The sequence below is a fragment of the Scardinius erythrophthalmus genome (assembly GCF_964197995.2).
Source record: "Scardinius erythrophthalmus genome assembly, chromosome: 14".
NCBI lineage: Eukaryota > Metazoa > Chordata > Actinopteri > Cypriniformes > Leuciscidae > Scardinius > Scardinius erythrophthalmus.
In genome coordinates this window covers 22,086,986-22,231,164 of record NC_138234.1, presented here as the reverse complement: position 1 = coordinate 22,231,164, position 144,179 = coordinate 22,086,986, and the positions used below count along the sequence as shown (strand labels likewise).

Below are 144,179 nucleotides of genomic sequence, written 5' to 3'. Positions count from 1 at the left end.
CTTATCGTTATTCACTCCCTAATACGTGCCGCACATACAGCCAAATCCTTCCGCAGTGAACATACCCACACCATGTACCACAACTACCCCGAAAACAGCCCAGGAATCCGTACTTCGAACCTAAGCATTACGGAAAAGAAAATGAGGCAACACAGCTTAGCCAACCTGCATAGACATTACATCAACCCCGCTCACATCGATCCTAAATCGCTGTACACGCCATCCAACGTTCACTCTAGCGATAAGGACGGCTACAGCGGCGGTGGGAGTGGACAGACACACCGGACCTTTTCAACAGAGTCTGGCCTGTTTCACACTCAGACAAAACCCTGGAACGGCGTCAACAGCGAGATGAGATCTGTAATAGCTCGCAAAGCCACGGTCAAGGATTCAACTTTAGTATGAATAGTATCACATCTACTTTTGTGTCAAGATGTGCACTATATATATATATATATAGTGTCTATACATTATTGGTCTTAGAAAGCGGCCAAATTATTTATGTGACTTTTAAAGCAAAATATGCAAAAACAGGCTATTTTTTGTGCACCTAATATCACCTTACATGTGTTAGAAATCACACTAACAGATTTTAAAATAATATTGTGAAATTACTACTGAAATACTTGAGAATTTGTGAAGCTGTAATTGGATAATGAATGTTTTCTTGTACTTTCGCTTAAAATAAAATTGTTTATTCAATGCGCTACAGTAAATATGATTTGCTATAGAAAAATACAACAACAAAAAAATTAAGATGCAATGACAAATGACATACACCATAATAAATTAAATATGTGGGTGAAGCCGATTTGAATTGGTATTTAAAATGTGTCATAATAAATTTGAAATACAATGAAAATGTGTCTGATCTTTTAACAATTTTGTATATTGACCACCAAATTACTACTAACACTGATGCAGAAAGACACAAAAATGAAGCAACTAACCTTGGAGAAAGATTTCCATGAGTCAAGGTGGTGTGACCGAAGTGTGTGTGGGTGTATCGTTTGGATTAATATCAGGATTCACAGCACTGAAGCCACATGCATGTTTAAAAACAGAAAAAGTGAGCAACTTAAAAGTGAAGCAATCAAGCAAAGAAAAATGAAAGCATGAAAATGTCACATTTACATTTAACAAGTGATATATAAAACTACAAAAAAAGGGAAAAGAATAATAGTGAATGGGTTGAAATGGATAGTGACTACAACCTCCGTCCCTGCGAGCTGCTCATCTGTTCCTTCAGTGAAATGGCTTGGCGCAGAAGACCATCTATGTTCTTGAAATAGAGGCTACTGTTCGTCATGCTTTTAACCGCACTGAAAGAAAAACAGCCATTAAGTATGTACATGAATAATCAATTTGTCGGTTTATGTAACGGAAATCTTACCTGCATGCATATTCAACAGTGTAGATTGCTCCCTGACTCTGCTCCTCCCAGCTCTGCATGTCTGTCTACAATTTCATAATTCATTACAACACTAAAGACAGCTTAGGACGTACATGTGTTTAAGGTAACTGGCAGACAAAAAAATAATATTTTATTATTGATTTTATACATTTTATTTATGATATACTTTTCTCATACCCAAAGCTCTACAAGTATAAATACTTTGTAACAACAATTTGTAAGTAATCTACCGAGCACTGGATATTTTGGCTGAGCAACATCAATGAAACGCACCTTGTGTTGCACGAGCTCTGGTAGGGACCTCCTGACGTGCTCCTGTAACCTATAAAGCGCTATAGACGGTTCATTGGCCAACACATACATACTCTCTGTAAATTTATCAGTCACTGTAGAAGAAATAAAGAAAACAAGGCATCAGCATCTCTTCAATAGGTTCATAACAAATCAGACTATTGACGACAAACACATAAAAGGCGTCTAATACGCTATGTTATGTAAATTAAAAGTTATGAGACGTGAATCAACATGCACACGGATACCTCTTTTTACTTTTAATTGCATTTCTTGATCCTCCATTTTTATTATCAATGTATGATATGAATTTCCTTCTGTGTTATCAATGCGCCGCTGTATTGTGCTCCCAAAACATCATCCGTAGTAACACCAGCCCAATAACGAGTTCCTAGCCGTTCGAATCTTCTGAATTGACTCACCAAAAAGATTCATTCACTGAATCGTTCAGTTGCCCTTTCTGCAGATTACAACATTTACGAGGGAGTCATTGAACGATTCGTTAAAAATACCGAGTCGTTCGTGACTGAAATAAGTCTTATTGTAGTAGTTTTCAACCAAACATCATAAGCGTTCCCCCACAAAATACAAAAAGAAGATTTTTTTTATTTCTGTGCAGCTGCTGGGCTGACTATTATAAGCTCTTGAAAAAGACAAGCAAGCAAACAAACTATTTTAATAGTGGATTATTATAAGTCACTGTACACTGTAATCATTCCAGCCTAATAACGAATAAGCTCAGAATCAAAACTCCTACGCAGTGAAGGGGGCGTATTGATTCCATTGATCCAACCAATGAAATGCTTTTCCCCAGCCCGCACTCGAATGCTATTGGCTCCTGCTGTAGTCAGTCTTTGAAGGCAGGAAAGCAAGTCACGCGCTTAAAAGAGTCAGTGAATGAAAGTGAACCAGAACGATTCGTTCAAAACCACAGAATCGTTCACGAAAACCACTTCCAGCGCCAATTGTTTAGAAGGATGCGATTAAGTTTGCAGCCAAATAGTACAATATATATGATGAGAAAAGTACTTCATACGATGTGATTCATTAGTGTGCGGTTTGTGTTGAGCTCAATGCACATTAAGTCTCCTATTTCAGTTTCACTTTTGCAAACGAATCAGGAAACAAAAGCAGCATATGTGATCTTACAAGCCTGTGAAGTTTAAGATCAAAGTATTTGCTCATAAAGTGTAAGGAATCGAAGGTAAGATGCTCCCAAGACACATTTTATTATTTCATATTAGTATTAAAAAATATAGGCTAACTTACATAGTAATTTGTGCTAACATTGCTTATTTTCTAAATTGCGTACATTTAAAGCAGGTGTAATGATCAGTGATTATGGAAAACAGACTTGACGAGAACCACTCGACCACTCTGACGAATAAACAGCGTGGGAATGAGGTCACAGTCCGACCGGCCACTTTAGATAGTGAGTCTTTCACCTCCTTTCAAATGCACGACATGCAGCCTTTTTGAACATAATTGAGTTTTAATTATGCCTTGTAGACCTCTCAATTCATCAGCTGGCAGCCCATGGAGAGATTTCACAACTGGAGATACATTTATCCAAAGGTACCCATAAATAAACAACATATAGGTATCCAAGCTTGCTGAAATAAACAACATGTGTATGGGTAATCTTGCAGACAGCTCTCTGCTTAACCGTCAAGATGAGCGAGGTTTCACACCACTAATGTGGGCTGCTGCATTTGGAGAGATAGTGGTGGTAGAGTTCCTCCTTCACAAGGTGAGAAAGACACATTTTTTTTGCCACTGAGACAATGTATTATTATATGATATTATATTACATTAGGGAGCAGATCCGAGAACACTAGCTCGGGAACGAGAAAGTGCCCTGTCTTTGGCCAGCGCAGGAGGATTTGCAGATATTGTTAATCTTCTCCTACAACATGACATTGAGATTGATTCCTATGACTGGGTATGAGCAATCTAATTGTTGATTTTTTTTACAACATTTTACACAAACATTAATTACTGTAGAAAATGTACACCTCATAATCATGCTTTCAATTTCAAACACAGAATGGTGGGACCCCTCTTCTCTATGCAGTTCGTGGTAATCACATTAAATGTGTTGAAGCTCTCCTAAGTAAGTCTTTTCAAAATATTCACACATTTTGTTTTATTATTTGTGATGACTAACTGAAGTAAGTTTGTGTTTAGGATGTGGGGCAGACATCACGTTCGAGGCAGACTCTGGATACAGTCCTGTTGCCCTTGCAGTTGCATTGGGCCATAAAAAGGGCAAGTAATTCCTTACAGTATACTGTTATGCAAATAATCCATCTTATTTTATTAATTAATAACTGACTAGTCTATCAACTCATTTGCAGTGCAAAAATTTCTTGAAGATCACATTTTGAAGCTGTTTCGGGGACCAGTTTCAGTGTCGGAGAACACATGAAGCAAAGGACTGCTCTTTCAAGACTTAACAATAATCCTGCATAGCTTTATTTTGACATGAAATAAAGAACAATCTGTTTTTCTACTTTTTTAATTAAAAAACACTTTTAGAAACATGCAGTTCATGAGTGTTGACCTCAAAAGGCACGTGAATAATCTGTAGATCCTCTGTAGAAATGAGATGTGATCAAAAGTAACATCAGTTGATGCTTTCCCTGTGAGTAGGTGGGGATAAACTCCACATCCAGAGGTGAAAACACGGGGGGGAAGCTGGTTGGCATTCCCGCCTCTTCATACTTCCTCTGTCCTTTTCTCAAAACATTACAAAACCTTTTCCCCCAGGATATCCAATGTGTAAACAATTATTCTTCCAAAAAAGTCAGCACTGTTTTCAAACACTATTTTCAGCCTCTGCACTAAAGGGGCATCTTGAATGGGAAAACTGTGGGTGAAGAATCAAGGATTTGATAAGCTTGGGATAAAACGAAGACACGGGCAATTTGGCCATGTGTAGAAGGCACCGGAAATGTCCACTAATTCTGGTGGAGTTTAAATGATAGTCAATCTGAGAGAATATGGTGGTTAAATGCATTTATAAGTGGAAGCAAAAAAAAAAAGCAAGGTGCTGAAGAATAATATTGCACCACATGGAAGGATATTTGTAGACAGTTGTTGTCCTCTGGATAGAAGTCTAAAATATGTTCGAGGTCCTCTTCTTTGGCAGAACCTGTAGAAGAGAAAGCATTTTAATAGCTTTTACTCACATGAACAACTGTATTAGGCCTATTTGTGTGACTTAATCTATAGCATACTCGTAATAGAGCACAACAGTGACACTTTTTAAGTGATGTTGTAGGTTTCTTCGTAGGCGTTTAACAAAAACTTCAGTACTGTGACAAATTTTACTTCCATAATCTTGCACATTCAGGGTGAGAATATTTAAGAACAATTACCAACAAAATACAGTACGTGACTTTTTGAAATGCAAGCAAAAATCTCAAGCAAGAGTGCTATGTTTCCGATTTTATTTTATTTTTTTTTAAAAATGGTATTATAAAGTAATATTTTTTCCATGTGAATGTAGCAAAGTTTATCAAGGAATCAGTTGAATGAATAATTCAATGACTCACATTAAAGGTGAACTAAGTAACTTTTTTTACCTTAACCGAACAGCTTCGGAGTCATTGGAATAGTTATATGACTTTTTTCGGGTTGAATGGTGGTCGTCTCGCACCACCCAAGCGCCTGTGAGCTGAAAAACCACCCTTGCGACTTTGAGCCGGCGGGCCGCCGGCCGCAGCGTCAGGAAGTATCGCGTGATATCAGGTCTCGCGATGTAACGAACTGCTTTACGGCAAAAAAATCTGCTAAAATTCTGTCATTATTGCACTCCCTCATGCTGTTCGACCCCGAATGAAGAAGACGTTTTAAAGAATGTCCCATCTGCTTTGATGTCGTTGATCAACTAGCCTCTGGTATCTGAGAGTCGCCAACAAGTTTTTCGACAGTGTTGTCAAATATCTATTCCGAAGCTGTAAGGGGAGCTCTATAGAGAAACCTGCGAGCAAAAAGCGAGAATACAGCAAAGAAATTCCCGAAATTGCAAGTCTATCACTTGTTACTAGACTGAAACAGCATTTTTAAACGAATCAGTACAACCGGTCACCCATATCACAAACAAAAATGATCCAATCAATTTTCTCGCTAAATTTTCTCTTGTTTTTTAATTTATTTATTGCAAAATATGATTACGACAAAATGACACAAACAGTAAATTTTCAACGAAAAACTGATATGGAAGGCTCGACACAGAACCATATAAAATCCAAGACAGTGACAGACCAAAGTCACATTTTTTCTTGTCCGAGAAGCCATTATACTCAGATATACGTCACAATAGGGAAGAAAAGACGATCGTTTCCGTTTCATTAACATGCATTACATTTTCGATTATACAAAATAAAACAAAAATAGCATATAAAATACAAAATAAGTTCATAAAAAATATTTGCAAAGGTCTATTGGACTTCGATAGTTATAAACACTATTCTTAAAAACAATGTCAATCACCGTAAACTGCATAAGCACCATTGCTTAACCTCGGAGCTCATGGTTGTGTTGTTACCACTAAAAGCTGTTGTTTGTGTTGACTGACCTTTTAATTTACAAGATTTTCCTGAAAACCCTCCTTGGAACTGCAGTATGAGCTCTGATACTTTCACAGGCTGTGGAAACTCGAAGGCAACCCACTGAGATTCACCCTATTAAAAACAAAAACGGGTTAAAAAAGGATGAGACAACCACACTTGTTAAGCAACAAGAAACGTCGCATCATCTCGGCAAGATCACCTGGTCAGAATTCCAGCACGTCTCCTCATTGGAATCAAACATGAACTTCTTCCCGAACTGTTTGACATCTCTGTTTAGCACAGAACTCACCCTGTGTGACAGAAACCTCATTTACATCGTTCCTACTGCGTTATGCGTATGTGTTTTACAAAAAATATACAGATCTAGTTAATATGAAACACCCACGTTTTTACCTGCTTTGTGTGTTGTTACAAATCAATGACTCTGCCATCTTCAAATCGACCTTTCAACTGTGTGGGCAAAAGAGAAGACAGACATGCGCAGTAATTTCACGACAGTGAGGGCAGTGTGTAATTCACTTCTCTGCCGTTAGATGTCACTGTCGCTCCTCAAATTGACAGCCACGGAGAGTCATGTTTTTGGCCTCAGCTCCGCTTGAACAGTCCAGAACTGGATGTAAATACTGTGCATCTTACCAAACTCGATATTATTATTTTTTTGTGCAGAATCATTTGTTAAGCCAGAAGCAGCCAATTAGGCAGATTCCAACATGGACAAGTTGGCTTGGAAATTATGAGCAAAGCAAGGTAATTGATAATATGAGTTAGCCTACATTCAATTCAGATTTCATATAGTTGAGTTTATGCAGTTCATGGTAATATCAATTAATTTCAGTTTTTAATCTTTAAGGACAGCTTTTGATTGTCTGTAAAATCTGGAACCTGAAGCAAAACCACATTAGAACCACTAAGATAAATTTAGACTTGTTTATTAATATTTTTTGAGGTGACACACGTCCTGTGTATTTTTGAGTGTGACTTGACAGAGCACCACATTTGATGTCACAATCTTCTCTCTTGTCTTATTTGCACCAGTTACAGCTTTAATCTAAAACTGTGTTAGGCTATTTTTGGAATAAATGCTGTACAGAGAAAGAGAGGGATTGACACGATTATAATTAAACTTTCCAGCTTCAGTTTGTTTTATTGGTCTGAAGGTTTACAATCTATGGGCCGATTAAACAGATGAGGGGCGAACACTTTAAAACCTCAAGATCACAATCAATTTTCAGCCTGATTTTTAACAAAACCACACTTCTAACCGCACTTAATACAAGCAACAATTGAACTCTGGAATTCTTAGACAATACAAATCTTTGCTATACAGCAGGCCTATGTCATACAATATCTGTAAAATGGCTGGTATTATGATACCTAAATGACCCTTTGCTAAGCTCCGCTTTAGTTACTGACCAATCCTGACTTAGCAACTGTTGCCATGCGCCATGTTATAGACAAGCTTTTTCTCTTTTCCAGTTTTTGTTAATGGGCAATCTGTGTGTTTGGACCATTTTAAGTTGAATTTTACAGAAATTACCTCTCCCTGTTAATGAATCTGTGCTTCAGCCCTCATTTCCAAATTAATATCCTACATTTGTTTCAAGGAAAATTATGATAAACAATTGAATTTAATTCAGGTCAAAGTAGACTTCAGGTATTGATTGGTCAACGTAGAGGCCAGAGTAGCTAAAGAGATCACAGTACAGTCAAATGATTGTATTATATTGTATATACGTTTGAGTTCTGCTAAGTTATTAGGGTATACAGTGTATTAAATGCATTGTATAAATGTTCTTTTTAACTTAAAGTCATCACTTGTAATCGCGTTCATGTTTAGCGTCTCTCTTTTCAGTCAACTGCCTTGATTCTGATTTGCTGTCTCTGCAGTTTTGAATCATGTTGCTGCTTCATTTAACAATTTCTTTCAAGACAAAATGGCAAATGAAATGCCTGCAATGTCACACTTCATTCCTGCTCACGTACGAGTAATATCCATTCAATTTTTACTATGAGCACACAAGGAACTCTAATTCTTTCTAATGGGATTTTGTGTGTGTGTGTGTGTGTGTGTGTGTGTGTGTACAGGTCATTAGTGATGGACGCTTACGAAACACCCTTTGTGAAGCTTTTGTTTCAAACCAGTGATTTGGAGCACGCATCGAGTCAAGGTATTTCAGTAAACTAGGCTTCGTTACATCATAACTGTTTTGAAATTTGTCAAAATTTCAATGGTTTGAAAATGTAACCCATAAACCTGTGTCTGTATGGTTTTTACCTGATCTCAGAAACAAATGTATAAATTTGTGGACATTTATTAACACATTTGTATGATAAAAAGGAAGAGTTGTAGATAAAAGTCTCTGATTGACAAATCAAGCTCTATAACAAGAAACTTCATATTTAATAGTATTAGATCATGTTATTGCATTTAATAGATCACACCTTTTTCAAAAACATTTGAAATTGGTTTGTGAAAGGCACTTCATTGAAAATCAACAGAAACCAAAAAATGATTTGGGGTTTCAAGCACTGGATTGGTCAGTAAAACATTTAAGGCGGGGCTTAGTTCTGTTTGATAATATTGCATTAAAGGAGAACTCCGGTCAATTTTAACATTGAGCTCATTTTTTTGTAAATTTTGAGTGCTGTCAATACAGAGAACAACGACAAAAATCGGTGTTGCCTACACTGTGTCATCCTCTTTTTAAAATTTGCACCCTGTTGACTTCAATGGGGCAAGTTTTAAACCTGCTTTTAGCCTCTTAACATCCTTGATGTGTCATTACAAGTGCACAGCTAATGTGAGTGATTCCTTCAGAGTGAACACGGGTGAATCTGACTGCAGTAGATGTGAAAGATATGAATAAAAATGATAATAATTCAGCCAGCGCACATACCTGTATTTACATCCTGTTTTCAGTCGAAGTCCATAGTAATCGATTGTCGAGTTCATGCGCATTGGTTTAGTACCTATGATCACGCACGTGAACTCGACAATCGATTACTTTGGACTTCGATCGAAAACAGGATGTAAATACAGGTATGTGCGCTGGCTGAATAAACATAATTTTTATTCATATCTTTCACATTGTGCACTTGTAATGACACATCAAGGATGTTAAAGGGTTAGTTCACCCAAAAATTTAAATTCTGTCAGTAATTACTCACCCTCATGTTGTTCCAACCGCGTAAGTCCTTCGTTCATCTTCTGAACACAAATTAAGATATTTTTGATGAAATCTGAGCCATGTTTCACTCCTCCATAGGCTTCCAGTGTGACCGAAACTTGCTGGCCCAGAAAAGTTATTAAAGAGATCGTTAATATAGTCCAAGTGACTCCAGTGGCTCAATCTTAAGTATATCAAGCGACGAGAATACTTTTTGTGCGCAAAAACAAACAAAAATAACGACTTTATTCCACTATTCATTTCCTTCTCTCTGGGCCTCGTAGTGTTTTTGCGCAGCGCGTCTGTGTTACACGTCACCACGTAGGCTCACTATTGGCCGACGCCGGTCATGTGTGTGTTGCGTGATGACGTGCAACACAGACGCGCAGCGCAAAAACACTACGAGGCCCAGAGAGAAGGAAATGAAAAGTGGAATAAAGTCGTTATTTTTGTTTGTTTTTGCGCACAAAAAGTATTCTCGTCGCATGATAAACTTAATGTAGTGCCACTGTAGTTACTTGGACTATTTTAAAGATGTTTTAATAACTATTCTGGGCCGGTGAGTTTCGGTCACACTGGAAGCCTATGGAGGAGTCAAAATTCTGTCAGATTTCATCAAAAATATCTTAATTTGTGTTCCGAAGATGAACGAAAGACTTACATGGTTGGAACAACATGAGGGTGAGTAATTACTGACAGAATTTTCATTTTTGGGTGAACTAACCCTTTAAGAGGCTAAAAGCAGGTTTAGTACTTGCCCCATTGAAGTCAACAGGGTGCAAATTTTAAAAAGAGGATAACACGGTGTAGGCAACACCGATTTTTGTCGTTGTTCTCTGTATTGACAGCACTCCAAATGTACAATAAAATGAGCTCAATGTTAAAATTGACCGGAGTTCTCCTTTAAATTACAGCCATTTTACAGTGAAATTCAATTGTGCAATATGTTAAGCATGAAGAAGCCATAAAATCTGTTATACTGCTGTTGATTTTCAATCATGGTTCTGAGTTGAAAATCACCACTCAAAGAATGATATATGGATGGCATTTTCTTTTTGCATGCCGTAGGTTGAAACGATATTCACAGCCAATCAATTATTCCGAATGCCATTTGATGTCCCATAAGGCACTCTGTGCTTTAATAAGCTGAAAATGGCTCCAAATAGAAGACACATCTGTTTGCTCTGGAGCAATTAGCGATATGTCTGAGCCAATCCATGGTTTTTGGCAAGTCTCGCGTACTTGTCCCCGGCACCAGAATTTTCTGCTTCAATATTAGCTTGACTCATAATTAAACCCTTTAGGAGCGAAGCATTTGCACAATATGCTCGGCCGCTTCCGTTAGAAAGTGCAGTAGCTCGTGCTTTATTCTCTTACAACTGCAAGCAAAAGATTTTGATTATTGTCTCTTTTCCAGTACATTGTCTTAGAGAGGCTGGCAGTCATTATTCACGGCGAACATGTGTGCTACTGCCAGCACTAAATTAGAAGAAAGATGGATGGACGCAGAAAAGAAGATTGATGACAAGGAAATATTCAGTATGTGCTCTAATCACTGTTTGTTAAATAGAAAGCTTTCAGTTGCTAATGGATGGTTTAGTCGTCGTAATGGTGATGTTATAGGGAAATCAGCTTTGAAATGTGCTTGTCAACTTTAGGTATTTGCCTAGGCGCATATTTGCCATAATTCAAATGGTGAAAGCTATTTTCTTCCCATTGGATAGAAAAATCTCAAGCCAGATCTTGGTAACACAAGCAATTCGATTAATTGGAGGGATTTTAAAAAGAATTAACAGCATTTGCAGCAAAATGTTGATTACTACAAATAATATTATTACGATTTGTCCCTAGTTTTTCTTTATAAAAAGCAAAAATCAAGGTTACGGTAAGGTATGCAATTTTTGTAGCATTCAAAAGAAGAAATATGAAGTTTATACTTTTTAAACAGGCACTTGCATCTGTTAAAATGTGTATTATTTGAGCCGTGGTTCAAATCATAATTTGTACAGTTGTTTCAGGGTTTATGGTGTTTTAACGGCTACAAAGTTGTAAAATTGGCTATAACTTTACACAAGTGTTTTTCCCCCCTTCCAAAATCACTCATATACTGTTTGCGTCTTGTGGCTGTACAATTGAAACGCTGAGTATTTTAATGTTAACGGATTGCCACGGTCACTTTCATAGTAAGTGCCGCACTGTAACTCAATTTTTTGCGTTTCCTTTAAGAAATGGATTCATTTAAGTTGAAATTAATTGATTCATTATTATACCTCAAATCATGAGATTCACTTTTGCTGAACCCGTAATATTTCTTGAAGTCTCCTGTTTCTCTGATTTTGATCCTGAGAAAAATACTTAAGTTATCTCACATGTGCAATAGATTACACCTGGAGCAATGTCAGCTTCATCTCTGTAGAATAACTGCAGGGCTTACTATCACCTTTCGGCAAATGAGAGACCTCAGCAGCACTGTCCTGTTGTCAAGCCATTGCACTTTGTCATGGTACATTGTGAACAGAGCAGTAAATCCCCTTGGCTATTGGTTCTACTGTAAAAACGGCCTGCATCAGCAGGGTTTGTGAAGTGTGCCCTTTTTGGTTTAAATACTCCACTGGTGCTCGACCTAAATCGCCTAAGGGCTAGAAGAAGAAGAACCTGCAATATTGAACATTTTACACTTCTCCATTTGGGACTAGTGCCAGGTTACCGCTGTGGTTTGAGCTGTTACAAAACATAGTGAGCTGTCTACCTAGACAGCATTTTAATGCCCTGTCCCAGACGAAAGATGACCAATCGTGGCTATTTCTGTGGTCGTTGCTCCTAAACAGTGGTCCAATCATTTTCTGACAGTGTCAGAACTTTCGCATGATCATCTCACAGTGTTTTTGCATGGGCTACAACCCATGTCTACTGACTAGCCAATAAAAACGCAACATTAAATGGCGTATTGATCAAAACTTAAATTTAAAACTTAAAACTACTTACCTCAAGTTACATTTGCCAGATTGGCATGCCAAGTTGGCCTCTTTTCCCTAGCCACCATCTGGTCCATATTCTCCTCTAATGCTTCGTCTTCTTTTTTTCAGCACACATAAAAACCACAATTGGCAAAATTCGATTCATCGCTTTATTTGTTTACCATGCTGATGACGTTTTATCCTTCTATAATAACTTGCGTCGTGGCAGTAGTACAGTCTACTTACATGTTGTACCCAAGTTTATTAGATCCATGTCGTACAGTGTGATTCGATATTCACAGCCAATCAATTATTCCGAATGCCATTTGATGTCCCATAAGCCACTCTGTGCTTTAATAAGCTGAAAATGGCTCCAAATAGAAGACACATCTGTTTGCTCTGGAGCAATTGTATCACAGTAATGATTTTATAGGATTGCCAAAATTGCACTCTGTAGCTGGCATAAGACATCATCACCATGCTCCTCCTGATGCAAAGACAAAATGAAAAAAAAAAAAAAATTATAATATAATTTATTGAATTTAGTATTGAAAACTAGTGATAAAAATGGCTAAATCCTATTAGAAAAATAGACCATCAACTGATAATCATCTGCTATGCATTTTTCAGAGTATTGAGGTGCATTCACACCATGTCGGAATTATCATAATTATGAGATTCCGACTTGTTAAAAACTTGTAATTACAACTTGTAAACTTAGAATTTTCTGAGAGCTCCTTGTATCATGTGAACGCTGTACCACCTGACCACATTTAGATGTTGATAATGTTGCCATAGAAACGCATAATTCCGAGTCCGAGAACGTGAACAGCTCTGAGAACATCATGTTGCGTCATCTCGTAATTACGATAATCAAGACATGGTGTGAACGCAGCATTGTGTCATCAGCTTAACAGCAACAGTTGTAAATAAAACAAAGATTATTGCAGTATATTTGACAAGAAATTTCAAAATTTGCCATTTCTTAGTAATTATGAATTTTACTAGCAATTTCTGAGTGAAATTTGTTTCAAAGACATTTCATTTCAGCTTCCAATTGTGTTAGAATCCTGGCTTGGGGTCGTTTACATGACACCGTTTTCAAAACTTACTATGCGTTTTGGCTGTTCATTTACAGGACAGCAGCGTTTTGGGGGCCTGAAAACGCAAACTTTTGAAAATGGGTTTCAAAGTGCAAGTTTTTGAAAACGATACTGTTATTGTCTCAGCGTAAACTACAAAAATGCTAATTTGTAAAAACAGTGACATTCTGCGTATATGTATTACGTGTTCAGTCTATAGGCGCATGGTGTTTCTTTACAAAGTGACATCGCCATCTACTGGCCTGGCATGAATAATACAGCATTTGTAGTCCTTTTTTGTGGATCCGTGTGAATGGGGATCATTTTGATAGCATTGTCGGCTGTGCGCGTTTAACAAAAAGGAAAACCTTTTCCGATTTTAGCACATCATTGCCACGTGAACGTACCCTTAGAAGACAGTTGCCTACCTAGGATGTAGACAGCAGCACAGCTCACTGGGCTTTGGAAAAGATGCCTTCCATACCACAGATTCCTCATGCCTTTAGTTGTTTTAGCATTCATAGAAGGACATAAGAGGTCATTTGTTGGCATGGTGATTCAATTTGCCTGTTGTTAAACTCTTGGTCTGTGCATGAGAGTAAGTAATCTGTTGCAGATCGAATGGAAAATAAACATCTAGAGTGCAAATTAAATTACTATGAGTGCCATTTCAATGCGCTGTTTAAAGCTTCATCAAGGCTGTTTTAGTCAAAAAACCCTTTCCACATAAAAGACAAATCATTTGCCGAACGCACTAAATTTTCACAAGGTCATGTTGTTATATGAACAAATTGACCAATGTGTTCTTTTTGAAGGTCCTTCTGTGCGCTTTTCAGGCTGTATTCGATTACTAGTTTCCCAAGTGCATTTTCTTTCCCAGTGACTTGAATGAAAACAGCTGCCTCACACAGTCGCTACATCCGTGAGAAACAAAGGTGTGAATCCTTGCTAGTTTCGCACGGGCTTTATGCCTTTTACTTGAACTTTAGATTAACCTTGCAAATTGCTTTTACTGCTATTATCACAGAATAACACCTTGAATTAGGATGATTCCATCTCATTAACTGAGACGTACACCAACCGACAGCAGTGAACATCTGAGCGGCTCAACATGAAATGTTTGTGGAGGACTGGTTGAGAACCAGATAATATCGTACCATGCAAAGAGTCCACCTCTAATAGAGACCCACTGGAGCATTTTGAGTCTGTGTATATTTGTAGGGGTTCAGAGAGGTGGTGGTCTCGAAGTCCAACAGCTGCCAAAAAGGACTTCATCATGACTGGGTCAATTCAGTTGCTGCTAGTTCAATTCAAGCTCCAATATTGTCCAATCCAATTGATTTAGATTCTCAATGGCGCCAATTTCACCTAATAAGTGATCCAATTTCCATGCAAACTCCATTCAAACTCTTTCACTTTATATCCAATTTCTTCAGCTCATCCCCACATAATACATCTACGCTCTCATTGCAGACTCCTCAAATGAGAATGATGAACCTTCCAGACACTTGGACCTGGTCTGCGAATATATTTCGCTTGGCTTTGGGAAACCAGACAGTGCAAGTGTTTCTAGTGAGTCAGCCCTAGTGATTAAGAACTACTGCTAATTCAAACCCTGTGATATCGTTGTCCATTGCAATGCAATATACCGCGTTTACATGTGTGCAAATAACCACGTTTGAAGAGGATTTTTACCAGTACTTTGAGGCTATCTTGAGGGACCCCAATGGTTGCATATTTTTTATTTTTTATTAGGTTTAACATTGACTGAAATAATGACTTTTTGTTCCACAGTCTTCCCTCTTATAATCAACAAATAAATTAAAGTTGGCATGAAATGGAAATGAAACCTTTTTATTTTCTAAATGCATTAGGGATGCACTGATATGAACATTTTGGCCAATACCGATAATTCTTTATAGTTGAAAGCCGATAACCGATATATTGGCCGATAAATCTAAATCCAAATTTTGATATAATTTTTGAGAGCCTGATTACAAAAACAAATGTCTCCCCATTAAAAACCATATCCCAATCACACAATTATAATGATGTTCTATAATGATTATAATATAATGATATAATGATTTTTTTTTTGAAGTGATTCCAATCATATTTCAAGCAATTCAAAACCATCATGGTGAACAGTGCGCATCTGAAGTGTCTCCGCTGAAGGAAATAATCCATTATTTATAGGCTTTAATATATCGGCCATGTTTTCTAATCAGCCCGATAACAATATAACATTAAAAATGATCATATATCGGCCAATTCTCACTATGGTGGCCAATATATTGTGCATCCCTAAAATGCATGTTATTGATCTTGTTGTGAACGATTCATGGCCTACTTTTTTTCATCACAATATGGAAGACAAGATCTGTTGCTGCTGCCATTACATCGCGACTTTAAGCATAGAATGGCTTAAATCGCTCTTTCCTCTATTATATGCATCTGAAGTTAAATGGTTTAATTAATCTGATCTCTGATACCATGTCACTGTTAACCCAGCCATTTAACATAGCACTGGCATTTTGGTGGGGAGTCATCGGATCAGTGGTTTAATAATGTCACTGGATGGAATATTCTGTATGACATAAGAGGAAATTATTTGTAAATCTATTACTTATTCTCAGAGTCATTCTGAGTCACGCTGAGCAATTTACTGGCACTAGGACGGTAACCCTTTTGTTGAACCAAAGACCAGAAGAATGTCTCAGTCGTTCTTGGTAGCTTAGCAACATGCTGAACATCTTTCAAGTCTTCAGATACAGATATGTAAACATCGTTTTTTCAGATGAATTTACATAACGCACAGACATAAATCCTGATGTTGACACATAATTAGCTTGTCGGAGTGCTTCTCGTATGTTAAAACTGAAGGGAAAACACTTTTGAGTGCAGATGGAAATGTTTGCTTAACATTTTAGATCAATTTGAAGGTTTCAGCATTCTGGAGAAAGATTTGTTGTACTAGGTGTGGAATCCAATCTCATCTTTAAAGAATCCCCTGCAAAAAACACAAATCAAATTATGAAAAGCAGTGTTTATATGAAATAAATAAGTGCTGACTTAAATTACCTTTGAAACCAATACCAAATCAAACAGAATTGTGGCCTTGTTACTGTAAACATATTTTCAAGTCAAATAATTCAGACTGAATATTAATAGGATTACGGCGTGACAATCCATGGCCCACAAATCTGATGGCTTGGAACTGGATTAAGGCGAGAAATTGGATTGCCCTTATATACTGCATATAACCACTATCCTTACGACTTCTCGGCAGCCCGACTTTTAGAGCAGGATTTGGAGATACTAGACAAACTTACTGACTCAGCGGCATTTCATGGGAATGCAGTTATTGTTTGTGGATCAGATTAAAGTGAACGGACAGGTGTGTAATAGAACTCCAGGATCCAAAAGTCACAAAAAGTTCTTCTCACCAATGAAGAAACATTCAAGAGCTATTCTGGCTACAAAGAAGTCGATTTGTTATAAGAAGGTCCAGACTTAATTTCTTTGCTACAACAAATATCTGGCCTCGACTAATTAAGACTGTGGTGAAGTGCATCATTTGTTGTGTGGTAAATACATCTTATCTTGTTTTGTAAAGAATGGAAAGCTCATAATATTCCATCGAGGTTGATATCTTTTCCCCATCATTGAGTGTATTGAAACTCGTGTCTTTATCTTGAGCGGCCAGACACACACTCAGACATCATGTATTACACCTGATTGTTATCTTGTTGGGATCTTCGTGAAACTACTTTGTTACAGTGAAAAGAATGATTGACTGTCGAAGGTAAGAAGCTGTGCATGCCCTTGAAAGTTTGGGATCCAGTGGCATGAAAAAAATAGGCTCCAATGCTCATTCAGGATCATCAGAACATTGACAGGAATTCCTCAGGAACTGTATAAACATGCTGCTAAACATCTTCCTGAAAGCAAGGAAGTCATACGGGTTTGGGACAAAATGAGAGCGATCGTAACCTGAATTTTCATTTCTGGGTAAACTGTTCCTTTAAAGATAGAGGTGAGGTGAGCTTTAATCTTTTGATGGGTTTTATGAGCAACCACAGCTGTTCTGTGATCCAGAAAGTCGCAAACAGCTTCTCCGGGCTTATCAGATTCCAGTTTGCATTTCTGAAAAATCATAACACACTGTAGCGTCTCTCTTCTTTTGATACACATCGCCGCTTATAGTTATGGACGCTTTGAAACTCTCTCCAGTGCTTTGGATCGTGTTTATTTTTCACATTCTTCCACTTTTGCAGATAACTTCTCATTCTCAAGGCGAATGCTCACAAGGATCCATAGACTCATTACTATGATAGAGGATCAGGGTTGAAAGCATTATTGTTCAGGGAAAGGGACAAATAAGTTTGACACGAGGCAGAGAGTTCTAACCGGCACACTCATTAAAACTTGAGACTCATTCTGTTGCCTTTGATATGATGAGTTGTCCTTCGGAGACGCAATTTAGGCCCCATACAAACCACCGAGATGCATAGCGTGTCTCTCTCACGCCATTAAAGACTAAACAAATCTCCCCTCGGGCCATGGGAACTTTATTTTTTACAGAGGCCTCCTTTGATTAGGAGTAAGCAGACTATAAGCATGACTAGCAAATCTGTGTCAGAAAGCCTCATCTGGTTTAAAACATCGACCGGGGATAGTACAAAGCCGTGCGCGTACTGTTTTCTCAAAAGAGGGTTGATCATTAAATAAAAATACTCCCACTATCAGTTGTAAACTCAAGAATAATAAGAACAATGAACAATCTTTGTGCATGCCTCCCCAACTCAAAATTTTCTAGAGACTGGTCACATCTAAATTTTTCAAGTGGCCCAAGTGTAATTCCGTAAATTATCAAATTAAATTTACAAAATTTCACTTGGGCCAATTAAAAAATGTAGATGTGACCAGTCACTAGAAAATGTTGAGTTGGGGAGGTAAGACATTTTTTACAGTGAACTTAGGGACATTTTATGAAGATAAGTGTTAAACGAACGAGTTTGAGTAGTAGAGAGAAAGTTAACATCACAATACTATTACCCTCGGCTTTCAGCCTGTTTGTGCCATTGCCTAGACATTTAATTTTCTACTCTCTGTGTGGATTTTAGGAATGTCCTAATGGGTTGTGCAGGGACAATGCCAATTAGCTTACTGCTTTGTAGATGAAAGGGTGATTCAGATGAGCGGTCAGGTTAACAAAGCCGTCAAAATGAAAGAGGAAAAAGAGGGAACAATCGTACTGTCACAGCTTTGAAAAGAGAATTGTCTTTGGGGGTGTTTTGGGCATGTGATGTGACAGATCTTATTGTTATAGTATCAAAAGCCCTGGAGTACCTCTTGAGTTCATGGGGATATATCCCCATCCTGAAACCTTCAAATTCCAGAACGTATATATTGTAGGGATGCACAATATTTCGACCACCATATCGATATTGGCCGACATATATTCATTTTTAATGTTAGCGTTATTGGGCCAATAAAAAATGTGGCCAATATATTAAAGCCGATTAATAATTGGATTATTTCCTTCAGCTGAGACATTCTCCATCACTTCAAAAAAGGAAAATACAGTTAAGTGCAACACAAGTCTGTCATATAAGCTACATACAATTATAATGAGAACATCATTTTAATTGTGTGGTTGGAACATGGATTTTAATGGTGAGACTTTTGTTTTTTTAATCAGGATCTAAAAAATTATATTACAATTTTGATTTAGCTTTATCGGCCAATATATCGGTTATCGGCTTTCAAATATAAAGAATTATCGGTTATCGGTATCGGCCAAAATTTTCATATCGGTGCATCCCAGGCTGCTCTATGTCTATACTTGCTTTGTACCTTGACCTTTTAGGAATAGTCCAGCCCAACATAAGGGTTCTGTCATTATTTACTCAACAACCTCATTTCATTTCAGACCTGTATGATGTTTGTTCTTCCATCCATGGAACGCCAGTGGAGAAGTTTTGAAGAATGTCTGAGCTGCTCTCTTCCATACAATGATTCTGACCTGGCTCCAAAAAGAGAAGTTCATATGACTTTCACACTATGCTGTACGATAGTTTTGTGTGGCGAACAGACTGAAATTTAAATTATTTACTAAATCTTGCTTGACAGCCATAGACACCATTCACTTTCCTTTTATGAAGAAGAGCAGCTTGGAGAATTTGCTAGATACCAATTCCATAAAGTCATATGTTTTGTAAAATACATAAGGGTGAGAAAATGATGACAAACTTTTATATTTAGGTTAACTATCCCTTTAAGACTGAAGAGCATTGTGTGAAGCTGAAAGTTCAGTAGCCCTTTATGCACCTTAGAAATGCCTTTTTTAGTGAGATGAAAATAACAGCAAAATGCTTAAAAAATTCTGTGGGTTGCACTTAGAAACAACAACCACACCAATAAATCATCCAAAGAAAGTCTGAGAAAGCAAATGAAAACTAGATTTTTGCCCCCAAAAAAACATAATTCTAGGGTGTTGTAGGGTGACACAATTTTTAGCATGTTGCCACAGAGGTGTGCAAAGAGATGTTGCGTTGAGATGGTTACACAAAAGGAGTATTTTATAAGACTTCGCTCTTGGAGACTGAAGCACTTGGGCTTTTTTCAGGCTGTTGTGCTTTGGCCAAGCATAACTGACAGAAGTGTTTCCTCTGAGACAAGCAGCCTGAATTGCGATGGCCATCCCCCTGGCTTTCACAGTTTCTAGCCTTGCTGGCTTAATGGGCACTAGTGCTCTCACAGACGCTGCTTACCGAGTCCATTCCGCGTCTGAAAAGGACACAGTTGCGTAGAATCACAGAGTGTTTCCCATTAACACCTAGCTTTCCCTCACACATAATAGGGTGAATCGGTGAAAATGGGCTTTTTTCCCTCTTTTTTTTAACCCTGCGCTTGTGAAATGTCAGCCTGACAGTTGTCGGATTGCTTTCATTGGATGATAAACTGTAAACCATGAAATCCTCACTCGCTCAGATATCGCTCTTGGCAACAATGTGAATCTGAACCTTACGAAATTTCTTTCCAGATGTCCTATCGCTGCTTACTGCGATCCCTTTCTATTTGCCCAAGTCCATTCAGCCGTTGAGGTATGTGTTTGGTTTACTTGGATTAAAGGTGTATAGAAGGGTTAAAACAAGCCAAGCTTTATCAACAGCATCTTTGGCTTGCCGTTGGTCGCTGCAGACAATTTCAAATCTTCCAAACAAGCAAATAATTGGTTACTGTTCTGGATGAATTAACATCAGTATGATTTTTATCCAATTCAATTCACATTTATTTGTATTGCGCTTTTCACAATAATAGCAGATAACAGATTATTATGCAAATTATAAAAAAAAAAGAATCTGTTTTTTAATGGTCATCACAGAAGTTTTGCATGGAAAAATTGCATATAACTTTGATTGCATAGACCGGTTAGTAAGTGATTTTATCACACGGAACTCTAGAGATGCACTGATATTACAATTCTGACTGTACTAGGGATGGGACGGTATTAAAATTTCATATCACGATTATAGTGACCAAAATTATCGTGATTATCAATATTATCACGGTTTTGTTAAAACGAGATGAAAGTGTTCAAAAAGAACTGATGCTCACACTAAAAACAGTTTAATATTTGAAAATCAACAAACAACAAATAAAACAGCAGCTCTATGCACTTTTTTTAAGCAAGATTATATTCTGTGGCATTTCCTTCCTTATAATGACGGTCGTCAATAGCAACGCATTATAACGGCGCACATGTATCGCAACGGACACATGCGATACATCTCTCGTTTCATTCAAATACAACTTGCCGTCTTGCGTCTCCGTTTTTGGACGATTGTTTTGTACGCTGTACAAAATGGATTTATAAACAGGTAAGATTTAAAACATTAATCTCATTTCAATATGTCCCCGTAATTGTGTGGTTAAAAAAAAAATAAAAATCGGTGTAAGAAGTGTAACCTACAATGATAGTCTTGTTTGAACTTTATCGTTCGTCTTTGGCTCAAAGCCACTTGCTGCGAACTTTTCTTCACGGAAGCTTCACGTTTATTTCAAGTGAGTGAGATAAAATATTTCAACTCAAAACAACATTTTGTGCCCAATTATTTTCCCAGGTGATGTTCACACAAGACGACTCGGCAGATTTGAAGTGTTTCCCCCCTAATTGTAGTGACCATTCTGGATTAAGTTTCACTTAGGACTTTTGTAAAAGCCAAAATATGACCACACCTCAGATTTGGTCCTCTTAAAAGGCTGAAAAATCTCCCGAGCACGGTCACTGCCATCCGCTATTCCTTCTGAAATAAAAAATAAAAAAATATTGCGCGCTGCGCCTGTGTCAGACTGTTGCTGGATGGACAGGATTTACAGTGAGTTATTAAAATCGCGATAATCAAACACGGTTTTAATGCTAATTAAAATTTGAACGATAATAGGCTACTAACCGTCAGTAGGCTACATTTTATCGTGGTTTATAGTGAAACCGGTAATCGTCCCATCCCTAGACTGTACCAATACCAATAATTATTTTATTTTATTATTTTATTTGATGGCCACTAACTAATAAATAGCCAATATTTTTGTATAAGGTGATTAAACTAAAATCAGAGCATTTATAATATACTGTGTCTGTGTGACAACTGAATATTCAGTATCTTCTGATAAATAAAAAAATAATCTCGAATATTGTCTAATATGGCACTTGCATCCAGATTGATAATGTTTTTAAATGGCGTATTTTAACGCTTATCCTGGTGCAATGCTTTGCTTTATAGACTTCCATTGTAAGTGCATTACAGCAATCGTGGCTTTTGTTTGTTTGTTTGAAACTGAGGGATGAATCTTAATTCTTCTAATAGCATCTGTTCCATTAGAGCTTGACTTGTATTAAACCTGGAACATTCCGTTAACAAGTATGACACAAGAAGGGATAATTTGAGATGAAATCTCTTTCTGTCTTTTTATAGATAAGCAATGTTTCCCTTAGGCGGGAAGTAATAGTACATCTGGTTGCATCTCCATCAAGAAGGCATAGCAACAGACATGTTCTCTTTTAGATTGCAAAGCTCCGTATGGATTGGGAGCTCGTCTGTGCAACACTGAACATGTTGTTAACAAAGTGCATCTTACATGATTTACTACATCCCTGCTTTCACTCCTCATGCTGAAGAATCTAATGAAGCTAGAGAGGATGTTTATGATGGGTATTTATGTTCGTAAGTGGCTGTAGGCGTATATGTTGTATTTCTATTATTTGTAATTGTGTGTTTGCTTGCGGTGAGGGTGTGCATGTGTGTTTATATCTGGTGGAATTAAGCTTTGCCCTCTGTGATACACAACTCAGCCCAAGGACACTCTTTTGATCCCAACGTTGTCTCGACCTGGAGGTAAGGATGAGAGTTTATGAAGCCTGATGGGTTAAATCTGCCAATTACGATTTCTTAGGCCAACATCCACCCACATGGTTTGGCTTTTCCATCTGCTGTGAGGCCTGGATGTATTCTGTATAATATATTCATTGTGTCGGCATTAAAGAGAATTGTTGATTATTATGTCCTGATCCAAGAAAATAGAAAATAAAGTAAAACTGATTTTTCTATCAGGACATAAACAAATTATATTTAATGCTTATCTTTTATCTGCAAACTTTAAAGTAATACAGATGTCATAATTTACTCCCCCTCAAGTTGTCCTCTAGGATTTTATTTATTCGGTTTATTTGTGTGCCCACGCTGTTCTTTTCCATATAATGAAAACATTAAACTGTCAAGCAAGCTGCAAAAAGCACAAAGTATACCGCCATAAAAGTGGTTGGTAACATATTATCAGGAGGTATTAAAGATTTCTTATTTATTAATATCAAGTCATAAAATCGAATGCCACCATTCATATTCCATATATAGGCAACAGAAATAAAACTTGTTCTTCAATGACACAACGCAGCTTTGATAAAGGTTAAAGTCTTCGCAAGGTTAACACTGTGAGCATATCACGCCGCCTTTGTTTCTGTTGTTTATTTGTTTTTAATGTTTGTGCTGGGGGATACTGTCACTCAGATAGTTGTGTGGCGATGACAGTTAAATATACTTCCTGAGGTTGTTTTCAAACCAGCAATATTTCTGGTGTTTATTTTGATCATGTGCTTACCTGAATTATAGACTGACACAGTGATTATTATAGACTGACTACAACAATGGTTGCATCTATTTTTATGAAGATTGTCAGCAATAGATTTGATAAATGTGAAATGCTGAAGCAGACGGGCGGGTGAGGTAGAATACAGTTAAAACATGACATTTCATTAATTTTATCGTAGTTTTTATTCCTCAACCCAAATCTAATCTCAATTTATGGATTAGTCTTGACATATTGGACACAATACAAATCGTTATAAACTGAGCTTTGTTGTGTTTATTTAAAGGGATATTTCATGCAACAAAAAAAAAAAAGAGTGTAAAAAGTACACAATAGAACGATGTTTAATTTATGGTATTTAAATAAAATTAAAATACTTAAATAAAAGTAGTAAATAAATAAAAATTATAACAATTTTATAATATACTGTTATAATCTTCTTTGAAACAATTTTCACTAAGAAGCTAGTAAAGTTTAGTGCTATCAACTCGATTAATCGCATTTAACATAGACGTTTTTGTCTATATAATATGTGTGTATATATATTATTTTATGTGTCTGTGTGTACTGTATACATATAAACACACACACACACACACACACACACATATAAATAAATAAATAAATAAATATAATAATATATATACATGCACATATATAATCAAAAACTTTTATGTTAGATGCGATTAATCGCAATTAATCGTTTTGACAGTACTAAAGTTTTCTAGTAAAATGTACTACATTAAACGTTTTATTTACTTTACAGTGTACTGTTACTGGTTTATTTATTTCACTCATTGTCCAATGCCTCATGAAAGCCATAATGGCTTTAGATTTGCATGACTGGCACATTATTACATGTACTTACCTGCTTTGGAGTCTGTGTAATTGCTAATTAGGCAGAAAGGTAATAAGTTGTAGGTCTTTTGACATTATGCCTCTTGACATTGGGAATTCTTTCATTTATAATGCTCTGCATATGGGTTGAGGGGAATTTTTAATATGTTCGCCTGTAGATTTCTTTTAGTGCCGCACAGAGGAGCGCAATTACGAGTGGTCCATATAGGTATGCAATTAAAAATCCAATAGGCACATCTCGCACGCCGAATCATCCAAAATGCAAGCCAAAGGCAAGCTGTAATTTCTCACCGCTGTAGTGTGTTTATCATTTACACCCGACGAGTCTCCGCATTTCACCCTCATCAATTATGGATCAGCTGGGCCCCCCATCCAAGCAGCTTCATTTCATTCTCATTAGGATCTTGTGCTGACACTCTTCTTTTCTCCACGCTCTGTGGCTTCTCCGTGGCTCCCATAAAGGTCTTTAACCAGGCAGGCATCATTACCAAGCTTTGTTCCCCCATCCTCCCCCTCCGAGCCGATGGCAAGTGACCAAGATGAGATGGGCGACCACCGTTAAGTGCTTGTGTCAGTGGTTTCTGGGTCAAAGAGCCGTGCGGTAGGCCTGGCCCCATGCCAGAGTCAAGTCAACCCCCGCCAACCACAATGGTAGTGGCTGTGGAGAAAGGTAAAGCTGTAGAACTGTAGATTTGCGGTTTCCCGACACTGTCGACAGTGGATAAATGGATTAAAGGGAAAATTAATGGATTTACAATCAATCAGAAACGTCCACAGCTCAGACTCTAAACTCTGAAAGTATTCAAGCACAAAATGTGTAAATAAGGCTTTTTTTAATTCAGGGGCCCCTATGGGGCACCCCAAAATAAAATAAAAAACACTTATTTTATGTCTTGGATTTATTTAATGCTAGTTTGATGCCACTAATGTGGTGACAGGAAAACAGGAAACCAGCTGAATATTATGCAAGTTATTTCTTTTTCAAGTAAAAATAAATAAATCTTTAGGCAAAATAACATTTAAAGACAATTTAATCAAAGAAATGTCCATATGTTTTATATATCTGTTCAGCTTCTTAGACCCGCTGGGGTCCACGGCCCCCGATTGAAAACCAGGTTTTAGAGTTTCAGACCCTGGTTTTGATGATATTGTAAGATCAAGCACATATTTTAAATAAGAGATCAAATAGTTCAATGTTGGGGGTAACGCAGTACAAGTAACGTGAGTTATGTAATTAGATTATTGTTTCAAGTATCTAGGAATGTAACTCTTTAATTTATAAAGTTACTTTTTCAAATAAGTAACTGAACTTACTTTGTTTTCCTATTTATTGACTGACAGCTCTTCTATCCCCATGTTGAGAGGAATAGTGAGTAAGGTTTAGAGGCGTTGTGTGCACTGTGTGAACATGATGGTTATTGTAGTTCTAGACTAAATATGAGCATGCATTTACTCCTCTCTCTTGCACAAAAACAGATTCAGTATTCCTCAAAATGAACAAAAAGAGTGAAATGAAAACTCAGTATACTACACAAACCTGCAATAATAAAATTTCTCCTGCGTCCTATTCTTCTGCACAGCTGAAAGGTTTATTTGAGCAGCGCCCTCTATTGTACAGGCGTGAATTTGCATTTCCTATTCCTTCATATTTGCTCTTTTGGTGTCAAAGTGCCTTTGCATTTACCACAACTTTTCATAAAAAGTAACTTTTACGAAATTAGTTACTTTTTTAGGGTGTAACGCATTACTTTTAAAACTAACTTTTCCAAAAGTAACTTTTGGTTATTACGGGGCCACCCAACATGCGGGCCCATCCCTGCATGCCCGTCCGCTACTCCGCTGCCCATATAAGCCACATTGCATTAAAGCAACCGCGAAAATGAATAAATGTAAATATTCAGAGCACATTTTAACACATTGTGTTTCCACATTATTTTTTTCAAGCATCATATTCTGCTTTGTAGCAGTTATCACATGCATCTAATTCCACAGATAAAGGCAATGCCAAGTCTGTGCTTATTTTTGATTGGTTACATCTTGTTCACTACCTAACGAAGTCTAATTTTCCTCAGAGATGTTCTTGTTACGGCTTGGTGAAATACGATTTGCGGTAATGATGGAGAGGAAAATGAGGAAATTGTCGGTAAGAAAGAAATTATATTAAAATAGTCCGCTAGTGAACCATTGAAAATTGTCCATATTGTGTGTGCTGTTGTTTTTTTGGACGGACACTGCGAGTCCTTTGTTCATTGACCGTCAAGTTGTCAGCTGTTTAAATAATGGATTTGTGTGGCAGTATGTATTACGCTTAAGCCAACGTCCCTTGACAATACCGTTTTGAGGGAGTCTGGAACAATAGGGCATATATTTTTTTTGGAGACTATCTGTTATGTTTATGTCACCTGGGTATCTTCTCCCCATGCAGTTAGTCAGAGAAATCTTATTTCTCCTGTTCATTTTTGGTTTACTATAAACTCACGGACAGCCATTATGAAGCCAATTAGCCTACTGTTTTAAATCCACACCATTCCCTTCAAAGAGCCCTGCTGCCAAGATTATATTTAGCTTATGATTGGCATTTATTCAAACATTCTGTATAAGAAATAATCTCTTTTCAGTGAAGTATAATGGTTATTGTGTCCCTAATGTACGCTAATGATCAGCTCCAACATTTGAGGGCTTTAAAGCAAAAAATAGTGTGTTTTTTTTCACCATAGACTGGGTAGGAAAAGCTGCTATGTTCATTATGGGATGCAGCATCACAACAGGAACACTGAGCAGAGGCTTTGTGGTTGGTTGTGATTTGTTTACACAGTAACATCTGTAATCGAATGACAGTGATAAATGTGAGGAACGACTGAACTGGGGGTAGTGTTAAGTGAGCGGGCTTCTCGTGGGTCGGGTGAAATGTGTGTCAGTGGACCACAGCGTGGCCCCTAGGAACAGATTTGCAGCATCTCGAGGGACATCATTATTCTGTCATAAAACAGGGGGCAGGTCAGGTTTTTCAGAGCTTTTTCTAAAGGCACCTCGTGACGCTGAAATGATTTATTCATCTGCAAACAGAAGAATTGGTAGATGGGTCGGCATACAAAGAACGGCTATTCGTGTGGAGATTTGTCAAATAAGGGACAATGGAAAGATAATCTGGCTGATGCAATAAATATACACTTAAAAAATGTGCAAAGGAACCAAGTTGGCATTAGAAATGATTAAAATGAACTTATAACAACAATACAAATTATATAGGTTTATATAACCCTATGTATAAAAATAGAAATTTTTAGGTGAATTTGGACATATCTTGGAAATGTATACAATTTTTAAATCTTAAAAAAAAAATTTAAACATAGAGAGGATATGTGCTAAACTCTAAAGTTAAAAAAAATATATCGTACCGTATTTTAGCGATGTTGCCATGGTTACATCGAACGCATTTCGGCATACACTGTAAAAAAAGCTGCTGCCTTACATTTTACAAGTACAATCAACTTGGATGTTTAAGTCATTTAGACTTAAATTACATTAAACTGTAATAAAAAATGAGTTGAATCTTGTAGCCTATAACTTGTGAAAAAAGGTGAAAATTACTAAACTTACTTTGATGCGTAAAAGCAAAGTAAAACCATATGTTGTCATCACTTATTGCTCATATAATCTTTTAACAGTGAATAATATATAACGTGTGTGGTAGCCTATTTGGTCATTTGAAAACACTGTTATAGGCTATGCATCTATATGCATGGTTACAAACATACTTTTTGTTGTAACTTCATTTTTGGGGGATTCAAATAATTTGAGTCAGATCAACCCACCAAATTCTTCATATTTCGCAGCCTGTAAAACAAATCTGCCCAATCAAATAACCAAACAAAGGACGGAATCGCTGATATATTGTGCAAAATATTATCCATCCCCCACCGAAGTCCACAGAGAATTGTCTATACCATCTAACGCACTCTCTTGCCTCAGCATCTGCTCCGTTCTCTTTGGTGAGGTGAGGGGGGAAACGCTCTGAGCCTCCGCACGCGCTTTTGTTCAGTGTCTCCTCGCGACCGGCGAAGTGCGCGCCGTTTCGAGCTCTTCTCTGCGCGAGCGCAGCACGAGACGCAGGCTGAGGAGAAATATCGAAATATCCTGAATGTTTTTAACCAAGGAGTCCATTTCAACACATTTGTGAGACTAAACAGATTCATACATTTTTGAATGGTTTACCTCAACGGCTGTTATCACCTACTCTGCTGTATCTGATGCGACGCGGCATTCCTCTGGACTGTCTGAGGCGACGACGCGCTTTACTTCAGAGAAGGTGAGAACAAGGGATATCATTATGATTGCGTCTTATTATAAATGTATAATGTGGTGTAGGATGTTTTGTGTTCAGGAAAACCCTTGCCTAGCGCAATACCTCAGTGAAGACAGTCAAGAGGACAAAACCAGGAGCACTAAGATATTGAACGGCTGTTCAGTGCAGAAGTCTATTGATGAGCATTGTTTTTATTGACATTATGGTCAGATATAAAATATATGAAAAGTAGAGTGCTATATAATGTCTAAAATCAAATTTTTGTTCTGTTCTCAGACAGTTAATCACTTATCTTCTCAAATAGGCTATTAAGTGTTTTGGAAAGTACTAGTATGATTAAATTAGACTTTTTATATATCTACATTACTCTATAGTGACAATACAAGTGCCTGAATGTTCATATGTGGATATGGGGAAAACAGGACAAGTGACTCATTTTCCTTGCCTTGATATAACCCCCCACCTGCAAGCTGTCATTTGCTGCAATGTCTTGATGTGAAGTGGTTGAAAGAAATCCCATCATAAAACAGCGAGTGAGAACTTTGGGATAGAAAGGGACCCCGCATTGTTTTTCTCATTTGCAGAGTGTCAGCTGGGTGCTGTTTAAAGCTGACAAGTGCTGAGCGCTGCCAGTCTTGTGCCCGCCTCGAACGACAGCGTGTGGCTGGTGGGAGAGGAAGACAGACCCGAATTTCCCTTGGCATTCTGTCATGACTGTCTCTGTTCGGTATGAACCGCTGAGTCTCTACCTGACGGAGCACTCCAGGTGATTCTTGCATCAGTCTGCAACAAGTCTTGATGCTGACGAGAGAAAAGTACAGCAGAGTGACTTTTGAATGTGAAGATGTGTGTTATTTGTCAAAGAGCATCAGAAATAGAAAGTGGTGCAAGTTATGGCTCCAGGTGCCCTGGGGAAATTTCAGGCAGCTGTTTTGCAGCAAATTGGTTGCTGTGTGGTAAGGTTCTTAGATAGTTCTCTTCTCTTCTCTTCTCTTCTCTTCTCTTCTCTTCTCTTCTCTTCTCTTCTCTTCTCTTCTCTTCTCTTCTCTTCTCTTCTCTTCTCTTCTCTTCTCTTCTCTTCTCTTCTCTTCTCTTCTCTTCTCGTACAGTAACTCATATACCACCATATACCCTAGGGTGTTCATAATGGCAATGGTTTGCATCAACATTTTTGTTGAGAGTTGCCAACTTTAGTGTTAGTCTATCCCTATTTTTAATTCACCAAATAAACATATGGGTGTCTGCTGAGGCTATGTCACTAAACACACACCCTGTCACCCTCAAGCAACCCTGTACTGGTTGCATCTATATCAGGGTGAGTGCGCCGATACGGCGCTTTCAGGTTCAAAGACCTTTCTTTCCAAAACGAAGTCCCAGTGGAGCAGCGCAGGCTTGCCAAACCAAGCGGCCTTTCATGTTGGCTTCAGAACCTGAGTATATCTCCTTGGGGCATCCATTCTGCTCTTTATCTGAGCGCCCTCTTCTTCTCCCTGTATATTCCTAAATGCCAGCGGAACACCTCTGAGCATGTTGTCTCTTGAAGAAAAAAGTGGAAATTGCCTTGGAGCGCAAACGTTTTGGCGTCGGGTGACTTTTAGAGGGCACTTGATTGATTCTCACATTTTAATAATTGGCGTTTCCGCTCGACTGCGTAGTTTAGTGCCAACAATCATACGGGATTGGGAGGGGTGGGGGGAAGCTGCGCTGACAGGTGGAATTGAAATTGTACTTGAAAAGCATCCAGACAGCTAAATGCCTTTGAATTTCTGGAGATAATGTCCTTGTCGTAAATGTACTTAATGGACCAAGTCTACTAAAATTACTCAGGAAATTGTAATTTAGGGAAACTTCATGCTAGTTTGTTGTTCCTGCGTAAGTCACCTCGAAAAATGCCGACTACAATTATTTTTTGTGACGAAGACGTGACAAAGGCTGTGTTTAATTATGCAAAGTTGGCAGTCTGTATATGTCTTAATTTATGCCCGCACTTATCCAGGTTGGTGTTTCACAGTGCGTGCACACGCTCTCTTGATTGACAGCTGACAAGAAAGAGTAGCTGTGTCTAATCCCATGAGCCAGAGGAACCGGTTGGCAGCTGCTGTCTCTACTACATGTGTCAGCTGCCAATCCGCCTTCACCCAAAGCTTGAATATTTATCGGTGCCCAGACCCGGAATGCATTATTCAGAACGGGCATTTGCCTTCTTAAACACCTTAAATGAATCATGACACTTGGTCTGTGTTTTGCTGGATTCTAAATGGGACTGTATGGGTTTAACTTTGCAGATTCATTTTAATTTATTTTCAGCATTAATTCTTTTTCTCTCTTGAATAGATTCCATTTGGCCCGCAGGTCCGCTCAGACAAAAACACACTACCTTGCGGTTTAAAGATTCATTTAGAAAATGTTTTATCGCTTACCCTGTGGGAGAGGTCCAGAAGGAAAAGAAGCCTGATAATTATGCCAGCAATTTGCACAGTGCTACTGGTGCTCTGTCCTCCTTGTTTCTTGTTATTTTTAACCTGTGTTTTCAGCACTGGACAGTTCCCAAGCTTTGGCCATTGTGAACACAGCAGCTGGCTGCTAATAAAATGAACAAGACCAGCAGCATAGCTGGAAATGATATTTGCTCCAAGAAGAAAATGTCCTGTTCCTCTTTTGCGTTTGCATTCGGGATGACAGCAAAGCTGAGAAAAGACTGATGAGTGGTGGTTCACAGGACAAATGGCCTTGTGGCTCCAGCTGCATTCATCTTTGCCTCACAAGTGCTTGTTTTTTTTTTGGGATTGTCATCATCCATGAGCTGAAGAGGTATGGGATTTTTTCTTCTTCTGTGCGATTTTTTTAGTCCGCATAATGTAAGTCAATGGGGTCCAAAACAACATTGAACCCCATGGATTTTTATTGCGACTTCAGGTTAAAGAGGGGTGCATTTCCCATTCAATTTATTAACTCGCTGCTTAACTAGCATAGCATGATGCATCGTTTTATTAAAGGGATAGTTCACCTAAAGCATGCAAATATTTACTGCAAGACTGTTGCTGCAAATCAAGGCGGTTCGAAACAAGCAAACCCAATCGCTCTGTGTGGCTTGCTTTTATTAATCCTATTCTTATTCTCTTTGTCTATGCTTTAGAAACACCTCAGTAATCGTACCGCTACTGTATTCCTGGTTGCACCCCATCTTTCTCTTTCCATCAGGCTTCATAAATGTAATCTGCGCATGCCATAGCGTTCTGTCAGAGATTAGTTTGCCTTGACAATGAGGTTTTCTCCTTGCCAGATATTTCAATATATCATTCATTAACATGGAAATGACTTTTATAGAGGTTCAGATTGTGTCGTTGAGTTCATACTATTACGTAGTATGAGGAACAGTTCATTTTTTTCCAGTTATTGATTCCTTCTGCTTGATGAGAAACATGTTGACACACGTGAGCACATACTTGCTTCTCCGGCAATGAATTAAATGGGATAGATGTTTGTAGATTTATTCGATTTCAATGCATGCAGATACAGTGCATTGTTCTGTAGTTTTTCACAGCAACCTTTCTTAAAGGTCCCATATTATGCCCCTTTTCACAAGATGTAAAATAAGTCTCTGATGTCCCCAGAGTGTGTATGTGAAGTTTCAGCTCAAAATACCCAACAGATAATTTTTTACAGCATGTTTAAATTGTCATTTTTTGGGGCTCAGAAAAACGCGCTGTTTTAGTGTGTGCCCTTTAAATGCAAATAAGCTGCTGCTGGACGACCCAGGGGGCGGAGCTTCATGAGCTCGCGCTCAGTCTCTCAGGACAAATTCATCTCACGGAATGATGATAATATCAGAAACTCTCAGTAACGTGTTCATTTCGAGTCGGACAATAATGCCTACAGAGTCAGAGTGCTGTATAGAGATGAAACAGGTATAGTTTAGTAGTTTAATTACGGTTATTATAACGTATTTGTCATCTACTTGTATGTATCCATTATTTATTAATAGCCTACAAGTCTGCTGTCCGAATGATGATCAAACATATACTGATGAGTTTAATAAAGTTTATTGTACATCACACAAAAGATGAAGCATCAGTTTTACTTCAGAAAATCACCGTAAGAGCTGAGTAAACACAGTAAGTTATAAGAAGTACGCAAGTACATAAACGAATTTCGGTAGAGTTGAGGGAGCATTCCTGTGGGCGGAGGTTAGTCAAAAAACGGTTTTAATGACGTCATTAAAGAAGGAACTAGAGGGATGTAGTCCAAACGGGCCATTCGATGTAGGCGACTTCTGTTAAATAAAATATCTCGCTTGGCATTGAACTTTGAGCTTTATAATTTTACAGATATTATTTATACTCTAACAACAACATTACACACTAACTAAAGTTTGAAACATGGGATCACGAAGAACGGGACCTTTAAAAGGACAGTTCACCAAAAAATGAAAATGCATCATATTTCTTTTGAGGAACACAAAATATGTTGTTCTCTCTCTTTTCCATGCAATTACAATGTAAAAACACCATAAGTCATTCAATGGCCTGGAAGTCTTTGAATAATACTAATAAGTCGATAAGATGAATCAGTAACTCCTCAAGAACTACATAAATGTATCCACTAACCATTCACCATCCACAACCTCTTCCTGAGTCTCTCCATAGGCTTCACTCTGCTACTGGTGGTTATTTCTGAGATTTTGGATGAGTGAAATTCGCGTTTGCTATTGCTGGAGGATCCGAAGCTCCTGTAAAGGATCGTCCGTCTTCTGAACGGAGGTCGGGGAGCAGCAGCTCATTTGCATTTAAAGGGACACACACAAAAACGGGCAAATTTGACAAGCTATGATAAATGGTCTTGGGGTATTTTGAGCTGAAATTTCACAGACTCATTCTGGGGACACCATCGATTTATACATCTTGTAAAAATATGTCACCTTTAAGTGAACTATCCCTAAAGCAATGCTTAAGGGCCTGCTGAGCTGTATTAGATGATTGAGATGTGACAGTTGAGGAGTTTATGTCAAAACCTCTCTTGTCCTCCCTGTATCAGTTCACAGCTGGGATCAGCTGTTTTAGAAACAGTCTGTCCACCTTGACAACCTCGCCAGACTGAAACATACACCACTGACTGAACCTGCAAGTCTCAATTTGCTCAGTGCATCTCGGGTCAAAAGTTCCCACAGTGGTTTTTCTTCGCTTTTAGTGGGACGTAATGCGATTTTCCAATGCCACACTTGAGCGGTTTAGCACAAAGACATAAATTACGGCTTTATAAGATCTGTGTGTTGCCTTACGTCAGAGTCAGAAACCATGACACGAGTCGTGCATGTAGAGTCGTTTAGAAGCTTATGTTCATGCTTTCTCTACAGATGCCATGTAATTGAAGATGAAGTGAAAGATGGCGCTTTGGAATTGCAGTTTCCTTCTAAAATATTACACTGTTCTTAGTCATTGAAATCAACAGGCCTACAGTCTTACTCTAAAACAAAATTGTTCATATGCTGCTCTTAAATATACAGGATGAAGGGGGATTCGGCAGACGGGTCATTGACATATTGATACCAGAGAGCCTTTTTGCACACTTTGAAGTGCACTTCTCATGCACTTCTAGTTCCCAACTTCAAAGATCCCACTTTAATGTCCTCACACGTGTAATCATAATCCAAATAACATTTAAGATGCATTTCAACCCACTTTTTTCATTTTCTGCTCCTTCAAAATGTGTTACCATTATCTACAACCATTTATTCTCATTAGTTAATTCAGAGTGGCTTTCTTCAGTGCCCTTCTGAGTGTCTTTTGCTCTACAAATGTAAAATATTAGAAAGAATCGGTCTCGGTCTCCACCGCTGGTGGGCTTTCTGCCATTTCTGGCCACCTCTGTGTAATTAACAGGCCCTGAAATTTATCTCTGTCTAAGGTTTAATTATCTAGAGGCGATACTTCGAACTCTTTGACTTTTCTTATGGCGCCTATGCCAAGTGTGCTTGACTATAGGGCAAGTGGGAATACTTTTTTTTTTTTTTTTGCATCGATCAGGGATGTTTATAGCAGTAACTTCTTTAAATGTCAACCCTGTTACCATGATTTTGTATTGTAATCAATTAAAAAAATGATATGCTTCCAAATAAGAACCTTGTAGTTTAACTCTAACACAATATTATTATTGTTACTTATTGTAAGTTACTAGTTTAGATATGAAGTTTAGAAGAACTTAAACAAAATGTTTAAGTATTGCCTTTGCAATTAATGAAAATAAAATCAGTTTAAGTTGAAGTACTAAACTGGAAAAAAAAATGTTTAGCTAAATAGAAATATTTAAAATATAAAAAAGCAGTAGCACATACAAATTGAATCAACTAAAAATAAAAGTACTATATTATAATACTATAATAGGATGTGAGTAATACTAAAATAACACTGGCTTGAGAGGGTACAAAATTTATAAACCTCAAAAATAGTTTATTTGTCTGATAGAATGTTTGTTTATAAATCTTCTAAAATTCATAGATTGACCGTTGAATACAATGACACAGAAATCACAGAAATTGAATGGAATTACCTTACATTTTACAAAGGAGCCTTTTTTTATTTTCTAACATTTGTCAAAAACTCTGCAGTGCTAGATATTAATTCCACCTCATTTTCAGTGACCTTCATTGTTCTGACAGGAAGAGATGGGTCAGATCGTTCTTTTGTTTCTCCTTATACTGCGAAGCAAAAGAAAGAACACTGATGAATGTAATTAGTGCTTCTAGTTTGCTTGTCAGTCAGTTTCATACTGCATTAATGGCGGACTGATGAAGAAAATCCACTGCCCACACCTTCCCGTCAATCAATATGGAGGAATAATATCAGAGCCAATACCAATGCAGAACCACACATGGTGCTTAGCTGATGTACAATATGAATTGAACATTTAAATGCCTTTTTCTTATTACTCAATCAGTGTTTAACATCAAGTACTTTGAGCCCCTTTGGGCTGTTTAGAGGAATATTCTGGGTTCAAAACAAATGAAGTTCAATCGAAAGCAAAAATCTTGTTACATTGAGGCACTTACAATAGAAGTGAATGGGGACAATGTTTTGAGAACATTTATTCTTCTGTTAAAACCTGTGTAATATTTGAGCTATAAAGCTGTCGAAATATTTTTTTCACAAATAATTTAAGGCTTAACGGCATTGCCAATATCAACAAAGTGTAAAATTTGATATAACTTTACATAGAAAAGATTAGTAAGGGATTTAACACTCATTCTTTGTGTGTTGTGGCTGTACTATTGAAACAGTGATTATTTTAATGTGTATTGATTGAGCCCATTCTCTTCCATTGTAACTGCCTCTTTGTGAAGGTACAGTTACATTATCGAAATTTCAGCGAATTTACGCTGACAAAAAAGTCTATTGTCTATTGTCAGTAGTGTAGCGACGTATGCCACTTTCAAACCAAGCAGCTTTCTGTTGGTCAGTGTTGCATTTGCATGATCAACTTGCAAAATCTGCGTTGGGAAATCTTTCGCCCTCGCGCGAAATTCCAGATTGTGTGGATTGCTGCTGAAATAATTTGATTTCGCCCATGAAAATTCATAGAAATGTGACCAAAGCCGGATATGTACGAAAAGGGATGGTAATCAACATATATGCCGCACCACTGCAGGATGCTTCTATTATGATGTGCTCTCTTTTGTTGTTTGTTGATGAGTGATAATTTATTATAGCATCTTCAGTGCAGCAAAGAAACAGATTCATCTCCTGGTCGTGATGAGAAGGTCAGAATGTTGCTTTGGGGAGTTTAGCGTCTGAAATGCAATCACGCCGCTTGATTACACTGGCATTCATCATCACCGCACAAAACTACTGTCCCTGTTCTCGTCTTGCAATCAAAGACGTCTCTTCATACAGTAGGTGCTACATTCATAAATGCCTGGTCTTGTAGATGGACCACTGGATTGGAATGACTTCTGTGAAGTAATTAACCATACTTTAACAGACTTTAATGAAAAGTATGTTATCTTTCCGCTTGGTCTTCAGAGTTCGGATGATGTGTTTGCTTTCCTTTAGTAGTGTGGCGATAGTAAAAGTCAAAGCTGAATGAATGATTCTTTTGAGCCAGTTCTTTTTAGTGAATCAAAAACATATAGGCTGTGTCCAAAATCGCCTCCTATTCCCTCATTCTCTATTCCCTACATTACTCCACTAATATAGTTCACTTGATTTCGGACACTGAGTGCGCCTCTTTTGCATCGCTTGTGCTTGCTGTTTAATAATTATTTGAAACTTGGTAAACTGGCAGCTCCAATAGTAAGATAAAAAGATTGAACTCTGTCATGGAAACTATGTATAAACCTTAATTAAACAATTTAATAATCATTTAAAAAGGAATTTATACCTGTATGATATTACGCTGTAGCCACATTGGACCAACGGTTTGGAAAATGGATGGATGGATGATTCAGCTGTAAACGCCATCTTCTGGTCAGACAAGGGAATTCATTCGGCACAAGACTCTCACAGTGCATTATGGGTATTCTCTAGCCATTGAGCGTACATTAGTTGTACACTCGTTATTGCAGTGCATTGTGGGATTGAATGAGTGCACTCAATACTGTCCACTATGGTTTCAGACACCTCTACAAATGGCTGTCCCTTCAAATAGTGCCCTATTTAAGGCTATAGGGGGCGATTTCGGAAACAGCCACAGTGCACTCCGATTCACAAACAACTGATTTATGAGCAGGTTCTTTTCAGTGAGTCAAAAACACAGTGTAGTCCGATTCACGAAACAAATCATGAGCCGATGACAAAGCAAATGACTTTTGAGCCACTTATTTTTAGTGAATCAAAAACATAAAATGCATAATCTGATTCACAAAAGAATGACTCTTATGAGCTGCTTATTTTATTGTGAATTAAAGACATTTTGCTCAACCAGTGCAGTTTGATACACAAACAAATGTCTCTTATGCAATCAGTGTATTCCAATTAACAAACAAATGCTCACTTGAGGCAGCTCTTTTAGTGAGTCAAAAACAGGGTAATCTGATTCATGAACAAATGACTCATATGAGCTGGTTATTTTTAGTAAATTGAAGACATACAGCTCAACAAGTGTAGTCCGATGCACAAACAAATCAATTTTATGCAAAGAGTACAGTTTGATTCACAAACAAATGACTTTTATGAGCCAGTTCTTTTTAGCGAGTTAAAAATATACAGCGTGAAGCATGTAGTCTGATTCATGAGACATATTCTGTGTATTTAAAAGCAAATTAAACATTAAATGTTTGGTGATGTTGTACTTGCTTTAATACACAAATACCACAGTGTTGTTCCTCTTACAGTCTCTATTGCAGTGAATTGCATGGCCGCTTCAAAGGAAGTCTCAGTGCTAAGTTATAGGCCATTTTATGAGGCTTTTGTCAAACTTGTATTTGCAAAATAGTTTGACTGGACTCCCTTCGTGTTCCTCCCTCAGTTTTTCGTAGCCGGCAACACTGTTCACTTTTAATTAGCCTGCGGGGAGTAGCCCTGTCTTCCCTCCTTTGAGCGGGATTATGTATCACTGTGTTGGGAGTAGAGCTGTTCTCCCTTCATTAATTATAAACAGCATATGCAGCAAACCGTCCAGTTGCCAGGCCAATAAATAAATAAAAAACCCCGTTATGAGATAATAAAGTAGACATGAAACCCAACCGCTCGCAGCGGTCCGATTCAGCTTTTTATAGTTTAGACCGCCAAGCTGCCCGAACCAACTTCAAAATACCACTTTCTGAAAATGCATTCTCATTCGCTGCGCCGTATGGTATGCTGAACATTATAGTAGTGTATTATAACACTTGTTGTTCATGAAAATGTGCGTTTCCCATTTGTAATTCAAGTATAGTTTCCGTCATACACTTTCTGGCTGTTAGTAGCATGAGGAAACAAACTCTTTCCGAACGTTTGAAGCATCAATAAAGACTGAGACGCGTTCCCATAAGGGGCTGAAACAGTTGGCGTCTCTGACAGGATGACATTCATCAGACCTGTTAGAGCTGGATTGTTTCAGGCTGCGCGGATAGAGAGAGGAATCGCACGCCGTCTCCCCGGGCGAGCTGCGTGAAGGGTTTGGCGTGGAAGTGGGACTTCAACAGCGAGAGATGATTAACACGGATCTCGGCTGGAATAGTTCTAGCACAAAGTTGGCAGAGGGGAAGGTGAGGGACCATGTGACACGGTGGATTAAGGTTAGTGACTGGTGAAGGGCATTGAAATATATTCCTTTGTTCGATTCGCTTTTTTAAAGTTTAATAAGTGCAACCGAATGTGATGGGATATTGATTTGTGTAATACACTGGGGTGTCACACTGTTGCGGTTTATCCTGAGTCAGTCTTTGCAACATCTCTGTTGTGTGCTAATGAAAGCTTTAAAATGTCCACCTCTTGAATAAAATATAGAGCTCGGTACAGATATAGATTTTCTTTTGAACAATCCTGAATGATATTTATTCTTACAATCCCCTGCTTGATCATTTACTTTATGCCGATCATTTATGAGCCGTGAAGGCTGATTTACAAGCAAATGACTGTTATGAACCGGTTCTTTTTAATGAATCAAAAACATAGGCCTGCAGTTATCTGTAATCTGATTCACGATTGAATGTTTTTTATGTGCTGCTTCTTTTTAGTGAATCAAAAACATACAGCTTTACCAGTCTAGTCCGATTCATGAACAAATGACTCTTATGAACCAGTTCTTTTTAGCGAGTCACAAACATACAGCACGATCAGTGTAGTTTGATTCACAAACAAATGACTCCAAGCGCTTCTTGTTAGCGAAACATGACCAGTGTAGTCTGATTATTGAACAAATGACTCGTATGAGCGAGCCATTTATTGTTAACGAATCAAGAGCATATACAGTGCAACCACTGTAGTCCGATTCCCAAACAAATGACTCTTTTGAGCTGATTCTTTTAAGTGAATCATAAATAAACAACATGACCAGTAGTTCGATCCATGAAACAAATGATGAGCTGATGACTCTCATGGGTTAGTTCTTATGATGAGTAATTAAAAAAGAAAAGCAGGCAAAATGCCACAAAAGGTAAAATACATGACATCCAATCAAATGACCTCATCTTTTGCGGTCAAAACTGACATAGGTTAACTGATAGTTTGCGTGCAGTCAGATTATAATGCCTTAGCAAATCGCGCTACATTACTGCTGTTCTCGACAACGTGCCTTTGTAAAAGTGGGGATTTAGCACTTACTAGCATGAATGCAATATTTCCCAGAAATCCACAATTGCAAATGTGACAGTGATTTTATACAACAGTCCAACAAACAAAAGGGTCATATTAAGTGATGTACATTTTAAACAGTATTGTTAGTATTGTTTGCTCTTATTTGAAACGAAATGCTGGTTCCAACGAAAGCCACAGTAGAACTGTTGTGCGTCTCCAACAAACAATGTTTCATGAACACACCTGCAGCTTTGAACGAATAGGGAGAGTCAATGATTCAATAACCCATTGATAAATACAGCCTTGCTTCGTTACTGAATATATGAATGAACGAATCAATGACCCATTAAGACAGTGATTTACTGCCACCTACTGGCTGTTTTAGCCAGTAACTTCGTTTTTACCATCATTGCCTATTTTTAATTTAAAACATGATTTATTTATATATAAATCTGAATCTAATCAAGAAATCTGTACTGATTCCCAGCCTTAACAAGCACATTGTATTATTCCAGTTTGAACCGAGGTTTCAAAATATGTGACCTCCACTGGAAAGTAAAATCCTTTGAGGGATTTCAAGGCTTTTTGAGGGCTACTGCACTTACCGGTTATTCAAATATCAAGGTTAACACATTGCTTGCACAAGTTTGAACACATTGTGGCGATAACTACATTTGACCTGCAAGACGAGGACTCTATAATAATACGAGTAAGAAATATTCCCTTTCTGATGTCTCCTCTGCTCATGGATACCTTATCAACTGACTTTCTGTCTCAGTCTGTGTCATGATGGAAATAATGAGTGGGTGGGGAGTATTCTGGTTGGTATAGCTGGTGGAAATCTGAGCGAATCCCTCGCGGTGTTACCATTCATCAGACTTCTGCACTACCATCTGACACACTCATATGGTTCTCAGCTGGACGGGAAGAGACAATCCAGGCAGATAGGTGAAGTGGGAGAGACTATGTATCATGTTGTAGACAGTACCTGTCACAATCTGTGGTACAGAGCACAAGGTTTCCAGATTGAATCCCCTTCTCGCTGGAGTCCTTAAAAAAAAATGCAGTTGATGAAGATGAGGAAGACTGGTGGGATGACGTCTGGTCTCATTGCAGCATTTTTCAGGCCAAGAATTGCCCTCTTAGAAAGAAAGAGCATGTAAAAGGACTTCTTTTTTTAAATGATGTTTAGGGGGTAGCCTAGCAACACCCTAGCAACCACCTAAAACACCCTAGCAATACCCCAGCATCACTCCACTGAATATGCAGCTTCCTATAAACCAGTGTTTTTAGATGACGAAGGGAGTGAATATGTCAGATCGACAGCTTATTAAAGACACATAACGCATTCGCGGGGTCACGTTCTTACTGTGAATATGTAGATGTCCGATAACAAATCATCGCGTCAGATTTCCTAATCCGAGAAATACTAGTGTAATCCTCCATTGCATTTGCTAAAGGAGATTAATTAAACACACAGTAGGATTAAATGCTATTACCTTCAGTCCCACATGCTTTGGGATCAGGCGGCAGCATTATGAATGAGAACATCTGCCCTACCCTTCCAGTCTCATCAATAACACTGTCTCTTTGATCAATGCAGCGCATGTGCCATGTGGGCCGCGCCGCTCGCTTTATATCGCGTTAATTAGGCCAGAGCCCGAAACCTGTTGCGTGATATTTGGGTAAAAGACCATTAAATGACTAAAATGATGGCAGTGCATTTCTGAGCCTGGTTTTTATGTAACCGAGTTCAAAATGAGAATTCAGATGGGAGCATAAGATATTAATTTGGCTAATATTGAAGTTACACTCATATGTAAATGTATCCAACGGAATTGCCTCTTCTTTGTTGTTTAAAATATGCTTGCATTAAATATATCTTTCTTTTTCTAAAACTTCTCTAAACCTGTTTCACTTGCACCTAAGGAATCAAACTAAAAACTTTATTGCTGGTCCTTAGATTTTTATGGTCATCTGTGCGCTATCCGTCCTGTGTTGTAAAGTAAAGAGACACTTTAAAATGATTGAGAGACATCTTTTTAATATTAATCAGCTTGAAAAATAGCAGCCAGACTTCTGTAAAGAGAGACTTTAAATGGGGACACGGTGTATTAAATTATTCCCTGCTCAAATAAAACAGGCTTTGCACATTGTTATAAAGATTTAGAGCTCTGAATAAGGTGATATCACATCATTTAGATTCGTGGAGAAACCGCACTTTGTCACATTTAATGTGGAGCAGCTGTTTTCATGTTTGCAAATTTGTTCATTACCATTTTTGTCGCGAGCAACCAAGACAAAGCCCTTGAGATGCACTTGCAAAGAAACTGTTACCACTTTCTTGCTCTCTTGATGTTTCTCGAACACTCGGTCTATTTCTCGCTAACAATACTGTTTCAGTGGAGTTATTGGAAGAATATATTAAAACTGTTGACAGATGGCTTGACACTGTCAGACAGACCAGCATGTTGCTTTAAAAATGTGTTAGAAAGACTATAAACTTATGTTCCTTGACACAAACCATGTCAAAACTGAGTCAAAGAAAAGTCAATACAATATTGCACTAATGAACTGGTACTCTACTACAAACATCTTTGAACATCTTTATTTATATCCTGAGTGCCAGCAAATAAACTCTCTTACTCTTACTTTCTTTGATTTTTTTTGCTTTTTCATTTATTTATTTTTTATATATTTAATTATTTGCTATTTCTATTTATTTATTTATTTTAATATTTTTTACTTACTTTTTTTCCAATCATTTTTAACATTTGTTTTTTATTTTCTTATTTGCTTTTTTTATTATACCTTTTTGTATTTATTTAATTTTTATATTAGCTATGCCTTAATCATAAATGGAGATATATAAGTTTATCTAGGATTGTGGTCAATCGATATATCGACAAGGCCGATTCTGTTTAGCCGATGTTTTGGATGTAGGACTTTTATTTTGGCGGCAATGAGAATGCCAGTGATTGAGCACACAGCGCTTCCCATTTATTAATTAATGGTTTCTGTTAGTTAACAGTTCTGTCTAATACATTATAAGATAGAACTGTTAAACAAAATTAAACTGTATACAAAGAAGTAGTAGCGTTTGCTTTTATATTATTAGTAATAGAAAGGCGAGCGCTATAATACTTTCTCATCCACCGTCAGCATTCAGCAAATTTGCATTTATATCATTTAAACGATTTTGAATATCTAATGAACATTTAATTTCACAAACTTTTCAGACTTTGTTGAATGCAGCTGTGAGATCTTCTGAAGTGTGTATTTGTAGCCTGGATAACGGTTCATGCGTGACAGTCCGTCCATGTTTTTAACAATTTCTTTATTTGTGAAAAATACTGTAATAGGATTTCAGAATCAAGAAGTTGCCATCTAAAGTACAAGTTTGTTTATTTTACAGAATTATTTTTGAAATTATTGTGCTTTATATCAGCTGTATTGGCATCGGCCATCAAAAAATCTATATTGGTCGGGTTGGATTGCTAGGATAAGAAGATGCACAGGTCACGACAAGTGTTTTCTTAAAGGTATAGCGGAGGATCTTTCCGAATTTTAGATAAGAACCGCCCTCTCCACTTTTTGAAAAAATGCACATGCGCAACACACTACCTGCTCCCGAGAGGGAACGCCTATTAAACGCCTATTAAACGTGTGCGAGGTTCTCCTCCTGCACGCTCTGTTTACAAGTTGCTGTCGGCATCACTCATACAAGATTACTTTCCAAAAGAAGATTTGCACTTTTTCACCAAATAGCATGCCAAACTTTACCTGTCGAGTAGAAACTTCGCGACTGAGGCATCAGTGAGAAACCCAACCTGTGTTATCGGCGCACGCCATCGTGTGAAACAATCTCCCAAAAACACTCTGATCTTGTTTCTCTCTTCTGAGGCCTTTCTCTTCTTCTCATACAGTTCGTACAAACTTTTTCTCTTGCGACCCTCTGACATTTTCAAAGGACCCGGTGAAACGGCGAGCTTCAATGAATGGCTTAAACCGGAGCTCTAGCTCACCACCACACATAAACACCTGAAAGTGCGCATGCGCAGAAAGCGAAAACTAAGGGACGAGCACGTACGACGGCCTTACGTAAACATATCACCAGAATGATTGACACTTAGGTGGACCAATAGTTTACACTACCCACCCGGAAAAAGAAAATCCTCCGCTATACCTTTAAGTATAAAGTTTGTATTATAATGTAAGTTGTTGGACTCATGGACTTTTTACACCTCCTCATCATTGAAAGCAGGCAGAGCTTGATAAATACATTGGGAAACTTTGATTCTTGTCACTAATTATTTTGAGGCTCCTTTGAACTGTTTAAACCCAGTTACTTGGCTTTCTTTGCCGTGTGGCTTCGAAAAACGTACTGAGGAAAAACATGCATTGATGCTCCAAGACAGAAGATTCGAAAGGGCAGAAGGGCTGGTTAAATTGTGCCCTTGGGAACAAAAGCCAGCAGTCAAGATTCTCTCACTGAGACAGAAATAGTGCCCTGGATTTCTAGTGACTTACTTACTTGCGACGCAAGAGGTCCATAAGATGGCATGTTTTGTCTGGCTATCAGTGTCCTAGTATTGATAGTTCACCTTAAAATGATAATTCATTCATTCAAAACCCGTATGGCTTTCTTTCTACCATGGAGCACAAAAGGAGATGGTTTGAAGAATGTTCACGCCGCTCTTAACCAATAAAAACACAGTGACCAGAATAGGACCTTGTCTGTCGAACCCAATAGCTTTGTGGAGAAACAGATCAAATGTATCCCTGTAAAGCCTGCCATATGAAATCATATATATACTGCATGTGCAATTTGGTGCAATTTCTGATATTTATGTGACCAGAAAGTACAATTAATTTCTGATCGTTTTTAATGTAAATAAATGAGATAGCAGACAGTATAGCAGAATACTTACATAAATGCATATAAATATCAGTTTTTACTCTATATCTCCCAATAATGTCTTTGTAAGATAATATGGCATGTAGTAGATTGCGTACGACAAAGTTTCGATCAGTCGAGAGGCCTTAGAAATGTGCTTATCAAATATGATACAGTAGGAAAAGAGCAGTGTGAATATTCTCCCAGATTTCTTTTTTTGTGTTCCACAGAAGAAAGAAAGCCATACAGGCTTGGAATGACATGAAGGTGAATAAATCAGTCATTTTGCCTGAACTATCCTTTTGAACGAATTCTGTTTCATTCTGTATGCTGGGGAATATCCAAGACATGCCATTTATTTTGACAATGTCGCTCATGGCGGTTTGCCGTACGTCCTGGAAAATGACAAAGCGTTGCTTTGTTGGATGCTCTTATTAGGTTTTACATCAAACTGCTGGAGATAAGTAAATAAAAAGCTGCAAATGGAGCTCACAACCGCTGCTCTCTTTTTCGCAACGAGTCGATGCTTCTGAATCAATATGGCACCAGGGGTCCATTACATCTGACTGAGACAAAGGAATATTGGTGTGACCCTTAGACTTTTGAGCGATTTCCTTCTGGCATATTTTTTTCCTCTTGTCTTCTTTCTCACCTCTCGTTTTCATTTGAAAGTCCTCCTTTAACACCGGAGACATTTACAGCTCCATGAAACTCATTAAGAGCTTTAAGTGTGATTATTTTAATGAGCAGGGATAAACAGGCAGGATAAAGTAGGACTTTCTAAGACGGCTATTTGAGTGTTAATCCTATCTAGACTTCTTTGTCTTTTGTTTGGACCTCTTGAAAACTTCACTGTTACCCTTCCCCCCCCACACACACATCCATCACTTCATTTTTGCTAGATTGTTTGTCTTTCCCCTGCCAGCTCTTTTTCTCCCCGAGCGCATGTCTCTGAGAAAATTGAATCGGAGCGCTTGCCACAGTGGTGCTCGATAAATATATATAATGCATTGTTTTATATTTTGGTATGTCAGCAACACTGCGTCAAAATAAGATCCGGTTTAGACTATGTTATTTTCCGCCTGAATCTTCCTGCTTGTCGTATCAAAATTGCAATTCACTTTCTGGTCAGCTTCTTTTTTGATGTCAAATGTTTCGCTGTTCACCCGACGTGTCATAAATTCATGAAAAACGATTCAAAGCTGTCACACACTGCAGCTATTCAGCATGAAAAGGCGGGTGACGTACTGTTGAGCGGCGGACATGTGCAAATGTGATTTTCGGGGTGGTTGGCCTCCGTCCCTCCCCATCTGTCAGTGTGTGTCGGAGGTCAGAGGGGAATTCCTTTGTGTTCTGGTGTGATTTCGATTAGTTTTGTGTGATTTTAGTGGGTGAAAACACGCAGTGGATGCACCATATGCTTCCCAGTTTAATAGTTTGGTTATGACGGAGTCATGTTTTCATAAAGGGATCCGGAGAAGTGGAGGGGGCTGAATAGATAAAAGCTGTTCTGACACCTGTTCGGAGAACACGGCTCATATTAACACTCACACACACCTACATGCTCCATTGTTCCTGCCAGTTTGTGGGATTCAATGCACCAGCAAGACAAAGCTGGCACTGGCGCTGGCACTCCAGTGGCTGAATTGCGGTTCATGGCTCCCACATTTCACAAACTCAAACAATGAGTGCGCATGAAATTACACAGATTATACTTGCAGAAGTAGTCACCATTTGCACACCTTCGTGTCCTAACGGTTTTTTTTTTTTTTTTCAGTGGAACCCAAGTGGCGCGCTCTTTTCCATATAATGGCTGTGAATGAGAACTGAAGAGAACAAGTGGTTCATTTGACATTAAATAATAGCTTTTCATCAGGAACAGACTGAATATAAGGTGTAATATACTGAAATCTTTCCCTCCAGTGAGATGTTAAAAGCTGCAACTGGACTGAATCAGTCCGATTTGTCATAACGAATCGTCCTATTGGTCTGGATCAGCTGATTCATTGGAAAGATTTGATTCAAAAGAACAATTCGTTCACGAATGGGAGGTTGGACTTATCTCATGAACAATTTTCAGTGGATAATGACTGATTTCAGTCTTTCATTGTCACTTTTAAGGTGCTTTTTTTCTTGTTATTTTAGAGCTTAACAGCCCTAGTCGTCATTCACTTACTATATATTTAAACGTGTGGTAAGATTTTTGCCGCAGAGTCCACCTAAAAACCAGACGTAATGTAAAAGCTCTTAAAGGGATAGTTCACCCAAAAATTTTAATTCTGTCATTAATTACTCACCCTAATGTTGTTAAAGACTTTCGTTCTTATTCAGAACACCAATTAAGGTCTTTTTCATGAAATCTTGAGACCTTTCTGTCCCTCCGTTGACGGCTACAAGGTTCCGTTTACCACAACTGATGTGTGAGTTGATGAATATTTATATGTGAATGAAAGCCTAAATTCCATCTGGTCATCATATAAAGTGATCGAGTCTCTTTGGAAAATTTGGACTAAACCTCCAGATTCATATAGATTAATTTAACAATCTCTTTTTGAACTTTTAAAGCGTCAAAGTGGTAGTTGCATAGACTGTCAATGGAGGGACCGAAATCTCTCAAATTTCATCAAAAAGATCTTCATTTGCGTTCCGAAGATGAACAAGGGTCTTACGGGTTTGGAACGACATGGGGATGAGTAATTAATGACATTTCATTTTTGGGTGAACTATCCTTTAAAACGGTATTATTTTATTGTGTAAAGGTCATGAATGGCTTACTTAAAATCTGAGTGGCACACAAATTAGCCTAGTGTTTTTTGGGCAGTTTTTTTTTATGTCAAAACTGGAGAAAAAAGCACAAATATGACATTTTCTTGCATTGTTTTTTTTTTTTTTTTTAATCAGTGATTTGTACATGTAAACACTATCATTGAGAGGAAAAAAAAAAATCAGACTTTCTGCCTGTATCTCTTTTGTTTCTCATTACAAGCTTTAAAATGCCGTTCACACCAAGGAAAATAAGTATAACTATAAAATTGTTGTAACGCTAAGAGAATAGTGCAGTCTACAGCTGTAATGAGAATGACACAGAGGAACGATATCGTTGGAATCGCTAAAGAAAGTTTTTTTTTCCAGCTGATGAGCAATAAAATTGGTATTGACATTTTTTTTTAGAGCTCGAGCATTTAAAGCGGCAGATGATATAACTGCTTATAATACACAGAATGAAATTAAGCATTGTTGTGGACCCTGATATTGTTATCTTTATATAGCCATTGTTCCAAATTACAGAGCAAATGACACAAGGATATAAAATAAAATAAAAATAATAAAACAAAACAATGGATGAAATTTATAACTCATTCGCTGGAAAAGTTTATATGCACCAATAAATATAAAAAAAGTTCATTTAATTTAATTTGAGTTCATAAAGACAATGTTTGCCAATCTGATCCAACAGACAAAATGAATGTGAAAACATTGGCAATACATTTTTTGCCTGCAAAACTATTTAGAGACTGTCAAGTCTGTATTTTTCTTATGCCAAAAACTCTAACTCCCATAACTGAAGATGTAAAAATGGTGGCTTCAGTTATGGGAAAGATCACAAAAGGATCCAAAAACCTGAAACCTGTATCAATATGAAGATGCTGCCAGGCATATGTAATAATCTTTGCCTGATGTTTGCTGCAATGGCGTTTTGTCAGTTTCTGTCTCGCATCTGCTGAATTTGGCGACATAACACGAGTTTCCTCTTGTACAAAGGTTTTTTTTTCTGATTTTTCATGTGCGCCGGGGAAAGCGTGCCTCTGAGTTCAAAGCCACAGTTTTTATGCGCGCTTCCTAGATGTGATTCAAAGCCGACAGTCTAGGAAGTTTGATTAACCGAGGCACCTTTACAGTTCCCAGTCAGAAGCAGGCAGAGCTGGGTCATTTATATCTGCTGTTTGTTGTTGGTCGTTTTCCTCCCACAGCGGTTCTGGACCGAAATTTGGTTCAAAGTGGCAACATTTTAATTGTTCGCTTATGTACGTGACGCGGAACGTACACACATGTCATTTGTTCAGACTGCTCAACATCAACATGTCTTGCAGTGCTTTCTAGTCACTTTTTATTCCACTGGGAAGGACCTTGATGCACAGAAGAGCAAGTTAAATATTTCCCGTCGTCGGCTGTCGAAAGTGTCAGCGTGCCTGAAAGCGCAAATTAAAAACAGGAAATGTTTGAAATTGCCAGTGCCGAGCCCCCGCAATGTAAGCTCCCTGTCACCTCATTTTTCAAAGCTACAGCTTCGGCTCCGAGACCTTGAGATGGAGAAACTCATTTCATTTGGTTCTTTTTGGAGACAAGTCCGCTCCCTCGACCAGTCAAGCAGTTATTGCCAAGCTCAATTAGTTGCTGGATTGGCCATTTGAATGAAGGGAAAGGTGTAGTCAATCACTTTTAGGTTGCAGTTGGTGGTTGCAAATAGGGGAGGATGCCTGATGCCACATTTTGTCCTTGACGCCCTTTCTAAGGTCTATAAAAGGTAAATTACTCGAAGGTGCTTGTTAACTGAAATCAATAGTTTAATTTCACTTGTTTGGATGATTAACTCTTGGCTTAGCTGTTTGTACTCCAGATGCGATGAGCTTTTGGTGCTCATTTGGAAAATGCAGGTTTGAATCCATGCCTCAAACTATCTACAATGTAAAAAACATGGCAGCAACACTTTATTGTACAAGTAAAAAAATGTATATTTCATTAAATGAAATAATAGCCCCTTTCACACAGTTTTTACTGGTAAATTACTGGTAACAGATCATGCGTGAACAGGACCTTTTCAAATATACTGGTAAATACAGTAGGTTCTGGCAATTTACCAGCAAGCGATACATTGGCAGTAAATTACCGGTATGTGCTGTGTGAACGTGGAATGAAGATTACCGGTGTTTTGCACTTATGAGGTGAGAACGCGCTAACGTAAGAAATGATTTTGGCCAATCAGAAGCCATTGAAAGAGCAACAGGCCATTCATAAAATTATGACGCAGATGATGCGTTTACTGCGTAACTACTACGAAACTACCGAAAGTGCTTCTCCTCGTCCGGGCCTATGTAAAGATTTGTCAGCAACAGTATGATAAAATAACTAGCCTTCTTTAGGAACAAGGCGTAAACTTCCGGTTAATGACTTCATCACAGAGTGTACCGGTATTTTGGAACTGATGTGTGAATGGTCTGTTACCGGTAAAAAGCCTGAACGCTGTTGTTTGTGTGAACAGCACATTTTTGAATTTACTGGTAAATCAGTAAAACAACTTGTAAAATTTCAACACTATGATTTGGGGTGCAATAATTCTAATCTCGCATACTATTTCGGACATAAATAAAGATGCAAATTGAGCCTATAAGAAATGAATTGGCCCTTTTGTTTTTACATCAGCCAGACATATTTCCTGTGTCAAAATCTCCCGATCTGGATGGTGAGAAAAACAATCCTTTTTTTCTTCTTTTTTTTACTCAGCAGGGTTAGAGACTAGTCTGTGAACATCATAAGGACGAAAAGGAAAAAAAAGGGAAAGGAACGGACATATTGACACTCTCGCAGCGGAAACAAACTCCCGTTCCCTCATTGGCACGCTGGCAGCATCCTGCTACATTAAAGGCAATCAGTGCCCATTGAGATCACGCAACGGGATGTGTGAAAACCACTTCAGTTTGTGTCTGTGGGTGACGGCATACTTGCACTAGCGCAGTGCTAATGTGTCGACCGCCTCTATGTCCGTCTGCTGCTTAATTGCATCTTTTCATGTCAGTAAAAGAGGACCCCCACACACACACACGCGCGTAAACATGCGCGACAGGCTGCCAGACGAACGCAACACGCACCTGCGTGTTCACATGCTTGTAAAGTCCAGTAATGAGGTGAGATTCACGCTGTTATATTTCAATCCACTCGAATCAAATTTTTGACTAAGACGCCAATTATGAGAGCAGACATCTTAAATATTCATCCATCGTGCTGGTCAGGGAGTGGAATATCCCCAGTGTTGTGCGTCTGACCATATGGTGTGCTTGAGTGACTTGTCTAAATTCATATGCAGGAGTTTTACTGCACAGTCTCATTGTCCCAGATGGCAGCGTAGACTCCGCATCAGTATCCAACTTCTTAATGGCACTCTACAGTATGTCCCAGATGCCAGGCTGGTATATATTGCAATTTGTTCTTTTGAATATGTAAATTAGAGTTGCTGCCCTTTTTAACCTTGGTAAAGAGATGCACAATTACACAATAAATTTAGAGCCGGATTCTGTTTCTATCATTCATTCTCTCTCTATCTATTGTTTCTCTTTGTATTGTTTCTATCTGTCATTCATTTTATCTATCATTCATTCTTTGGATTGTTCATTCTTCCTGTCATTCATTCTATCCATTTGATGTTCCATCCATCTGACTTGCATTCTTTCTGTCGTTAGTTTAATGACTGTCGTTCTTTCCGTTGTTTGTTTTATGACTGTCGTTCTTCCTGTAATTCTTTTTATCTGACTTACATTCTGTCGTTCATTCTGTCTATCTGACATTCTGTCTGATCGTTCTAATATTCTATGTCCCTGTTTACACCTGGAAGTAAGATGCGTTTTGGTCGATCGGATCACAAGTGGACGACGCTAAATACAGGTGTAAATGGGGTCTAAAACATTTTGAGCTTGTCCACTTTCGACCACTTCCAGAGGTTGTCGAAAACGCATTTGACTGGATTGCTTTCGTAGTGTAAACGCTCATGCGGTCGAATGTGCCGCAAAAGACCTCCTACTCTCGCTTACTGGCCTAATGCGTGATTCGTGAACATTATGGGAAGCGCGCTAGCCAGACGGGATTTCTAATTTTGTCGGCTGGAGACCCAAAGTTGGTTTGAAGACTAAAAATGTACCAAGCACAATGTTCTCTCACCATTCCTGATTTCTAGCACACACTCACCGCATTCGGTTATCAGAGCAGAAATGAAAGCTATCTCCGTATGTTAATCCCTCATCTTCGAGCGTGTTCATATTTAAATTGTGCAAGCTTATTTTGTACATTAAATTAAAAGATATGAAAAAGCCCATATATTATTTACCCGCCCATTATCCCTCCCCTCGAAGAAATCAGGATCAGAAGTGGTCTAAAGTGGACAAAATACTTATTAAATCACCAGGTGTAAATGAAAATGTGTCTCCCATTTCTAATTGTCATCCGATCGATCAAAACGCATCTTAATACCAGGTGTAAACAGGGCCTTTCATTCTATCTATCTAATGTTTGTCTGTTTGTTCTGTCTATTGTTTATCTGTCGTTCTTGTTTGTTCTATTGTTCGATCTTGCTTTAATTTTATCACCTAACAATCAATCATTTGATGTTCGGTCTGTCGTTCTGTCATTGTTTTGTTTATCTATTGTCCTATCTGTCTTTCTATCTATTATTCTATCAATCTATTGTTCTTTTTTGTTGCTCTGTCTATCGTTCTATTGGTCTATCATTCTCTCTGACCAATATCTATCTAGCTATCTAACTGGTCAGGATAGATGGTCATGTGGACTAGCAACTGGTGGACCTGGTTTTTACATGGTAATTCATCTTGGTTAAGTTGGTTAGAGCTGGTAGATCAGCATAAACCCATCTACCCAGTTCCAAATTGTAGCTTGACCACATTAAGCTGGTAAGACCTATTTTTTACAGGAAGCTACTGACGCTGAGGTTTCAGAGCCTTCAACCAGTCTGCAATGGCATGGAAATGAATGCTGGTCTTTGTTTTGTTTTCCTTTTTTCTTCTCTTTTCTTTTCAACCTTCTGGACCAGGTCACTCCCCAGAGTGATTGACACTTCCTGTCTGTGTTGATACCGGTGTCGTTGCTAATGGCGACAGGCTGACCCACCATCTGTATCAACCATACAATAGACTGAATGCACAGTTTTAGTGCTCATATTGTGGTGCACTTTCTTTTTTTTCCTTTTCCTTTTCTTTTTCTCTTTTTCTCTTGCACACAAACACACAGAAAGAATGTCTGTGATTCATTTATTTGTTTGTTTGGTGCATTTATGGTGCCCCTCAAGGCACAATGTGTTTGTCTTGCATCACAAATAGAGATCTGGGGGTTTAGACGTGAGCTTTTAACCCACTCGTATATTGTCTTGGAGAAACGCCACGATTTGTAGAGACAAAGCATAAAGATACAATAAACATTTCAGGGAAGCTGATAAAAGACTCGCTTTGCAAATGCACCATGTAAAAGACATTTACAGAAAACTCTGTTATGTCTTGCCATGGAAAAAAGGATGCTCATATCTCCTGTGTTTGTATTGAAGTGTGGTGTGTATGTGTGTGTTTTGAAGGAGCAACACTTTAGCTTGATTCATGACCGTGTCCAATAACTCACAGTGGCAAGGCTGCCAATGACGGATGCATTAAGATGTTTTGTAACTGTTCTCCTTGAGTTTCTGCCCATGGAAAAAAAAAATCAAAGAACATTCTCTTACGTTTCTCCTTTGAGTTTTTGTATTTGTGTTGTGTATACATGTATATATATATATTTTAGTGCTGTCAAATTAATGCGTTAACACACGTGATTAATATTTTTAGTTTAAGCTCCCTTTTGCGTCTTGAATGCTGAATATTTAAATTGTCAAGGCTTAAACTTTCGTGATGATACAGTGCTTTCCCATCAACTGTTCATGTTCATGCATTGTTAGAATTAATAAAAATGTTACTGGCCAACTGGGGAGTGACACCATTTCATATACTCGCCAACGCAAATTCTTACTCGCATTTGGCACTTGGCGAGTGTTCATTTTAGGCCCTGTATATATATATATATATATATATATATATATATATATATATATATATATATATATATATATATATATATATTTAAATGAACACTCACCAAGTGCCAAATACGAGTTAAAATTATATATATATATATATATATATATATATATATATATGTGTGTGTGTGTGTGTGTGTAAATATATATTTACACGCACCAAGTTCTGTCATGAAACTCTAGATGGCGCAGGCTGATGGGTCCTTAAGGCAAACTGATGATATTTACATCGTTAACTACACGGCACAAGGTGATTGGTTCATGCCACATCTGCAGCCAATGAGCTTGCTGCTCAACATTTGTAGACTCAACTGTATAGAGCTACAGGTAATGTATGATATTTGTGCTGAAGCTGAAGTACCCAAAACCCTAAATATTCTGGTCAATAATTAAGGTTGGGTCCCACCTTTAATAGAATTTTTTTTACTTGTTGAATGTCCACCAGGTGGAAATACAGTTTTTTTTTTTTTATGGTGCACCTCTCCTCATGTGAACAAACCTCTAACCCCGGGTTTAAACAGAAGTGATGCTTGCTTTAGCCCTAACAAGAGTACAAGACTGACTCGGGATGAGTTGATGGAGGCCGGAGGCTGTGGGAGTCTACAGAGGTCTGGCATGATGTTTTGCCCAGAGAGCCCAGGCTGGGCAAGACAACAGCAGGATTATGCATGCCAGCACACAATTGCCTTCCCACTGTGAAGAGGAAGTGGGCAGCATCTAAACCATGCTATTTCTTGAAAAACCTTTGAGAAAGAAAATCTTTTACGATACAAACAGATTCATGGACTGAGCTGTAAGGGACTCCGTGTTTGTAGGCATTTATACACCAAACCTTCCACCAGATCCTTTGTCTGAAAGCATATTGGCTTCCTTTCATTTGAGTATCAGTTTCTTTTAGCATGTGTGTGGGCTTGTCTTAGTTTTTGCTTGTGAATGCTCGCCTACCTCCATGTAGGAGGTTCTTGGTTTGTCATCTGTCACCTGGCTGTAACAGCCAGCAAAAACTGCACAGCTCCAACCTGCAGATACAATTACGAGATAGACTCCCATGATTCCCGGCAGAGATGTAAGTTAACGGTGGTCACAAGGTCAGGAACAGAAAATAGACCTTCCACATGTTGGAAATGAACAAAGAGGTATGAGAAGAAAGATGCTATAATCTTTGATTGAATTGACAAGCTGTCCATTTAACCCATTAGATGAGATCAAATTAATTTCCAGTGATTAATCGACTGTGCGGCCGCAAATGAACCGATTGTCTCATTCATTTTGATGCACTGGTAAGCGCACCTCTCTCTTTGTCCTTGCGCTCGTCTTTGAATCAGAGCAGGTGAGTGGCCTGCTGAAATGTACACTGGTTATCCCTGTCCAATCTCTCAGACAGTGGCTTGTATTTCGCCCTTGGCTACAGCGAGTCGAATCTGCAGAATCTATTATTTACTGGCGGCTCTTTGTCTCTCTCACACTTGGTTTGTACTGAAGACTTTCTGCCTGTAATAATGTAGATTGGGGATGTCAGGCATTTAATCTACTTGGTGGCCCTAAATAATGAAAACAAACCTAGTTGAGTGATTTATCTATCTATCTATCTATCTATCTATCTATCTATCTATCTATCTATCTATCTATCTATCTATCTATCTATCTATCTATCTATCTATCTATCTATCTATCTATCTATCTATCTATCTATCTATCTATCTATCTATCTATCTATCTATCTATCTATCTATCTATCTATCTATCTATCTATCTATCTATCTATCTGTCCTTCTCTCTATGTCCTTCTCTCTATGTCCTTCTCTCTATGTCCTTCTCTCTATGTCCTTCTGTCTAACATTCTGGGCCCCATTTTCACGATCTAAGCGCATGGTCTAAAGCGCTGGGCGCAAGTTCACTTAGGTTATGTCCGAATCCACTTTTGCTAGTTTAACGATGGGAAAAATGGTTGGCGTGCCCGGCGCATGGTGTAAAAGGGTTGTCCCTATTCTCTTAATGAGTAATGGGTGTGTTTTGGGATTTACGTGCATTAAACCAGTGAGAGTCTCATCTCCCATTCCCTTTAAATGCCAGTTGCGCTCGCGCCATGGCAGATTAGCTACTTACATGACGGAATTTGATAGTGGAAAGACCAAACGCGTCTCAAACGGAACTGCTCATGCGCGAGGTAGAAGTGCCTGATTCGAGACAAGCCTGATTCCACCATATCTTTATGTACACAATAATAATCTTTTACATTGTAATCCTTTAATTGTTTGTGTGCTGCTGTGCGTCCCTGTGTTTGTAATAAGCAGAGTGTACGCGCGTTGTGGACCCGCCTATAGGCGCACATTACTAACATGCTCTTCAAATAACAAAAAAAATATTTCGCCATTGACTTTATACCAGGTTTCAGTTGGTCAATGGTGCAGTCTATTTCTGTTGCCTCAAAATAGTAACGTGCCAACAATGTGCCAGAACACACCTCGTTTTCAGACCAGCATGCCAATGGGCGCAAATGCATTTGCTATTTAAACAACGTGCTGCAGGACGTGAAAATGATAACTGCGACGGACTGAAACTAGCAAAAAACACTTGCATCCCGCTTGGCGCTGCATTGCGCCGGGTGTAAGATAGGGCCCAATGTATGTTTATATATTTATGATTCTATCCATCTTGGTTTTCTATCTTGAGGTTTGATCAGCCAGTACTCTGAAAATGTATTACATCTAAAAAAAAATTGCTTGTCTTTGAAAGATTCATGAAAGCGATCTGTTGAGAGTTATTTCACTGCTGTTTACGTCCTGTAAAAACTGGTAAAAATGCTGTACTCTTGAAAACTGCAGTTATAACTAATGATTTTTGTGCTTAACGTACAACACTTAAATGGTAGAGCCACCACATTCAGGTTAAGGTCAGCACAAATGTTTTCTCTGTTTTTTTTGCAATAGGACATCAAGATTGAGAGGCTTGCTCTGAATATTTTGACCTATCAAGCCTTTGATAGGTTATTTAATTCCTATAAACTGAAAAAAAGACTGAAAATGCACTAGCAGGCTTTGGTAGTTTGATTTTAATTAATTATGACAGGACTGAAATGATAATGAATCCACCTCTCTGTGTCTTTTTCTCTGTTTGTCCTTCAGGATGCTGGGGGAGCTCCGCTTGACTGCGCTCCAGCCTCTCCTGGCTGTGTGTCTACTCTTCACCCTGGAACACAGTGAGTCATTCTCTCTTCAATCTGAGCGTTCATCTACTCTTATCTGTTCAGTCGTGGGAAGCACAGTTGTCAATCAAATGCCCTGGCTGATTCAATATCAACTTTTTCAAATTTCAAAAGTCCGAAACCAACAGCTGAATTAGCGCTTTTTTTCTCTCACATTGGACAAAAAGAAATGCAACCTACCCTGTCTATCTGTCTGTCTGTCTGTCTGTCGTAAAAATGACAGTTCCGTCATCATTTACTCACCCTCATGCCATTTTAAAATGGTATGACTTTATTTCTTTTGTAGAACAAAAACTGTTTTTCTTTGTCCATACAGTGAGGGATGTTGTTTTTGGACCCCATTGACTTTCATTGTATGCACAAAAAGTTCAAGCATTCAAAATATCGTCTCTTGTCCTCCACTAAAGAAGGAAAGTAATGCAGGTTTGTAACGAGGTGTGTAAATGATAGCAGAATTTTCATTTATGGTGAACCATCCCTTTTAAAAAAAATTCTCTAGTCCTTTCATCTTGTGGTAATTACCGGCGCACACCTTTCCCTGAACATTCACTGATGAGCCCTTTTGGACATCGGTTATAAATCCCCCTCGGCTGGATTCTGCCCTCCGCTGCTGCTTCCATCTGCAGTAAATAGAGAGTGCGTAAGGAACACTTTCATCTGCAGAAAGCCTCATTTCCTCACATTGCCACCTAAAGACTTGTCATCACTCACTCTAATGCCTGTATTGGCTCTCAGTGGCGGTGATACCGTGCTCACGTGCCATAAAAAAGGAAGACACTGATGCAAAGCTTGTGCGGGGCTGAATCCTATACGCCGTCTAAAGCCTTTTGTACATGCAAAAGCTTCACGCTCAGCTGTGCGAGACCAGGTCCCAAGTAATAACTTTGGCAAGGCTGTGTTGCAAGCACTGTTTCACAGACCGGCCTCCTCTGATTTCAGACGACACCAGGTTCTTATCGGGCACTCGCAGGGTTGCAGGCCGAGTCTCTCGGTCCCTGACCTGCTCGCTGCCATCTGCACCAGTTGCTTAGTGTCTGGTCTGGCACTTGAGGTCCACCGCGCAGTTTTCTTTTCTAGTGTCAGCAGCAGTGAGCGAGATAAATAGAGGCTGCTCATAATAATATGCCCAAAGATTTCCTCGCACTCTTCCTCGCACTCTCCATCGAAACCCCTCTCAGGGATGCCCATGGTGTAAATAAGGAAACTGTCTCCATGAGTGTTAATTCCCTTCTCTCATCATCTACTAACTAGGGTAAGGTTGCACCAGTTGTCCATCATGAAATCTATTTTAGTAATATTTGGTAACATTTCTTGTTTAAGTGGTGTATTTTAATACGAAAGTAACTATTGAGAAATTGTATCTAAGATTAGTCAGGAGCAATACATTAGTACAACAAAGTGGAAAATTCAATAATTAGTTGAATTAGTTGAATTACCAGCCAGCACCAGCTTTTTATTGATCAAATCACGTCTTTGAAATCAAATCATGTTTTGTCAAAGAAAGTTTTGTCTCAGAATGATGATCAAAACGTAGATGGAATAGATCGAGTCTATCAACACCCAGAAGATTCACCGTCCTGGGTCGACGTTACATTCAATAACATTAGGAAATTTTGATTTATATGCTGTTAATGTTTGATGATCGTGTTAGCTTAGCAATGCTTTTATTGCTTGTTTCGCTTGTTTTGTATCCGGAGAATCTGTACTAGGGCTGGGCGATAAAACGATAACGATAATTATTGCGATATAATTTTTCTCGATAAAACGATATCAAGAGTTCGATGAATGTTCGATAATGTTTATGCGCCAAAAGCGGAACGAAACTCATTTGAACCGCGCGCCACACGGACCATTTATTCGCTCGGCTCAAAGTCCAAACGGCAGCGCGAGCGCGAGCTCACTTGAGCAGATGCGTTTAATCTGATCGGTCTCTGTCACGAGATCCAGTGAAAAGCGCTTGAATTCAGCGAAGAACACAATGTCTCCGTGATTTAAACCAGTTTAAAGGCAGATGAAACAGCGCTGAAAAACACTGTGCGCAACGATACAGTCAGAAGGCTTTTCCGTCTACAAATTCCCATCATTTACCGTGAATTTACTGTACGTTAACCTAGTAATATTAACTGCACCATGAAATGTGGGATATACATATTGAATTGTATTATATTATTAATGTAGACGATGTATTAAAGGACTGATGGAATATAATTACAGTATTTAATAATGTATTTAGGCTAATGTTTTTCATACAAATGCCAGAAACCATAAAGTTACATTTTGCCATGAGTGAGGTTATCATGATCTAAATGCATGATACTTGATGACCAATGGTTAAGTTTAATAAAACTCAAACAGTCAGAATATTACATTTTACCAAATAAAAATTAGCACATGCAGAAACTAAGAAATTAATTTTCCAATAAAGATATTTATTTTGTTAAGGAAAAATTACAAATGTTGAATGTTCTACCTCAGATTTGTGAAATGTTCTCCTGTTTGGCAAGTGTTTGTCATGATATGTTCTGACAATAAAGAGTAGTTTAAAACCACAGTTAACGCTCTGGTTTCTACAACTTTCACTTAGGAGCAAAAATCTGCCTTTAAACTTGAAAGAAATAAAGATTTGACTTTTATCGTGATAATTATCGATATCAACTGATATAAAAAAAATTATCGTGATTTTTTTTTTTGGCTATATCGCCCAGCCCTAATCTGTACACTTTCACAAGATTTGTAACAGCGCATCTTACCGTATAATAGTGAAAACATAGATTGCCGCAAAATTGCGTCAATGGCAGGAACGAGCTCAAATGTATAACATAATTATATATGGACATAATTAGTGTACATTTTGTCTAAGATCTTGAATCATACGCGATTTTTTTAATGTAGAGTATTCAATCAGTCTGCTATTTAGTTTCAAGTAAGTTTAATGGTACAATTCTCATGCATAAGTTACGCAGCTACTGCCACAGTTTATGTGAGAGTTGGCAACAGTTTATGTGAGAGTTGGCCACACTTAAGTTAGCAACCCCGTATCACGCTAAATAAATGTGCTATTACCTAGCAGAGAGCAGGAAATGTAGTCAAGCCTCTGGACTCAGAGTATCTTTATGTATGTGTGTGTATTTGAGCAAGAGACAGGAAGGAAGACAGGAGATATTGAGCTCAGACACCCTGGGCTCGGTTAATATTCATGGCGCTGTGAATATGTCGGGAACCTCTGGGGGGTTTCCGGGGGAGAGCATCTCATGCGAGACGCTTTCAGAAAGGGAATGTCATTACGACGGCCTGCGTGCGCTTGACACCATATAAGCACACCTGTTCATTTTTAATCCAATGATTCCACTTCTCAAACACCGTTTTGGAGGAGGCTGTATCTGCAGTGGCAGTGGATGAAAGACACCATTGGAGGTCCTACTTAAGAGTGGGAATCAAACAAGCAGCCCTTATTCTGTGGAAATGATGCATATGTAGATTTACTTCAGGGCTACTGGCTCCTGTTGCGAATATTTTCGCGAGTTTGTCACAAATGCTTTGGATATATGAATGTTTCAAGCTCAGTGCGTGCATTGCGATTGCTTGTGCAATTAGACGCCGCAGGACAGTCTCGGCCTGTGGTTAGGTAACTGAAGGAAAGAGCAAAGGGAGAATACCGACAAAAATGGGCAGTTTGCCAAATGGTGGCCTGTAAAAATGGCGTCGGCCACGACACTAAAGAGAAATCGCAGTACACTTACGGATTCATCATTGCATTAGCTTTGTATCTCTGTTCTCATGGAAACCATTAAAGAGCGTCCAGTATTTAACATTAGCAGTCAAATCAACATCACTGAAGGCTGTCTGTCTTTTTTTCAAGGGAAGGCCATGTAAAGAATTTGGTTCATATAGGGTCTTTCAATGTATTTCTTTGCAGTTTATTTTTATTACACACATTAGTATAATATTGCAGAACACAAGCTAATTTATTATTCTGTTAACCGTTAACTTTATTTATTTGTTTGTTTATTTGTTTATTTTAATAATAATAATAATAATTGCCGGCAGTAAGATAGACTTGTTCCCAGTGCATGTTGGACTCCGGCAGGGCTGCCCTTTGTCACCAGTTCTGTTCATGATTTTTATGGACAGAATTTCTTGGCGCAGCCAGGGGCCAGAGGGTGTCAGATTTGGGGACCACACGATTTCATCTCTGCTTTTTGCGGATGATGTTGTCGTGTTGGCCCCTTCAGACCAGGACCTTCAGCATATGCACTGGGACGGTTTGCAGCCGAGTGTGAAGCGGCTGGGATGAGAATCAGCGCCTCCAAATCCGAGGCCATGGTTCTCAGTCGGAAAAGGGTGGCTTGCCCACTTCAGGTTGGTGGAGAGTTCCTGCCTCAAGTGGAGGAGTTCAAGTATCTTGGGGTCTTGTTCACGAGTGAGGGAAGGATGGAACGGGAGATTGACAGACGGATCGGTGCAGCTTCTGCAGTAATGCGGTCGATGTACCGGTCTGTCGTGGTGAAGAAAGAGCTGAGCCGCAAGGCAAAGCTCTCGATTTACCGGTCAATCTACGTTACTGTCACCTATGGTCATGAGCTGTGGGTCATGACTGAAAGGACAAGATCCCGGATACAGGCGGCCGAAATGAGCTTTCTCCGCAGGGTGATCCCTTAGAGATAGGATGAGAAGCTCGGTCACTCGGGAGGAGCTCAGAGTAGAGCCGCTGCTCCTCCACATTGAGAGGAGCCAGCTGAGGTGGCTCGGGCATCTGTTCCGGATGCCTCCTGGACGCCTTCCCTGGGAGGTGTTCTGGGCGCGTCCCACCGGGAGGAGACCCCGGGGAAGACCTAGGACACGCTGGAGGGATTATGTCTCCCAGCTGGCCTGGGAACGCCTCGGTGTCCCCCCAGAAGAGCTGGAGGAAGTGTCTAGGGAGAGGGAAGTTGCTGCCCCCGCGACCTGGCCCCAGATAAGCGGATGAAGATGTATGTATACAATAGTAAAATATTGCGGAACACAAGTTATTTTTAATAATAATATATAAAGCTTTATTGCAGACACAGGTCCATATAACACAACATACAGCATAAAAAAGGAGATACAAAAATACATAAAAATTCCATAATAGCCTATAGAATATACAGGCTATTACACCAGTGTCGTCTAAGCCTCGAAGTGTATCTATAACAGCTTTTCAGAGGACTGACTAGGGCTTCGATTATATGGTTCACTGAATTGTCAAGTCGACACATAAAACCAAACATCAGTTGCCTTAAGAGTGCCTCACAGGTTGGCACTCTATTAGACACAAACAAATGACTGGCACTATGCCACCTAGGGACACGGAGCAGCAACCTCATTGCATCATTGTATGCTACCTTTAGCCGCTGCATACTCTTTTTCTTATAGTTAATAATAATTAATATTATTATATTAAATAAATAAAAAAATATTAAATAATAAATCATTCTTATTTTCTTGTCTCATTGTTATTATTTTTATTATTATAATTCTTATTATTATACACCATGTATATGCAGAAAACAAAAACAAATTCTTTGGCATGGCATGCCTGTAGATATGTAGCCACTGCTCTCTCTGCACAGTAAAGAGAGATGGCAGTACACATTCTTTCTGACGGTCATTATCTTTACTACATTGGTGGCCGCAGCAATAATTAAGGAATGTTTAAGGAAGTAGGTAATGCCGCCTGTTATTTTTAAGATGAAGGTTGTGTGAAGAAAGTAGTTTGCTTTTTCACTTAATAGAATCAGGCTCCTTTTGGTCTTTTTAATGTCATTTTATTACCTTTTTTATATCTGACTTTTATGTTTTATTATCATTAATTGCGGTGTTCCTTTCGGACGGCGTGGTAATGAAAGGCCCATTATTTTATAAAATCCTCAAATATTACTGTCAAAAGGATTCAAGGAAATAACTACAGAAGGCATGATCGTCAGCATAAACCCCGGCCCGCAATCGATCAGTCATTTCGTGGCTGCTGGGTAATTGAAGACAATAAGGCCACTGTCAGCAAGCAGCCAATTACATTAGCCTGCAGAGAAAGAAAGGGAGAAGGACAAAAACATTCATGTAGGAGATGCGTACGAACGCTGTTGCCTTGTGTTCCCTGTTCTGGGATGATAAAGGCTTCTGACAGCACTTAATGCATTTCAGGTGTTCAAAGAGGACGGCAAATAGTCACAATACATCAATGAACAAGAAAAGCAGTAGCAAGTGGTCACTTCTTGTTTTTTTTAAAACTCTTTCCTAGTCCTTCCCCCCGTAACCCTCAATATTTTTACCCTCTTTTTGGCTCGACCTCAGACGGACGAGGAAAGATTAAAAACAACGGCAGGATTTCAAACAAAAGGACGATCTCCAGGGGGTTATGCTTGTAAAAACATTTCCATCTAAATGCAGATTTGGTATATTTTGCTATGCTTCTTACATTCATTATTTACCCATGTGGGACCAAAGCAATCTTTTATTTCTTGACTCCGAGGTGTAATTTGTTTTTTAAGGAGGTATCTGCATTTGATTTCTGGTTATTTAACGTGGCAAATTAGATCACGCTTGCACACAAAATATTACAGAAGAAACAATTTACACACTGTTGGCACAACTGTATCCGGAAAGCAGCCTAATTTACTACATATCTGTTTAAATACGTCTGCGAAACATGCATAAATGCAATTATAAGTGTTTGCATGTGGGCATCGAGGGCTTGGGGAAACAAAAAGTCATGCTCTGTAGTCTCACTGCTTATATTCTCCTCAAGCGTGAATTCAGGCAACAGGAAGGTAATTCTGTGCCTTTCCCTTATCGTGAGCATGACTTCCCCGGAGATGGAGGACAGAAAGGAAGGAAAGCATGGGCTTTGAGACAAGATCTGGTGGAAGGAGGAGTTGTCGATCCCTCTCCGGAGCTCACATGCAAACAATTTTTAATTTATAATCTAGTGATTTCAGTTGTCCTGCTGCTTTCAAACCGGCAAACAGTTTTTGAAAATGTTATTAAATAATCTACTATTTATAGTGTTTAATGTAATGTAATATAATATAAGTAAGGGATAATGTATAATGAGCCGGTTGTTATAGTGAATAACAACCCCGACAGGCTGAACGGGATCCCGACGCGAAGCGGAGGGATCTTGAATCAGCCTGAAGGGGTTGTTATTCACTATAACAACCGGCTCACTATACATTATCCCGCTTATTACATGGCTACCTACAAAATAAATAAATATTTTTTGCCGCGAATTATTGATTTAAAAACGATTGTATTGCTTCCGCTAAAGAAAATAGTCCGTTCCGCGTCCATAGCAACGCGCTGTTTTTCATGGCAACGGTCTGTTATACTTCGCAGCGGTCTGTTATAAAGAAATAACAGACCGCATTCTATATTGGAATTCAGCCAAGCCATGTAATAATATATTATATTATATTATATAAATGAATTTTAAAAACGAACGTATAAAACTTCAATATTTGCCAATTGTTGTTATTATTATATGTAATAGGAAAATAAATAATGGTATAAATGACATGATGAAACAAATATTATTAATTTTTAATTTAATTCAGAATAATTTTTTTGTATTACATTTTCCCTTCATTTAGTATTTTTATTTATTTTATTTATTAGTTTTATTTATTTATTATTATTAATTAATTAATTTATGCATTTATTTATTAGGGCCCAAGCCCTGAAAGGGCGAATATATATATATATATATATATATATATATATATGTGTGTGTGTGTGTGTGTGTGTGTGTGTATATATATATATATATATGTGTGTGTGTGTGTGTGTGTGTGTGTGTGTGTGTATATATATATATATATATATGTGTGTGTGTGTAAATATATATATATATATATATATATATATATATATATATATATATATATATAAATATAGCTGCGAGCAGCGATGGAGGGCCAAAGCCGGCGGCACCGCCATCCCCGGTGCCTTTAGGTAACTAAAGGCACTGGGGTTGCGGTGCCACCGGCTTGGGCCCGTAATCGCTGCTCGCAGCTATATTTTATTTATGTACTCCCAAATATATTTTTTTCCAGATTTATTTATTCATATTATTTTTTTTATATATATGTATATATTGACCACCACTACTGATTAGCACCCCTTAACAGAGCACACTCAATTCGAACCTTTCCTCTCAGCTAACCGATTTCCTTCGTAACATGTTTGTGAAGATATGTGTCTTGATTCAACAAGAAAATTGCAGGTCCATTTACCCCTCCCATTGATGTTGTCAAGCACTCGCTCTCTAGCGTTTTCACCTATGTACAGTCCATTTCTGTGGGGACGGAGTATAAGTGCCGTTAGACGAGTGGGCTGCCATCATCTCTACCAAGATATTCGCTATTACTCCCTGCAAATGACTGTTGCCCGTTAGAGAGGACATTATCATCCATGCTTCAGCTAAATGTCATCATAGATGAATGCATGCCATCACATTTACTGTAAATATGCACCGCAACAGCATGGCTAGGTAGTGATGATGCTGTTTGCTTTCAAATTCAGATTTAGCTGCGTTTGTAAAAATATGTAGGCCTAGTAAATTTATAAGGCTTACAATTTGGTTGATTTGAAAAGAGCTGAAAAACAGTTATGTATCACTTGTTGTTTATGATAATGAGAGAATTTGCAAATTCAGATTGAGAATTCAGTCTGTGAACAACTCCGGCGTTCTCAGAAAAAAACGCCTCTGATTGGACATTGCATTCATACGCTCAAGAGAAATGTGTGTGATTGGTTTTAACGCTCAATGGTGCAAACCACGTCTAAAAAGAAATCTGATGCAACGTGAGCAAACCGACTGTAAATGTAATTCCACAATTGGCACTTTTCATTCATTTAACATCTCACTTTAATAGATCTAGCCATAATAGATCTAGCTTAATTGTGCGGAGACAGTTCTTGAAATTAGGGGCCATTTTTGTTCATTTTAGTGGCATTTTTGCCCCAAGCCCTTGTTCATTTCCAACCCTGATATATAACTCCTCTTGGCATTTATACCACTTATAAAAAATATCCAGAGTACACTAAAATAGTTGAATCAATTAATAAAAAAAAGAGTAAATGAAAAAGCACTTTAAAGTCAGGATAGTGCAATCTCCCTCGCCCAGCGTCCCAATCTCTCCGTGTAATTATAGTGGGGAGTTGTTGGGCTGGGAGAGATGACATTTCCCTGTACTGGTAGAAGACTCCATTCTTTACATTTAAATCAAATCAAATTACGGCAGGGCAAGGCCAGGCACGAGGTGCTGGGCAAAAGCCCACTCTAATGAAAATAAATCAGTGAATTTTTGCGCGCTCGCTCGGAATAGTCGGCACCCTCTCTTCTTCCGCCTTACCTCATGTCATTCATTCAATCTGTCTTGCAGCAATTATATTCTCACCTTCCCATATGCAAATGAGAATGATGACTGGCCCTGCATACCTATTTGAACTAATAATAAGCTATAATGCAAGTGTACATAATAGGAATTGCATTTCACTGGGTGATGAGAAAAACGCTGTAGTGCGCTGTGGGTTTTTTGTCGTCTATGCATCAACCCCCATTTTGCTCATGCCTCTTATTGATTTTTTATTTAATTTTTTTTTTTTCACCTTTGAGGCAAAAAGGATTATTACTAGTGAAATACCTCCATTTGTCTGTGCGGTCACTGCTGCCAGGGTTTGCTGAATTTATGTTACACTATAAATAGGGAGAGTATAAATAATGAATTGTTTACTATTGTATAATGTATTAATATTGATTTTAGCTAAATAACTTTGTATGTCTCTCTCGAAGAGCACAAATCTGTATCTTGCCTGCTTTTATCAATAGAAGAAAATAACACATTATACAACATTTATTTGATAGTAAAAACAGTAATATTGTGAAATATTATTACCATTTAAATAATAAAATAATATATATTTTAAAGCTGAATTTACAGCATCATTACTTCAGTCTTCAGTTTCTCACGATCCTTCAGAAATCATTCTAATATGCTGATACGCTGCTCAAGAAACATTTATTATTATTATTAATGTTGAGAATAGTTAAGCTGGTAAAAAAAATTGTGGAAACTGTGATACAGTTTTTAATTATTCTTTTATGGACAGAAAGCTCAAAAGATCAGCATTTGTTTATGAATCCTTGCTGTAAAAGCATTGATTTCTTTAAAAAATAAAAACTATATTTACCTACCCCAAACTTCTGAACATGTATTGTCACAAGACATGACCTCATCATATTAATTTTGTCCTATTTGCCAAGTTGAAGGCTCCATAAAAAAGATTGGTACAGTAAAACAAGTAGGCTACGGTACGTAGGGCAGTATGTCATATTTCAAGGTCTTATTTCTGCTTTAACTCTGTTGGCGCAATATGCTAAGTTTAATGGTTCATAAAAAAAGACTGGTACAGTAAAATGTGCTCAAAATTGAGATTTTTTTAGGGTAGTTTTGAACAGCAGCTTAATGTTTATTATTGTGTCTAATGAAAAACTTCATTAAAATGCTTGTATATGATCAGTTTTGTCGTTTTTCCTCTTTCCTCAGGCATGGTGAGCTGTGACACTGTGGTGAACATGCGTAAAGTGACTCACCAGAGGGTCCAGGAGCCTCTGTCGGGTACGGCCCTCCTGCCGTGTGTTTTCACCCTGCGCCCGAGTCCTTCTAACGAACCGCCCCGCATCAAATGGACCAAACTGTGGGGTCAACGTGGCGCGGACGGCCTACAAAGGCAGCAATCGATCCTTGTGGCTAAAGACAATATAATCAAGGTGAAGAAAGCCTTCCAGGGTCGCGTCACCTTGCCGGGTTACCCGGAGAACCGCTACAACGCCAGCTTGGTGCTGACAGGCCTGCGATCCAGCGACTCGGGAATGTACCGCTGTGAGGTCGTGGTCGGCATTAACGACGAACAAGATACGGTGCCTCTTCAGGTCACGGGTAAATGTAGCGCTCTGCAGAATGCTAATACACGCAGCTGTGATTATAGTAATTAGATTCACAGTTGACTTCTTTCTTCTTTAGGTTTGTGTTTTGTGCAAAAACGTATCTCGCAATTAACGTCCCTTTTCAGTGGTTTTGCAGGCCTCTGGGTGAAACGCGCTCGGTGAATGACTTGATATATTATTTAATCTGAAAATCTGGTGCAATTACAGTCCTCAGTGCTAAGGATTGGTTTTCCTGCACATCTGGTGGCGTTTTCCATCAGATCAGTCCAAGGAAGCATGGACCAAACAGCTGCTGCATTTTCTGCATGCTCAGGTTCCTGCCAAAACCTTGATGAAGTTAGTTAGACTTCATTCGCTGCCAATATGCACTGCAGTGCTTGTGTTTGCATGAGGCTGTGGAGCGGAAATGTGCATGGGGCGAATTCGTCAAACTGCGTTTTTCGCACATTTCAGCACGAAAACTTGAGTCTTGTTCACTAAGCAAACTAGTGTAACCAGGTGCTAAATGCACTGCAGTAGTGACCCTCCAGTTAAGTCGGTGTCATTCTTTTAAGAGCAAAAGTAGATCATGATCATTATAGATTCCCAAAATTCAGCGCTATTGTGCCATATAGCGCAAACCTCCCAATTTATGAAAAATTAATTGAATGTGTAAATGTAAGCTAATGTAATGAAAAATCATAATAAAATAATGTAAAAATAAAAATGTATTTGAATTATAGTTAAATTTACATCAATAAAAATATTTAAAAACCAAAAGTAAAAATATGTAATAATCATAGTAAAGAGAAAAAGACACACTGTAGAATATGTAAATATAAGCCAACATAATGAGAAAAGAATAATATTCATAATAAAAATAATACAAAAAGTAAAAAAAAGATTAAATGTATATAAATAAAAAATAAATAAAAAATCTAATAGTTAGGGCTAAAAAAGAATATAAACGAATGATAAGTAAGGAATAAAAATAGTATTAAAAATATCATATAAAATATTTTTTTTAATTATATTTAAAATACACACATATATTATGTAAAAAAAAACTTTTATGTTAGATGTGATTAATCGATTTGGCGGCACTAATAATAATTAAAAAAAAAAATCTAATAGTAGGGAGAGAAAACACAAAAAAAGCACACCATCTATCACAGAAAAAGGAAATGATATCAATGAACTCTTAAAGTAAAATAAATGAACAAAAATAAAGTTAAACATAAACACGTTTTTGATGAATGTGGCCTAAGTGGCATCCAGCAGAGAAGGGTAACGAAATGAACCATTATGATTAAAACGTAATTTGTGATTGCAAAACCTAACGAGGATTACTTCTCTCAACAGAGAGTGGCTCTTAAAAATGCATTACGAGAGACCAGTGCATTATTAATACTATACAAGCAGATACTCATGTAGCCTACTTTTTCATTTCAAAACAGAAACCTCCTCCTATATGGAAGCATCTGGGTAGCAATATTCTGTTTGAAATGTAATATGCAAAATGACAATGCAATATGTAAAATGGCAATGCATTTCTGTATGTACATTTTCCATTACATTTGTGCAATGTTTGGTGCAAAATGAAAATGATAATTCAATTATAAAATTTACATTTGCCATTTCATACACTAGTTTTAATATGTAAATTGAATACATATTTTAACACTAAACCTCCCACCCTGTCAATCACTGCGTGAAGTTGGCCCGGCCCCCAACCCAATGCAAAACGTCGCCAAAAAGGCTCATTCTTTTTTACTTTGTTTGTGATGGTTTACTTTTTTTTTTTTTTTTGCTGCTTCGGTTTTTTAGATATGAAAAGAATATTTATAGGTCATTCTGAGGTCACCCAGCCCCCCACATGCTCCAAATAAAATAGTCTCGTTCGTTTGTGCCGGTTAAATTTTTGATTGTGCTGCTTCGGTTTTTAAGATATTGGACATTTAATTACAGGTGATGACGTCACCAGCCCCCCGACCTGCTCGTAAATTCACGCAAAATAGTCTCGTTTGTTTGTGCTGGTAAAAAATGTGTTTGTGCAGCTTCGTTTTTAAAATATTAGAGACTGAATTATAGACGATGACGTCGCCAGCCCCCGACTTGCTCCACATTCACCCAAAAAAGGCTAGTCCTCTATGAATTTGACCCGTCAGATTCTGTGACCCTACTGTACCTATTTGATTTATCAATATCTGATTAATATGCTTAATAAAATAGAAATGGGAGATGGTCATACATCACATGAGTCACTTTATTTAACATCACAGTCAGTTATGAAGAAATAAAGAGTGGTCACAAATTTCGGTAGCTATGTCATGTTCTGTAATAGGCCTATTCATTTGTAAGGAAAAACTGTAGGATCTCTAAAATTATTGGGTAATTATAGTTAATAGTATTAAGAATAAAGATAAGCATGTGTATCAGACAATGAGAATATTTTATACCAAACAAAACCATCATTAACACAGTCCAGCATCAGACAACAGCGCAGCATAATGTTGACACCAAACGGGTGTCGACGCCTGATAAGGCAGAAAATGATCCCAGACGTTCCAACATCGTACTGGTTCTATCACCAGATGCGTAATAATCTTCGGAAACACTACCATTTCTCTGTTCACACTCCACTTCATCTGCCAGTAAATTTAACACTCATATCAGCTCTGCCGCTGCCGTGTTTCATTCCAACTCCTCAAAACACATAACACATAGCCTATGTTTACCTGTTGCCTGGGGACGTGATCGGCTCGGAATGCATGTTCAATTTGCACATTGAATTTTGCTACATTCATTGCGGGACATTTTTAAAAAATGCAATCGCAAGCGTCTTAAATGTGAGTGTAAATGCAATTAAGAAAAATAACATTTAAATGATCATTTTGCTACAGTTTCTGCTTGGACATATAAACATATCTAATAATTTCTGTAATACATTTTAATTTTAATTTTGCAACTTATAAAGCGTTAAAATATGTATTCAATTTACATATTAAAACTAGTGTATGAAATGGCAAATGTAAATTATATAATTGATTTTTCATTTTCATTTTGCACAAATGTAATGGAAAATGTCAATTTAAATACAGAAATACATTGCCATTTTACATATTGCATTTCAAATTGAATATTGCTACCCATATGCTTCCATACTCGTATTTGCAGGGCCGGAGTGGGGCCACTTTTCAGCTCGGGAGTTTCAGGCCCAAGACCGGCCCACTTTTTCCATGGTGGAATTCCAAATTAGCACTTTTTTTAAATTGGATAAATGAAGCAACAGTTCAGCTCGTACTATTGTGTAGTTTTTATTAATACCATGGGTTAACAAATAGTGTAAAGGTTAAATAATAATTCACTTAGACTTTATAAGAAGCAATTGCGACTTTATTTCACACAATTATGACTTTATATTTCGCAATTCTGACTTTATAACACGCTTTGCGACTTTATATCACGCAATTCTGACTCTATATCTCGCAATTCTGACTTTATAACATGCAATTGCGACTTTATTTCAGGCAATTTTGACTTTATATCTTGCAATTCTGAGAAATAAAGTCAGAATTGCGAGATAAAAAATCGCAATTATCTTTTAAAATGTTTTATTCTGTGGCGGAAACAAAGCTTCCATACGTTCTGGCCTCTTCCTCCCATCCATCCTCCCTGACGCGTACCGTTACGGCCGGCCCAGCTATCAGTAGGCGCAGGCGGTGCCGCGGTAGCCTACCTGAGAAAACGTTTTGGAAAAGACGGGCTATGGACCCAACCAACTCTATAGGAGGGGAGGGGAGAACTCCCTCACATGGTACAACCCATGCAGAGTGCTGCGCGCTGCAGTGTCAGAATGCGGAACGTGTGTAGCCTAATGTAACTAATGTGACATTGAAATGTGAAGAAAAAATTCCTCGACCGGCCCAAAAGTGAAGCGGCCCACCGGGAATTCTCCCACATTTCTCGCGATTACCCACTCCGGGCCTGCCTATTTGCGTTTGAATGGTTAATTAGTTCAAGCTCACCAATTAAAGAATTGGAACAAAATACCCATTACTGTTGCAAGCTTTTATGAAAATCGCAATAACGCTGTCAATAAAGGCATCCACCACCCTTAGACGTTTTCACACCTTGTGTTACAACTTACAGCATCGGAATTTTGAACTTAAAGTACTCAATAATGAAGGGAACAAAACAGTCAAGACAATTTACAGGAATATTTATTTATGGCAATCCGTGTTTACTTATAAATACGTCCTCGGAAAATATTCTCGATTTGATGCACATAGGTGCACATGATTAATTTTGTATATAATTAAACGAAGGTTGCATTATTTAACACAACAAATGAGTGAATCTATGCTAACCTGCAGAAATATTCTGTGATATTTTACAAACATTCAACAGAACACTTTAGCTAACTGATCATATATCTGACCCTCGGCTCCTCTGATTATGTCTTCGGGAAATGAGACGTGGAAACTCTGACCCCTTTTTTTAATAAGATGCGGCATCCTTCAGAGGACGAGAGTCCCACATATCTCATCCCCAGATGTTTGTCACAGACTGAATATTTTTAAAAGCTCAGAGCCTTTCCTGAACTCCAGTGGGAAGCAAAAAAAAGAGAAGAAGTACAAAAATTTGAAGGAAGGAAGGAAATCTCTTCTTCCTTCTCTCAGTCTTTTTCTCATGCCCCTTTGAAGTGGGGCGTCATGCGTAGCTGGCCGTATTGCTCAGGAGACTAAAATCTTTCCCCTCAAGACGTCGTCTGAAGTGTTTCGCCATAAATTGGCCCACCTAGCTTTGAGGATTTTCCTTTGTCCCTTTCATGTTTGTTCGTTCTTGCGGGATGGCAGCCGACTGTGGAGGTTATAGACGTGGAGTTTGGAGTAGAGGACGAAAGAGACTCCAAACCGATGTGATCTGGGAATAGCAGACGGACAGTTCAATCCCAGGAATCTCATTTCTTTGACCAGTTAGAGGACGGGCTTCCAGTCCGCTGTACAAACAACTGGTGCTGGGATCTCATTTCTCACTTCTTTTGTACTGTGTTCCTGTCTGTTGTCATTCTCAGAGGACTGAGGAATGGCGGAAAAGTAGGAATGAAAGTGAAATTCAGGAAATAAAGCTATTTAGTGGATCTCAAGAGACCTGCTTCAAGTTAAACACCTATAATTGCTGTTCATTGGGGAAATAGTTTATGTAAGGTATAGTTCCCATCATGCACTTCACTGTCTGTTTTCTCCCACACAGGAGTGGTTTTCCATTACCGCGCACCCCACGACCGCTACGCATTGACCTTTTCAGACGCCAAGAGAGTTTGTCTGGAGAACTCTGCGAACATCGCCACGCCGGCCCAGCTGCAGGCCACTTTTAATGACGGATACGACAACTGCGATGCCGGTTGGCTGTCGGACCAGAGTGTGAGGTCAGAATGACATTAGTCAGTTATTTTGTGAACCACAATCGGAAACGTGCATGTATATTAAAGGGATAGTTCACCCAAAAATGTAAATTCTGTCATCATTTACTCTCCCTCAAGTTGTTCCAAACCTGTATGACTTTCTTTCTTCTGCTGAACACAAAAGAAGATGTTTTGAAGAAAGTCGGTAACCAAACGACTGATGGACCCCATTGCCTTCCATAGTAGAAAAAAAAAATACTATGGATGTCAATGGGGACCAGCAACTGTTTAATTACCAACCTTCTTTAAAATATCTTCTTTTGTGTTTAGAAGAAGAAAGGAAATCATACAGGTTTGGAACAAATTGAGGGACAGTAAATGATGACAGAATTTTCATTTTTGGGTGTTAAGTAGTCCATTTATGACGTCTTTGAACATGTTTGTGTAATTGCGTTCTGAATCACAAAGTATATATATTGGATTTTAGCAGTGGCGTGTAACAGTCAATACTTATTGTACATATACAATACATATCGATACTGAAATATCTGAAACTTTCCAAAAGGCTGCTCATTTTTCACAGAATAGATAAATAATACCAGCTGCGCTTTCTTACTCTCTCATCTCTCCGACAGTGAGTTGACATACAAAAACGCCTCCTCTCACTCACTCAGTTTTTTATTTGCTACGGATGAATATTGTTGGTGTTACAGGGCTTGAATTTCGGCATGGGATTGCACGTTTTTTTAGTCATTCCCTCAGATTTTTTGCTCACACCCAGAGTGCGCGCACATAAAGCAACCTCTTTTAGAACTAAATTGGGTTCTTTTCGCTGATTATTGCGCTTAAACAGTCAAATACACACAAATGCCGAACACACATAATGTCAAAACGCCATTCTTGGCGAGTATTCCCGTAAACACAGTCAGTTAAGTGAACATAAACAGTTGAGAAAGAAAACGCATGTGTAACAGTAAAATTGATCCGTGTGTCAGGTCTTAAAGTGACAGCAGCAAAATTATAAGATAATATAAAAAAATATTAAAATGCTGAGTGGCTGATAGCTTTGGAAATTCACTAGCCACAGTGGCTGGTGAGCAAAAAAGTTAATGTCAAGCCCTGGTTACAGGTCTATAACTTATATAGTATACAAGGTAAACGATAAAAAAGTTCTACAAAGATTTATTTTCCTCTTGAATTTTTCAACTTTGCTGACCAGATTCAGAAACATGCACATATTTGGCAGTAAAGAAGTCTTTGAACATGTTTACATAATTCTGTTCCCTAGTGAATCTCTTAATCTTCCTTTTAATTTCGCTTCTAAAACTATCACTTTGTAGATCAGAACGTGTTAGACAAAAATTGTAGCTAAATTGGTCCCCCTTGCATGAAACAGAATAACACAACTTTCTTCCAAGGGATCCTGGGCTCAAAGTGATTTAATAATCAGCCGTTCTAATTAATCGTAATCTCTATTATTTATTGACTATTACAGCCCCGTTCCTTCAGGCTTGCCACTTCTCCATGGCTGAACGTCAGACAGCTATTGATTTCAACATTCATATCTACCGCATATTGTCAGCTCGTAATTGAGGCGCGAAGCCTGGCCCTCACCGCATAAAAGCGTGAGCGAGCTTTTCCCTCCTTGCCTGGAAGAGCTCTAATTGGGCCATCTCCAGAGAAGCTTGGCTACACATCAGTGAAGACGCAAACGCGCAATTAGCGCAAGCGTATGGAGACATCAGAGATCTCTAGACTGGGATGGAAAATATGCGGGCTGTTTTAATGGTTTTATATAACTGAGTTCAATATTTGGGCTGCGCAAGAACCCCCATTGCTATTTCTCTTCAGAAACCCTGGAGTGCCGTGTATAATCTCTTAATCAGAGTTTAGCCGGCACCCCTGCGCCTTCCAAATCGATGCGCTTTCGAGTAATTGCACAGTTTATCTTACTCACTCCTCCCCTCCTTGGAAATAATTCCTGGTTTATTTTGGCTCTCTACCCAGGTATCCCATCCAGTCCCCTCGGCCTGGCTGCTACGGCGACAGGGAGGACTCACCTGGCGTGAGGAACTACGGCAGCCGAGCCCCCGATGAGATGTTTGATGTGTACTGCTTTGCCAACAGCCTGCAAGGTACCACAGATGCCTTCAGTTACAACTTAGTCATCCAAAAACTGTGTCTTTTAAATGTCCTCATGAGCCTCAGACGTCGTAGATGCATGTACCTGCTTGTGTCTCAATTCCCAGAACATCTAAGTAGGTCACCATCCTTTCAGCTCAGCCCCACGGTTTATGCCATAACTTTTTTAAAGTGCACATCCATGTGTTTCAGGCAGGAATGACAGTCCTGCCTCATGCAATGAAGTATTATTCCAAATTGTCTTAAAAGTTTAATGCCTGGCATACTCACTATTTTTTTATTTTTAAATTGATAAAATATTAAAACAATTATATTTTATTTATTTGTTTGTTTGTTTGTCCATCCATCGATCCATCCATCCACCCACACATCGGGAGAATAGAAATAATTTTGTTTTGTCCTTGTATATTACTTCTAACTTGTGGTGATTATTTTTTATTTATTTAATACAAGCATCTAGTTTAGAATAAGGAAGAGAAGAAAGAAAATACAATTTCAGAAGTACAGAAGTGGTTCAAGTATAGAAGATAGATTGTATAAAAAGTATATCATATAAAGTTTTAAAAAGACATTCAAGGTTTTTCAAACTTTGCTAGTGTTTCAAAGTAACAACTTTGCTATCGTGAAAATAATTAAACATTCCCTTAAATGCTTTCCCGTAAAAGCACTTCAGTATTCAACTTCAATTTTTTTTGTATCAGTAGTAAAATAAATGAATAAATAAGTGAACAATACTCTGTCTTTTCTAAATTTTGCAATCACCTGTGTTAATGGGTATTGTATTAATGGATTCTGTAAACAATTTTATGAATTTACAACCAAATTTTGTTTATTTATAAGGTTTATTTATAGTTCTCATGTTGCAAACAGCAGCATTCTTATGGGGAATTAGCACTCAAACATAGCATGTGCTCTCCGTCTTTCCTCTCCAGGTGAAGTATACCACACCAGTGTGCTGGAGAAGTTGAGCCTGGCATCTGCATCCACTCACTGCCACACTCTGGGAGCTCAACTGGCGACAGTCGGGCAGCTTTACCTGGCCTGGCAGGGTGGCCTAGACCGCTGCGACCCCGGTTGGCTGGCTGACGGCAGCGTGCGTTACCCCATTAACTTGCCCCGGCGTAACTGCGGAGGGGATGAACCAGGAGTACGGACCGTTTACCACAACCCTAACCGCACCGGCTTCCCAGACACTACCGATCTCTTTGACGCCTACTGCTATCAAGGTTTGATGAACTAGTGGGCTTTCTCTGTTTCTGTACAGGCATATATTTATACAAACGTCTTTTTCTTTTCGTTTTTTTTTTTTACGTCAATTATGAGTTGAAGCAATTTTCTTTTCCCACTTTAAAAGTTTCATAAAGAATTCTCTTACATCTGGTATATATCATTTTGATAACATATTTCAGAATAATTTATACCCCGTAACATCAAGTTTCACAAGCATCTGAAAAATATGAGGATTAGGTTAAAATCGTTTCACGGACTTCCGTACGAATATCTGCTTTGTAGTTATTTTCTGTCAGTGCCGCCATTAACGAGACTATCTTACTCTTTCAGAGAAGAATATTGAAGAGCAGGCTGCGATACTCCACAAGACTCTAGAGAACTCCACTCTGAACTCAAGCGAAGAAGAGGTGCAGCTCCAAAGAAATGGAGTCTTCCCCGAACCTTCAACTTGGACCGGTTTGGTCGATCTCGAGAAGGAAGATTATAAGTCCATCATAAACAACGAATCTTCGGAAATCTCAGAGGAGCATGTTGTAATCCATCTTGGACCTGAAGAAAGGTCTGTAGACTGGGAAGACGATCCCAAAGATCCTGTGGAGAAGCAGGAGAACCTTCAAGGAGGTTCTGCGAAAGAGGAGACTGATGATCCCGATGGTCCCTATGTATCTCCTGACCCATCCTCAACTACTCCTTCCTCCTCTACCCAAACTCAGACCAGCAACAGCGTCATTTCCAACTTTGTGAACACAATCATGAAGCCATTTAGGTACTGGACCGGGACGGGAATGCCTCAGATACCAGCCACAGAGTCCAGCCTCTACAGAGGAACCTCAGAAACGGTCCCACCTGCCAGGACGAAGCCAAGTAGAGGGAAAACAACCAAAGGAGGTGCTGAAAATGCCATTGTGGAGCCAAATACTAAGGGACTTTCACATAACCCTTCCTCATCAGATCTAGAAGAAGAGCTCTTGGAACAGGAGAAGGAGGTGGTCCTAGTGGCTGCACAGCAGGAGATAAAGAGTCCAAGCAATTCTCATATGGATCATCCATATTCACAGACCGTCACAGACAGTTCCATTGAACCATCCAAAGGTATGACAGGCTCAAGCAGAATTTAAGCACAAGAGTTTAAGCATATACAATTATTCAAGACTATGCAGTTTCTCTTCTTAATTAAAGTTTGTCTAAGGTGATGCATGTGCTTAATTTACTTCAAGTAGGGCTTTTTTACATTTTATATTATTTTAAACTTGTATTATATAGAACTGGGTGATGTGAAACTACCAAAGTGGGAGTTTCTTCTATTGTTGAATTTCGGCCAAGACGTCAATCTGATTTTTAGGTCCTCTGTCGGTCATTGGGGGTTTAAGTGTGTTTCTTCAACTTTATGTCCCATTGGTTGATTTTTATTAAAAGTACATAGACTTTTCAAAAGACTTGTTTAAATTGATTTTGTTTAGCTTTTTTCCAGTTTTTTCCAATTTTCATTTTCCTTCAGTACTCCGTCTGGGTTTGCGGTATATTCTTAGGTTTTCTCCGGCCAAATTTTTACCGGTCCAATCAGCGAACAGAGAGAGTGGCTGAGAACGATGACGTTGAGGTCGTGTGCTTGTTTGAGTTGTAGGGTAATGTCACGACCAAACGTTAGCGATTGGTTATGGCAGATCCAGAGTGGCTCTGGGCAGAACCAATTGTTTTAAACTTCAACAGAGTACTTCAAGAAAGTTAACGCTTGTCAATGGAGAGTGGCCAGACTCTCTGTACAAATGAAAGGTACGAGAGTCTGGTAGGACCAGGCTAGAAACACCCATGAACAATAAGTTAAGACAACGTATGCTTTTACATTGCTTTTACTCTTCAAAATAAGTCAGTTTAATGTAATTTAAGTTGAAATGACTTAAACATCCAAGTTGATTGTATTTAAAAACCCAGGTACACATTTCATTATTGAATGGACTGTTCTTCTAACCCTCAAATATGGCATCCACTTGGTGCAAAAATGCCCTCAGCATACTACAGGGTATGTCCTACAACAACTTGCAGTTGAATTTTTCATTGTTTCTGAAGAAAAACAATATTATAATAATAATAATAAATAATACATTTTATTTAAAGGCGCCTTTCATGGCACTCATGGACACCTTACAAAATTCATAAAAAAGACATTAAACAATCAAACCACTACAGCAACAAACATTAAATCACATAAAAGCCTGCCTAAACAGATACGTTTTAAGACGAGATTTAAAAACTGAGAGACTAGAACTGTTGCGAACTTCTACAGGAAGAGAGTTCCATAATATGGCTGCAAATGGTTCTTTAGGCGCATGCCGTCGAAGAGGAAGGTTGCCGACACAACTCGTTCTCTGGAATACGAGAGTGGGAGGGTCACTGTAGAGGTCACATTGCTGAGATGTATTCCTGCTTCCTGCTATAGGGCTTTTAATGGATATCAATGTCTGTCATATCTGTGCCAAGTAAAGCTGCATAGTAGGAGAAAGCAAAATGGGATCCAACCTCTGAAAATTTAGACCGCTACGAGCCTTAGGCTGGGATTGAAGCATGTCTAACTGGTGTGGTTTTAGTGCGATAGGTTTTTGGCAGCGGTCTGTTCTCAGGGTATCATCAGTACAAATATCCTCCCCGCGAACCAAATTCAACAGGGAACATTAATGTTTAATGCCGGGTGAAAATCCAGCTTTAGTCAGCATGCATTATTTACTTCCGAATCTAATTAATGTGCTTTGGCCGAAACCGCAGGCACCGCCACAAACTCCGAGTCTCTCCCAATTATACGAGGCGTGATCATCGTCAGGGATGAGGAGTGTGTGTGAAAAGACACTCTAGACTGAATCTGGCTGCTTCTTTTAGTTTTTTCTCCAGCAAAGGTCATTTAGCAGAGTTCAGATTCACTGGCTATTTCACCCTTCGCTGCATGCTTCTCCGTCTCTCCCCTTGTTTAGAGTTGCACTACATGGAGGCTGTAGAGAATTCAGAAAATCCAGCAGTCTTTTAAAGTCGCCGCCCATGTGCCTTGAGTTCCAAAATAAATTGAATGCGGATAAAGCTGTGCTATGAATAAATTCTGAAATGCATACATCCCATAGATAGACCAATGTGTTTTATGTCTCATAATTGGGACTTTTTGTCTTTACAGTTCGGACTTTATATCTCACAACTGCAAAATTCTATCTCCTAATTGTGAATTTTTGTCTTATAATTTGAACCTCCCAATTGCAACTTTTTCTCACAACTGCTACTCTATCTCACCATTGGGATTTTTTTTCCCAGTTGCAACTTTACATCTCCAAATTGGGACTTTCCTCCCAATTGGGACTTTTTATCTCCCAATTATGACCTTTTTCTACTAATTGCGACTTTATATCTCTTAAATGTGACTTTGTATCTCAAAATTGGGACATTCATTTCTCACAATTACAACTATAGCTCACAGTTAAGACTTTTTCACATAACTAGGAATGTATATATCACAATGCAACTAAATCATTCAATTGTGACTAAAAATCATCTTGAAACCAGCTGTGTCTCAAAAATGGCTATGAAAAGTAAAGTTAGTTCTGTGAAAGTCTAGTGTAGAATTTTTTTGTGGATGCCACTTGGTTTGATCTCATTTACAAGTCTAAATATTTTTTGGGGCCACTGTATATGGGTAATTGTCCAATTGTTAAATCCAGTTTTAATGGAAGACTCTATTTAAGTAACTGCTTTTATACATCACTTGGACGTTTAATATCATCACAATCGTGTGACGGCAGAGAGTAATCAGTTATTCATATCATTAATTGCTCAATTACTTGGTTATGTAAATTGCTCCACGTCCATGTGAGAGTGCAACAGCAGAGTCCTGAATAATTCATTATCATTTAATATTTCATGTTGTGTACCAAACATATGGTCTGTGAATATCTATTCTCATGGCATGAATGCTATACGCTGCTTGTTGCCTTTAAGGCAAATCATGTTACCCAAGCAGATATCTGAATTATCCATGCACAAGTTTTAAAGTAAATACTAAAAGGGATAGTTCACCCAAAAATGAAAAATTTTGAAGAGTGTAACCAGATATTTGTCGGTAGCCATTGACTTCAATATTATTATTTTTCCTACTATGGAAGTCAATGGCTACTGTCAACTGTCTGTTTACCAACATTCTTCAAAATATCTTCTTTTGTGTTCAGCAGAAGAAAGAAACTCATACAGGTTTGGAACAACTTGATTGTGAGAAAATGATGACAACATTTTCATTTTTCGGCGAACTACACCTTTAAGCTAACCGAATATCTCTTCCACGCAGCAGTGACTTAATAATAAAAATGAGTCAAGTGCTTACGACATTTTTACTTTATTGCACACTTCATGACGTAAATCAAGATCTTTTTGCTTTTTGAACATAATGATTTGGGTCTTATTTTGTCTAGATTTACTGTTAGAAAGCATTGGCACTGGACAGGTGCATGATGTATGAGTCCTTTGTGCCAGGGCAACATAAAGAGAAAAAGCCTTATCACCTGGATTGCTTTCAAAACTAATGTACATTTCATCCCCGTTTCAGCCGGGAGTCATATGTTACCCTCTGGGAAGAAAATAAAGGTCATTTTTGCTACGCTTATAGTTCGTTTTTCCTTTGAAACAGGGGTTTGATTAAAAGATAGGTGTGTTGAGACCAATAGATTAATTGCTGGATATCTCCAGGGCATTGACGGAAAAATAATGACAGTTCTATATCGAGCTGCACGCATTAAAGTTAATTACCATAGTTCTGGGGTGGGAGTTAGCATATTTTGCCCACTAATTAAACATACATTTAAATGAAAGGATCTCCTCCCTAGCTACGTTAATCACATTGTCTTGTCATCCCTGCAGGAGGAATTGGATCAGGAATGGCAGACCCGACTCTTTCTTCAAGTCCTTTGGCATCTAAAAGCTTCAGTTCAATGAGGAGCAGTCAACAAATTTGGCCGCTAAAGTCCTTGAAAGTCGCCCCAAGCAATAATAGGCATTTCACAACTCAAACAAGCAGTCCAATGGAAGCCAAAAGAGGCGGTTTGGAGATCATGACCATTCCTTTCTCCAGGAACAACCCTGAGAACTTCTCCGGGGAAGGGAAAGATTTGATTGAGGACAGTTATCCTATTCCCAAAGGTCCTCTGCCGTCACTATCAGCAGAGGAAGAGAAAGATGCAGAGGGAAGTGGAGGGAAAGACTTACCATTCACCCATAACAGCCAAATGAAAGGATCCGATGACCACGGCGTCCCGGTGGAGACCACTGTCAAATGGCAGCTTATGAGTCTCCAGGCGACTCAACCTACTGGTGCATCCAGTTCTTCTGAACCCAAGCACGTGGAACCGGCCAGCACAGTTGAGGAAGCCAGGGGGGAAATTGCGTATGTCCATTGGCCCATTGAAAAACGCAAAAACAATCCCTCAAACAAAGTCAATGTGCCTTTAGTTAAACGAAAGCAAGACGTAGAGTTGACCAGGACACCGGAAGTACACACTTACAACATGCCCACCACACCGAGCCCTGTCGTTCCCAGCAAGGACAAGCTAGCAATTACGTCAACTGCTGGGATCACCCCTTCCCAGTCTGGAGAAGAAACCACTACCGAAGACATTTTGTGTACTCCAGATCCAGCTGTTTCCAGCACGTGGTTACCTGTGGTTCAAGAGGAAGTAGATTCGTCACAACCACCAGTTCCTACGGTACCAACGACCCAAGCTGGACCTGCGCTTCAGCCGACAAGTCCAGATCCAAACAATGCTTCCCATCAGGCTGAGTCCAGGTCTGGAGGTTCGGAGTTGTTTGTGTCATCCAGACTGGTTCCTATGGAGGAACCTTCATCCCAGACCACAGAAAGTCCAGAGAAAGACACCATAAACACAACTGTCGCTGGGTGGGAAAACAGCCCCTCCAGAAGTTCAGGTAAATCGGTCTTCAGTTGTGTTCTTTTGATGGAAGTGCAGAATCTAAATGAATGAAATGTTCTAAGGTTTATTTGTTTTATCTTTTGTTCTTTCATTCTTTTATTTCCATTCTTCCACTCTATCTTGTTCATTCTACTTTCATTGTTTGTTTTCCTTTTGCTCATTGTTGTCTGTTCATTCTTTGTTTTGCTTGTTCTTTCTTTTTTCACTTGTTTCTTTCTACCATTCTTTCTTTCCCATTGCCTTTCTTTTTTAGTTTATTCCTTCCTTTTGTTTTAGTTTTTGTCCATTCTTTTCTTTCACCCTTTTTTGCTCTTTCATTTTTCATTTTTTCTTACATTCATTATTTTCCTCTTTCTTTCTTATGTTCTTTCTTTTGCTCATTCTTTTGTCTTGTTTTTCGCTTTCCTTCCATTCTTTGCTCATTCTTTCTTTTGTTCATTATTTCATTACTTATAACATTATTTTTTTCACTCTTCTCTTTTCCACTTCCATTCTTTATTTGATCTATTCTTTCTTACTTTCGTCTCTTACTTTCATTCATTCTTCTTTGTTTCTTTTTGGTTGTTCTTTCTTTCTTCAATTCCTTCTTCCATTATTTATTTCACTCTATATTTCTTTTCTTTCTTTTTTCATTGGGCCATTCTTTCTTTTGCTGTTCTCTCTTTAGTCTTTCCCTTTTTATTCCATTCTTTCTTTTCCCCTTTCATTGTTTTCCATTATTTCTTCCTTTTGTTAATTAAATCTTTTTGTTCTTTTTGTTCTTTTCTTTCCATCATTCGTCCATACTTTCTTTTGCTCTGTATTTTTCTCCTTTGTTCTTTTTTTCTTTGCGTGGTAAACAAACAGATTTTTTTTTTTGCAGATTGCAAAGAAGTAAATTGCAGCAGCCTCAGAGTAATTAAAGGGTTTGGGCCAGTGCAATTAGATAGTCTCGGTAAGACAGAGATCTTAGTCTAAAACAAATCAATGCTGACAGAAGCCAGTAGATGTGTTCAGTAATTGACTCCAGTCTCACTCGAGACTATATGCATGTTTAAAATGGTGCTCTGTACATAAGCGCAACCTCCCCTTGTTCAAATCGATTTTCTTAGGGTGGAAGTTTCAAGGGTCTAAGACCCCAGAAACACTCTTCAGCAAACAAAGTAAGGATCTTGAAAGCAGCTCTAGTAGGGCTCTTGCATGGAATGAATGTAAACAGACACATACAAAAGAATGAATCTGTTAACCCGACCATACATTTTGCAGCTTTTGATGCAACATTTTACAGTATGTAACAACAAAAGGTTTTTCAAGCTCAGATTTTGTATGTCTGTTAAAAAAAGAAAGAAATCAGTGCTTTGAATGTTTAGCATATAAAAATGTGAGAAACTTTGGATTGCATGGCAACAGACATGACAAAAAAACTGAAGCTCCGCTCCAACTAATAGTCTGTTTTCAACTGACAGTGCAGCTCAGAAAGAAACTAGCATTTGAGTGGATTTTTGCCAGAGGATTTCTTCACAAAACCCGGTTGCTTTTGAGCACAGAGAGCAAAGAGTCCTGTTTGTCCTCCTTTTCCTGCAGCGCAGGTGGAAGTTCATAAGCCTTTTTAATCAATGATCTGCCGGTAGAGAGGCTGCTGTTCTCTGCCTCTCCCCCGAGGCCTTTTAGGCGTCAGAGAAGTGGTTTTTGAAAAATAGCCGCCGTCACGGTAGTCATAACACCAACACCAGCACCAGACCGGCCTGCCCTTAATTAGGGAATCACGTCGCTCTGTGATAAGACGAGGAGGTGCTGTGACTTTGCTGTTCCATCACTCTCGCTGACACGGCTTGGAGCTGTTTGCACATGGAAACAGACGTGTTCATCGGTCTTTGTGCAATAGATAGGCAGCAGTCTACAGACTCACACACACATGCTACATACGTGCTTACAGACCCTCAGTATTTTATTCTGCGGGTTAAAATTTTTACTGTGGATTTTTATTTAATTGAAATTATTTTCTTATTTTATTTTTTTATTTAAGTTTACTGTTATTTTAATATTTAATTTAATTTTAATAAAGCATGATGCACATGTAAACAGACATATTCATCGGCCTTTGTGGGACAGATGGGGCACTTAACAACCTCAAACACAAATACTATATACACCCTTAAGGCCCGTTCACATCAACGATAATAACTATAACAATAAGAATATAGTTCTAGAAACTGATCTGAATATAAAAGAATAGTCAACACCACACTGTAAAAAATTATATGATCAGTAAGTTATGACAACATATATTTTTACATTGCTTTAACTCATCAAAATAAGCAATTTTCAACTTTTTTTTACAAGTTATACAAGATTCAACTATTTTGTTAAGTCAGTTTAATGAATTTTAAGTTGAAATTACTTAAACATCCAATTTGATTGTACTTAAACATTTAAGGCAGCAATTTTTTATCTACCTTGCACAATTATAATAGGATAAGATAATGGCACAGAAACGATATCGTTGGAATCACTTTCAGATAATTATTTTCTGCTAATGAACCGCTCAAGTATTTAAAGCGGCAGACGACATAACTGCAGCACGCCTATAATAAACAGAATGATATTGTCCGCTTTATTATTTGACCAAATTATATAGTGTAATACATTTTATTTATTTTAATATGCATCATTTTAATAGTATTTTAAATCAAATTATTGTAATTTAACATTTATTTTGCTGAAATTTTAATATTTCATTTTCATAAAGCATGATGTAATTCTTTTAATTAGTTTGATTAATTAATTATTTTATTGTTTTGTGGCTTCTCATTTATTAGATTTCACATATACCACATACTTAATTCTTTTATAATATATTCTGAACAAAACTTGCATTCTGCTCACTGCCAGACTCTAAAATATAAAGGGGTTTGGACGGACAACATGAAAGCCTTTGAGTTATTATCCTCCAACTCCTTAAGATGAATCACCCTGCCTATAAGGTAATACACAATGAATATATGATCACTGTAGTAAATTCAGTGAGGAAAAGTTTCTTAAACATCATCTTTATTAACTCACAGTTAGCATGGGGAAAAGTCCCGCCCTACTTTTTTGCCCTCATTAAATATTCTGTTTTCAGAATGCAGAATGCCACAGTAGTGTGCTGCATGTATGAATCTGGCTTTAATAACTTGTGAGTTACTCACACTAGCCCTGAAAGCGAATTCAGGGGAGATAATGATTGCATCAGAGGCGAGGAAGCTAGAACGACTGCTTCCAATGTAGCTTTCAGTCTCCATGGAAGCCGTGCGTGCTGCGTTCGGGCTTTGATCATGTGAGCGCTGAGCGCTACTACTGTTTGTCGACAAGCTAACAGTTGTACTTGCTGCTAACTGAGCTGCCAGGCTCTCTCCTGGTGAACATCACCCCCTCCTTCAGATGGTTTGTTTACTGTCTCACCACCCACACAATCCACTGGGTGGTCTTATGTTTAAGGAAACATGATGTTTGTTATATATGTGTGGACTAAAGCGGCTGTAAACATCGAAATGCCAGCTCTCAGAGCGCAAGTTTTTCAATATATTTTTTTAAGATACTAATTTAAGGACAGGGAAGAAAATGTTTCTGTCATCTGTTTATAGTTTTTTATTTATTTTTGTGCCATTTGTGTCTTTATAAGATAGTACAGACTAGGTGAGATGAGAAAAAGAGCAGGAATAAGATTGGGACTCGAACCTGCATCATTTGCAACAGAACTAAGGCTTATCTCGGCAAAGGAGAAGTGCTCACTAACACAGATTTAGACAGATTTGTGAACAGTATTTGAGAGAAATAGGCCTTTTATTTGTGTACATAGAAAAAGTCTTAGATCTTTGAGTTCAGCTCATGAAAAATGGGAGCAAAAACAAAAGTGTTGCGTTTATAATTTTGTTCAGTGTAGATCATTACGAATCACACTATACTGGACTAACCTAATAAACTTGGGTTTGACATGTATGTAGACTGTACGATTGACAGCTATTGAATAGTAGGCTACAACACAAGTTAGTATAGAAGAATAAAACGTCATCAGCATGCGCTATTGGTAAACAAATAGAGCAAGTTGAATCACACTTTTGCAATTGTGGTTTTTATGTGCGCTGAGAAAAGGAGAATATGGACACGGTTATGGCTTGGGAAAAGAGGCCAACTTAGCAAGAAAATTTTGAAAATTGAGTTTAAGGTAATAGTTTTAAGTTTCTGGTAAGTTCAATACGCCATTTCATGATGCATTTTAATTGGCTAGTCAGTAGACTAGTGAGATGATCATGCTAAATTTCTGACTCTGTCAGAAAATGATCACAGGCTATCTTTGGTCGCAAGTCCGTGACAACAGCCTTCTTTGAACCTCTCTCACTGTATAGCGCAGGACCACCGTTTAGGAGCCACAACCACAGAAATTGCCACGATTGGTCATCTTTCGTCTGGGACAGCCCAAAATCATTCAATGTGAACTGGGCAAAAGGATAGCGAGCACACATTCAAAAGCAGTTTCAATACCCTGCATTTTGATAGCGGCTCCCAATATGTGTGTGTGCGTGATTGCGTTTTCGAAAACAACCCCCTTCCCCACCCCCCACGGTGTTATCGATAATACCGGCGTCGTCGCAAGTTCATTAGCAATCATGTTGCTTGCTTACTAGTTTAAAGCTTGTTTGCATGTACTGCATTGTGTTATTTTGGTATTATTGAGATACTATAATATTTTTTTATTAATATTTAGAAGTTTTGGTAACACTTTATTTTGATGTTTCCCCTTAGACATTGTGTTGGCAATGAGTAACTTTGCAACTGTTAGTAGAGTATTAGTAGACTTAGTAGAGTTTGGGTTAGTACAATAATTTGACATGTACTTGCAAAGTTCCTAATAGTCAACAGAATGTCTAAAGTTTGTCAATGTCTGTTCATTTTTATATTTCCCATTTTCATTTTAGTTAAAAGTTGTGTTTTTGTCATTTTTACTTTTTTTAAATATGTCTATATAGTTTTTATTATTTATTTCAGTTTTAGTTTGAGTGACTTTAATACATTAAGTTAAACTAAATGAAAATGAGAACATTTATTTATTTAAGTGAACGTTTATTTTATTTCAAGTAACAATTTTTAGTTAACTATAAAAAACCCAGATATTAAACTCCTCTTTCTGTCATAAGCTATTTTGTAAACTCAAAATCATCTTCCATCATCTCATGCTCGGCGTTTTCATAAACATAGTGCGAGTTCTACCAGGTCGGAAATTGAACCAAAAGCCTGATGTTCCTGATATCTAACGGCTTCATTGTCACGCCGCTGACCTGGATTGAGTCGGGAGCACTGTGATGAAGTATCCTCTTCTATCTGATTATACGTGCTGCTTCAGGTTCCCTGCCGACTGGGCTGTATCTTGCTGGAACTGAATAGACCAGACAGCTCTGACTCCCTCCACACCCCACTGAGATGCTTATTTTAGCAACATGGCATTGTATTCTCCCCTATCACTTTGAGAGAGAAAGTGTTTCAGCATTTAATGTGCTTTATAATGTACATGCACGCTGACAAGCCGTCATGCAGTGTTAAAATTTACTTTTGATTTTTGTTGTTTGTTTTAAGTGCGTCTTTGCGGGCAAAATCCAGTCATTTGAATAGGAGTCTATGTGATCAGGAATTTCGCAATGGACTCAAGTTGTTCACATGGATTTGCCACATATACCAACAGAAAGCTGCTTGGTTTGAAAGTGATTTCTGTGTGAGCCGTGATCACATCTCTACACTATTGACAATAGACAATGGACCTTTTTTCTCCCGCAAAATTTCACTAATGTAGTCTTCTGATGACAATAAAATGTGCTTTAGTTAGTATTTTGTCAATTCAAATTCATTATTCTTGGTTAGTTTTACTCTGACTAAAATGACATTTTGTCAACAGTATTTTTAAAGTTAAAACCATTTAATTATCGCCACATTTTTTTCTGTACAGTTCTGTACAGATAATTAGATTTCCCCACGTGGATTCACCGTGATGACCAACAAAAAGCTGCTTGGTTTAAGAAGTGACTTTCATACATTGCTACACTATTGAAAATTGACAATGTTACCGCACATTACTCATCAATTGAGTTGTCAGTCCCATTAATAACTAAACTTAGTATGTACATGGTTGGATGAATCACTCAGAAGAGCATTTCAATAGTAGTTTAATAGCAGTGAATGAGGACACACTTTTGATACAAGCTTCAATCAACTTCACTTCAAGCGTGCAGATGCATTTTGTGCATAAACAACAGCAGCTTTAACAGAATACTCCTCAGATACAAACTCAGTGACATCAAATTATGTTCAGCAGGGCACATCAGCCAAGACAAGCAGGAGATGGAATGGGAAAAATGAAAGAAAGAGAGAAGAGGCGCAAACAATAAGGACTGTTGATGTGCCTAGCAGCCTGAAGCCTACAGCATGGAGAAGCTTCAACCATTAACTGTGTGTCAGATTCTCCAGGCACTAACAATAGCACAGATACTCTTCACTCTCTCACTCTCTCTCTCTCTCTCTCTCTCTCTCTCTCTCTCTCTCTCTCTCTCTCTCTCTCTCTCTCTCTCTCTCTCTCTCTCTCTCTCTCTCTTCTCTCTCTCTCTCTCTCTCTCTCTCTCGCTCTCATATCCCCTTGTTTCTTCTATATTTCATATTCACAGGGAGATGAAATCAGCTCTTGTTCCTTGCACCAAACTCTTGCATACCAGTGTTTAGTTTTAGCATCAACCCTATTAATAGGGATGTTTAATGTGAGATTTTGAGTTATTTATGCAAATCTCAGGATGCGCGTGACACCGACAGACTTTAATCTTTTCGTTGTAGTGGTGAGGTACGTCAAGACGGGGATATTATTGGAACGGCGAGGTGTTTAATGTCAGGATTATTTTAGGATTCTCATTGCCAGGATGAAGTTTAGTGCCTTTCTAGCTGAAATCTGACCTCGAATTGTAGGTTTTAAGTGTTTGAGGATTATGTGCCCGTAAGCGCTTTGAATTGTCTCTTTTGTAGAATCGTGTTTCTTGACTACTTGGGGTCTAAAAAAAGATTTTTGAAACCGCTTGCAGGTAAAAACCAAGAAATAAAAGAACATCATGCTGTTTTGACATAGTGTCAACTCTTATTTCTGTGATTCACTTGCATTTTCAGACACCATAATCCCTAGCTGTAGGATTTTAAGATTTTTCAGCGTGTTTTTGTGTGGTGAGATTTACTGTCGTCATGTTGGCCCAGTGGTCTCGAATGTTGGCACATCAGATTTGCTTTTAGCATTTCTACCAGAAATGTGTTGTATATATAACATAGTTAGTTTTGTGTTTTGGGGAAACATCTGCTGTTATAGATGGCAGGTTGGCAGGTAATGAAGTAAAAGTAAAGTTTTCTGTAGAGTGACTGTAGCTCAGCTATCTCAAAACAGTGTCACTTTTCCAGTAATGAACACTAGTGATTCATTCCAGTAAATTGCTTCAGTTTGCATGAATTAACTCTTTCCCCGCCAGCGTTTTTAAAAAAAATTGCCATCCACCACCAGCATTTTTGATAATTTTCACAAAACTTTCATAGCCCCAGAATATATTGTTGTATGAATATCTGAATATGCAATATTCTACGTCTGGATCTAATTCAGAACGATGATCAAAACACAGATGGAGTAGATCGAGTTCATCTACGCCCCAAAGCTTTACAGTCCTATACCTCGTCCTGGGTCGCATTTCAGTCAGTAACTTTAGGCAGTTTAGATGTATATGCTGTTTAATGTTGGTGATCGCGTTATTTTACATATGCATATGATTACATATGCTATCGCTTGTTTCTGCTTCTTCTACGCCTGTGTTTTGATCAGGAGATTCAGTATTCTTTCAGAAGTTGCATAATTGCGCCCCCTACTGTATAACAGTGAAAACATGGAAAGCCGTAAATTTCCGTCAATGGCGTGAAAACGTTGTCTCACAAATGATGGAAATTTCCATCAGTGGCAGGGAAAGAGTTAAAGGGATAGTTTGGCCAAAAATGATTTTAAACCCATGATTTACTCACCCTCAAGCCGTTTGAGATGCATATGTCAATCATTTTTCAGACGAACACATTTTCAGTTATTTTAGAAAATGTCTTAGATCTTTCAGTGGTTATAATGTCAAGTTATGGGGTCCACTCCTTCAAGTCCCAAAAATGTGCATGCACATTTGGATGCCGGCGTATGACGTAGCGTTTGATTTAGATATACTTCGTTCTACGTCACGATGCTTACTACGCTACGTCCTACGTCATACGCCAGCATTCATCTCCCGTGAACGCGCGTCGACCGTTGGGTTCATGGGTTTAATATCATTTTTGGCCGAACTATCCCTTTAACCTCAAGTTAGTTGTTTTTAGTTTTTTTTACCTTGGCATGCTCAAGTTTCCAATCAATTATCTTATCACTTTAGAATCAAAGAATCGCATCTTTATTACAGATTCCTCGATTTGATTCAGATTCACATACCATCGATTTGATTGGACTCAACCCACCAGTATTATAGTGATCAGCTGAACTTTCAAACTAATTTCTGCAAACTCTCTCTGCTTTTCTACAGCAAATACTGAGTGCTATAAGGGTTCGCTCCACTGCGGTGCAAGTTACGTCATCCCACCAGTGGTAGATGGAAACTCCAGCCTTCCTCTGGTTCATTCTTCCAGCAGCATTAAATCACTGCTTGCTCTGTGCCAGTAGATTGCTGTGGTCCACAGGGATGCAGAGTTATCTGTGTTGCGGTAGAAATAGTCCTTGGCATCCCTAGGTGCACACTCAGCTTACCTCCACAGTAATTGCAACCTCACATTCAGTGAATGATGAGCGCTGGTGATTTGACCTCCTAGGCTCAGAGGATGGTGTCACGTATAAACTTCATTGCGAGAACCGTGATAAACTAATTTAGAGTTGTGAAAATCTGTAATTTGCCTCAAAATGATGTGTGATTGTGCTTTTTCTTGCATTTGGAGAGCGCTTGCTTGGATTGTGACTAATTGTAGCATTTAATTGACTTAATGATTCACCACCCACAGCGGGTTTTTATTCACAGCAATAGTTACTATGCAGTGTTTCAGTGAAATTGGGACAGCTCATATACAGAAAATCTGGAATAATGTTGATTTCCAAGTATTGGTTGATTTATGTGCAACTGAGTGAAACGTTCCTATGAAACATAAAAGCTGTATACATTTTTCAAGCTTCAAACATAGACATAATAAGAGGAAGCAGACAGACAACTTTGAAAAATGTCTACAAAATACAAATAGCTTTGTATCGCTCCACATGGCGGCTGTTGAAATGGAAGTCCCGCCTTTGAGTTTAAAGAGCCTGTCAATTTTGTTTGCACTATGCACCACATCAATTATTTATGTTATTTTTTCATGATTTGAGCAAAAGTAGCTAAATTTATGATTCATTTATATGGAGAGACTGATCCAATTATTAAAAATAATATTGAGAGAAATCATAACGCAAGGCAGTTGTAGTAATTTAATAGTCAAGTCCAAATATCATATTTACATTAAAGTTAAAAGCAGTCCTCCTGGGACATCAGTGTTTACGAGTTGGAAAGTCGCAATTATGGCGTCACATACTGTATGTTCAAATCAGTTTGGTCCATTGACAACTAAAAACAAACAAATATGCAGCAAACAATAAATTGCAATATGGAATTAATTGTTGAGTTACATTGAGTCACATAAATCCTCTTCTTCTTTTTGTGTGTGTGTGTGTGTGTGCGTGCGTGCGTGCGTGCGTGCGTGCGTGCGTGCGTGCGTCGGGCGTGCGTGTGTGTGTGTGTGTGTGTGTGTGTGTGTGACCGGTCCGAGCAGTGAGAGTGAGTGACTGACTCATTTTTGTGTGAAATAACCCTTTAAAAAAGGAAAATGGGAAAGATGTTGAAAGGGTGTTAACAAAATATCACCCTGTGGACACGAGATGCAGTATAAGTATTGCTGAAGTTCTCGCAACACTTTATTCCTTCAGAGAGATTTGTTTGTGCAGTCCAGCCACTAAAATGATCCATCTATTGTTTTCAAGTGTGAAGATCTCGAAGGGATTTGATTGGATCTTACTACGGTGAAGTCTTCAAGTATTTCTCCTTTAACAAGGCCTTCAGTGTAGCATCATAAACAGCTTGTTTATGAGACAATGTACACTTAAGAGTCGAGGCAGTGAAGCACTTTATTATTAGTATTTTATTTTCCTAGAGACTGCCCCTCATGGCCATAGACTGTGTTTTTGAGATTCAGCAGCAGAGAATACATTTTAATGGAATCAGTTTGCAATTTCTACAAGAAGTCTTGTTATCTTTGTTTCAGGGTAGCTGTTTGTGTTCAACACATAGTGAGTTTGGTTAGCACTAGAGATGGGAGTTTTTCAAAATGATGATTCTTAAGTTTGAGACCCATTTGTGAGTCTTTTTTAAGTGACTTGTCATGCTATTCAGATGCTGCTCAGTAGACGTTGCAATATAGGCACTTGCTGCATGAAATATTTTGCATTGCGTTTATCATGGCAAATGGACTATTATCCACTTGATAGTGTGAGCAGTCGTTTCCATCTCAGGATGAGCTTCATTCAGGGTCTGCTGAGACCAAACAGCGCATGGACTGTAGTAAGAAAGTCAGGGAGAAATAGAAAGAGACGGAATTGGGGAAGATGGAACTATTTTAAGCTTGCTGTGTAATTAATCATAAGCCAACCGCACGAAACAGAAAAGGCTTTTAACTGCTATTGCTCTCATCCCTTTTTTTTTTTTTTTTGCTGTTTAACCATCCTCCAGCTCATTCACTACATTAGCCATTCTTTTGTTTGCTTATTCACAACATGAAAAGAAATTTTACTATTTATGCTTAGTCACTTCATGCGTCTTCATTGATCAGATCGCTATTCCATCTATTTACACCTACAAAACGGATCATTTATATGATGATGCTAAAGGCAGTGACATTTTGTTACTTCTTTGTTTTATTTTATTGTTGTTTATAATTATTTTATTCAGAATTTTATTTTCATGTGCCACTTTTTATCACTTTTTATCTTCATTATTATGATTTTTGCACTGTATTACTGCACCATATAAACCAATTTAACTTCCATGTTAACTTCAAGCTAATGCTGAACAGCAAAATTTTCCCTCGAGCGCTTCCTTCATCCTTTTAGACTTAGTGTTGCTTTGTCCATGATTGCTTGATCACTTGTGCATTGCGAAATTCCAAAATGTTCCATGCTAGTGTAATTCCATTTGGGATGAGTAAAGCTTACATCTGTGGCCTGAATAACCCAATGCATTTACGTCTCAAACCACCTCCTGAGGTGTTTCCACATGATCCACAGCTTAAGGAACCAATCTCCGTCGGGTCTAGCGATCTGTTCAGGAAATGACCTACGTCGTGACTAATTGTTTGGGACCTGAATGTCTTTTCCCCCTGCACCATTCCAAGCTTAGCGACAAGAGCTCTACATCCTCTCAGAAAACGATCCGTTTGACGGGATTTGGGATGAAAAAGCTCTTGAGTGGGCGCTGAAGAGTTTATTTCATCATGATGATGACGAGGAGTCCTTGAACTCTGTCGCTCTCATAGAGTTGCGTGCCGGTCCGGGTGGCATTCATTAAAATTGGTCAATGTGGATCTTTATGCCATCGTGCTCTGCTCCGAGAATTCACAATAGCCCAGCTGCCTCCTTCTGAGCCGAGCCGGCTTTGAGAGCTCATGAGAGAGCGAGGGAATGTTTATCCGCTCATTTTTGCTGTGAAGCAGCAGTCAATCATGTGTCGTATACTTGTCAATCTCAGCCATGCAACTGTGGGTTTCTGCTGTCTGTTGTCTGTTGTCTTTGGACAAAAAAAAAATCTATCTATCTATCTATCTATCTATCTATCTATCTATCTATCTATCTATCTATCTATCTGTCTATCTATCTGTCTATCTATCTATCTATCTATCTGTCTATCTATCTGTCTATCTATTAGGGCTGTCACTTTATGTTCGAAAATCGAAAAAAAATCTTTTCTCGGAGTGCGTCCAGCTCGTCACGATACGCCCGCAGCGAACGCGCGTCACACAGCAACTGCAGGTTCTGACAAACACACAACAGCAAATTATACTTCTGCATAATGTTTCTCTTTTTACAACAAAAATGTGAATACGTAGGCGAAATTTGTTTGACATCTAATCGTAAACACAGCCATGTTGAAGACTGCAGTAATGCTTTTCATTGATGTTATGGCAGTCCACTCAGCTTAATGTTTTTCGAGAATGTTGCACTCCTGTTTGTCATTGTGTACGAAACTTCACGCCAATAAATTATCAGGAATATTGCTTACTTGTGCGCGTCTCAAGCGCCCTCTTAACTTTCATCCTAATGCCTGTTAGTTGTCCGTGGATTTGACCATATTTGGCGTTTAAAATGGAAACGTCTTTAGACATGGAAAATCGATTTTACAATCGATTCAATGAACACTTATGTCTCAAAAATCGAACAGGATTTTTTCACAAAAGTGACAGCCCTACTATCTATCTGCTCGCTTGTTATGATTGTCCACTAGCTAGACCAGCACTGACCATCATAAACCAGCCTGAACTTTTCCAGTTGGGTAAACTGTCTGTAAATACAATTTAATACAAGACAGATGTTGTATGCACAGTAGCTACAGAACACAATCGCAAATCTTGCCTTCAATCTGATTTCATACTTTGCCCGTATTGTGTGTGTACTTTTTGTTTTCTTGAGGAATTGTGTGCTTTAAGAAAAATATGTTAGAGGAGAGAAATAAGACAAGCTGTCACAACAGAAAACTAACAGAGTACATTTAGTTTCTGTTGAAGAGCTCCCAATGCCTGTAACAAAGTAAAACTCGACAAGATGTGGGGAGTCTAACGCACATGGCTCGTGTTGCGATTTATCTCCCCTGCTGTAAATAATTGCGTGTTTGGAATTATACCGGAGGAGACGTGGTGTGTTTGATGCACTGTCAGATTGCGTCTCGTGGTTGGAAACGGATTATAAAGCAGCACTTAATCAATTTCCAGTGCAAGTCGTGCGCTGACGTCCTTGTAAAAGTTCCCCGTCCGTAAGTTGATGTAATTATGACTTAATCTGTGAAATTTTCCATTCATCATCACACCCCAAAACATTTTGCTGTACAGGTTTTTCAAGAGTCGTAGCTCATAGAAATAAAGTGTGTTTATGACCCGAGAACGGTATGGTAATGTGCCATAAAAATAGAGAAAAGTGTGTGCCGCTACTCTAGGCGATGATCGGATAATTTATGAAGGCCGGGGATCATCAGAGGCGGACATGGTGAATCGCATTGTCCTTCCCTCCGGAGCATCTGTCATGATGAACGGGGGATGATATCAAACTTGTGCTAATCTCTCACCTTGTTGAAAGTCATCCGCTTAAGCTCCGTTTTTTCAGTTGGGAAAGTGGAAGCTTTCTGCTCGTGATTCATGAGGCCCAAACTTGTGTTGGCCGCAAATATGCACTACATTATCCGGAAACATTGAGCCTTGGTGGTCATATGGGAGATTCAGGTTCGAATCTGTCCATAAAATGCTCTTGTGTTGTCTCTCTACAGCAGAAGATGATCCCTGCCAGACCAACCCGTGCCTGCATGGTGGGAGCTGTCTGACCGAGGGGGAGGGATACAGTTGCCTTTGCCCTCAGGGCTATTCAGGAGAGAGCTGCGAGATCGGTAAGTGGATTAAGAGAGAGGTCAGGGTCGGGACAAAGGAGGTCAAGGCCGTTTGAAAGAGCCCACAGCAGCTCTGGAAGTGCTCTTGAATTTATGCAGAGGGCTAAAATAGGATATAAAACCACTGCAAGCGCTTCTTCTGGGGGTTATTCCTTTGACCCTTGATGCAGAACCAATGAATATGATTATTAGCAAGTCGAAGACTTAAAATGTCATCCAAAATTGAATTTACCAGTATCTAGATCAGATGCTTTTTTTTTGTTGTTGTTTGTTTTCATTTTTCCCAATTAAGGGTTATAAAGGAACTGTAAATAGTTTGTAAAAAAAAGAAATAGTAATAATAATTATGTATAATAATAATAATAGGCTTCATTATTATTATTATTGCCTAGTTATGTCATGAAACTCTAGATGGTGAAGGGCATCTTTAACTCTAGGTCTTTAACTCATTTGGTAGCGATCACCTCATTATCTACATTGCACAGCTGATTGGTTGCTGTTGCATCAGCGGCCAAAGAGCGGCGACTCGACATTTTTTATATAGGGACAGTACAAAAAACATGATTCCAGTCGAAAAAGTGGAAAATATGTATTGCACATCGAGAGTATAGCATAAGCTAATTTGCGTCTCGGGTCCCTAGAAAGGCTATTCTAAAAATTACAAAAAATATTAATCATAGAACACAGCATGTCATTTATACACATACAAATACAAACTTAAATGACCTGTACCTATTGTAAGGATGCTTCCAACCCTGGCATGAATAACTAATTAAAACAAAAATGTATTAAATTTAAATATGCGTGCAGTTCTGGTTTATTTTAAACCACCGCTTTACCTTCAATGTAAAAGACTTTGTTTCACGTACTGCCTTAAACTCATTTGGCAACATGTTCCAGAGTTGGGAGCCCTTTACAGAAAAGGCTCTTTGCCCTTCTTTAGTTCTATGGAAATCAATCCTACAATTCCCACCTGCTGTACTCCTTGCGATTCTACTTGTATCATCCTGTCTCGTTATCAATTTACATAGAACAGATGGTGCCTTATTGTGCAAACATTTCAAAATGAATTTTATATATGACAAATTTTTAAAAATGTGTAAACCTAAGCATTTTTTTTTTTTTTTAAATATGGCAGGGATGCCATTGATTTAGCTTTTAGAGCCTGATTATACAATATTTCAAGTTTTTTAATTAGAGAATCACTTGTTTAAGGTCCAAACTGTAGTACGAAATGCGGAACAAAATCATCAAATGCATAAAAAGATGAGCTGCCTCAATTGAGATGTATTGTCTAATAAGTTGTATTGTCTAAATTTAAATTGTGAATCTAAAACAATACCTAAAAAATTAAACTCATCTACCTCCTCTATTTCTTCATTATGAACCCGAATTGTTACTTTTTATTTTTGCTTTCTATTAGAAAAGCATTTACTTAAGCACTTAGAACTGTTTTCTTTACATTTAAAGTAAGATGATTTTCCTGGAGCCATATAGATATCCTTTCCATTTGTTCATTAAAAATTGCAGCAACCTTGGCAGATGACTAAGCAGATGTATAAATTACTGTATCATCAGCATAAAGCTGACATTCAAACAAATACCGGTAGTGTTACGGTTGCAGTTTGCAGCACGCTTTCAGAAACCCTCCATGCTCACAGCAATGTCTGTAAATGTATTGGCAGTAGCAAGTCTTGATCCTTGCTCTATAGCAGCATCTATTCCGCCAAGACCAAATACATTAACATTGCCATATCCATTACCATTACCATACCAATATCCCGAGAGTTGTCATGACAGAATTATTATTATTATTAGTTGTTGTTGTTGTTGTTGTTGGTGAATATAACTTAATACACTTTTACTAGGGCTGTGAAACGATTAATCACGATTAATTGCATCCAAAATGTTTTTACATTGTTGTGTTTACAATGTGTTAACATAATATATGTGTGTGTACTGTGTATAGTTATTTTGCATATATATAAATGCACACACATGTATATATTTAAGAAAAATGTGTTATTTATATATAAAAATTTTATATTTATATAAAATATACATTACATATACATTAAGTCTATATACAGTATATATCTTAAATACAAGTGCATGTGTGTGTATTTATATATTCAAAATAATTATACACCGTACACACACATATATTATTTATACACAAACTTTTATTTTGGATGCGATTAATCGTGATTAATTGTTTCTCATCCCTAATATTTACTAAAACAAATTAGAAATAATAAATAGTAATAATTAGCTTTGCTCTAATAATAATAATATTAATTATTATTATTATTAGTAGTAGTAGTAGTAGTGGTTGTTAGTAATACAATTAATAATATATTATTACTAAATTATTTTTTAATATTTGACCTATTATATTTTAATATTTGGCCTATTAATATTTAACACCTAAAAAAATCAATTATTAGGTATTAGTTAGTAGTAGTAGTAGCTGTAGTAGTATTTGTTGTTGCTGGTAATACAATTAATATTATTAGTACATTATTTTTATATTTTTGATATAACCTAATTATACTTATTATTATGTGTAGTATTATTAATAATAATATTATTATTATAGAAGATGAAGAACACATTTTTCACAATTGATATTACATATATTGCAAATATATTACATTTTGAAATAGCTTGAAAAATCTCAAGGGGTACAGGTAAATCATTTAGGCTATAGGGGCTCAGCTAGCAGCAAAAATTGGGAACACCTGGGGAAGATGGTTTACAGAAGCTAACTGCGAGGTGGAATGTACGGGAAGTGGCTACGTGATCTGACAGGACTGCACACAGCTCATTCTTCTCTGTCAGACAAGAACAGGAACAGGTGAAGGGAGAACTGCGCTGGAGGTTGGAAGGGTTTCGAGAAAATGAGAGCACACTCTGAACAGGAGGCCAAGGCTATGTGGTGGAGAAAAAGAGAGCGAGATAAAGAGGTAGAAAAGAAAGGAATAATATATATTGAGCAGCTAGAACTGTACCCACTTGAAGAGAACATGAAATGAAGTGTTTACAAAGCACTTAACATTTACAAAATGGGGTATTTTTGAGTAATAATGTAGGATATTTTATCCATTCAAATTGGATTGAATCATGAAAAGAGGATGTTGCTGTTGTTTATACAGTTTTCACCATATATATGATAATAAGGCTTTGGCAACCACCCATAACATTTGTTTTTCAGAAGATATATGTAATTTAGTCAAAATGACCGACACCCCAAAAAACGAAATGACGAATCAATGAAAATGAAATGACGAATCAAAATTATTTTGGTAAATATGTGCCATGACGGTCTGTAGATGAAACGCACCAAATACTGTGCCAAATGGATAAACAGTCGAGGACGAATTCGAAAAGTATGTTTTTCAGAAATTTCAAAATGGCGGTAACATTTTAAGAACAACATTGACCGATTCAAGGAGATATCAAATAAATTGATTCTAGCTGACACAGTTCCAGAATTATTAGCGAAAGGGTAAATCTGATCATTATAGCACCATCTAATGTCTGACTGAAGTATGTACAGCTGAGTGGGCGGATTTGGGACCATTCTATCTAGTTCTACAATTACAGTCTTTGACAAACAAAGTAATGCTGGATAAAATGCTGGCTTATCTCTAACTAGACTTACTGTTGTATTAGTAACACTGCTTTTGTGTTCATCTTATGACCATTATAGACCGAACAGACAGCTGAGGCCCTAATAAGGTGCCATTACGGAGATCCGTCTGGATGTCAAAGGTTCCAGCTGTGTTATGTTGGAGAGGTCGAAGGTTATCAAAGCTGCATTATCCCGAGTCTCATTATCAATCTTTCCTGTTGCTCAAACAGTAGAGCGTTGGTGCTTGCAATGGGTTCGATTCCCAGGGAAAGCAAGAACTGATACGAATGTAAATGTGTACTTTGAAATGCAATGCAAGTCGCTTTGGATAAAAGCGTCTGCCAAATATGTAAATGTAAATCTTTTCACGCTCCAACTGCAGAGTCGATATGTGAATTATGCTAAACTACAACAAACAGTTGATTTGTCGCTAGCACTTGTGCTAGTAAGCATTACAGTGTGATGCTAACTGTAGTGTTTGCTAATAACCCGTTATTCGGTTCACACATATTTTTACACAATTCTGCACTGCTTTAGGGATCCATTTTAGGTTTGTGACGTAAATGGCATTCAGAAGAAAGCAATGTTTATGTAATTCCGATAATTTTGGACGTCGCAAGTTCCTTCGGGTGATTTAATAATTGGCTTTTCTTGGCTACTGGCGGAGCATTCCGTGTTAGCAGTGTGTGTAATATTAATTACAGCCAAAAGCACAAGGTTAATTGCATATTACTGCAAACTCTTTTGACCACATTTTGTACTAATCTAACACTTGATCTCTCCAGTCAATGTGTCATCAGACAAAAGAAGGATGAATTATGTAGAGAAAGTGTTCTTTGATTCTCTTTTTTGTATTCATATTCATAAACGCTGCTTGCTAAGACTCGCCTTGCACCGTTTATGCTACAGACATGAATGATTGCTACTGTACCTTTGCTTTATTGAGGAAAGGTGTACTTTTACAAATATTTGCATTGGATAAAACTTGGTGGAGAACGCGGGCATATACTTTTCAAAAACATATACTTTAATAGAGCAAGGAACCCTGAGCCACATCTAGAAACCACAATATCACAGAGACTTGGAGGTGGGCTCTTTTTGACTTGGGCCTCTAGCAACCACCCACAACACCCTTGCAACCACTTAGCAACCCCCTAGCAACTGTATTGCAATGCCTTAACAAACTCTACCATCGCTCTCAAGCTATCTTAGGAACAAAATGCATAGATAAATGACACTGCAACACATTATCCTTGGACTCTGTCCTTCGGGACTCAGGTTGTGCTCAGCAATTTGGGAAGCATTTAGGATCCTTGCATAATTTATTGACTGCGCATCTGCCGGGCAATTGAAACATTTATGAGAAAGAGCAAAGAGAGTTCTGAAGGAAGTGATCTTCTCCCTGCCGCAAGCAACACATGCCAACATCAACAAGATGGGGCTGTCCATCAATCTACATGGATCTCCCACTCCAGGTGATACATGAGCTAGATTGAGATACATTTTAAGTTTAGTTATGTTCAATAATTTAAAGAACAGTTGAAGAGACATTCATTTGAGACACAAAATGGTGCAGAAATACCTTGACTGGCTTGGATTGCCGCCCATAACTGTTCGTAAGCATGAGATAAAACTCAAAACATCCTACTTCTGGACGCATCGCCAGTTAAAGGAGTTTTCAGTCTTGTTTACAGCTTTTTAAAATGCATTTAGAGTTCTGTAATTTCAACTTCAAATGAACTAAATGAATGCTCCAGGTTCAAAACGCGTTTTTATTGACAAAGTGTAATCAATTACCATAAACAATCATTTGATGTATCCCTCAGTTTTTAAAAGAAGTAAAAATGGTGGTTACAATAGAAGTCATTTCGGAGGGTTTTGTAGAAATCTAAAGACATTAATTATTCCATGAAAAAATATGTTATTTGAGCTGTATAATGTAAATATGCTATTTACATACTGCTGTTATCAGCAGCATTATTTGAATATTATTCTCTCAGTTACAATTTAAGATTATGGTGATATTCTCTTTGTTTTCTACATTTCAGAGTTAAAGGTCCACCGCAAATCAGCCATGGTTGGATCAACACATTAGTTTAGAGGTTACTCAATGACTTATGGGTCACAACTGCTGCAAATGGGGATTGGGTGGTTGCTCTGTGCATTAAAACAATTGAAAAGCCAAATACAAATGCTGGCAGTGAGATTTATTCAGCCTGCAGGGGAAATGGCTAATGTTTCTGGGAAGCTGAATAGCACAAATACAATTTTACAGTGCAAACATAATGAAGTCAGACCGAAGCACACCCATATGATTCAATACTCATTCACTTAGTTTCAAGCAGTCGAAATGTGCAGTCGACAGCTTATAAATATACACTACGCAAACAATTGTAAGTGGATCCTTTGTCTAAAAAGGGACAAAATTTCACATCTTGTTACTCACGTAGATTTTAGTATTTAAAAAGCCTTTATTTGCAGAGCTACATATTATAAAACACCAACAAATGTCAGCTCAAACACGCCTTCAAATATACACTACTGTATACTGTAGTATATATATATTTGTATATTCCACTCTTTCTCTCTCAGTCTCTCTTTTTCACTCTACATTCTCTTTTTCAGTGCTGCTCCCTCGACCCCTGTCCACTCTGCCCTGTTGTTATTTGCCAGAAAGGCTGTATGAAAATTGCAATGCACTTCCAAAAAGGAGTGAAAGCAGCCCTTTTGGTCCCATAAGCCTTTTTCTCCAGTAATACATTGCATTTGCCTCCACCAGACTGCCATATATTTTCTCCACCCTTAACCTCGTATGCATTTCCTCCACGGCTTAGTTTGGTCCCTCTGCCTATACGTCGAAATACGCAACATATTGGCAGACATGCAAACACATTTGAAACCAAGAAGTTTGTACTAGGGTTGTTATTTTTAAAAGTATATATATATATATATATATATATATATATATATATATATATATATATATATATATATATATATATATATATATATATATAGCATATTATTATAATAAATATTAATACATTATTTTAATAACTAAGTTTATTTCCCCAATTATTTTATTCCCAATAGATAGACAGAATGACAGATAGGAACGATACAATGATAGACAGACAGACAGACAGACACACATAGATAGATAGATAGATAGATAGATAGATAGATAGATAGATAGATAGATAGATAGATAGATAGATAGATAGATAGATAGATAGATAGATAGATAGATAGATAGATAGATAGATAGATAGATAGATAGATAGATAGATAGATAGATAGACATATTTGCTATGTTAATTATGTTTTTTATGTGTTATAAAATATTTTCAGATTTAACAAATTGATCATTCTATATATATCGTTATATTAAATTATACAAATAAACCCTTCAGCAACCCTCTGTTGCATTTACATCAGACTCCATAATTGCATTTGATAAATGAAGTTTGCCCTATTCATATTTTTGCCCTACAACCCTAGAGAGCAACTTTCTTCTGGGACATTTCCCGAGAGGAAGCTCAGCCCACTGCAGCTTCTTTCACATCATTGCGCCTGTTGATGGATGGCTATGTGGGCAAGCCAATCCCCCAGTGCACGGCTGCTCTTTACACGAGATGATCGGCCCCGCCCGGCACCAGTGGCTCATTAAATCATCCCTTGACACATTCTATCCTGCATGGAGAAGTGATCAACAAATCATTGACACATTCTTCATTTGCTGACAAGTACCGTGGCGCGAGGGGCGATGTGGATCCGAGCACCCTCGGGCTGTCGGAACGGGCCGGCGCGCGCGGACAACCTCAGGTCCATCTGCTCCGTCAGACTAATGTTGGCAAAGACAGGTAGAGGGCGGCCCAGTTGGCAGCCCAACACGACAGCAGGGGGCGGAGCAAAAGAAAACACAGATCTGGAGATTAACGAGTTTTTATGAGTTTGGCTCACCAGGCGATCACAGAAGTTGAATACACCTGCTGCTGTCCACAAAGTCCTGGACCACCACATTGCTACAGTTTACAGCAGCTAAAGCCAAGCTCACACTTTCTTACCGAAACTCATTGTCCTTTTTCAAGTTGGCAGCAAAAAGCCTCATATTGCGCTAGTCACATGCAATAAATCAAATGTAAAACAATTTGGCATTGTAAAATTTGCTGGTGTTGGAACGCAATGTTTTTTTTTTTTTTTTAAGGCTTATACCAATATCTTGGACAGCAGGGTTATTTTATTTACAGTTATTTAAATAATACTTGCAGGACTTTTTTTAAAAACTTGCATTATTATTTTGAAATTAAAAATGCATACCATTTACTACAATAATTTGAAAGCAATTTGAAATAAATAATATATAAATAAAAATGAATTTATAAATATAAAATAAAATGTGAAAACAATCTAAAATCTGTAAAAGAAAATCTACTTAAAATTCTAAAAATTATTATTCATTGTTCATGTTTCACAAATAAAAAATAAAGAAAGCAAACACTGCAACCAACAGAGCAGAAATGTAATCATTTGTTGTTTTTGTTGTTGTTGTGTATGAATGAAAAGTACATAATATTTACTAAATTTGAAAAGCTATTTGAATTTTTATTACTGTATATTAAAAACTAAATATAAATAAAATATAACTATTAAAACATACAAAAACATGATAAAATAAATCTGTAAAAACATACATAATATTATACATACAATATTTTACTAAATTATTTTAACTTTTTTGGTAGTCCTATTATAGTTTCATTTTTCACAACTAGAGAAATTGTTAAAAACAAATGAAAAGGTAAACCATGTAGCCAACAGTGCATTAAGTAATTAGTCAGGTTACACTAATTGTACACGTAGTACACAGTGAATGTGAGATTGGGGCCAATATGATATAAATCATAGTGTTTGTCTTTTAATTATTAGACAGGACTGTTAAAAAGACTGAGAATTGAGAGAGAGAATAAAACATCAAAACTGAATGTGTGCAGGGCGACAAGCTTCAGTGTTGTAGTGTATGGTTGGCTTAACGCTCTACGGATGAGGGGATGAAATGATGTGTGCTGGCCTCTGATTGGATGCTGACTCAGCAGTGTCAGTCATCGTCCATGTGACGGTCCTCTGCAGTAGGATGGGAACAGAATTTGTAAAGCCTAGTCATTTACTGTACATTTGGGGACAAATTGATTTCCTATGAAGTCAGTGTCTGGGTTTTGGAGCCTCTTATCGCTGTGGCAGCTGGATGGACGTGTTGTCCTGGGAATGAGTTCTGGAAATGAATTTTGAGGGGTGGGGTGCGGGGGCTGGGGGGTTCCTCTTATCTCTGCTTTACCAGGACCACTATCGTGTGAAGGTGCGCCAGTGCTTTGAGCTTTTTACGCCGCTCTGTTAAATCACAAATGCTTATCACAGATGTCTGTGCGGAAAAACAGAGATGCTAATGCTAATGCTAAAAGATGGCTATACTTCACTGCGAAGTAAATAGCTGTTACGTTAGTAAAATTTTTAGGTGTCTCACTAATCTGAGACCTAATTTACAAGAAATGCCACAAAGTGTCTTTTTTTGGGTCTATCTATCTATCTATCTATCTATCTATCTATCTATCTATCTATCTATCTATCTATCTATCTATCTATGTATCTATCCATCCATCCATCCATCCATCCATCCGTTTACTGTTTATACGTCTGTTTATACGTCTGTTTATCTATCTGTCTATCTATCTATCTATCTATCTGTCTGTCTGTCTGTCTGTCTGTCTGTCTGTCTGTCTGTCTGTCTGTTTGTTTGTCTGTCTATCTCTCTTACTTGAGCATTCTAGCTAGACTGCATTTTAAGGCATTGTAGATCCATTCTGAGCATGAAGGTTGTTCCAAAAAGGAGGGCATCAACTTTGTTGCTTTTTAAGATATCTTGTTTGTTTATTTTTTTATTATATTGTTTAAGGCAGCATGATGCTTCTTTTTTTTTTCAGAAAATGAATCCAAAAATGCATTGCAACAAAATTGACTCTACTCAAATTTTTTTTTTTATCCAGTACCAAGAAGTATAAAAAATAGTAAACACAAATATTGAGTACAGATAGTCAAATTAATTGTATTAAAATAGTTTAATTATTTTTTAGCTTTAAGCTTAGCAACATGCTAAAATCAAATTCTAGAGTCAGTTGAGATGTGTGATTAACATGTGAAAGTCATGTGAATACAGAGCACTCTAGTGAGCTGAAGTGAGAAAGTCATGCAAGGTATTCAGTGCTGCAGGAAATTTTGTGCTACACGGCTTCCTTTATCCTATTCTTATGATCCAGAGTTCATCCTTTTACTGATATCTGATTGATTTTGACAATTTTGAGGAAAGTAAGAGGTGACTTTTTAAGAGGTGTTCGAACACATCTCGCTATTTATATCCCAGTTAGACAGCAACATCTGATCTCACACATTGATTGGATCTTTGTTGGGTTTCAAAGCGTGTATTGAAAATTGCCCACCTAGAGAAATATGGCAAATCTCCTCATTCCCGCGTGATCCCCCAAGCTGTGTGGATTGCATCACAGCCAGGGTTAGAGGGGGTTTACGAAATCCATCCTCAGCTGCATAAGCCCTCAGGCCGTCTAGATTACCTGACTGGGTCGGGGGGATCTTGAGTGCTGCATCTCACTCTATTCCTCTTGCATTTCTCTTTTCGTCACATTGCCCCCCCCCCCCCCCACACACACACACCCCAAACACACACACACACTCTCTGGTTCTCTGTTTGAAGACAGCTTTGAGTTTAATTTTGACCTCCCCACGCCAGAGAGAGAACAGAGGCACTGTCAGATCTGAGGAGCAACAGTTTGAAATGTTGTGACACCTCTGCTCATTAGCTTCTGTAACGCTCCCTGAGTTGTTGCACTAGACCTGTCAGCAGTGGTTTGGACACGATGGCCTGACTTCAGCTCACTAAGATGCTGCCCCTAGCTGAAACACATGCACTTTACACTCGACCCAAACCACCATAATAAAAACATGAGGATTTTCCTCAGAACTTGGACATGGCACATTTGTCTAGAAGAGTTCATATGGCTGAGAATAATTTGATCTATCTATCTGTTTATCTATCTATCTATCTATCTATCTATCTATCTATCTATCTATCTATCTATCTATCTATCTATCTATCTATCTATCTATCTATCTATCTATCTATCTATCTATCTATCTATCTATCTATCTATCTATCTATCTATCTATCCATCTATAGATGTCTATCTATGTCTATCTATCCGTCTGCCTGTCTATCTATCTATCTATCTATCTATCTATCTATATATCCGTCTGTCTATTAGGGGTGGAACGGTACACAGAAGTCACGGTTCGGTTCATACCTCGGTTCAGACATCACGGTTCGGTACGAGTTCGGTACAATGGAGGGAAAAGCAAAACAAAAATGGAGAAGGCTTGTGCATGTCTCAGGCTGTACCACCAAAGGAAAATACATTGCTTAAGCCTTGTACTTTTTAAATAAGTTTTATTAATAAAGTAAGGCATAGAAGCAGTTTATTTGTAGTGCACTGACAATAGTTTTATATATTTAGTTTATTAATTAAATTAATAAAAGGACAAAAACACCCTGAGATATGTTTGGTAACTGTGCCTGAATGAATTGAAAATTATTTTGCTATATTTCAGATTAATATATTTGTTTTCCTTAAAATTTTAATTAACAGTAACTTAAACACTTTGCAGTTTGAATGATGTCCTGTATAAACAAAATGACGGAGTATGTTTTTATGTTTCCACTGTTCGATCGCGCCCGCGCCTCACACACACACACCCGCGCACACAAATATAAGTAAACACTTTGCGACTTTTCGATCGGACCCGCGCCCCTCTCTCTCTCTCTCTCTCTCTCTCTCTCTCTCTCACACACACACAACATATTCCAGCATTGCAAACTTTACATCGCAGCCTGCTTCAGAGCTAAGGCGGGGCTACAGATTAGGTGTCCCTAAAGAACCCACGTATCTAACAGTAGTTCCGCATTACATTAATTAATTTGCACGCGAGTTTTATTTATTTTTATACCGTGTATTCTCCGTGTAAATTTATGCACCGAACAGTGACACCCGTACCGTTTCGGTTCAATGCGAATACATGTACCGTTCCACCCCTACTGTCTACTGATATAAATATATCTATTTATGTCTATCTATCCGTCTGTCTGTCTATCTATCTATCTATCTATAGATCCGTCTGTCTATACATCTATCTATCCGTCTGTCTATCTATCCATCTGTCCGTCTGTCTGTGTCCATCTAACTATCTATCTGTATGTCTATCTATCCGTCTGTCTGTCTGTCTGTCTGTCTGTCTATCTATCTATCCGTCTGTCTATACATCTCTCTGTCCGTCTTTATGTCTTTATGTCTGTCTGTCTATCTATCTATCTATCTATCCATCTATCTATTTGTGATTTTGCCCCTATATGTTTCAGACCACATTTGACTACAGCAGACAACATGTTCATATGGTCCTTTTAACCTTATTAAACTTTAATAACAGCAGTAAACCTTTCTCGTACGTCTACATTTATCTCAAAACTACTTTATCAATAACCGAAAGGCTTCTATTGATTGAAGAACACCCATGTGGTTTGCGCAACTACATGTATCAATCTTTTGGCATGCCAGTCGCTGTCAGTGGTCTGAAATCCTTTAAATGAAAAAATGTCAGAGCTATATTGATGCAAGTATTGATCCCAGTGGGTGACTATATATCTATCATCCATCCATCCATCCATCCATCCATCCATCCATCTTATTTTAATATCGAATTTATTCATTTCAAATGCTGTGATTCATTAAACTATTGTATTACTTTCTTATTTTTGATTAATTATGACTAATTTTAATATTTATTTTCTTCAAATATTAAAATAAATACTATTAATTAATCATAAAATCATAAATCATGAAAACCCTAGTAAAAATTTAAACAAACAATCCAGAGCCTGATGCAAACCCAAAGTTATGATGAAATGGAATGAAACTCGGCTGAAAACATGGCAATTTCCAGGACCCATCATGTTAGCATTATTAGGAGGGTCTCAAGAGACTCTTCTTAGACGCAAATTGACGACTCCTTTTCATCAGTGTTCTGAAAGCAGGGTTTGTTCCCACAGGCATGTTACTGTAAACCTCAGTAAAAGCAACTTGAGGAAAAGATTACAAGTGCTTGGCAGTGCTGCATCCTTTTACTATTATATATTATTGTTTCATTTTTGTTTGCTCATCAACCGCTCCCGTTTGCTGATTATCCCACTCCAAGGGCACACTCCATAAAGCTCTCCATGCTGAAAAAGCCATTCTCGCCCCGCCGAAGCAATTACGATGAAAACAATCAACGGAAATAGGACACACGCCTCTCTGAAAGAGTGTAATTTATCTTTCAAATGTTAAAGAGTTATAAAATAATGTCACGAAAAGCTCAGAATTTCAGTGTGCTCGTTTTGAAAGTCATCGCTGACGACTACAGCGATTCTAATCCTTTGAGGAAATGTCAGGGTTGTCTTGTCTTTGTCATACATCTTCAGGGCTCTCCTAAACTCCTCCTTCTCTGGGGAATTGGAGCACTTTGGGAAAAGTTTTCGGACAAGAAGCGGAAGGTCAAAACAGAAAACTTTGGATTATATAAACATTTCATGGGGAAAAGTGCTGATACGTTAAAATAATACTTTTTGGCGAAGCATTTTAAGAGTCGTCACCTTCCATGATGTACTTTCGGAGTCTGCACAAACCAGCGGAGCCAACAGTTTAGTGTCTATATTCACGGACAAGATGGAAGAAGAGCACTTTGATGGCTTTGAGCAAAGGCTTCGAGGTGCAAACAACCCGAGGACAGAGAGAGGCGCTGAGTCCCAGACGGCTGATGCATAGCAAATCAGCCACTGTCAGATCCGTTCGCATTTTCAATCATTATTATTTGAAGCCAGAAGCACGGCGTGATAAAATATCATCCGAGAGAAGTTGTGGAGAGAGTCCTTGCTTTGTGGTATTGATCTTTCTCTTCTCGGAACGTTATTAGATTCTGATCCCATGAAAAAATGCTGGATGGATCATTTGGCCGTGAAATAGTTGATTGCATTTGAGGTCTCATTTATAAGGGAAGGGAGGACTGTTTACATTTTATTTGGCACGTCATTTACAAATGCCCCAGCAGCCGTTGAAATTGAAAACATAAATCTGGCCAATGCCAAACTAAGCATCTTCCCTCCAGCTCTCGGAAGCTGCGGAAAACACTTGAAAGCCAATGTCAGAAGGGACAGGGTTGAATGGCTAAGGCTGCCCTCAGCTGTACAATGTTTTCGGCACAAAGTACTGGTCCTGTTTGTCTCACGTGGCCTCTTTTCCTGTCCGGTGAGCTCTCAGGACACTTGTTTTACTAAGGCTGTTGCCAAAATACTATTGGTCTCCAGTAGGGCTGTCAACGAATATTCTAAATTCGAATATATATTCGAATAGTTTTAAAAAACAGAAATTCGAATGTGAAAATTAATATTCGAATGTGGAAAAACGCCCGCGGTAGCAGAGGCGCGGCTGTCAGCTTTGCGAGTGGGCGCGCTGCCTGAGGGGTCAGGGACAGGTAACAGGAAGAAACGTTAACGGTAAACAGAAACATTACTAAAGAGTACTGACTAAATAGATATTGCGCAGCATGAATAAGGTAGGTTAGATACAGCAGTTTCATGCACTGCAGGCTTCCACTGGTTTGATTATTTACCGTTTCATGTCAAGGAAAAGTTAAATTTTTACCCCAGCACAGCTCGCTCGGAGCGTTCAATATCGGATTCGCGTCTAGTTGGACTCTTAAACATTTTGAATTTGCGCGTCAAAAGCAAAAGTTTGATGCTCGGAGAGCGTGACGCCTCATTCGCGCCACAAGACCTCCAGACGCGCGTAAACGCGTCTTTACATTGACTTAACATTGAAATCACTCGCGCCAGCAGACGCTCTATTCGCGTTTGGTGTGTGAACGCAGCGGGTGAGGGCGAGAGAGAGAAAGAGTGAGTGAGTGAGGTCTGCGGTCTTGGCCATTAGGGGATTTACTTGTTTGTTTTTGTGTATGTAATACGTTGTCAAATATGTTTAAACTTAAATAAACTACCTATACAAGTAGTTATGTCTCTTTGTATTAATTTGTCCTGTTATTGACGTAATGTACGTCATTGACAAAATGCGCAACCAGATGTTCGAATAGTTCGAATATTCGTGTGTTTTTTAGAGGGAATATTCGAACGTAATTTTTGAGCAATTTTGACAGCCCTAGTCTCCAGAGGAAAGTAGAGAGACCCAGTCAATATGTATGTCTAAAGGGGCCATTCAAGCACAAGGCAGGTAGTGTGTAAATCCCAATGGCTCATTTGATGTTTACTCAGTTTACTGAGCACCATTTTTAGTTAATTTCAGACGTGAGTGGTTTTCTTCTACCAGTTTGATCCATTCCGGGGGATTCAGACCCCCCCCTCCCCCCCGCCCTGTTTTATTCTAGCTTCATGCATTCCTTTTTCATAAACACTTGAATGTGTGTAAGTTTCATTGAATAAGCAATATTTTGAGCAAAAAGCTGAGAAAATCTCATTATTGTCAAATACTATTTCTGGATCGGGTTCAGAACGATGATCAAAACACAGATGGAGTAGATCGAGGCCATCAACACTTCCAAAGCTTTACAGTCTTATACCTCGTCCTGGGTCGATATTACATTCTGTAACATTAGGCAGTTTTGATTTCTATGCTGTTTAATGTTGGTGATCGCGTTATTTTACATATGCATATGATTACGTATGCTATCGCATGTTTCTGCGTCGTCTTTGTCTGTGTTTTGATCAGGAGATTCTGTGCTCTTTCACAAGATGCCTAATAGCACCCCCTACTGTATAACAGTGAAAACGCAGAAAGATGGAAATTTCCACCAATGGCGGGGAAAGAGTTAGTTAAATCTGTTAAACCACTAAAAATGCAATTTGATTTAAATTTAATGTTCTCATTGAAATATTTGCAAAATATGCTTTTCACAGGCCTTTTAAAATACATCATTAAATATGTCTATTAAGTTAGATACAAATACTGAACAAAAAAGTTAACATTTCATTCTCGAACTGAAACACAGCAACAGTTCGTGACAGTCTGACATGACAAAATAAATAACTTTAGTAAGTGAGAGCGCTCTGATTGATTCTTAAGTGTGTTTGATTCACTGAAAAGAACTGCTCATAAGAATCATTCATCATGACTAAAACTACACTCGTCGCACTGTGGGTTTTTGATTCATTGAAACAAACTGGTTCATAAGAGTCATTTGTTTGGGGATTGAATTACACTGTTCTTGCTCTTTATTTTTGATTCACTGAAAAGAACAGCTTGAAAAAGAATCATTCATTCAGGAATCAGAAATCACTTGTCGTGCTGTATGTTTGTATTTAACTGTTCATGGGAATTGAATTACACTGGTCATACTGGGTTTTTTTTTTTTTGTGTGTGTGTGTGGTTTTATTTTGTTTGTTTGTTTTCTAGAAGGAACCACCCAAAAGAATCATTAATTTGATCAGTCTACACTGTTCACACTGTACATTTTCGATTCACTTTAAAGTATCTGCTCATAAAAAGGTTATAGTTGGCTCCTGCATTGTACTGTAGAAGCGTACAATGTTTGGATGTATTAATGTGAGAAGCGTGACTCTGTTACCCACGCTCTGTAATCCTGGGATTGGACGTCTAGACATACTTGAAATCAGCTGACCCTTTGACTCTATGATAGCGCTACCACTGTATCGCTTTGATACAGCGGAGCTCCGCTTTCATCCCAGCATGTTTCTTCTGCCTCTAAAACCTCATTAATCCAGCTATGGATGTTTTATACTCCAGGCAAAGTGGAGATGATCCAGCCGCCCTCTGCCTTTGCCCTCTCTGGAGCCCAAGAGATGCACTCAGATGGTTTGTAGGCTAGAGGCTCTCGTTTGCCAGCTGTGTCTTAATTGATTTTGCCCTCAAGCTCAGGATGAGCATAAGAAATGGTTGCAGGCAGGTGGACTATTGGATTTAGAGTATGTGTGTCCATGTCTGCATGCACCCCACTGACCCGGGTCTAATTTTATATGAGCATATATGTTTTTATGTGTGTGTAAATACAAGGACGAGAGTTCGAGAAGCATTGGAAATTTAGTTTCAAAGTTCAAGAATGATAAACTTTCTATATTTAGCAGTAGGCCTACCTGTTCTGCTGTCTTTGATTTTGTTTTAAATTTAAAAGTAATGTGTTAGTGTTTTAAAAATCTTTAAGATACCGTACAGGGCATTTGGCTCACTGCATTAGGGGCACCAAAATCAATTTAGGTTACACAAAAAGAACCTCAACAGATTGCATCCCGAAGATTTTGAATAAAAAGTCCAAATCAATATGTATTTTGCGCACTGCTTATTTACAGTTTACTTTTATAGTGCATTAACTTGCCAAATGAGATTACAAAATGTCAAGTTTACTATCACAGCTGTCATGCTGAGATATCTGGAAATGTGCCAGTGACGTTTATGCAAATGTGCTTTGTATGATATACTTGAAACTGATTTGAGGTAAACTAGTGGAAATAGCACATATGTGTCTCTAGATTGAAAACCATAATATATGTAAATATTATGTGCTTAATCTGGTTTCCAAACATTTGATTAAAATATGATATGAGAGAAACAACATAATAATAGATGTATGTTCAGTTCTTGAAGTAAGATTAGCAAGCCACAGCAAATACATTTTCAGCAGAGCCGGCCAATTATTCCCCCCCGCGTACACAAAGATTTGATATTCCCTGCTGGTCTCGTTTGAATTCTTTTTTCACAAAGTGTTTGTAAAAACGGTCTAGCACATTATTATAGCGATTTCAGTCAACGTGTTGTACAAGTTCATTGCTGAAACGCCAGCAAGACATTTTGCCTCAGTAATTGGAAATATAGCAATGTTAGGACATGTAAGTTTGAAAATAGAAAAATACAGATTTGCAACTTTCTGGTTTACCTTTTTATAGCACCTGCGGTACTTACTCAGCTCTAATGAAAAGGGAAAAAAAAATCTCAACATAATGAGTTGTTTCAGAATTTTTATAATATCTGTTTCTGTTTGTTCTCACAGATATTGATGATTGTCAGTCCAATCCATGTCAGAATGGAGGCACCTGCATTGACGAGATCAACTCTTTTGTATGCCTGTGTCTGCCCAGCTATGGTGGAGCCACTTGTGAGAAAGGTAATAAAATAACACACATGCACACTTACATGATCTAGTATAAACAGCATCCTTTAAAACAATTCCTAGATTGATTCAAAAGTGTTTTTAAATGGACAAGAAATTATATGTACCCAGAGGAAAAATCTACTGCTCATGAGTTGCTTTTCCTAAGCTCAGGAGACTTAATTGTGATTCTAAAATATCACTCATTGTTGTATCACATAGCATTTCAAATGTTTCTCCTAAACTTTCTTAGGAGATATCAAAATAGACTCAAATGAGACATGATAAATATTTGACACCATAGAACATTTTGTGTGTCAGCAATTAAGATTAACGTTAACCTTATTTCTGCATTACTTCACTCTTAATATAGGCTTAAACTCTGAATGTATGGATTGTTTTTTACTTTGGTGCATTTGAAGTTCTTGACTTGGTGCACAATTTGTAAAGTTGTTGAGATCTCTTCTTAACTTTAAAAGAGACAAATGTGAGAGCTTCTCTAGCATAGAAAAATCTGAGCCTATGAATGATGTTGTTGAGATCTTGTTTGAAGCTTAGGAGGAGACAAATATGAAACCACCGAGGTCTTGTTTGTTTACATAATATATATGTGTGTGTATGTACATATATTATTATATTTATATATATATATATATACATACACATATAATATATAAACAAATACGTTTATTTTGATTTGACAGCAATAATTATATTATATTATATTAGTGTCATTTATATACTATTATAGTATTTATTATTTTTATGAGCCTTTTTACATTTTTTGTTTTCATTTTAATTTTAGTTTGTTTTACTGAGTTTGTTTTTATGTGCTTTTTTCATTTTTATTAGCTTTTCTTAAAAAATGTTTATTTAACTTTAATTAATTTTAATTCAGTTTTAGTCATTTTCAACTTCAACTTTTTTTTTATTTCCGTTTTATTTCAGGCAACATTGACGTTTTTTTAGCACAATTTTCCACCGGACAAAATTGCGATTGTTAACTCATGATTTCTGTTCTGTCTGTGCGCACCAATCTTGCACTTCTATCTACTCCTCAACCAGACCACCTAGAGACTTCGGGTTTTCGGCATTATGTTAAGAAAGGTCTAATCTCGGGAACGCACAAAAAAAATCCAGGAAAAGATTTACTATCTCTTAGTGTTGTGATCCCATGACGTGAGAAAATTGCGCTAAAACACTCACTGAGTTTTTATTAGTTGTTTTTACGTTTAAGTTTGTGATCTAGTTTTTATATTTTATTCTTGAATTAATGAAAACTATTTTTAATATTTTTAGTTAACAATAACCGCACTGATATTATATTAACCCTTTCGCACATACGATCACACTGGTGTGATCAGTCTAGGCTGGTCCCTGGAGCGTACGATCACACCGGTGTGATTAGAACGGTCAGTGCATCACGTGATCAACTGCTAAATTCAAATGTGCTTTTGCGCATTGGCTGGCGCTGAGCCAGAGACAGGCGCGCTCAGAGCTGTCATATATCACAACTTTTCAGTGTTTTCAACCACATAATGTTTATTTTAGGTTTCAGACATATAAATTTACATAAGTACTAAAAAAACAATACATTTAGAGTTTGTAAAATACACAATGATGTCTATGGAAGAGGCAACAATAATCCTTTTCATTATAACGTTTTATTCATATCAGATACACATTGTGTAAGTAACTTTAAAGTTTACTCTATTCTTCTCCCAGTTCACCAGCCACTTACTTTTATGTATTTCGGGAGAAGTGGATGAATTCACGTGTTGTAAATCCAACAGATCCGATTCTCTGAACTGCGTCTGCGGCACAAACTAACATGGCGGCGCCCATGATGGCCCATCGCGCATACAGCTCAACTAACGCGATCGTTATAAAGGTGTTTAAACAACAAAACACTTCCACTTGCATATATTTGACAATCGGAATATCAGATATTTCATGCCATAGCTAACAGATTTGTGAATATTTTGAATTAAAAAGGAAAACTGACATAAAAGCAGATCATCATTCATTCAGCGCTGTTGTTGCTGCGGTATGTCACGTGAGAAGCAATGATGCGTCACCATGGAAACCATAAAGTTAGGGGTGTAAGAAAAAATCGATACACTTGAGTATCGCGATATTTTATTTTGCAATACTGTATCGATTTTCAAAAACGCAATATCGATTATTATTTAATTTTTTTTACACGTCGAAAAATATTCATCGTAAGACAGTGGTTCACGTTTATGTTGTTTAAATCCCTACCACTAGATAGCTATGCTGAGACGCACCACTATAACGGTACGTGTCCACTGGACATTTTAGGATTGACAGCGGACCGGAGAAAGCGTTGAGAGCGACCGAGAGCGTCAAAAAGTTGGGCAGTTCCTTTATACAAATATCAAGCGAAAAACGCAGTCGGCAGCCAATTGCTGTGAGGTTCGGGATGTGACGTCTGTCTTGAGAGTTTAAACATATGCAAATTGTGCCGGAGTTTATGCTGGATTTAGTGCGGAAATCATTTTGTTTACAAATTAGACGTTGTGCAGTTGTTATATATAGCCTATGTTAAATATTTCATTTTGGATGTGTTTATTGTGATTATATTGGCTGGTTTTATAAAAGTTTATACAACTGAAAGGATATCTTTGCTTGGTGCATTTGGAAACAAAGCTTGTCTATTTCTAAATGTAATCGCGTGCATCGTTCACACCAAACGCGCGAATAGAGCATCTGGCGCGAGTGATTTCAATGTTAAGTCAATGCAAAGACGCGTTTACGCGCGTCTAGAGGTCCAGCGGCACGAGGCGTTTAGCGCGGCGCGGTTCGCCTCATTTGCGCGTCCAGTTCTTTTAAAATCTTTTATCACATAAAACTTGATTTCAATATGACACATTCATTTTGTTCACTTTCATCCACTTTCATTAATTTTCGTCCAGTTCACGTTGTTGTTTTGTATAGTGACAGGGGCTATGTACCTATTTTCTTTTATTATGGCCTACTTGAGCATATAAAAATTTGCTCACTAAGAACCTGTGAACCACAATCCCAAACTGGCAGTTTGATTTTCTGTGTACTGAATTGTTTACCTAAAGTAAACTTCTTTGACTTTTATGCATATCATGTCTTTTTTAAAATATTTTTAATATATTTTACTTTAAAAAAATCCCAATATATCGCCTTATGCACAGTATCGAAATATATTGCAATATATTGAATCGTGACCCATGTATCGTGATACGTATCGTATCGCCAGATTCTTGCCAATACACAGCCCTACATAAAGTGACACATTCTAAATAACGATCGCCTTGGAAAACTCACGCTGGGGGGTCAGCCAGAATATTTTAAACTTACGTGTGAAAGGGTTAATAGAGTAAATAGAATAAATAATTTCTACACAAAATATTTATCTGCAGATTGTCACAAGTGACCAATCAAAATCAAGTAATATACAGTATTTATATGGTGAGATATGAGATGATACATGAATATAGTGACAAAAAATAATGCAGCTTCAGATATAAGCCTTCACACAGACAGCAATAGGTACGGATAGCCCAGGTGAGTCCTGTCAACCTAAACAAGCTGCAGTGCACCTGTACTGAGACGCAGCAAATGTGTGTAATCCACAGCAATGTCAGACCTCCCGCCTAAATGTGTTTGCTGTACCATCCAACCAAACATTACAACCAAACGTTCAGCTGCAAGGCAATGAAGCATGGGCGATCAATCCTGTCCCAGCCATGAGAGAGAGTAAGTGAGACAGAGAGGGACATGGGAGTGAAAATAGAGGAAGCAGTACGAGAGAGGCAGTCAGACTTGCGATCGCTCTGGTGGAGCGAAACGCACCTTCACCCAAATCCTCCCCTCCAAATGCAGACCCCCGGAGAGAGTGGGGGGAAGCCCTCCCATCATACACACACTTTATGTCTTGTAAAGTGGGCCGGAGAAATGGGAGCAGAGGACTGGAACGGGCTCATGGCTGCATTCTGGTGATGAGAGAATGTTCATTTTGGTTGAACTATTCCTTTAACATCTGGGAATACTTTCAGTGTGTAATATTTCATTTTTATTTTTTATTTTGTACAAGTGCTTAATTAAATTTTCGATTTTGATTGGACGAAGCATGTGGCAAAAGATTGCAGAGTGCAACAGTCAGGTTTTGAAAGTAAAAATCAATTTCAATTTCTCTAGAAGAACTGACTTTTAATGATCTTCTAATAAAAACTTAAAAAATCTGTTCTTCAATCTTTAAATCAATAGTTTTATGTTTTGACAGTTTTTAATTCAATTATATCATTTGCAGTGCTTCATGGGAATTACTTGTTTTTGCTTCCGGAAGTAAAAATCCCTATAATCTTCTCCAGAAAAACTGATTTGAAATTATAGCAATCTTCAAATGACAACTTAAAGACAAAAACTGTTATTCTTCTATTTATATCTGAATATTTTACAATACATTAAAATATATTGTTTTATGTGTATAATCAACAAATTTATATAAATAGTTTTATGTTTTGACAGTTTTAAATTATGTCTTTGCAGTGCTTCATGGAAAATACTTTTTGCCTCAAATCAAAGTTTGTAATCTTTTGATTCATTTGGTTTGTAGAGCTACTTGGTTTGGCTCAAATGAAAGGGAAATGTGGTGGAGAAAGCGGGCAGATACTAATATATATATATCGGGTTATATGGGTTGTTTATTTTGCTCTTAATGTATATATGTATGACATAAATATATATGACACTCACAACACAGCATATCAGGGTTGCATCACCGCCTTGACATGATTTCTGTTAAACATAAATTCCTTACCTGGAATAGCATTTTTAAATTACATCTGGAGAGGACCAATATGGATGTTTTTGTGCGAGAACAGTGGTTAATGTACAATCACGCATACCTCTTCAATAAGAATGATCAAAGAGGAGCTGAAGCCCGTGTCAGGTTAATTTGTTTGCTCGCCCAGTCTCTGGTGTAATGTGATTCAAAGACTGTCTGTTCTCATCACAACCACATCAGTCCTTTGAAGCTCACCTGCTTCCAACAGAAACCTCCAGTTTCCATGGCGACTACTACCGATGTCAATACACCTACAACACCACCAAACCGGCAGGTTCAAAGGCCAGCTGTTCGATACACAGTGTAGTTTGTGTAGCAACAGACCCACTGAGTCAATTAATATATTATGCTAATTGCAACTCTTCCGGATGCTCGAATTTAGATAAAAGCATTTTTGAACGCATTAAAACATTGCATTAAAACATTAATAACATTTCACAGAGATCCCTAATGTATTTTTTTAGGGGGTGGGGGGTGGGGGTGGGGGGTGTCTTTAACTCCATTGTCTTTAACGCCATTAAATTTCCATGAATCATTCACTCTGAAGAAATGTAGCTTTTAGCTCCTGTAATTTTGTCTCGAACGCTTCCCTGCCAGTTACTCCCTCTAAATCTACTCTTGTCAAATCTTGAGGAGTACATGTACCTGGCAATTTCTGCTCAATTTTTTTCAATGCTCTTTCTTAAACTCAAGAAAATCGAACAGAAAGAACTGCATAAACATGCATGGCATGCTACAAACTTCCTTTTTTCTTTGTGTGCAGCGCATAAAAAGTTGATTAGCATGTGACATGCTTAATTAATCCCAGTGCTGTAGAATGCACTTCAAAACATATTTCATGCCACTTCATGCAGTTGTTCAGTTCTATCACTTCTCTTTTTAAATCCCAATCCGTAACGTAAATATTTGTTCAGAGAGAACAGAAAGTGCCTTTGGATAAAGGTGCGCAATCCCGAGTGAGAATGAAGGGACATTAATGCCGCCCGTGGCTTGCCGAATCACATTTGAAACCAATGCTTTCCATGCAGGGAACCGCCTGCGAAGACTTCCAAACCCCACGCACACAATTTCTGCATATATCTCTCCCTTCCAGCTCATAATTTAGTGAGTGCAAGCAATTCCCACCAGATCTGCCTGACTGTGAAGTATTTGTTAAGTCAAATGTGTGGGGAAGATTTATGATCTGGAGTCATGCCTGATGCTTATTAACTTAGATCCACCACAAAATCAGTTTGTCCTCGGCCTAGTGTGATGACATAAAGATCCCAGCCAGTTTTGTTGTCCTTTTCACACAGCCTTACTATTAACCCTCTGGGGTCTAAGGGGTTTTTGGTGTCCTTGAGATTTTCTGACATGCCCTGACATTTGTGTTTTTTTCAGTTGCTTATAAACATATTAATGGCAAAGGTTTAATTACACTCTATTTAGCACAAACAGGGCTACCATAATATGTGAGCAACATGTATGTACATGTTTGTATTTTTGAGAGAATAATGTTTATGCATGGTTATTGAAAAAACTAAAAACTAAAGTTTCTCCAAGGCCACAAAACACATACTAAATATGTGTCAACAAGACTTTTGACTAATGGATGTTGTCGCTTAGAGTTTTTTCTTCAAAATGATCTGAAAATCATCCTGCCTAATCATTCACATAAAACAATACATTGATTTAAATTTTGTAAGACACTTTCTGTTTGGAAAGGCAATATGCGAGTGGGCGTCAACGATCCAACACCATCATGCATATTGAGTAGTTCACACCTGAGGAGACAGTGGGGCCCGCATACTTAATGAGCCATTCATTCAGGTGTGTCACTGAGCCACAAGAAAGAATGCAAGAGCAGTATGTATGTGTGTATATATATATATATATATATATACACAAAAATAATACACACTTAACAGGATCGATTGATGTATGAAACTGGTTTGTAAGATCAAAGTCAACAGAGTATTTGGAGTCTCGTTTGAACTGATAAGAAAAAAAGTGAGCAAATCACGCCGGCGCGATTGCCGACCTCGGGGTTAATTACAGGGGTTGGACAATGAAACTCAGGGGCCGTTTACAGAACATCGTTTTCAACTGAAAATGGAATGGCATTTTGGCCGTTCATTTACACGACAACAGCGTTTTGGGGGACTGGAAACTCTAACATTTGAACATGGGTTTAAAAGTGCAAGTTTTTTAAAACGATACTATTATTGTCTCCATGTAAACAACAAAAACGTGAGTTTGAAAAATGGTGACGTCATGCGCATGCGTATTACACGTTCAGTCTACAGGCGCGTAATGTTTCTTTACAAAGTGACATCGTCATCTACTGGCCGGATATGAATAATATAGTATTTTTTGAGGTTTTCTGTGTGAACAGAGACGTTTTGACAACATTGCCGTCCATCGTTGTCGTGTAAAAGTACGCTGAAACACTGGCCAGTATAGTGTTGGAGGTTTCAAGCTTATATACTGTATATGTGTAAAAGCAAAGTGTAAAAGCAGAGTGTTGAATTGTCAGAGCAATGGCACAGCTGTCCATGAATTATTGCAATCCACACAACATAATGGGAGAAATATCAGAGTTCAAAAGAGGACAAACTGTTGGTGCGCGTCTCACTGGCTTATTTGTGACCAGGACAGCAAGTCTTTGTGGTGTATTGAGAGCTATGATATCCAGATTACTCTGGATTATGTCAGCATACCACCACATAGGACGAACCACATTCAACAAGCGTAACTGTCGACGCAAGAGGACAGCTGTCTGAAAGAGATGTCCAGGTGCTAACCCAGATTATATCCAAAAAACACAACCACAGCTTCCCAACTCACTGCAGAATTAGATGTGCACCTCGACTCTCCTGTTTCAACCAAAACTGTTTGTCTGGAGCTCCACAAATCAATATTCATGGGCGGGCTGTTATAGCCCAACCTTTGGTCATTCGTGCCAATGCCAAATGTTGGTTTCATTGTGCCAGCAGTGCAAATCTTGGGCTGTGGACAATGTAAAACATGTATTGTTCTCTGATGAGTCCACATTCACTGTCTTTTCCACATCCCAAAGAGGCTTAACACCAGAACTGTTGCTGCCCAGAGTGAAGCACCCAGTGAATCGTTAATGGTTTGGCCTGCAATTTCATGACAGTCCCTACTGTGCTTGATTGACGCATCACTGCCAATACCTACCAAACCATCTCTGAACCATTCTGGAGGACCATGTGCACCTAATGATTCCTAAAGGGGGTGCTATCAGCATGATAATGCACCAATACACACAGCAGGACTTGTGACAGAATGCTTTGATGAACATGAAAGTGAAGTCCCTTGGCCTGTACAGTCAACAGATCTAAATATTATTGAGCCACTTTAGAGTGTTTTGGAGGAGCAAGTCAGAAAACGCTTTCCTCCACCAGCATCACAGCAATCACTGGAAAAGGAATGGATCAAAATCCATCTGACTACTGGCTATTTCCAAAGCCGAAATGGTTGCTGTATTGACCACAAAATGAGGCCCTGCCTACACCAATAAAATATTGTGGTCTAAAACCGGGTGTTTCAGTTTCATTGTCTAAACCCCGTATTTCACAACACAGCTCTCCCCATGGTTGGAATTTATTTATTTCATATATTTATGAATAAAAGATTTTCTTTTGGAAAATTTAATCTGCATCCTTAGTTAGTCTTTATCCTTACAGTGCTATTTTATTTTAGGTCATTTTGAATATTTTTTTTCTGTGTCTACACAAAAAAGGGGCCAAGCCAAAAATTGCTAAATATTTAGTGGTCTTTTAATTGTCTTAACAATTTTAGTCACACATCACTGGTCAGGAAATTAGCAAGAATTGCACAAATACTATGAATAAAGTAATTTAGCAGGCAATAGCCTTCCTCTTTGTTATCTTTAACTGTTTAAGCCGTGTTCCAGACAGCTTTTTACAGGAAGAAAAGTCAGTGTTCTTTTACTCAATGTTAATGGCTTCAAACAGTTCATGCATAGTTGAAAAATGTCTCCCAGTTAGTTTGAGTTTAATATGAGACCAAATATTCACTATAGGGTTCAAATCTGGACTCGGACCAGGAATAGCAAGCTATTCTGCAAAATTATCCTGTACTCCACAGCATTAAATGACTTTTTGTAAGATTTTGTCTTATGGTGGTGCGTTCAGTAGATGCATCTGAAAATGCATCATGTTGTCTCAATCCATTCTTTCATGCTAGAATGCTGAATTTGTCAATATTTATTTTACATATTTGGCAGGTTATTTTTGTATCTGGCGGTGTTGACTCATACTGAGGGAAGAAAAACACGCATTTTGTAAGAAAACTAGTTTAATCCAAAATAATGAATTGATACAGAATATTAGCACTTAGATTGCAAATGCACTTATAATGAGGTAGCTGAATGTATATTTTACCCCATATATCTGGCGCATTTGTGTGACATTTTTCCCCAAGCTCTGATTATTTTCTGTCCCCAAATTTGCCTATACGGGAGAAAATGTCTAGGTATTGAAATTTGCGTGCTTGTAACAAGGTTAAACAATGCACTAATCTAACGTGACGGCATTTTCTTTTATCTTGAAGGAAGTTTTGTCAAGACTAGCAGACTGATCGACAGCTGAAAAGAGTGGCGGGGATGTGACATGCCGTCTAGTGTGAGCTGGGGGAGTCAGATCTGAAAATAATCAAGACAGACAGTGAGCTGTACCACTGAGGTCCTGCATCAACTAATATTGAGCACAGACAGATTAATCATGGCCTTCTGGGTCTTTAGATAGTGTTTGCACTAATGAAGATTTCTTAATTATAACATCACATCAGCAGGAGCGCGTGGTGAAGAGTGCTAAAGAGTTGAGTAGAGTAATTTCCAGCTTGTCTTTTTTTCCCTTTTAATTTTTTGCAAGCATTTTTTTTTATATGAATGCCAGTCAGAATCCCCCTGCTCTTATAAATATTATATATATTATATATATATATATATATATATATATATATATATATATATATATATATATATATATATATATATATATATATATATATATATACTGTATATATATATATATATATAAACCCCCATATGATATTAAGTATAGTATATTTAATAATATTATATTTTTGTATTTGACATCAGGCTGTGGTCGGATTCTTTGTTTAGCCAATCAGAAGACACTTGCTGTCTGAGTTCATTTGCATATTACATATATGGCAATTGAGTTGGAAGTTGAAGGTGTAGTAGCTAGAGCATTTTAATGAGGTTTAAGGACATATTCAAAATAATTAGCAGTTGTCGCATGTTAGTTGGTTGTTTGAGTTTGTAGGGCGGATTTTGAGTCATTCCAAAATGTCTAATGTCACTTGTATTAGTCACTAGACTAGGATTATTTAGATAAGTGGTTTTCAATCCTAGTCTTGGGGACCTAAACCCAATGTGCACATTTATAATGTCTCTCCTATCTGACACACCCAGTTCAGTTCAGATCATAAAGCTCTCACCTAATGAGCTGATGACCTGAATCAGGTGTGTTAAATAAGGGAGATACAAAATGTGCAGAGCAGTGGGTCCCCTAGGGCCAGGATTGAAAACCACTAATTTAGATAAATAATCAACATGGTTGAGTTGTTCTGGAGAGTTTTTCGGCATAGGTCCACATCGATACGCTACCTAATAGCCTGTGGTATCAAGCTTCAGTCTTCTTGCATCAGAGAGCCAAAGCATGAGGATTATTTTTTCTTTCTTTCTTTCTTTCTTTCTTTCTTTTTTTTAAGGTTGCCAATCAGGGCTGTGAGCCAGTGAAAAATGTCTCCCTACTGTTGGGGGGAATATGATGAATGCTGCAGAGTTTTAGTGTTACTGAGGCAGCTGTAAAAAGAGGAAAACATTTTAGGAAGACTTTCTAGTACTTGGCAACTTTCCTAGTCCTGTTTCTTCAAAGCAATTGTTGAAGTTTGGCACTAAAAGTGCACAGAATTCCCAAAACGTAGTTTGGCGAATAGATTTTGCAGTCTGAACGCCTCTCTGCGGGCAAAGACCAGCTTGATATTCCAGACAATGTCGATACAAGATACTGGTCGTTTAGTGCTAGATCGCACACAGTAATGCTGGCATTTTAGGTTTCTTGTGGGTCATAAACATCTAAAATTGTTTTTTCAAACTTTAAGGCCATATAAAAACTGCTCATGATGTCCCAAATGGTATTTTACGTTAATAATACTTAGTTTTAGTAAGGGTTGTGTGCCATTCAGCTTTGGATTGGCAGTGCCTTAAAAGTAGACTTAAAATGAGCTGAAATTCAAAGAGATTCTTTGTATATCTGTAGTTCGGAATGAGACAAGCAAGACAACCAATTCTGAATGTTTGAAAAAAGTTTGAAAATGGATGGATAGATAGATAGACAGACAGACAGGCAGACAGATAGATAGATATATAGATAAATTGATGAATGGATGGATGGAGTGAGTTCAGTTTTTTTTAATGGCTTGACTCATTGTATGTGCTTTAAATTTTATGTACATTTTTCTGAGTTTAGGAAATCCTACAGGTAAATCAGATCCTGGATGGATCCTATACCAGTTGCAGAGCCGTAAAGCTAAGCGTCGTAATGGGCTCCCCGCGGACGGCCTGTAATTGCTCTCGATAAACCTTGTGGCTGTGAGTGTGAGTGCATGAAACCCGAGTGCTTTCGGCTCGCATCAGCTTTAACAAGCGTCATCCCCTTTAAATCAAGTGTGCCAACAGCCCGTACCATTGAGGCTATAAGCATGCATCTCCCTGGCAGGGTTTTTTCTCACCTATACGGATGGTGTCTGTACACGAACTGAAATGGCAACATGTTTGTTGCCCCTTGATCCAGCATTCGCTCCTCTGCTCTCACTCCATCACTTTCACATCTGTGAAAGTGCACTTATCACTCCTTGCTCTCGGATGATCTTGACTACATCATCCAAAACAGTAATCTTCAGTATTGCTTCTTGTGTCTACTTCCGCTTGTTTATGGCCTCCATTCTCGCAAAGAGCAAAAACGCTCCACTAAAATGACGTCACCTGAAAATCATCCCACCAAATGCTTCATCATCAGGGGTGTCGAAAACACAGCACTAATATATCACATTGTGATGGGAATAAATGACCCAATCACTCAGTTGGAAGCACTTGCCCTTTTTATTTTTAACTGCTGCTCATTCACTTGCCATGCATTAATCACGAAAACGTGCCAACCGTCAACGTGACGCTCTAAAGAAGCTCCAGATAAACTATAAATGTCCGAGACAGCTAGCTAGCCTCTCAAAGAAAAGTCTATGTATTGTATTGTATTGTATTGTATTTATTTATTGTTATTTATTTTAATTGGCTTTTTTTTTGGCCCTATCAGACCTGCAACCCATTTTTGGTTCATGATCCACCAGTTCAGCCTCTCAAAGAAGTAACAAATGAACAAGAACTCTGCTCGGCTACTCTTCCACAGGTCTCTTTTTGCAAATATTTAGAACTGGTTTAATGAGCGCAGGGTATAAAAGCAAAGTCTGCCGTGAGCAATATCATCTGCTTTGAACACCATTAGGCTGCTTTCTTCAAAGGATTGCAACTCCCACTTGGCTTTGGGATGAAGGCTTTCAGGTGGAGGGCTGGTGACAACTGCCCATTCCTAATCCGGGCCAGGTGCCAAGGTATGCCAACGGTGACTTGTAATGCCTCCAGCGTCTCTATTCTTCCTGCGACTGGAGATAAGAGAGCAGGCTCTGCTGGAGCGCACCAATTTGGACAAGTTCCCACTGTGTTTCAATACACTGTCAACATTCCTGAATGGATCCGGAAGCTTGAACGCAGTGTGGTTCCGGTCTCTTGGACTGATCAAATTGCAATGCAAAATCTTACTGCTCTCTATTTTCATTCACACAGTTGACATAACTTTGATACACAGCAAGAAACACATTTAAATTCATGTTTAGCATTGTTTTTTTTCCTGCTATTCTCAACCCTATCAGACCTGCAACCTATTTTTGGTTCATGACCCACCAGTTGAGATTTTTTGCCACATTAAAGATTAGCTCTTCCCTTATAGATTAGCTAACACTGTTCATCCTCTTTTGGGAAACTTGATATTTTGTTCCAGTCTCAGTAGCAATAAAAAAAGAGCAGCCAGTTTGTTTTCTCCCTAGAGAACAGAAAGCCACTTGAATGCCAAAGCAAATAAGAGAGAATCTTTTGTTCTGGGCAGTGTTTTCTTTCAGGTTAGCTTCAGGCTAGATCCCTCTGACTCAGGTTAAATGAGGCTGCTCTCCAAGTTTAGCTCTGAATCTCTTGAATTAATGGTTTTCAGGGAATGAAAAGATGTGGAAGTGGAGGGTACAAAACAAGAAATGCTATGTATTTAAATGAAAAGGTTGTTTTAGCAAACGACAATCCTTTCAGCTCTGTTAGTAATTTGCCTAAACAGGAACCAAAATGTTTTTTTTGTTTGTTTTTTTTTTGTTTTTTTGCCAGGTGAATTATGAATATTGTATGTTTTTTTAATATTCGGCTGTTTATTTTTTATTTGATCATTTTTGACCAATAGCATTCACAGCACCTTAAATCAAACAGTGTTTTGGTAAAATGCTAATGTTAAATGTAATTTTGTTGCTAATATTTTCATTTTGGTGACATAATGTGAAGAATATTTCATGTATGTGTCACCACATGATATAAAAACCTTAAAATTGCATGAATAATTTAATGATAACATTTCCTCTGAGGTAAACTTTGGTCGTTTTTGTTTTATTTAGCTACCAAATTCAATTGTTATTCACATTTGCTCTTGTAATTGTACATTTTTGGACATGCTGACGTTGATCTGCAGTGTCAAATTGACTACTTTAACCAGCTTTACCAAAAGAAACCTAGTCTGGTTTACCAACACCATCTAGGATTGTATTCGTAATGGAGAAAAGCAAATTATGGTTTCATTTTCATTTTGATCAAGACAATGAGGAAGTAATGTGATTGACAGTTGGCGTTAACATTTTGGACACGTAGACCCATGGCGACTGCAGTGATCGTGGCGCCTTAAATACTTTCTTGCGGTACATTCTGTTCCTCTGCCCTGTGTTCAGGCAGCTCTCGCCCCCATCTGCATGCTAAACAGAGGCCCATACGGGCCAATTTGCAGCAGCCAATTTACCAATGTCGCTTTGAATTTGCTAGGAGTAAAATGCTTGGAGCTTCGTAAAATGGGGAGTCTGGGACGGCTAAAACCTTCACCCTCAAACATACACAAATGTACGAAGCCACACACGCTCAGAAAAGTAGAGATTTTCTGTTCCTCGTGTACCAAGATGCGGTAGAGTCCCAGAGGGTTAGAAAGAGGCAGTTCTGACAAGGATGTGACAGGGCTTAATTAGCCGTTTGAACTTAGCTGCAGAAGACGTTTCTCTAGATTGTTGTCATTTGAATAGATTAAGACGTGTTTTTGCTAATGCTAAACTGCTTATGCTCACAGCCATGGATTAGAGTGACACAACAAAGAGAGGCGAATAAAACGCATGGATGTGTCACTTCAGAGGAGCTAAAGTTGAGTGCTTAAGTAGGCTAGCATGTAGCTATGTGTGAGATTATTGCTGAATGGTCTTTTTAAACACCATGAAAAAAACAAATACTAAGAAGTTCATGCTAATCTCTCATTCAGTTAAACTTTCACTCACATTGTTATGCTAATTATAATGCTAAATGCTATCTAGTAGCATTTTCGCTAATGTCTCAAACTCTTTTCTGTAACTCACACTCTCTTTCTCTCTCAACGCAGATACTGAGGGTTGCGAGCACAACTGGAGGAAGTTTCACGGCCACTGCTACAGGTACTTCACCCGTAGACACACATGGGAGGACGCTGAGAAGGACTGCAGAGAGCACAGCGGTCACCTGGCCAGTATCCACTCCACACAAGAGCAGGACTTCATTAATGGTCAGTATCTACTCAATTTAAACAAATGCGCAATTAATGTTCTGCAGGTTCAGTATGCTTGTGTACTTCTAAAAATAAACTTTTACACTACTACTCAAAAGAAGACTTACCAAGAATGAATTGATTTAATCAAAAATACAGTAAAAACTGTAATATTGTCAAATATTATTTAATTTAATTTAAAATAACTGATAATAATTTATTTTAAAATTTAATTTATTCCAGTGATGATTTTATACAGCCATTACTTCAGTCTTCATTGCTACATGATCCTTCAGAAACCATTCTATTATTCTGATTTGCTGCTTATTATTATCAGAGTTGAAAACAGTTAAAAAATTTGTGGAAATAGTGATGCTTTTTTACCCCCAGGTTTCTTTGATGAATAGAAAGTTCAGAAGAACAGCATTTATTTGAAATAGAAATCTTTTTTGTAACATTATAAATGTATTTACTGTTACTTTTGATTAATTTAATGCATCCTTGATTAATAAAAGTATTAATTTCTTTAATAAAAATATCTTACCAAATCCCAAAACTTTGAATGGTTGTGTATATGAATCTAAAGTTTACAGTCTTTCTTACAGGAAAATGTACCAGAATTTTGATGACTCATCCTGGACTACACATTTTTGTCCAATCAAATGCTTTCATGACTAGATCCTTCTAAAATCAATTGCAAATGACTAGCCCAAACTTGCTGTTTTAACAGGAGGTACAGATAGACAAAAGAACACTATCTTAATTTCTCAGAATTGCATTATCTATTGAATTTCTATCAATAGGTTGCAACAGTCAGGTTCCAGAAGTAAAAAATTTAACTTTTTAAAGCCATACAGACCTACTGTGTGTGGACTATAAGATTGTTAATTGATGGTTTATGCTTTTGTAGAAGCCGCCAGCCCGCATTATTTAAAGTTTTTTTGAAAAAACAGCAGATGCTTAACACCAGATTTCAGAGGTAAAAAAACAATTACTCATGATTCTGCAAAGAATCGTAACAAGCAAATTGTGCAAAAAAGAGCTCTTCAGTGCCTGCCCTCTTTGATGAAGCACTGCGAATGATGTGATAGAGTCTCCCTACTCTCGAAGCACTTAAATATATGCATATTTTGTAATATGTTGAAAATATGTTGTTCTTTCCCTTCCTAAGTACCTAAGTACACAGTCTTGAACCGTGATTTGCATAATTTTCAAATACTTTTTTCAAATCAAAGTTTATAATGTTGTGGTTCACTTCGTAGCTGGTTGGGTTTGTTTGTCTTATAACTCTTATTATAAGACTTTTTAAAAATCTCTATGGGAAAAATACTTCCGAAACCTAGGCAACTGAAAAAGTGGGCGGGCTCTCAGTGAAGTTACATTTTTTATCCTCACTTCCTGTCATTTAAATTCTGCTTCCTGTGGGGTGTGGCCAATTAAAATTCACACTCATGGTTTGAAAGGAAACCAATTATTTTATTTTGTAATTTGTAGAATGCTGTTGGTTATAAAACAGCTGATAACTCTGGCTAAACTGTGTTTGTTTCACCCAATTAGCTTTGACTAAAACTCTTTGCATAGCCTAGATTCATTAATAGCAAGCCACATAACTTAGATAAGAGACAGGACTGCTGACCTCCCGCACGGCACAGATTGCATTATGTCTACCGCCCCTGGTCGAGCCTAAATCCAGCGTAATGACTCTCGATGTGGCCTCTCACAGCATGCTGTCTGCTCACAGAGCCACAGCGCTCACCAAAAAGTGTGTTTAATCGCCTTGAAAATGGACATCTCCACCCCTGCAATAAAGGGGGCACAGCCATTAGGAAGATTAATGGGCCCTGTAATGATGTTAATCAGTAACACCATGATTGAAATTCCATTACACCCAGACCAAAAAAAAAAATCCTCTCAAATGCATCTTGGGGACAATCTGATGGCTTCTGGCTTGAGCTTGAATTGTGATTGTGATAACACCATCGCTCGGCTCCCAGTGGCCCTGTAGGAGACATAAAGCAGAATTGAACCTAAAGGGGAAGCATTACCACTGCATTTTATGACACTAAGACCCTATTTACACCTTGTATTAACCTGTTTTTTAGTGGTCTTCCAGGTTGTTGGTTATACATGGTATTAATGAAGTCTTTCCATCAAATGTATGGCAAAAAGAGTGTTTAAAATATGTGCTGGATGTCCCACAGAGTCAATGTTTTTGAAATATATGTTTTTAATAGGAAAACATTTAATTGTTTCATGCTTTTAAAACATTAGACTTGTTTTATCTGGTCATTTACATATGAAGCAGGCTGAGCGTATGGACTCTGGGACTCTATTGGGTCTGTCTGCCCTAGCTAGATTTAAAGAGGCACCTCTGTTGCACGAGGGCCAACCGGAGAACAGGTTCATCAGAGAATCCCTCTCAAGAGGTCCAGACCATGATGGACCTGCTCTGGAGAGCCAATAAAAAATTGAGGTCCCAATTGAAATCCTGACCTCTGTCCCATTATTTAAAATACAGGATGTATATAATAATAATAATAATAATAATAATAATAATTTGAAATGTTTTGTGCTTTTAAAACAGTAATGAGCCATGAGAACACATGGATTGGTCTGAATGACAGGATGGTGGAAGACGACTTCCAGTGGACCGATAACATGGATCTGGTGAGACTGGCACAAAATATATATATATAAATATATATATATATATATATATATATATATATATATATATATATATATATATATATATATATATATATATATATATATATATATATGTATATATATATATATATATATATGTATATGTATATATATATATATATATATATATATATATATATATATATATATATATATATATTGGAATCACATTAAAAAGGAAAATACAGTTAAGTGCAACATGTGCAGCGCTAGTCTGTCATATAGGCTGCATAAAATTATAATGAGAACATGGCTTTTAATGGTGAGACTTTTGTTTTTGTAATCAGGCTCTCAAAAATTATATAAAAATTTGTATTTCGATTTATTGGCCAATATATTGGTTATCAGCTTTCATCTCTAACATATATATATATATAAATACACACGCACGCACACACACACACACACACACACACACACACACACACACACACACACACACACACACACACACACACACACACACACACACACACACACACAAATTGAATCAGAATACAAGTATCAGAACATATAGTACAATTAATCAGTCTAATCACAGTATTTAATACAGGCATTATAATCAGATAGATTATGCAAATGGATGCACAAGTCTTTCTTTAAGCCATTTAGGTAGCAAACAAGTTTATATAATGTATTATATCAGACCGATTAGATGTATCTGAAAACCCATTTGCAATGCAACAGATATATAAGACGGTACACTAAATACCTAGTAAAGCTGTGAGATTTGGATTTAGCCCTGAAATATCCCCATTCCTCCTCCAGCAATATGAGAACTGGAGGGAGAACCAGCCGGATAATTTCTTTGCGGGCGGAGAGGACTGCGTTGTGATGATCGCCCATGAGAATGGCAAATGGAACGATGTGCCCTGCAACTACAACCTGCCCTACATCTGCAAGAAAGGCACAGGTGAGAGAGAGAGACAGAGAGAGAGAGAGAGAGAGGAGGCTTCGGAAAAGAGGACAAATACTGTACCGCCTTGCTTTATACCTCACTGTACTGTTTCTTCCATTGCTGACCTCCTTTTGTTAACTTAATTCACACATCTTCATGTTCTTCATGATATGTTCCTCATATCCTCTTTCAGTTATATCCCTTCCTTAGATTTAAATACATCCTGCTTCTTCAAAGGGATAGTTCTGTCATGCCACTCAGAGACATTTGACTTTATTTCTTCTGTGGAACACAAAAAGATTCATTTTGAATAATGAACTGGTTACGCTTTTCAATGCAATTACTTGGAATCAGATCAGAATCTGATCAGTATAAGATTTATGAACAAATCATTCAGACTGGTTTTGTGAAACGGATCAACGATTCATTGAAAAGATTCAACTCTTTGCGACGATTTGTTCTCACTTAAAGCTTTTATCACATCTTCAGAAGACTCAAAATATAGTTCATGAATCATATCAAGCAGTTTTATGATACTTTTGCATGTTTTTAAGTCCTTAGCACCTTAAGTGTAATTTTCCCTTAAGTTCGCCCTTATGTTTCCCTTAAACCTAAGGGTGTTGCAGAAAAAAACCCTTAAGTGTTACTTAAGGGTTTCTTTAAGTGAAACGTCATAAACACTTAGAATTTCCCTTAAATGCTGTTTTTTCACTTAAATAATCCCTTAAAAAGCGTTAAGTGTTGCATAAAACCCCTTAACGGTCATTTCCCTAAGTATAACTTAAGGTTTGGAAATCGTAACCTTAAGAGTAACACGGACAAAAATAAGACTACATGGCTGAATTTATCGAACCAGCTGAAGATCATTATGTGCCAAGAAGAATTTTTAGGGATAGGGAGAACTCTTTGGACCATTTTAGCGATGAAAAATTGTTGCAAGAATACCGATTTGATCGACGCGCAATATTTGCGCAATACATCGCTAACAAACTAGAGAGCGACCTTGCATGTCACACACATCGCAACCACTCTTTACCTGCGGTGTTACAACTGCTTATAGCACTGCGTTTTTTTGCAACTGGGAGTTTTCAGTAGTGGGATATGTTTTACATGTGCATAAATCGGCAACCATTCAATAAATGTAGGCTACAATTAGTGTGTATCGGATTTTCAGGTGATATTCTCAATTCATTCAGTTAACGGACGCTCTGAGGTAAAGTGTTCAGACTGCAGACTTATAGCAACGATTATATTTAATTGTACAGTACAGTCATAACATAACATAACGTACAGACATTATCTTAATTCCATAATGTCCCTTAACATAACGATATTGCTGGCCATAAACTGAGAAAGTGCGCGTCCGGTGTGTGATACAGTTGTCCTAGACGCGACGCGGCGTGTTAGTGTTTTGCGTATCTATGGCAACAACAGACATTTATAACGTGAATCCAGGATCGCTGTCGTGAAACACTTAAATGTTTCCCTTACCTAAGAGAACCGTTTAAGAGATTATATGCAACACCCTTAAGTTATTCTCTTAGGTAAGGGGAAATCGCCCCTTAAGTATCACACTTAAGGGAAAAACTTAAGGTGCTTTATGCAACCGGGCCCAAAAGTTTAAAGGGATTTATTTTTTAGTTTAAAAATATAAATTCTGTCATTATTTACTCGCCCTCATGTCGTTCCAAACATGTATGACTTTCTTTGTTCTGTGGAAAATAAAAGGAGATTTTAGCGAATGCTGGTGACCGAACTGTTTCTGACTTTATTATATGTCAGAAAATACAATGGAAGTCAATGGAAAAGTCGATGGTCTGGTTACCATCATTCTTCAAAATATCTTTTTTTGGGGTGTTCCGCACTCCTACTGGTTTGCAACGACATGAGGGTAAATAAATAATGGCAGAAATTTTTATTTTGGGGGAATTATTTCTGTAACAAAGCCCCATATTCCAAATTCATTCCCTTGCATTGTTTCTTTTTATGTCAGTTTGTACGGCTTCATTTTCAGCATTTCCAGCTTCGCCAATTCCTCTCACGTCTTTCGCAATCAGACAAGGACCTCAGCAATAACTGTCACTCATTTTGTTCTGAGGATGTGATTGTTGGTCCTCAGGAGGGCTGCATGTTCAAAGCCTCGATCATGACATGACGGACATGACTGGTTCTCTTCAGCCACTTTTAGCTGTCTAGGTCTGACGCAGTCTGCTTCACCCACACCACTATGGACTCATTAGACTTGTTTTATCTGGTCATTTACATATGAAGCAGACTGAGCGTATGGAATCCATTGGGTCTGTCTGCCCTAGCTAGATTTAAAGAGGCACCTCTGGTTCACGAGGGCCAACCGGAGAACAGGTTCATCAGAGAATCCCTCTCAAGAGGTCCAGACCATGATGGACCTGCTCTGGAGAGCCAATAAAAAACATGTTTCTCACTTCCATTTGAAATTCTGACCTCCGTTCCATAATTTAACACTCAATTCATAATTAAAAATGTGTTTGAGCTTATGTGGTAGGCTTACTTGGCACTTGGTAAAAACTTGCTGCAGAAAAATCTTCAAAAACAACACCATATTGGGTATTAGGATTACAATCTACTGTATATACTTAAAGGTGCATTGTGTAATGTTTAGGAGGATCTGTTGACAGAAATGCAATATCATACACATAACTATGTTTTCAGTGGTGTATAAAGACATTACATTCTGAACCGTTATGTTTTTATTACCTTAGAATGAGCCATTTTTATCTACATACACCGCCAGTCCTCTTACATTGAAATGTTTCTACAGTAGCCCTAAACGGACAAACGCGTTTAGTCACTATGTTGTTCCTCGTGGAAAGAAACTAGCTAAAGTCAGCGAATAAAACACTGAAACAATGATAATAAAGTAAACCTAATTTCTTTATTTATCTTTGTAAAGAAACCTCATTGCTTAACTGGCTACTCTCTGCTGTCTCAGACGACGACATCTTTTCCTGTCGGCCACCGCAACTTCTGTTGGTTGCAATTCACAACCTCACCACTAGATCCCGCTAAAAATTACACAGTGCACCTTTAAATAATATTTCATTGAAATCCATCATCAAATCAATATTACATTTAATATACATGTTTAAATGAAACAAGTCTTATTGGCTTTCTGAGATGCGTCCTCTCATGGACCTGTTCTCCGGTTGGCCCTTGTGAACCCAGAGTGTCTCTTTTAGTCTTCCTAAGGCAAATTAACTGGACGAAAGCTAAGAAGTTCTCAGAAATACACATTACCATGGTTATTGTAATGGTGTGCACAGGGGTTACTCTGGGCAGTATCCACTGATTTGAATCGATGGTGTGCTTGTTCAATTTTGAGCAAACAGTCATAAGGCTGGCACGCATACACAGCTCAGCCAGCTGTCATTTGCAAGACCACCTGGGAAACATTTTCAGCCACCCCCACCACCTGCCTCGCTGTCCTTTGTTGTCCATCAGCCCTCCCCCAGTTATTCTATCATTCAAACTGTCACCGCTATTGATCATGCAATCCCTCCAGTGAAGCCTTAAACCAATAATAGAATCCCTTAAGAGCATAGAGAAGCAATGCATGATATTATCTCATGAGATATGTGCTTTAAACAGACCTACTGCCAGTATGCTTCTCTCTTGTTGTAATAGTTTGTATGCTGAGCTACAGATTTTGCTGGAGGTAAAGATGCCCGAGTCCAAAGTGTTCAGCACAAGTCTCAGGGTGATGCTGACTCAGTCCAAGAACCCCTATCTATGTCTCTGTTATTTAATCACCTTGACTTTCCCTGCCAGTTTTGATATTTGGATGAATGAGGTGTGATGCATCCTTGGGCATTCTGCTCTGGCTGGTCGATATGGTAGCGCTGCGATAAACCACTTTCCTTTTCCTGCCACTGTAAAAAGGCTTTTTTACTTGCAGTTGAACACAAAAGTGAGATTGTCAATCACTTCAAATGACTGCCGCATATTAACATTAACATAATTTAAAAGTAAGGCAAATTTAAAATGTATTAGTTAAAATGTATTTATTACTTTACTTGTATGTTCATTTATTTATTTAATGTGTGGATTCAATTGCATTAGATTATATATAAGGTCCATCTTTACCATTTATTCAAATATTATTAAAAATGTATTACAGATATTGCATAGTTGTGTTTGGAGTCAATTGTTTTATTTGTGATAATGCAATGAAACATGCCAAATTGTATGGACATAATTTTTGGCCAGGCTGTCATATATATATATATATATATATATATATATATATATATATATATATATATATATATATATATATATATATATATATATATATATAACCTGCTGTATATATAAAATAAACACATACAAAAACTAGATAGAATCAATTAAGTTTGCTTTTTGTTTTTATATGCATTTTTTTTTATAGTTTAATTTTGTCAGATAAATACCTTAACCAAGTTCAGTGTTTTGGTCTTCCATCATATTTCAATTATTAATATATATATATATATATATATATATATATATATATATATATATATATATATATATATATATATATATATAATTATTTTTTTCCTTACATTTTGATAGTTTAATCGACATTTTGATAGTTTAAAAAACATATATGCATATTGATTTTAATTATTTATTATTAATTATTTAATTATTTTTTAGAAATTAGTTTTTAATGACCCTACAAGTTTGATTAAACTATCACAATATGTGTTAAAATATTTTATATCTTTGTTTTCTCAGTGAAAATATATTATTCAATAACATTCATACATTTTAAAGCATGGCTTAGTTGTCCAAATACTTTTTGAGTCTGCTGTATCTGAGTGTACAGTGTGTCCAGAATTGAGTATTGATTTTATGGTCTATTATTTATTTATGATATATTGCTGAATCAGAGTTGGGCTTGTGTGGATCCAGGATTGAGTTTTTTTTAAGTGTGACATTTGCCTGCTGTCCTCAAGCTAGAAGGTCACATTGCTTTCTCTCCAGACAAAGAACCAAACACACACACACACACACCTGAAAAGGCATACAACAAAACTCATCAAGCTCACAACCAGCCGCTGACTTCCCAGATCAATTCCAGCTCATAGCGTCACTGATTAGCTGGCGATTCCTGCCCATACTGAGCTACAGATAACCTGCAGTTCCTTGCCAGAATTGATTTGATTCACAGAGGTTAATGCCACGACTTTCTCTGGAGCATTTGATAAAGAAAATCTTACGTGAATGGGAAAAACTAAAATGAAAAGTGCCAAGGCCATAAAGTCTGCCGGAGTGAAGACATTAAACACTCAAATCACAGGTCAGCTTTATGATGTTTCCATCCAAATGAACATGCTGAGGTGATTGTAGCGGCAAGCCTTGGGTTACAGCTTTGCTCTTAGGAGTGTGAATATGAGGAGCTGTAAACCACAAGCTAACTGTTGCATGCGCCCTGATTGGTTCCCTGTGGTGTTTACTGGCCCACTGCAACAAAATAACAGGCCGACTAGCAGCAGCTTCCATCTTCAGTCAAGCAATACACTGAGGTTCAACTCCGAGGGCTCCACCTAATGAAAGTAAAAGGAACTGCAGTGAAACAAGCTCTTTAAACCAGTTTAATCAGTCAAATGTCACCGCGAGACACTGCTGTAGATTCTTATGTCACTGGGCTATGGTGCTTTATGGCTGAATCAGAATACAGCAGAATTCTGTTTTTATTTTTCATATTCCACTTCTGATTTGTCAAGATATAAATCTTGAACAGCATTTGAAATCCATTTTACCTCTGGAATGTGGCAGTTAAACTGAGTATTCAATAAAAAATGTTAGGTGGGACTTGATTTTATCCATCAGGAATTGATTATATCTTTAAAAGTGGGATCTATGTGACAGGTGGCTGGGGAAAAACATTTTATTAGTAGTAGTAGTAGTAATAGTAGTACATTTCTTATTATATATATATTTTTATTTGCAATAAGATTCACAGTGAAACATTCACAATGACACCAGGAACTATGGATGCATCTCTTTTTTTATTAGCATATATAATTATTTATAATTTTTTATTTAATTTTTTATTCATAACTAATATGTTTAATTTGTTTTTATTCTAATTTTATAATAAAAGTGTTCTTATAATTAATTTTTATTTTTAGCTTTACCTTCATCTAACAAGCATTAAAAGTTAAGCTTTAAAAACACTACTTTTATAACACTGTTAAATGTAATCTTTAGCAAATCGCAAAATAAAATTTATTTTCATACTGTACATTGTAATGTTGTGTTGTAATGATACCTCAAACACAATTTTTATATTTTTTATATTACAATTACTTTATATTATAATTATTTATAATTTAGTTATAAATAATTGTTAGTTTAAAATTATTTATTTATAGTTATAGATTTATGTTTAATTTGTTTTATTTTTACTCATTTTATAATCAAATTGTTTATTTAATTTTTGTATGTATTTATTTAAAAAAAATTAGCTTTGCCTCCATCTAATGATCATTAAAAGTTAAACTGCAAAATCACTAATTTAGTAATACCGTTAAATGTAATCTTTAGGAAATTAATAAAATAAATATAAATTTTTCATACAGTTGTCTAAGTTCACCTTTTTTTTTTTTTTTTTTTTTTTTTTTTTACAAAATAATATAGCCACCGTTTATTACCGTACCATGGAAATAATATAATATCTGACATAATTGTAAACATTTCCAGGAACATATATTAAGAAAGTATGTTGATTAATATGATGTTGATTCAAGATTAATTTATGTTTTCGTAATCTTACATTATTGTCTTTTTTGCAGTCCTATGTGGATCTCCGCCCACCGTGGACAACGCTTTCCTGATTGGACGGAAGCGTTCGCACTACGACATACACTCTGTTGTGCGTTACCAGTGCGGTGACGGTTTCCTCCAGCGCCACATCCCCACTACCAAGTGTCGTGCCAACGGCAAATGGGACCGACCCAAGATCATCTGTACAAAGTGTGAGTGTCCAGATTTTATTAGCTAAAAGTCAATATAAAGAACCGAATCGCCAAATTCATTCACACTTGATACCTGTATTCTCAGCACGGAGATCTCACCGCTACAGACGCCACCACCACAAGTCCCACCACGAGCGCAGAAAGCACAAGAGGCACGGGTCAGGAGGTCATCGAGGTCAACATGAGGGTCACGGCCATTTCTAACCAAATAATCCCCTCCTTTCCCTCAGCCTTTCGCCTCTTTGATATTCGACGGCCTTTCACCTTTCCCCCCCTCCTCGCCTGGGTCAGTTTACCCCCATTACGATCAGAGGGGGCACTGCTGGACCTCACAAGGACTATAACAATTTTACTTTTTCCGTCTCTTTATGCGTTAATGTACCATCTCATTTTAGTGAATCAAACATGAGGAAAGTTATTTCGTACCTTCAATGTAGAAAACACTCTAGGTAACTGTTTATGTATTTTTACATAAGCATTAATTGAGCAGGAGAGTTGGTACTACATGTAAATATTGTATTTCTTTTCAAAATCAAGATCAAATCAAAACGGCCAGGAAATGCTTGGTATCCGTTTGCCCATGCAGTATTTCTTGACCGTTTTGCCGTTGGTTTGCTCTTTGTAAGACATTGACTTAATTTATACAGTATTTCTGAGTATTGATGTGTTTTGGGTTGCGAGGAGTGGTGCTCATCCTGATTTTCAGAGCGTAAACTGTGCAATTCTCGCAAAAGTAAAAATCCCCCTCATGTTGTTCTAAACCCGTAAAACCATTGAATGGCGACATTTAAAAACATAAAAAAAGCAGCATAAAAGTAATTGTTCGTTGTTTTCTGAAGATTTATGCGAGAAACTACGTTTTTTGAAATCAAAAGCCGTTATTGTTAATCTTCACTCAATGGTAGCTTTGTGATGTTTGATGTAAAATCTGGCGGCTTGATGACAAACAAGATTTCAGACCCATATCTGTGGAGTTCTCTGCGAATAATCATTTAAATTTGGGGTTTTCCTCACGCAAACTTACTGAATACCTTGATAAGAAGAACATAGAATACATATAGTCATATGAACCATTTTAATGATCATTTTACTGTGCTTTTCATAATTTTAGGAGCTATCTACATTCATTTTTACACTGTAAAAAATTATATGATCAATAAGTTATGACAACATGTTTTTACATTAAAACTCATACTAAACTATTTTAACTCATCAAAAAATAAAGCGATTTTTTGATGAGTTAAAGTAGTTTAACTCATCAAAAAATAAAGCGATTTAAAAAATATATATAAGTTTTTTTTAAGGCAGTTTAATGTGATTTAAGTTGAAATGACTTAAACATCTAAGTTGACTGTACTTCAAAATTTAAGACAGCATCTTTTTTTACAGGAAAAGAGCAGCTTGGACTCTCTACAAAGTTCATTATTTTGTGCTTCACAGACAAAAAAAGGTAATACGGGTTTGGAAAGACATGAGGGTGAATAAATGATGACTGACTTCTCATTTTGGGGGTTTAAATATTAGGCTAAGTCCTTAAACAGCCCTTAAAGCAGAAGAATTTCAACCCTTGACTGAAGATTTCTTATCTTTCACAGGTATTGACTTGACAACAATTAGATAAAATATGCCACTGTAAAATCCCCCTACTAGTGGTCCCTCTATCTGTAATTGATAGTCTGTGTCATGATCTCCTACTTTTTCCCCCACAGAGGAGAAATTGTCCTGTCAGAGCCTGTCTGCGAGAAAAAGAGCGAGAATTAGAGCGACAGAAAGAGAGGTTCGACTCTTCTTAATTGCACTCGGCTATATCTACGCCACATCAAACTGAGCCAGTGACAAGGTACTTTTAACAGCCTCGAGGGTCGAGCGCTACACCCATAATTAGCTTCTCAATGTAGCACAGTTGGGGAAGAAATAAAATAAGGATGGATTCCCATGGGTGTGACAAGAACGAAAACAAAGAATCCAGATGGTGCGATATCACATACAGGTTAGATGTTAAAAGTGCTCATGGGTAAATTTCAGAGACAGGGATACCTCCAGCACTGAAGATCAAGCGGTTAAAAAGGAAAGGCTCGTGCAGAAGAAAGCCAGTTGAGATGCAGCATTTGGCCTTCTGTTCTCCTCAGAGCGAAAGATGTGGTCTGGGCTCACTGTGGGTTTGAAAAGCACACTTTTTTTTTCTGTCCTACCAGGTGCGTGTCCTGTTTTTCAAATAGTACTGCGACAGCTGACTCAAAAATGAGGACTTGCGCCTTTTTCTCTGCCCTCTCAACCATCCTCTTTACCTTAAAAAAGGGCAGAGTCTTTATTTTACAGAGCATTTTTTGTAATGCCGAGGTTCGGGCTTATCTCTCGCTGTTCCTTTCTCAATTTCCCCATGAGATTGCGAACGTAGCCCGCTTCTCCGCCAACTTCTTTTCAACGTCATTGCTCCATCATCTTTCCTTCTCTACCTTTATCCACCTTTTTTTAATGAAATAGCCCAAAATTCAGAGACTGTGAAAAGCCAATAGTCTGTCTGAATATCTGAACAATTAATCTTTTTTTTCCCAAGCAAGCTTAATTAATGTTGAGGTTATTGCCCCTTTTTTTGATAAAGAAGCAATTGACTTAAAGAAAAGGATGATTTTAATTTTGAAAAAGCTGTTTTTTAACATTTTGAAGTTTAGCCAAAAGTGGAAGAATGTGTATTAATGGGTAAATTTCCATCTAGGTCACAATTCACTAGCCTGGTAATACCAAACTCTGCTACTTCGCTTTGCTTTGTAGACAGAGTCTGGCATGGCATAATTGAAAAGCGTTTTCTTTCTTGCGGGGGTGGGGGGGGGGGTTAAAATCATTGGTTGCCCGTAAGCCAATCACATAACGTTTGGTTATGACGTGTGTTATGCGCAGGCTCAGCCGCATCTAACTTCCACTGTAAACACACGTATGATGCGAAAACAAAACCATCGAGCGAAATACCGGAGTGAACATGGCTGTGAACGACTTTTGCAGATTATGTGAAGTAAATCTACGCATCCACGGTACAATCAGCGTCTACGTCACGGCTCTCAGCCCGCCCTCTGTTCATTGATTGGCCAGCTGTTTTGAGGCTGGAGGAAAACGGGGAAAACGGTCGCTATCTCAGACTGAGTACAGAAGCGAACTGAAATTGAGCGGAAGTACGAAGTCTGACGTAGTCAGGCTAACAATTCACCCCAATTAAATGAAATTGTTAAAAAAAAAAAATTTATATTTTAGTTCAAATACATCACTGTAAAAATGTATAAGTTATGACAACATATGTTTTTACATTGTTATAACTCAGCAAAATAAGTTTAATTTTCAAATTTCAACTCATTTTTTGAGATAGTTTAATGTAATTTAAGTTGAAATTACTTAAACATCCAAGTTGATTGTACTTAGGTACTTACTTGATTGAAATTAAGGCAGCAACTACTTTTTTTTGCAGTGTATTGTTGTAATTGTAATTTTATTGATTTTTTTAATTCATTTTGTATTATTTTTATTTTGCATTTCATTAATGGGAATTTGAGAGGAAAAATTTACTTAATTTTCCTGAAATGAAATGTCAAATAATGTCACAATGCAAAAACAAATTCTCATCCCTAAAGCAAAATACCATTTATATTATCAATAGGTTATAACAACATATGTTTTAACATTGCTTTAACTCGTACAAAAATTGAAAATTGCTTAACTTATTTTAATAAGTTATACAAGATTTAACTCATTTTTTAAGTCAGTTTAATGCAATTTAAGTTGAAATGACTTAAACAAATCAAGTTGACTGTACTTGTTTTCTTTTGATTTTGGGGTGAAAAAAGACCTAAACATATTCTGAACGTGTTTCTGGTGATTCATTCAAATGCCTGTGCATGATTTGCATTGAACAGGAGGTGTGCCAGTGTTGTGCAATTTGTCTGTCAAAATTGGAGTCTCGTTCTGATATCCAGTATCCTAATAATCCATATTAGCTGCTAATGTCCCTCTATATCACACTAATAGCTCTTTACAACCCTCAGCTCAGGCTAGCAAAGGAAGGCAGATGGCTAACAATGTGGCAACTTAATTGCGAGCCTTGATTATAAAAATGAACCTTTAAACAAAGAATGTTCACAGCTGTCTTTTGGCAGGCATTCTGGAGAACCGTAAGAGGCAGCTGCGGGATTTTCTTGTGGCAAGTTTTCTGACTAATTGCCACAGAGCAATTGCTATCCCAGAGGTTGTTATGCTAGCTGCACCTCCCCTTTGTAGTTACATTTGTGGAACATAGTCTTATTTAGGCTTGTTTGCATGACTCATTCAGCCAGATTTGTCGAGTTCCTCACAAGCAAAATATGCAAAATACTCTTGCGCATCTCACAATAGCCGCCAACACTTTGTTTGCTATCTCCCGCTGCAGCCGACTGGTGTTTTTCCATTCACTCTGTTTTGGTACAATGTGCACGTTGTGACGAGAGTTTAACCTTGTCCTTTTCGTATTTACATGATTGTTGGAGGTAAAGAGGAAGCTGTGGAGGTGAGACAGGAGCACGATGTCCTCTGTTTAATC

At 37.9% G+C, this 144,179-nt stretch overlaps 5 protein-coding genes across 9 annotated transcripts in view; 3 read left to right on the top strand and 2 right to left on the bottom strand.

Moving 5' to 3' along the window:
* tmem221 (transmembrane protein 221) overlaps nucleotides 1-858 on the top strand; it is a 2,780-nt gene extending 1,922 nt beyond the window's left edge. The window contains exon 3 of the mRNA XM_081385280.1: nucleotides 1-858. This exon is cut by the window's left edge and continues 89 nt beyond it. Coding sequence (XP_081241406.1) covers nucleotides 1-405 — 405 coding nt within the window. The 3' untranslated portion in view covers nucleotides 406-858.
* Nucleotides 1-2,154, bottom strand: part of borcs8 (BLOC-1 related complex subunit 8) — a 2,874-nt gene extending 720 nt beyond the window's left edge. The window contains exons 1-6 of one of the 5 annotated variants that reach the window (XR_014031602.1): nucleotides 1,954-2,058; nucleotides 1,688-1,800; nucleotides 1,394-1,458; nucleotides 1,215-1,322; nucleotides 196-1,036; nucleotides 1-120 (exon numbers count right to left, since the gene is read on the bottom strand). The exon at nucleotides 1-120 is cut by the window's left edge and continues 75 nt beyond it. Coding sequence is in view for 2 of the 5 variants with exons in the window: in XM_081385282.1 (XP_081241408.1) it covers nucleotides 973-1,036; nucleotides 1,215-1,322; nucleotides 1,394-1,458; nucleotides 1,688-1,800; nucleotides 1,954-1,990 (387 nt within the window). In the remaining 3 variants the exon portion in view is untranslated. Of the gene's footprint in view, nucleotides 1,037-1,214; nucleotides 1,323-1,393; nucleotides 1,459-1,687; nucleotides 1,801-1,953 lie in introns of all 5 variants that reach the window. The other 4 variants (XR_014031603.1, XR_014031601.1, XM_081385282.1 and 1 more) reach the window with 4 other exon arrangements.
* A 400-nt stretch (nucleotides 2,155-2,554) lies between these two features.
* Nucleotides 2,555-4,523, top strand: rfxank (regulatory factor X-associated ankyrin-containing protein). Its single transcript, XM_081384731.1, has 8 exons — nucleotides 2,555-2,909; nucleotides 3,026-3,137; nucleotides 3,215-3,280; nucleotides 3,355-3,455; nucleotides 3,522-3,647; nucleotides 3,752-3,818; nucleotides 3,893-3,973; nucleotides 4,063-4,523. The coding sequence occupies exons 2-8, from the start codon at nucleotides 3,047-3,049 to the stop codon at nucleotides 4,131-4,133; spliced, it is 603 nt and encodes a 200-aa protein (XP_081240857.1). The 5' UTR covers nucleotides 2,555-2,909; nucleotides 3,026-3,046; the 3' UTR covers nucleotides 4,134-4,523.
* On the bottom strand, nucleotides 4,435-6,781 carry nr2c2ap (nuclear receptor 2C2-associated protein). The gene is made up of 5 exons (XM_081384732.1): nucleotides 6,676-6,781; nucleotides 6,482-6,572; nucleotides 6,288-6,393; nucleotides 4,792-4,859; nucleotides 4,435-4,576 (listed from the first exon to the last, which is right to left on the bottom strand). The coding sequence occupies exons 1-5, from the start codon at nucleotides 6,711-6,713 to the stop codon at nucleotides 4,454-4,456; spliced, it is 426 nt and encodes a 141-aa protein (XP_081240858.1). The 5' UTR covers nucleotides 6,714-6,781; the 3' UTR covers nucleotides 4,435-4,453.
* Nucleotides 6,782-56,879: 50,098 nt separating this feature from the next.
* ncanb (neurocan b) lies at nucleotides 56,880-139,822 on the top strand (the record flags this gene model as incomplete). Its single annotated transcript, XM_081384599.1, has 14 exons — nucleotides 56,880-56,952; nucleotides 67,524-67,916; nucleotides 73,160-73,334; nucleotides 75,318-75,445; nucleotides 76,385-76,678; nucleotides 77,013-77,774; nucleotides 81,567-82,628; nucleotides 96,238-96,351; nucleotides 114,152-114,265; nucleotides 128,870-129,028; nucleotides 131,595-131,677; nucleotides 132,488-132,632; nucleotides 139,436-139,618; nucleotides 139,704-139,822. The coding sequence occupies 14 exons, from the start codon at nucleotides 56,880-56,882 to the stop codon at nucleotides 139,820-139,822; spliced, it is 3,804 nt and encodes a 1,267-aa protein (XP_081240725.1).
* Nucleotides 139,823-144,179: the final 4,357 nt, after the last annotated feature.

Coding starts and splice junctions, on each gene's coding strand:
- rfxank (XM_081384731.1), top strand. CDS start 3,047: ATGGAAAACAGACTTGACGAGAACCACTCGACCACTCTGACGAATAAA. Junction 3,281..3,354: donor GGAGATACATTTATCCAAAG/GTACCCATAAAT, acceptor GTAATCTTGCAG/ACAGCTCTCTGCTTAACCGT. Junction 3,456..3,521: donor TAGAGTTCCTCCTTCACAAG/GTGAGAAAGACA, acceptor ATATTACATTAG/GGAGCAGATCCGAGAACACT.
- nr2c2ap (XM_081384732.1), bottom strand. CDS start 6,713: ATGGCAGAGTCATTGATTTGTAACAACACACAAAGCAG. Junction 4,860..6,287: donor AAAATCTTGTAAATTAAAAG/GTCAGTCAACAC, acceptor TCTCTTCTACAG/GTTCTGCCAAAGAAGAGGAC. Junction 4,577..4,791: donor AGGACAACAACTGTCTACAA/ATATCCTTCCAT, acceptor TTCTTCACCCAC/AGTTTTCCCATTCAAGATGC.